This window comes from Camellia sinensis, chromosome 1, assembly GCF_055761805.1.
Source record: "Camellia sinensis isolate YWXY chromosome 1, ASM5576180v1, whole genome shotgun sequence".
In the NCBI taxonomy this organism is placed as follows: domain Eukaryota; kingdom Viridiplantae; phylum Streptophyta; class Magnoliopsida; order Ericales; family Theaceae; genus Camellia; species Camellia sinensis.
In genome coordinates, this window is record NC_138961.1 from 107,597,237 (window position 1) to 107,741,415 (window position 144,179).

The 144,179-nt window shown below is 36.0% G+C and overlaps 3 protein-coding genes and 2 long non-coding RNA genes across 5 annotated transcripts; 3 read left to right on the forward strand and 2 right to left on the reverse strand.

Moving 5' to 3' along the window:
* The first annotated feature begins 36,983 nt into the window (after positions 1-36,983).
* BAG1 (BCL-2-associated athanogene 1) lies at positions 36,984-40,128 on the forward strand. Its single transcript, XM_028244308.2, has 4 exons — positions 36,984-38,702; positions 38,805-39,061; positions 39,165-39,311; positions 39,411-40,128. Exons 1-4 carry the CDS (start codon positions 38,492-38,494, stop codon positions 39,792-39,794), a joined length of 999 nt encoding a protein of 332 aa, XP_028100109.2. The 5' UTR covers positions 36,984-38,491; the 3' UTR covers positions 39,795-40,128.
* Positions 40,129-41,297: 1,169 nt separating this feature from the next.
* Positions 41,298-44,929, reverse strand: LOC145796513 (uncharacterized). The gene is made up of 2 exons (XR_014336979.1): positions 44,753-44,929; positions 41,298-41,578 (listed from the first exon to the last, which is right to left on the reverse strand). It is a non-coding gene; the product is annotated as an uncharacterized LOC145796513 (long non-coding RNA).
* A 3,634-nt stretch (positions 44,930-48,563) lies between these two features.
* Positions 48,564-49,736, reverse strand: LOC145813763 (L10-interacting MYB domain-containing protein-like). The gene is made up of 3 exons (XM_082909737.1): positions 49,326-49,736; positions 48,826-49,193; positions 48,564-48,750 (listed from the first exon to the last, which is right to left on the reverse strand). The coding sequence occupies exons 1-3, from the start codon at positions 49,734-49,736 to the stop codon at positions 48,564-48,566; spliced, it is 966 nt and encodes a 321-aa protein (XP_082765863.1).
* A 21,693-nt stretch (positions 49,737-71,429) lies between these two features.
* On the forward strand, positions 71,430-74,172 carry LOC114323159 (thylakoid lumenal 29 kDa protein, chloroplastic-like). The gene is made up of 8 exons (XM_082909831.1): positions 71,430-71,508; positions 71,627-71,718; positions 71,940-72,024; positions 72,326-72,360; positions 72,476-72,541; positions 72,651-72,691; positions 73,179-73,309; positions 73,765-74,172. Exons 1-8 carry the CDS (start codon positions 71,430-71,432, stop codon positions 73,776-73,778), a joined length of 543 nt encoding a protein of 180 aa, XP_082765957.1. The 3' UTR covers positions 73,779-74,172.
* A 376-nt stretch (positions 74,173-74,548) lies between these two features.
* LOC114291229 (uncharacterized) lies at positions 74,549-75,467 on the forward strand. Its single transcript, XR_014336946.1, has 2 exons — positions 74,549-74,993; positions 75,076-75,467. It is a non-coding gene; the product is annotated as an uncharacterized LOC114291229 (long non-coding RNA).
* Positions 75,468-144,179: the final 68,712 nt, after the last annotated feature.

A 144,179-nucleotide genomic window follows, 5' to 3' on the forward strand; every position in this document is an offset into this window, starting at 1 on the left:
GAAGTTCAAACCTACAAAAGGCCACTTGAGCATAAGAAAGACTGCTCGAGCAAAGATACTCCACTTATAGAAGTTTTGCAGACTGTAAAAGACTGTTGGAGTACAAGAAAGACCGCTCGAGCGAACAAGCAAAAATCTAAACAACAACTTCTTTGAAAAACCAACTCCTTACCTGTTCCAAAGGCAACAATAACTCCTAAACAATCAAACTCAACTTGCAACAAGGTGAAAATGATATGAATAATAGTTAAGGACATAGATTCTCAGATTCAAAAGCAAGGATGGGTCCGGTCAAAATCGGAATCGTTATAGGATAGATATAGACAGGTAAGGGAGTGGGCATGGAAGAAGTGGGCACCAAGAAACTTGGTCTGCAAGTTAGGGTTTGTTGTACAGAAAATGTTACATTCTAGTGTAATTCAGTCGAGGAAAAATGCAGAGAAAAATATAATAAAAATCCATAATGCTTAGAAAATAATATCGAGTAATAATATAAAGTTAAAAATATTTTTTTGAATAAATTTATAGTATAAAAATATACAAGTTATTAAATTCAAAATATTGTGAATAATTATACAAAAATTCTAAAAAATCTATTGTTTTTATTATATAAAAATACGGGGTTTTACATATGCGAAAGAGTTTGGTATTTGCTAATCTAAGAGTGTGTATAGAATGAGCCATACCAATCAATGTTCACACAATGAGTAATGAGTTGGTAACTACAAATAGCACACACATATTATCAAGCAATGGATATGCTCATCAATTCTAATATGCACCAACGACTTCTCAAAAATTTCAAGCTTGTAAAATCATACTTGAAAAATCTTTTTGGATTTTTGATAACAAAGCAAGAAAGAACAACAAAGCACAAAAAATCGAAAAATCAGAAATAAAAAAAAATAAATAAATAAGGACACAAAACAAAAAGAAAAAAAACCAAAATGAACGAATAAACAACAAATCAACCCAAATCAAGCTTCCTTACCCAAACCGTTTTAGTGTGGACAACATTATGCGAATTGCGGTTCTTGGGTGGTGTTTTGACGTTGTGATTCCCTTCCACTTCAATGGAAACCCATCTTCACTCGGACACAACCCTCCTATTCAAAGGTCTAACCAAACTCAACATCGTTTCATGTTTGGTCTTAAGCAATTCAAAACAATAAGGTTTAATGTGACCCTTAGGCCCCACAATAATAACAAATAGGATCGAATTTACTCTTGGCCACACAATTATGAGATAAAGAAAGAGATGAATGGATTACCTTTAGCCAAGAAACCTTGAGTGCTCTCATCGTTGGAAGTTGAAGTTTTGGATGTTGAGACAAGTCCTTTGATGAAGCCAACTCCTCCTTGAGCATTGATCATTGGAAAAGTACCAAGATCCATATCCATACTCTATGAACTTGTAGCTTTGACACTTTTGAGCTCCAACACAAATAAGGTAATCTTCACCTCAAACTCTTTCTTGGACTTCGAACAAGTCTCCAACTCTCTTTTAAGATCACTATTCTTCTATTTTAATTCATCATAAGCATGAAACAATGGAGTTCTCTCCATCTCTCATATGGGCAATTTGGCGATCATGACTCCATCCCATTTGAGAGTACATTAACTTCCACTTGAACTTTTATAAGCTCTTGCTCTACTTCCTCTTTCCCTTCTCTATGCAACCTGAGCTTGGTTGACAACTTGATATTCATCTTTGTCAAGGTGTAACTCTGCTTATGCAGCATCTCATATGCTTTATGAAGAGTTACACCATCTATTTATTCTTCTGTGTTAGATGATTCTCTACCACCATTTGAGGACCTAGAAATGGAACTTTTATCCTCACTCTTATCAACAGATGAATCTCCATCCGAAGAGTCAACACTTGATGTATAAGGAATAGAGTTGTCTCGAGACTCAACATTAGAACTTGCATCCACATAGATAGACTTTAGCAAATCCTATGCTTCCTTGGCTATCTCACAATGAGAAATATGGTTTCTCACATCTTTTGAGATACCACCTCGGATTTCATCTAAAGATCTTGAGTTGTATTCAAAATGTTGCAACTCAAGCTCACTCTATTGCTCTTGAGGCTTCAAATTTCTCATGTTTGTTATCAAGTCAAGTTCATAAGGTATCTCGAATCCTTCTTCTATGATCCTCTAAAGGTTCATATTAAATACCAACATATACACCTTCACTGAAGCACTCCAATATAAGTATTCATTTCCGTCAAAGAAAGGAGTGGTGAAAGCATTATGGCCATGAACATAGCAATTTGTCCTTTGACATAATCAATTTGTCCCTCGACTATAGAAACCGCCATGAAAGCAACAAATTGCCCATTTTCTTTTTTTCCTTGAGCCTCATTGTCACTTTTATCCTTATCAGAATCTGACTCATCATCCCAAGTGACAGAAATGCCTTTCTTCTTCCTCAACTGGTTAGGGCATTCTTAAGCAAAGTGGCCAAAACCTTGGCATTCATAGCATTGGACTCTTTGAGAATTCCTTTATATTTTTCCTTTCTTCATCTTAGTTGTAGAGTTAATTTTGAGTATATCTTTAGCTTTGGATTTGTGAGTTGATTCCACAAGATTACGTTTTTTTTTTTTTTGAAAAGACTTTTTGAAACATTTTATAAAAGCATCTGTAACCTCGGAATCAAATTCATAATCCTCATCAAACTCCTTACCATCACCAGGCGCACATTGTGCACTACTAAAAGCAATATCTTTTTTTGTTAATTTCTTTTTGAAATTCAAATGTGCCTCATAGGTTTGGAGATTTCCAACCAAATGATCTAGCTTGAGGCTGTCAACATCTTGAGCCTCCTTAATAGCTGTAATTTTTGGTTGAAAGAGATTGGGTAAGGATCTCAAATTTTTTTCCAATAATCTTGGATTCTGGTATTTTTTTCACCTAAATTGAAGTTGGAATTCACAAGGTCACTCAACGTAGCGTAAATTCAATAAAGGTCTCATTATTTTTCATGGAATTGGTTTCAAAACTAGAGTTGAGCCTTTGAAGTTTTGAACGTTTGACTGAAGAAATACCCACATGAATAGTCTTTAAGATATCCCATGCCTCTTTTGTAACCTCACACATATAAATATGACTAAATTCTTCAGGTGTGACGACGCAAAATAAGGAATTGATAGCTCTACTATTTTGATAATCAGTGTTGTCCCATTTGTCAATAGGTTTGGGAAAAATTGTTTTATCAATAGTAATTGTAGGTTCAGACCATTCGGACATGATGAACTGCCAAACTTTTTCATTGATTGCTTTTAAAAATGCTCTCATTCGAGCTTTCCAAAAAAAGTAATTGGATCCACCAAGTAAGGGTGATTGAAATGTAGAATTACCCTCACGAATGGAATCCATTATCACAAATCAAACAAGATCTTGCTTATAAAGCTTTGAAAAACAAAGATTGAGCGACCCGTTTTGATACCAATTGAAAATCTCAAAAGGCCCGAGATAGTGATTTGACATTAGAATTCAATTTTAGCAATGAATAACAATCCCCAATCAAATATAAGTAGATCTAATTCAATTAAACGAGAATTGAATTACATCTACAAAACAAACATTGACAAATCAACACAATGATATAACTGGAAAAAGCCATAATTGGAATAAAAAATCTATGGGCCAAAACTACAAAACAATCCACTAAGAAGATAAATGAATTACACACGAGAACCCTCAATTACCTAGCGAATTCATGTCCAAATTGAATTGAACCCGATGTGCCTCTTCCACCACCGTCTTTACCTCAGAATTGCTTTGCCCAACATTGAATCCACAGTGCCAATGTCGAATCCATGACGATGAGCCACTCCGAAATCCACCAAAGCTTTAGGCTCAAGGTCTCCGAAATTCACTGATGAACATCTCTTGTGTGAGTGATACAACAAAAGAAACCCCTTGATGATGGTCAATATGAAGTCCGTTGATCCATTGATCACCCTCAATTCATCAAGAAAACCAATATATAAACACCCTTCAATATAGAACACTTTTGCTTCTCTCCTCTCTCAGAATTCTGGAAGGGTTGAACCTTAAAACGAGCAACTGAGGCTCTTTAACAGAAACAGGGACACGAAGACCACTTGAGTGGTGAGTCTAGTAAGGCAGTGCTAACAAATTTCCACCTATCCCTTCGCTTGAGCGCAAGACTTACCGCTCGAGTGGTAAAACACAATTCTCAGTATCTGTGAAATCAAATTGAGATACTAGATGCTCAAATTCAGTGCACGAGCACACACTTGACCACTCGAGCGGTCAAAGATGTTTGACAAGCTCAATAACTCCTCTACTCAATCGCACCTTTCCTTTAGCGCAAACTCTTCTACTCAGGCACAAATTGAGTTGGATTCGCATTTAAACTTTCACAAACTCATAGATACATAAGAGCGAATGCAGTTACATTTGAATGGAGTTTTGTCCAATAGGATTATCAATTAAAAAAAAAACTAACACAACTCTTCAAGATGAATGATTTAAATCATCTAAGATGAGTCACATAGCAAACCCGCCAAAGTACAATTAGCATGGTCCAATCGCATCTCCAATAGCATGGTCCTTGAGGAGTAGCCTAATTGGCCGTGAGTTTACTTCCCACGTACTGAACTCAAGTTCAACTTTTATTGGCCCCTCTTGTTTATCAGGATCATGTGATTAAGAGATGTCATTTGATTCTCGAGTTTCTGTCCTAGAGTGAGCCCAAAATGCTCTGCTTATGGTACAGTTCTCGGTTGTCTAAAAATAAAAAATAAAAATTGTGTTTCCAATTGGAGACATGCCATTAAACAAACAAGTATCACTTACAGTGTACAATGCAGTAGTAGTAGTAGTAGAAGGCATCCCTTGTCCAGACATAAATCTACGAAGGCCTTTTGGCATTGGAGCTCAAGTGGGTACAAATACAAGGCAGGCCACTTAAAATTATTAGTGATCTCTTAGAGAAAAACATACATATAATTAAGATTATATATTTTTATATTTATTATAAAACAAATGTGAACAAGAGAGAATTATATATCTCATTAATCCAATTAGGTAACCAATCCTATATTAATCTCATTAATCGTTAATCCCCTCACTATTAATCCTACTAATCAAACATACCCGAAGGATATTATAGTTCATAATGCATCGGCTTAGCAAACTAACACAGCGAATGATGATCTGAATTTGCATTTTATGTCACTGGCCGAATATGTTGGTTGTAGCTTATCCTAAGTTGAAAATTGATAATCAACCCAGCAGAATTCAAAAGCATTATCCTCCAGCTTCAATTTAATCTGTTGTTTCTTAGCTTGTTTATGTTATGTTTACAATATGTGTTTTAAGTATTAGAACAATGGGTAAATTACATTGACACCTCTTGAGATTTGTCTTTAATACAAATATCTCTCACTTTTTGAAAATTACATCTCTCTCCTTGAAATTTAAAGTTGTATTACAACTTAACCCTTTTGTTAGTCAATCATTACATCAACTAACAGAAATATGTAATATAAGCAATTAATTTTTTTAAACCTATTTTACCCTTATTTCACATCTCTCTCTCTCTCTCTCAATAAAATCAGACGTGCCGCAACTTCTGCAACTATCAGCCACCTCATCTACTTCTACATCCACGACCATACTATCACCCACCTCATCTTTAGGATAATAAAGTCATATCATATTTGTTATTACTTCCGTTCGAAGACAGACACAGACATGAGAGTCAGTATAAATTTTAAAATGTCAAGGAGGAATCTGTACGTTAATATAATTTGTCCTAAAACAAATGGTCTGATATATAAAATCACAAATTAATAAATAAAAATAATAATAATAAATCCCCATAAAATAGCTCATTTAAGCTAGAGCAAACACCACCACCAAGGCATTTGATGTGAATTAGGGTAGGTTAGAAGGATACATCCACCGCATCACAATCGACTTTGGTATAGGAATTGAAAAACTAGTTAGCCGTTAGATTTTCGTTGTCATTTTGGTGGCTCTGCTCTTTATCTTGATCTTCAGTTTTCAAATAAAATTAGATGGTGAAGCGACTTTCCACCAATGAGCATGAGAGAAAGAGACTTTTCATCCATGGCAAAAGCTCATTAATTTGGTGATAGTGAGTGAAATTGACTACTTAATTCATACAATGCAATATATATATATATATATGGAATAATCCAAAATATTGTGTGTGTGTGTGTTTTTTTTTTCTGTCTCTTTTTTGTCTCGAAGTTCGATCAATTACCAAAGAAATGTTGCTTGTAATTCCTACGGTTTTACATTTTAAAAAAAAAGAAAAAGAAAAGAGAGAGAGAGAGTGAGAAAATAAAAGAAAAGGTATTAACCTTTCCAAACAAATAATAATAGAATTAAAAACATATGTTACTCTCAAAATTTAATTGTAATTCTTCCACATAAATGTAAGCTTATCTTCTCTATGCAACAACCAAAAAAATGCATAATATTATTATTATTATTATTATTATTATTATTATTATTATTATTTTGATCAACAAAAAGAGAGATTTTATTAAAATTTTAGATCAAATTACAATAGAAAGTCTGTCCCAACCCCGGATAAATTATCCCTCCATCTCGTGATTATCTTACCTCTATCTATCAAATGACCAAAAATTATCATTCAACCCTTACCTCATTTTTATTACACTCTAATCAAACATAATAAAATACATTTTAGGAAAAACTACAAAATAAAAAAATAAATAATAAATAATAAATAAATAAATAAAATCCATAATTTGATCCATGTAACAAAATAAATTCTAAATTTTTTATTTTATCACTTTAGACTCTAAACTTTTGATTTATTTTCAATTTAAACCATCTAACTATTTTTGTTAAGTAAAAATTGATGGGAAAATATTTTTAATTATTAAACTCAATGAAAAATTGTATTTTAGACATTTTATTATTACCTTCATTGAGTTTAATAACTAAAATATTATTTTTCAGTTAGTTTTACTTAACGAAAATAGGTTAATGGTTTACATTGGAAACAAATCAAAATATTAGAATTTTAAATTGACAAAATTAAAAACTCAAAATTTATTTTGTTACGAAGGTTAAACTATGAATTTATTCTTTATTTTATTTTATTATTTTTGTAATTTCCCCTAAATTCTCTTGTAGATGTATAAACCGATCTGAATATTTCATGATATTAGAGAAAAAACTTTGAAAACTATATAAGAGCATCTCCAACACACTAGGCATATAATGTTTGTTAGTCAAAATGTCTAATATAACTTATTTTTTTCAACTCTAATGTACTAGGCATATGATTAGGTATTTTAACTCAACTTATCTTCACTAGCTACATGTAACTGTTATTTTATAATTTAAAATTGTATGCAATTTAATTTATTTTATTTGATATTTGTATCTTTTTAGGAATAAATTTATAACGTTATATTAGTTTTTTAGTCTTTTGGATTATCCTACAATATCTCCTAAATATATAAATTATGATTATTTAATTGTGTGTATTATAAGATTTCAAAATTGTTTTCTAAATAGACAAAAAAGAAGTCTTTCTTCTCATCTTCTTTTATTCTGTTATTTTCTTTGTGAGTTTACTGCATTGAGTTTACAAGTGAGTGTTGGGCAATTTAAGGTTTGTGAATTCACTTTGCTGCACACAAGTGATTTCGAAGGTCATTGTATCTTGGGGGAGGAACACCATTCAACTCGGTGCAAAAGAGGGTGTATCGTTCCAAAGGAGAGCGCAATTTGTGTGTCTCGACCAATATTTAGGCTTTTCTAAACTTTTTCTCTAATAATAATATTCATTTGTTGTTTTTGGTTTATTATTAGTTTGGTATTTTTATTTTAGTAGTAAATCATGTTTAATTTTTCTAACAATCTTAGGATTGAAAATTACGATGTTCTATTAAAAGTTGTTGCATTGATTATAATTTTATTTTGAAAAACATAATATGGGATTTGATGAAACCAATTCCTGCAAGCTTGAGAAGTTTAATGGTCAAAATTTTAGATGTTGGCAACAACAGATGAAATTTTTGTTAACCACTTTGGGTCTTTATTCAGTGATTCATAAAGCTACTGTTTCAAAAAGAAAAGAAAAGGTTTCTAAAAAAGAAAAGGATTTTGAAAAAGTGAAACTTCTAAGGCTGTAGAAATTGTTGAGACAGGTAAGGATTCAACTTTGTCCAAAAAATCTGATGATGATGATTTTGATGAAAAATATTATCTTTGTCATGGTAGAATTTTAAGTGCTTTATCTCCTTCTATCTATAATATTTTTTTTGCAGGACAAAAACTCCTATTGAATTATGGGAAGCACTTGATTTTAAGGCCTAGTTTGGCATCTCTAAAAAAAGTCAAAAAGTCACTATTCTATTTAAGTCACATCATCTTATTTAAGTCACATCACCTCTCTAACACTTCACTTTAAACCCAACCTATACCCAACCCATATTTCATAAAAAGTCAAAAAATGCACTTATTTAGATCATCCCAAACTACTCCTAAATATGGGTCTGAAGATGCTGGTCTTAAATGTTACTATGCTGAATTTTTTTTAGACTTTCATATTATTGATGGTAAATCAGTTGTGGAGTAAGTGCATGAATGTCAAAATATTTTGTATGATCTGAAAAGAAAAGTAATGGATTTATTTATTTTTTTTGGTTGCTTCACTAATTGAAAAATAACCTTCATCTTGGTCAGAATTTGGTAGAATATGGTAAAACAAAACATGATGATTACACCTTTGATGAATTGCTAGTATCCCTAAATATTGAGGAAAAGCACCGTGAAAAACAAGCTAAGTTTTTAAATTTTGATTTTCGAGCCAAGGCACATTTTGTATAAAATCTTAAACCCAAACCTTTTAATTTCAAGAAAAATGGTGCACACAAGAATGGGAATAACAATTTTAATAATAAATCAAAAGGCAAAAATATTATTTAGAGAAAAATAATGCCTTGTTGGGTATGCGGGAAAACTAATCACACTGCTAGAAATTGTTATCATCAAAAAGATCAATCCCATAAAACCCGTGGTCCTTCAATAACCCCTAAACCACAAGTTAATGTTGTGACTATGGGGGCCAGCTCCTCTAACCCTGGTAGCAGGTATTTTGTTAGTGATCCCGAGTTAAATATTGTCTTTAACTCAAATGATTTGTTTATAGAATTGGGTGCTAATGTTCATATGTGCACTGATAAAATATTTTTTCACCTTATTATCAAGAATCAGGCACAAGATGTGTAAGCATGGGAAATGAGAGCTTGGCTAGGGTACTAGGTAAAGGACAAGTTAGATTGAAATTGACATCAGGCAATATCACCTTAGATGGAATTTTGCATGTTCCTAATATTAGGAAAAATTTAATTAGTGCATCTTTGTTAGTTCAACATAGTTTTAAGTTATTTTTGAATCAAATAAAGTTGTAATAACTGAGAATGGTAATTTTATTAATAAATGTTATCTCAGTGATGGTTTGTTTAGCCTTAATGTTATGAATTCTGATTTAAATAAAATTGCATGTTATTCTTATTCTACTTCTTCTATTGCTAATTTGCAATGTTCTAATACTTGGCATGGTAGACTTGGGCATGTAAATTTGAACATTATTAAAAAAATGATGAGTTTAGAATTAATTCCAAAATCAGTAATTAATTTAAAGAAAAGATGTCAAGTATGTGTACAAGCTAAACAAACTAAAAATCCTTTTAAATCCGTTGAAAAAGATACGCTTTTGTTACAACTTATATATAGTGATACATGTGACCTTGACAATGTGTTAACTCGTGGTGGAAAAAGATTATTTATTACATTTATTGATGATTTTTCTAAATATTGCTATGTATATTTATAAGTCACAAAAGTGAATTATTTGATAAATTTAAAATATATAAAGCTCATGTAGAAAATCAGTTAGAAAAGAAAATTAAAATCTTATGGTCTGATAGAGGAGGTGAGTACGCACCAATAGAAATTGAAGAGTTTTGTGAACAATATAGAATTATTCACCAACGGTCTCCACCTTATTCACCACAATCTATTGGAGTAGCAAAACGTAAAAATCGAACATTGCTAGATATGACAAATGCTATGTTAGCTAGTTCTGGTTTACCTAATAATTTGTGGGGTGAAGCTTTATATTCTGCTTGTCCTATATAAAATAAAGTGTCTTACAAAAATTCAGAAAAAACACCTTATGAAATTTGGAAAAATCAAAAGCCTAGTTTAAAATATTTCAAAGTGTGGGGGTGCTTGGTTAAAGTTTTAATACCAATTACTAAGAAAAGAAAATTATGATCGAAAACAGTTGATTATATATTTATTGGGTATGCCTTAGATAGTGTTGGTTATAGATTCTTAGTAATTAATTCTAAAAATTTTGAAAATTCTAATAATACTATAATGGAGTCAAGAGAAGTTGTATTTTTTGAAAATATATTTTCCTATGAAAGATAAGTTATTTAAATCAATTGGTGAAAATTCTATGTCTAATAATAGTATAGAAAATCAAGTAGGAACTGAACTAAGAAGAAGTAAAAGAGGAAGAATAGAAAAGAATGTTGATAATGACTATTTTACTTATTTAGTTGAAAATGATCCTAGAACATATAATGAAACTATGATATCGATAGATGCTACTTTTTGGATAAATGCTATAAATAGTGAAATGGATTCTACTATGGCTAATAATACTTGGTACTTAATTGATCTTCCACTTGGTTGTAATACAATAGTCTGTAAATAGATATTAAATTAAGAACGGATGGAACTATAGAAAAATTTAAAGCTAGACTTGTAGCTAAGGGGTTTAAACAAAAAGAAGGAATAGATTTCTTTGATACATATTCTCCAGTAACTCATATAACAACTATAAAGATTCTTAATAGCTATTGCCTCAATTTATAAATTAGAAATACACCAAATGGATGTCAAAACAATGTTTTCAAATGGAGAATTAAATGAAGAGATTTATATAGATCAACTCGAAAGTTTTGTAGCTCCTGGACAAGAAAGAAATATATGTAAACTTGTAAAATCTCTTTATGGATTAAAATAAACTCCAAAACAATGACATGAAAAGTTTGATAAAGTAATTCTTTCTAATGGGTATCAACGATTCTAATAAATGTTATATATCACAAAAATTTGATGGTGCTTGTGTTATTATTTGTTTGTATGTTGATGATATTCTTATTTTGGTTAGTAATCTGGTTGTTATTAATGATACTAAAAATTTCTTATTTTGCAATTTTGATATGAAGGATTTAGACCCAGCTAATGTTATATTGGGTATTAAAATAATTAAAAGTGATTAAGGAATTGTTTTGTCACAAGAATATTATGTTGACCAATTGCTAAAGAAATTTAATTATTGTGATGCAACAGTTGTATCTACTCCATTTGATCCTAATATTCGCTTAGAGAAAAATATGGGTGAAACTATTTCTCAACATAAATATGCTCAAATAATAGGATATTTGATGTATCTTTCTAATTGCACAAGACCTGATATGTCTTTTGTTGTTTGTAAATTGAGTCGTTACACTATTAATCCTAGTTTAGAATATTGGAATGTAGTTGAAAGAATTTTTAAATACCTTAAAGGTACAATAAATTATGAAATTCATTTTTGTGGGTTTCTTGTTGTGCTAGAAGGATTTAGTGATGCTAATTGGATACTGAATCTGATGAAACTAAAGCAACTAGTGGTTATGTGTTTACTTTAGGTGGTGGTGCAATAGCTTGCAAATCTTCTAAACAAAGTGTTATATCTAGATCTACCATGGAAGCAGAATTCATTGCCTTAGATTTGACTTGTACCGAGGCCGAATGGCTAAGGAATTTATTATTTGATTTACCATTATCTGATAGTCTTATACTTGCTGTCTTTATTCATTGTGATAATCAAGCTACAATTGCTAAAGCAAAAAATACAAATTTAAATTAGAAAAAGAGACATATTAGAACAAGACATAATTCTATTAAACAGTTATTATCTCAAGGTGTTGTAGCACTTGATTTTGTAAGGTTTGAAAAGAATATAGCAGACCCTTTTACTAAAGGATTAGCGCAGGCAAGTCGTTGAATCATCGTGGCGAAGAGGACTGAAACCCATAAATTAATCATCACAATGGATACCTAACTTTTGTGATTGGAGATCCCATGAAAAAGGTGCAATAGGGAATAACGAAGTTGATGGGTGATTTGGAAGAGCACTAAAAATATTAGAGGGAAATTCTCTGGTCCTATTCCTATGGTGATAGTGCTCACTATTGTGACGGATTTTAGGAAGAGCTTAGCTCTAAATATATCCATGGTAGGATTTCTATAGGGTGTTGGTCACAAATCACCCTTGGAGGATACACCTATATAAGTGTGGCAGTGGGGTCGCTGTTGTGGGAAATTGGGTTGCTTAAAGACACTTGTAAAAACAAGATATGTGTGCATGACCGTTTAACCCACAAAACCGTTCCAGAACTATGATAATTGCTCGTACTGTGCGTGTGGTAAGCCTATGTTTGATCACAAGGACCTAGTTCAAAACTTTGTTTACTATTGCTTCTTCAAGTTGAAATCTATTAACACTAAGTGGAGGTTCAAGTCTGGAAGTAGGGCTGAGCAAGAAATCCGTGAAATCCGTAATCCGATTCAGTCCAGTCCAATCCGATAGATTTGGATTGGTTTTTTGAATCCGTGGTTCGGTTCCGGATTGAAAAATTAAAAATCCGTAGTACACGGATTGGTTCCGGATTGAACCTCATGGTTCCGGATTGGAACCGATCCGGACCGTATACAAATAGTATATATTTTTATTATACATCCTCCCCCATAGTATCTTCTCTTATTCTATATAAAATCTAAACTCAAACCTAAAACCGTATAATATCTTCTTTTATTACTTTTGTTTGTTAATTTTTAGTTTTAATTTGTAATGGTCTAAATACTTATGGTGAAACCAGTTTTCTTATGATTGTTTAAATTCTAGCACAATATGTCGCTATTATAGAAATAGATGTTGCTATTGTAGAACTAATATAGCGCTATGTTTATATTTTTATGAAATTAAAGTGTTATATATATATTTTTGTTATTTAATTATGTGAATCCGTAGTCCTAAACCGATCCAATCCGTATTTAAATGGATTGGTTCGGATTGGTTCCATGATTTAAACGGATTGGATTGGTTCCAATTTTTCAGGAACCGTAGATAACGGATTGGTCCTGGTTTTACCCCAATCCGGTCCAATCCGAACCATGCTCACCCCTATCTGGAAGACACCTACACCTACTATGCAGGAAAACACTCTTTTCAATTTTAAATTTTGTGGGGATTGTTATTTTATAATTTTAAATTTGTATTTAATTTAATTTAATTTATTTATTTTATTTGATATTTGCATCTTTTTAGGAATAAGTTTATAATGTTATATTAGTTTCCTAGTCTTTATCCTACAATATCTCCTAAATATCTAAATTATGGTTATTTAATTGTGTATATAATAAGACTTTAACGTTATTTTCTAAACGGACAAAAAATAAGTCTTTCTTCTCCTCTTCTTTTGCTCTGTTATTTTCTTTGCGAGCTTACTATATTGAGTTTACAAGTGAGTGTTGAGCAATTTAAGGTTTGTTGCACATAAGTGATTTTGAAGGTCATTGTATCTTGGGGGAGGAACATCATTCAATTCGGTGTAGAAGAGGGTGTATCGTTCTTGAGGAGAGCGCAATTTGCGTGACTCGACCACCATTCAGGCATCTCTAAACTTTCTCTCTAATAATAATAGTTATTTGTTGTTTTTGATTTATTATTAGTTTGGTATTTTTATTACAGTAACTAGCCTTTAAAAGTTAAGCAAACTATATTTAATTCTTAGGGTCACTTGTCTCCATCTTTATTTCTGATGTGACATTCTATAAAATTAACATTATTTGAATAAATAGTTAAAATAAAAAGTATAATTGAAATAGAAATATAAAAAATTGATAGATAAAGGAAAATATATATATACTTTACAATAACGTTTGGATAAGTAAAATACCTATTTGCATTGAAAATGCTCTAATCCTTACACAAAAACATGGCGCAAGAGGAATAAGTATATCATATACACATGATTCTCTGCTGGCTTTTAATCCAACATTCTAATGATGGAGGTGGCTTCTTGAATGGAGGCAAGGTAAGATAGGTTTAGGACCACTGGAATAGCTTGGTTGCCTAGTTCAATACGAAGTAGCTCAGATGATCATCCAAATCATTGTATCCCACACTCAAATTTATTATTTTACCCTCTAATACCATATGACTTTACAAACTGTATTGCAAAAGAATTGATGTCAAATCGCTACTCATGTTATCATTGTTTGGATTTTAGGTTTAGGTTGTGTTTAAATTATAAATTAAGATTATAATTTGTAATAAAAAAATATAAGTTAAATATAAATTAAAATTTTATTATATTTCTCTTCCCTTTGCATTTTACTTCTTAAATTTTTATCTAAATTCATGATTCGAATATAACTTCTAGAAGAGGGGGGAAAAAAAAAAACTAAAGAAAAAAAAAATCTACTTTCAAGAGCAGGAAACAAGCTCATAATCTGATTAATTTCTCCACTTAACTATGCTAAAGTCACCCTTGCAAACAATATAAAGAATCAATTGATTCCAATAAATAAATAAATCATGTCAATAAAATGGTATCATTTGATTATTAAAACACATAAAATATTTTTACAAAAAATAACAACAACTATTAAAAAACAAAACTGCTTTTCCAATTATCATAAAAAAAAAAACTATTTTAATCAACCAGCAATTACCGTTACAATTACACTAATCTATTTTAACACCTCGGTCTGAAGTCATGATGATTTTTTAACAGTTTTTCTTATTCTGTGAAGTATATCTTTATTAGCTTTGAGGTTGTATAATAACAACACTGTCAAAACTATTAAAAAAATGACAAGAGCAACGACTTCCTGGTCGGACAGTTTCAACTTAAAAGTAGCGTGAGTTGAGTCTATCATCCGCTTCCGTTCTATAGAGATTTTTTGGGATATTCTAAATAAGTATATTTTTTAATTTTTTATGAAATATGGGTTGAATTTGAAGTGATGTAGGAGAGAGATGATGTGACTTAAATAGGATGATGTGACTTAAATAGAATTATGTAACTTTTTGACTTTTTTTTGAAGATGTCAAACTAAGCTAGAAATTCCATTTTATTTTGCAATTGAGTGTTTTTTGGAATGTGAGTTGATTTTTTAACTTTTTTGTTATTTTAGTTTATAATTAAAAAATTTCGTCTGGAATGATTTTTTGACTTTTTAAATTTTTATAAGAAAAAAATGAAATGATTATAATTTATGTGTAATATTTTATCTTATTAATTTTTTAACCTGTTTTATTATTTTTTTTTTTTTGATTATTTTAGTCAAAAACCATTATGTCAAATGAGTGCTGATTATATATATATATATATACACACATTAGAGTCATGATATAAAAATAGAGAAAATATATATAAGATGATACGATTGTATGCAAAAATATCATTTTAAAATAAAATATTTGTTTAAATGACATTTAATTATAGAACTGATACCTTTACAAAATGATGACCAATCTATATAAAAATTAGGATAAATAACACTCTTTCTTGGGATTTGAAAAAAAAATATAATTAGCCTCATACTTTTGATATAATTATATTAATTTTTATTTTTATATGATTGAGGTGATTGAAACTAATCCAAATGGTAGGTACACATTAAAATAAATAAAGATAAATATATATTTTAGTTTAAAATAGATGATAATACTATTTTTACATTCATACAATATGATTAAATGAACGATGACGTAATTATTATGTTAAATGTATGTGATTAATTATATTTTTTTCTAAATTTCAGATAAGTTTAATTTACGCTAAAATTATATATAAATAGTATTATAATTTATTAAATTTTTTATTATACATGGGTGTGGGATCCACACACATGTGAATTTGTATGAAACCTACACCCATTTAAAAATTCTAATAAAAAATTTAATAAATTATTTAAAATTTATAACATTTTAAAACTTTAATTGAACTCTAAATTAAACTCTAATAATATGATAAAAGAAAAAAAAAAACAAACCAAAACATCACCATTTTTGTCAGACCCATACACTTAAAGCTCCTTTGTACTACCAAAGTGTCGGTACATTGTCCCCAGTCAAATACATTAGAAAGTTAGAACCAACTGCCCAAACCCTAGCATTAGAAATATCATTTTATTAAATAAAAACCCTTAATTAATTAATGGTTCAATCACCATTAAATAATGTCAAATGGACAAACCAACGAACGACCGCCCTCGTGTTTTTTTTTGTTTTTGTTTTTTAATAACTTTGTTTATACATAATAATTGAATTTATATAATTAATGATTAGAAAGTAGGTTATTAACATCTTTATCGGACTACGTGTGTGCACGGAATATATATCCCACAAAAAAAAATAAAAAATAAATAAAGATTACTGTATGAATTGACGGCCCAGAAACTGCCACGTTTCCGTTATCGACTTTTGTTTGTTAATCGTGCGTCTTAAAAGTGTCGGTGGCTTGGTTTAGCATTTGGTTCATACGTTGAGCAGAGAGAAAGTGCAAGAGAGCAAAAAGTTGACTCGGATTGTGACGTGACTTTTTTCACGAGAAATTGTTTCTTAGACAAAATTCATTTACCATGATTTATAATTTTGGATATAAATTTAAAAATAAAATAAAAAAATAAAATATATTTAAATTTTACATACATTTTTGAGAGAGAAATTATTAATCTGACTTTGGGCCGTGATAAAGGCCGGGCTGAAAGAGGTCCGAGCGTGTTTGGGCCGAGCTAACCTGGGCTAATCCAGGATTGGTTTGCTCGGTTGAGATCCAAGACCCATTCAGCCGAGATGATCGTCTGCCAACACGGACTTTGTTGTTCGCACATTTAGCTCGGCGAGTAAGGTCTTCCACGGACCGGCCTAACCTGTCTGGAGCTCAGTCGTACCAGAGTGCTACTAAGCTCGGTCGCGATAGAGCTCGGCGAGTGACACTGTTTGATACGTTAAGTAGCAAGGTCGTAGGAGGTCGGGGTGGTGCCGCCGGGCTGCCCGTTCCCGCTAATGCCATTTTGCGGTTTGATTAGGTGGTGTTTAGCTGAATTTGCGCTGACACGTGGGGAAATGGGATGTGAGAGCAGGTCTATGCATCAGATGGCGAATGGATGTAGAGGCAAGCGCAAAAGGTATATAAGCATGACTGCGCCCCCATGCTGGGGGATGGAACATCAATTGGTAAGAGAAACTTTAACACTAAGTCCGCTCCTCTCTCTTTATATATATATATATCTATCTGAGTATGTGCTAATTTGACCGTCGGAGGGGTTTTCCGGCAACGCACCGCCGGGTAGCTCACCGCCGTTGTATTCGCAGGTGAATCGGATCAAAGCGGAGCTTGGACACAAGGAGTACGGGCGGTACCGTATATTTGCTCCCCGTACAATTTTATATCCTTTTTTTTTTTTTTTATTCTCAATCATTCTTAAATTCATAAATTAAACACAACTTTGATATCTTAACTTGATTTTGTATAACCCAATAAGCGTGCTTGGTTTCAATTTTTTAAATTTAATTTTTTGAAAACTGAATTTTTTATTTTTCATATTTTTTTTTTATTTTTAGTGAATATTTTTAAAATTTTAAACATTTTTTTTTTACTTTTTTAGATGTACCTTATTTAGATATATCTAAAAAGTAAAATATCTGTGAAAAAATTAATAAATATACAAAAATACAATTAATATACTGAATTTTTATATATTTTTATATTTTTGGTATTTAGTGAATTTTGTAAAAAAAAATTCACAAAAAATATACTTTTTAAGTGTATTTATATTAGGTGTGTCTAAAAATTAAAAAAAATTGTTTAAAATATTAAAAAAATTTAGCAAAAACAAAATAAAAATAAGAAAAATAAGAAAGTAAAATTTTTAAAAAGTGTTTTTAGAAAATCTAAACCCAGCAAAGTGAATATTTTTTTTTGCTGTATTTTTTTAAGACAAATATTAAGTGATAAACAATTTACAACAATTGACACAACAAAAAGTGTCTAATTTGGTAAGACCAAATATTTTTTGTTGTATTTTTGATACATCAATGGTTGAGGACCACAATTTTTGTGGTTCAAATGGCTCAAAATTATCAAAACGACGTCGTTTTGAGTATAAAACAACTTTGAAATTGCCAAAACGACGTCGTTTTGACAATTTCGAGCAATTTGAGCCACAAAAATTGTGGCCTCAAACATTTTTCTTTTTGATAACTTAACAATTGTTGCCTTCGTTTGGGAAGTGGATTGACTTTTTGACTTTTTTAGCTATTTTAGCCTGGGTTAAAAAGTTTGGTTTGAGAAGGGTTTTTTAGTTTTTTGGCTTTTTTGACTTTTTTTGTGAGAGAAGAGTGTAATGATTATGAGTTAGATGTGATATTTTGTTTGTTATGGCTAAAATAGTCTATTTTGTCTTTTGTGACTATTTTAGCCACAAACCAACTTGCCAAACAACAAAATAAATAATGTGCAATAATGCTCCAAGGATAATAAATAATCACTCATTTTTAACTTGGCTGTGGCGGATATATATTTTTTACTTGCCTTTTTTTTTTTTTCTTTTTTTTTTTTTGGAAAAGCAGTCACTCTGTTTGTTTAAAATTTTTCAAAATAATTTTTTAATTTTGTATTCATATTTTTATAACTAATAATTTTTTATCATTTGAATCAATGTTTTTTTGTTAAAATCTGTTTAATCTAAATACATTTAAACAATATATAATTTGTGGTGTTTTCTAAATTCACTAAATATAAAAAAATATATATTGTTTTCATTTTTTTGTATTTATTGAATTTTTAAAAAAAGAAAATTTAGATTAGGTATATTTAAAAATAAAAAATACAAAAAATATTAAAAATAACAAAATACAAAAAATCAAAATTGATATTTTTCTAAAATATAATTTTTAAATTTATTTAGGGGTGAAAAGAAGACAAACTTGAGAGCTTTGCTAAAGATCTGGTAGGTAGAGAGCTGTTCCATTACATGAACACCATTTTAAAAAGCTGACAACTATTATACACTTGCAAGCAAAGGTAGGGAAGGACTGACAAGTTCAAATAGTTGATCACTCAATTTAAAAGCACAAGTTAAACGTTTTTTTTTTTTTTTTTTTGACTAAAATAATTATAAAAAGGTAAAATAAGTTTTTTAATTTAATAAGACAAATGTCACATTCAAATTATAATTATTTTTTTTCTCACAAAAATTAAAAAAGTCAAAAAACCTATCACAAACGAAATTTTTTAGTTCAAGTTAAAATAGTCAAAAAGTCAAAAAATAACCCACATCCCAAACGAACCCAGAAAAATATTGACTAATACTCTATTCTTCTCATAATAATAGTCCTTTTTAAGAAATTTAATTTTTTAAAAAATATAATTATTGTGTTTTAAAAATATTAAAATTTCAAAATTATTCTTTGATAATATATATTTTTAATAATATCAATTACCATAATTATATTTTTTATGTTATTAATTAATTTTAAAGAATGATAAAATAGTAAATTTATATTATTTTAGAGCATTGCTATTAACCCCTATCTCTCTTCTTAGTACCCCCATCTCATTCAATTATTTTTTTTTTAATTCCAATTCTGTCCCAATCAAAAATTTCACTTTTACCCTCATTACTAATCTTTTAAACTTTAAATTTCTAAACTCTAACCTAACCCTAATCACATCCGGCAATACCGCCATCTCCAACCACCTCTTACCGCTACAACCACCACCATTTCTAACCACCCCTCATCACTGCAACCTCTACCATCTCTGATCACTCCTTACCATCACAACCACTACTCCCTTCGTCGCAATCAGCCATCATCTCCACTGACAAGCACCCCCATCTCCTATTACAGATCTAAATCAGAGAAGAGAGATCAACCCATTTAGCACTGTGTTATCGAACTAAAAGGATTTGTTTAGCATTGCGTTTCTGAACATTTAGGATTTGTTCAACACTGTATTGCCGAACATTTAGGATTTGTTCAACAATGTGTTGCCGAACCTACTTCGCCATCATGACCTCCTTATCCATTGAGAGAGAGAGAGAGAAAGGAAAACCTAAAGTTTTCAAAAGAAGATGAAGAAGAAAAGATAGAAGAGGAGAAAGAATGCAAGAAATCACTTGCCATAACTATAATAAAGATTTTAATGGTGGCCATTGTTGATGGGTCTTTCTCTTACTCTGTTTCTCACTCACACTTGATTTGAATGCAAGAATACGAAGAAAACAAAGAGAGAATCCAAATTAGAGAGAGAAGTGGAATGGGTTAGGGTTAGGGTTTGGGTTTGGGTTTGGGTTTGGGTTTGGGTTTGGTTTTGGGATTATGAGTATAGTTTGTATTAAGGTGGGGGTTTAAAGAAAAAAAATATAAGGGTTTTATTTTGTTGAGTGAGGGTTTAAAGAAGTGGGTGGGCCAAAGTAATTAGGTAAGGTTAAATATCAGCCCTCTTATTTTATTCCTTGATTTTTGAAAAAAAAATAATATTTTAAAATAATAAAAATAAAAATAAGAGATTAATATTTTGAAACGGAGGGAATAAAACTAATCAACTAATTAGATGATATGATTGAGACAACATAAACTCATGCATTTCATGCTCCTCTACGCCGTGCCTGCTATGAAAATTTTTAAAATTAACTTTCTTAATTGATCTGATTTTTATTTTCTTTTTCCTTTTCTTCCTTTTTAAATTTATTTTTTTAATAAGAAACTAAAAACTAACTTGTGAATAAAATGAAAACAAATGCAAATACTCTTCATTTTCAACTTTATCATTTTTCGGAAAAAATAATTTATAAAAAATTTTAAAATATTTTTCATATTTATTTTTGTCTAACTAATTTCAACAAATTTTAAAAATGAAATCAAATATAGTGAATGTTTTTTAATTAGAAGGTATGATTGGGACAACAAAATGTTTTTGTTTTAAATGGTTTTAGAAATTGAAATAAAAACTATTTTAGGTGATTATTTTCGTTTTGAAAAAGTAAAATAACAAATTTCAAAACTCTTAAAAATATAAAAACTTTGTTCTTTTTGTTTTCAAAATAAGCTTACATTCCTTCCTTCCTCTCCACCACTACTGGCCATCACTACCATCCACTATTTCTGGCTGTTGCCCTACTGACCTCAAAACTATCATTTGAGCACCCCCCCTTCGTACCTATGACTATCTTTCTCCAACCTCTGACCATCACCACAATCAAAATAAGGTCAAGTTTGGCATATACAAAATAATTTATTTTTTTATTTTTTTATTTTTTTTTCCATCACATCACTTCTCTACTTTTTTCACATCTTTTCGCAAAAAGACAAAAAGTACACTTATTTAGGTCATCCCAAACAACCCCTTAAATTAATACAAATTTATGTTTTTTGTAAACATAAAATTGAGAACATCATCAAGTATCACCATAATTGTTCAAAATGAAAAATGAACCAATAGAAATAAGAAAACTAAAATAATCAATTAAACATCGACACAGTTTTAGTTTTTGGTCCACCAATTGAGTGTAGAATTTAGCATCAATGTGGAGTATGTATGAAGTAAAAAACATAAAAGTAATTAACGAAATTACAACATATGAATAAACACATTGTAGCTCAGCATTGAGGTTCCTCAAATCATGTGCGGAGCGGATAATAGAATGGTTTAATCTAAAGTTGTGCTCAACTCATTGGTGAAAGACACATCCATCCACTTTCACTAATTTTTTTTTTTTTTTAAACTTTATCAGGCTTTGTATCACTTTCATTACACACGAAGAGTGTATTTTTTTAAGTAATGTTATTCTAGTCTAAATTAGATTCAATTTTCAAATATAATGATGTGGTAATTTATTAGAATATTTAAAATAATTTTTTCTCTCATATCTTCTAATTATCAACTAATCATCTCTTTTGCACATCACTAGATCTGAAAAATAAACTCCTATATCAATTTTTTTTTTCTTCCTTTACTCTAAATAAATGATGGAATTTGATTCCCCAAAGTCCTCCTGATACAAGTTTCTCATGATGAATGCAAAAGCAAATTCAAAGTACAAGTTCACAACTTTACAGTCTTGATAAATCTCAAAAAAAACATAAATAAATAAATAAATAAAAATAAAGCATGTAGAGGACCTTGTCAAATCTCCATTCTCTATGGTGTTTGTAACGTCATGAAATAATTACAATAATTCAACTCAAATAATTAATACAAGGTGACATAATTGAAATGATAAGTTTTTAGTAATCAAAATTAATATACAAAAGGTGATAAGGAATGAAAACTGAACAAATGTTCATATGCCCTTAAAGCTTACATCTTTCCAAGCCAATGCTTGGATACATCAAAATGAGTCATAAGCTCAATACAAATAAAGTCATAGGTTTGTACAAAAGTTAAATACAAGATAAACAAAACGGAGCCTTCAGCTCAACAATCCTCCCAAGCTAAGCCTCCGTTTGGAAAGTTGAGGTTTGGGATTTTTTTGGGGCTAAAATAGTCACAAAAAAACAAAATATGTTTTTTAGCCTAATAAGATAAAATATCATATCTAACCTATAATCATTACATTCTTTCTCACACAAAAAGTTAAAAAAGTCAAAAAGCCCTTCCCAAAATAGGCTTTTTAGCCCCAAGCTAAAATAGTCAAAAAGTCAACCCACTTTCTAAACGGAGGCAAAGTCCTTGGTGGAGGCATATCATCAATACTTGAAAAATGATTTTCCCAAGTAGGGTGTAGGAATGGCAACGGGCCGGGACGGGGATTCATATCTCATGTCATGCCAAGCTTTATATCTCAATTCATAAGTCATTCACTATTTTATTCAAACAACTAAACTGAGGGTACAACTCAATGGATCTCTACCTAGCACAACCATTATACAGACACTTTCATTTGCCATTTTACGGACATTTTGTCCCGCAGAAATCGGCACCCATGTATACGCGTTATTTTCGGAACTTTCATCTTGGACACACAGACCAACTTAATTCAATGGAGTCCATCACATTACTTCTCTCAGACATGGAGTACATCCAATTTTTTCTCCCAAACATCATATATTTCCAATGTATCAAAGACATAGTCACAATGACAACAGATAAAAGATTAGTTTCAATTTACATAATCCTCATGAAATTTCTACAACAATCATAGCTATCCTCCACCGATAGCCAAAAACAAATATTGCTAAACAGATATACAACTTCCACGATAGATAAATTATCTAAATTTTCATAAGTGAGTGGTAATACATATCCAACTCTACTATTTATATAAATATCCATCCAATTTCATATTTCATATTTCCTATACCAATTTCATTTACTTATACAAAATAACTATTTGAGACATTTTAGGGTAAAACTCCATTTTCTTCCAAAATCTACCCTCGGGTATCAAAATTAACAAATTTATCACAACATAACCTCACATCTACTCCCATAACCATTTTTAATACATACATTTGAAAAACTCATCTTTTGATTTTAAACCAAAACCTTAGGTTTTTCAAAATCACCCCGAATTCCAATATTCTTTACATATCAACAAATAACTAAGTTAAAATTCATAGAAGAGTGCAATAAGTTTCCACCTCGGAGGTAAAGATCAAGGAAGCAATGGAGGAGCTTCAACGAGGCCGAAACCAAGCTCTATTCGGATCAAAACGTAGCCTTTGAGGTGCTCTGCCTTTCTAACAAAGGCACATGGATAGAGAAATCACCAAATCTATGTGAAAATATATATATATATATATAGAGAGAGAGAGAGAGAGAGCACATGGGTAGAGAAACCACCAAATCTATGTGAAAATGTAGAGAGAGAGAGGCTCTAGATTTAGCGTTTTAAGAGAAAAGATGTAAAAAAATGATGTAGAAAAGTGTTGCTGCGAATTGATATATGCACAGTTTGCTTGAGCGTAAAAAGTGACACTCAAGCGTCAAACACAATAAGTTGTTCCGCTCGAGCGCAAGAAGTCTCACTCGAGCACAGAATACACACTTTCAGTAGTTTTGCAGACAGCAAATCAATGCTCGAGCGTAAGAAGGGTCGCTGTAAACGCGTCCTGAGGGCCTCATGCTACAGTTCGGACTCAAATGTCACGGTTCTGAATCTAGTCTTGCAAAGTGCAATGCAAGACCGATAAATCACCAAAGAGTCCAAATCCGGCAAATCGTTTTGGAAAATTGATTTTTGTAAAGAAGTACGAACCATGGACTGCTTTGCCAGATACAGAGTCGCCACCTAAATATTTTATTTTGGGGGAATTTAGAAAACCCTAACTCGTTGCCTAAGGCCACGTGTCCGTCATCACCAAAGTTGCCTCGGCTCGGGAACTTGGGTACAATTGGGGAAGGTCATCTATGAGCACTCCCGCTCGCCCGATCAAAGATCGGCCTGTACTAAGTATGATATCTTGTTTTTGAAAACACATGCGTTCTTATTTCGGTTAATTAGCTAGAATTACTATGTGATGCGCACAACACACAAGTATAGACTAGATCGCCTAATTTGAAACAAAGCATCGCATATCCGTTTGTTTGGAAATGGTTTGAAGTTTGCTACTCGCAAGTAGGATAAATTGAGGATTTCAATGAATTGTTCCAATATAAGCAATCCAACCTTCATCCACAGGCATTCAGGCAGTTATATCACATAAACAGTTAGCCTCATGGCAAGCATGCTTTCATGGCAACATTCACACATATGCAGTATGCTAAAGCGTAGACACTTACAGTGTACTCCGAGCCAAAACAGAAACTAGTTAGTAATCAATGCATGATCCTAGTTCATGTTAAGATGGCTAATGCAACACATGCAAAATGCAACTAGAAATAGGCTCGGCTATTCTAAGATGGCATATGAGATGCGATAATTGATACATGTATTCAACTATTCACACAAATGCAGTATGCTAAAGCGTAAACACTAACAGTGTACTCCGAGCCAAAACAGAAACTAGTTAGTAATCAATGCATGATCTTAGTTCATGTTAAGATGGCTAATGCAACACATGCAAAATGCAACTAGAAATAGGCTCAGCTATTCTAAGATGGCATATGAGATGCAATAATTGATACATGTATTCAACTTAGAATTGAAATACAATGCAGTTAGTATGATGCGCCGAGCCCGGTGCATGCAAGATGGATGAATGTATGCAAACATGCAAAGCATAAGGATGCTAGACAGATGAATGGATGCAAACATGCAAAGTATAAGTATGCTAATTGAAACATGCCCTAAAACTAACCACTGAAAGCAGGTAAGTAAAACGGAGAAAGAAATGGGGGTTGGAAGACATAAACACACGCACGCACACTTATTACAAAATTCGCCCTCTCGACGGAGGTTCCGAATGAATAATACATGCCAACTAATTAACTAACTAACAAGTTAATTAATTATTACATAACCAAATGAATAACTAGCTACAACTAATTATTACAAAACTTAATTAATTAACAAATTAATTAATTATTACAAAACCAAATACTAATTAGCAAGTAAGGAAAACAGTAAACAATGCCGCCTCGGCAAATTGAAGAAGATGAACATGCATGCTCGGTTCCTGTCCCGGTAAGCTCTTCGGTTGCTCTTAAGAGGCTCTGTTTGCAGGGTGTCCTTGAGAACTTGCTGCTGGAACTTACCAAAAACATGCTGGGGAGTGCATCAGTGGCCTGCCGGCTAGGGAGAGATGCTGCCGACCACCTGCCGGCCAAAGATAGCACACTGCCGGCCAAGGATGAGGGGGTGCCGGCCACCTGTAGAGCATTGTCGGCCATTGATGTGCTGTGACACCAAGCTGCAACAGAGCACAAAATAGAGAAAATGGAGGGTCTCCCAAGGATATGTACGCACTATGCCACCCCACATCACCTTGAAACATCAAGGTAAAGGCATAGTCGGATCCACGACCATCAATCACGCATCCCGATGCATGATGGCCAAAGATCCAACTTGTGCAAATCAATATGAAAATGAATGCACAAATAAACACATAAATGCTTAGAACTCTATCATGGATAGTCAAGAGCGTCGGCGACCGAGAATTGAGACACGTTTCATCACTTGAAGTATGAAATGTTCCTCGTTTCTCGTGCTCAGATTAACACTTAATCCAAACAACAATGCAATACAAGAATGGCATACACAATGCTAACTTGAACATGCAATCATGCAATATGACTTAAGCATGCAAAATGCAGTGTAATAAACATGCAACAACATGTAATGGAACTAGCATGCAACAACATGCAAAGATGGAGCAAGCATAGAACAATACGCAAGACAAGCATGCAATAACATGCAATGGATGGGCTTAAACCAATGTGGGCAGACCTCAGCTATGCCCAAATCAGTGGCCATATGTGTTGAAATGATAACACAAAATGCTAGACAAGCATGCATGCCAATGGACCCAAGAATTATGGCATAAAGATGCAACTCTTAAGCACACTTGAGGAGTGAAAAGCATGCAAGTATGACAATACTACATGCTCTGAAATGATGTTAGGAATGATGCCAAATCACACACATAACACAAGCATAGCATGCATGAAGCTCAAAAGCTAAGAACTAGCAAAGGGACTTCAGCCATGGCCATACAAAGCAAGCCCCAAAGGGCTAAGGGAACCTAAAACAGTCTCAAGGCAGGTCCAAACAAGACCAAAAACAAGCTCGAAGCTAGCCAACACAAGCTAGAACACAAGGCCAAAAACATGGAGCATGCAAGGCTACAAAAGAGGCAATGCACTACACCTATTGAAACCAAACATGGCATGACTTGGACAGCATAAAACAGAGTTACATCATGGTATAACAAGACCAAAAATGCACTGACATGATGAGCCAAAGACTTAGGCTTAATGGCATGCACAATGATCCATTCATGAGGCATAAAGAGCCAAGGCTCCAAGGCATTAAAAGCATGTCAAATGCAAGTGTATGACTACATTTCATGGACTGAAATAACATTTAGAATGATGGCAAAGCACGCAAACATCACATGTATGGCATGGTAGGGGCCTCAAAACCCAAGGCTAGCCTAAGCATTTACACTATAGCTATATAAAACATAAGTGATATGGCCATGGCAGCCCAAAACAGTCCTAGAATAGCCCAAAATAAGAACAAAATCATGCTGGAGCAAAGCCAAAATATGTTAGGATGATGAGTCAAAACATCATGCACATAAAGCTAGTAAGCAAGATTTGTTCTACAAGAATATGGAGCATGCAAAGGATGACCAAACTAGCTATGGACAGAGTCATGACATGGCAAAACATCATCAAAAACATGCTGAAATGGACTCAACATAAGCTAGGATAACATGCTAAAGCCAGAAGCATATAAAGCTAGTTTATGAGATTTACACTACAAGTGTATTATACATGCATGGAGTGACAAAACCAACCCAAAACAGATCTAAAGCATGGTAAAACATTACCTAAAACCTATTGAAATGAACTCAACATAAGCTAGGCAAACATGCTACTTTGATGAGCTACAAATGGGATTACACTACACATATAAGATGCATGCAAAAAGTGACCAAACCAGCCATGGACAGAGCCAAGGCAGGTCCTAAAAGTCACAAAAAAGGGCCTGAACCAAGCCTCAAAAGCATAGAGATGCAAGCTCCTTTCGAAGGCCAAAAATGCAAGCAAACAAAAACAAGAAGAGAGGGGGTCACCCCCTATGATTTGAGGCCTCAAAACCACATACCTACCACTGAAAATCCCCTGGATTTCAGTAGTTAGAAGGCCAAACCAAGGCTATCCCGAAGGCCTTAAGGCATGGCTCAAAACAAGGCCAAACAAGAGGGTTGAAGACCCTCAACAGCCAAAAGACCTTAAACAACCACCAAAAACACTTAAATACAAGACTTTTTTCAGTTGAAAGCAAGGCCTAAAACAATATGCAAAGATGGCCAAAATGAGGTACAAAAAAGTGCTAAAAAGGGGAAAATACTCACTCTTGAAGATCAGCTTCGAAACCAGCAACCTCAGGGGCCAAAAACTCACTTTCAGAGCTCAAGTAACCTTCCCAAGAACCTCAGTCCAATGGTGGTGGTGTATCTCTATGTGTTGTAAAAGTGCAAGAAAAATGGGCTAAACCACAACAATATAGAGAGAGAATAAGAAATATATAGAGAGAGAGAGAGCTATATCTCTTCTAAAATGGCTGAACCTCTGCTAAGGAGAGAGGCGCTCTCCTTATATAGAGGGAAAACAATGCAAAGCTTCTTCAAGAAGCTTGGCAAGAGCTTCATCCCTCCATACACGTGTATGGAGGGGAGATGAAAGGATTCCAGTTGGCTCAAAAGATCTGGAGTGAAACCTGCTGAGATAGGGGTTCTGCCGGCCATCATTGATGGCCGGCAAGCTCAATCAATGGCCGTCAACAACAAAGTGAAGGCCGGCAGGTCCAAAAGGGGGCCGGCAGTGCACCAAGAAACACATTCTGAAAGGACCAAGTCATGGTCCAAGAATGGAGCAGAAAGGATACAGGGTTTGGAAAGCTCAAACCTGTGACGTTCCGCCGCGAAAGTCGAATACCCGACGAGCAATCGAACTCGGGGCTGGATGTACCTGCAAGCACAACCAAGTCTTGAGGACGGTCAAAAATAGGGTGTCTACAGTCACTTGAGCTGAGACCGCTCGAGCACAGAAAGCGCCGCTCAAGCGTAGAACACACTCTCCCAGTAGTTTTGTAGACCTGCAAAAGTACAGAGAGTCCACAAAGCCCGCTCGAGCACAAGAAGTACCGTTCGAGCGGAGGAATAAAATTCTAGACAACAAAAGTTTGAAAACCAAGCAACCAACCTGTTCTAAACGCAACCATTACAATCCAATATCCAAACTCAAGGAAGTATGAGGGAAAAAGACATGAACAATACTACGAAACCATGAAACTCGAGTCCAAGATATAAAAAGGGTCAGGTTAAAACCGAAATCACTATAATCCCCCCTTAAGGAATTTCGTCCCCAAAATTTCAAATCAAGTTTTAAAACTGTGTTTAAACCGATCACAATAAAGATAATTAATCAATTCCATCACTATGACCCCTCATCCAGTCACCCATTCCCATCAACTCGATACACAAGTTCCAACATTGAAAGCACAATTCACATTTTTCCAAAGCATATACAATGTTTACATTAAATCTGTGTTCCCAAAACATATACAACATATAATATGCTTCCATATTCTTAAAACATATACAATATTTTCATATTTCAATAACATGATCAAAATTTCAATACATGCTCAAACATCAACAAATAAGCTCGGATACTTCTCACGGACTTCAAACTCACATTCCCAAGTTGCTTCCTCAACCCCGTGATGCTTCCACAATACTTTAACCAAGGGAATTGTCTTGCCTCACAAGACTTGGTCCTGAATATCCAAGACAGTCCAATCCAACACGTGCGATGGATCCGGCTCATACTTTCGAAGCATGCTAATATGAAACACATCATGAACCCTGGAAAGCTGTGGCGGTAAAGCCAAACGATAAGCTATCTCTCTAATTCGCTCAAGGATCTCAAAGGTCCCAATGAGTCGTGGGGACAACTTCCTACTCTTTTTAAACCTCATCAAACCCTTCTTAGGTGATATCTTCAAGAAGACATGGTCTTCCACCTCAAAAGATAAGGGTCTCTTCCTACGGTCAGAATAACTTTTTTAGCAACTCTGGGCAGTAAGCAACCTCTTACGAATAAATGCAACTTTCTCCATCTTTTCCTTAACTAACTCTGGACCCAACACAGGTGCATCACCCACCTCAGCCCAACACACAGGGAATCTACATGATCAACCATACAAGGCCTCAAACGGTGTCATGCCAATACTTAATTGGAAGCTATTGTTATAGGCAAACTCTACTAAGGGCAAGTGTCTCTCTCATGACCCCTTAAAGTCAAGAACACAACCCTGAAACATATCCTCAAGGATCTGAATAGTACGCTCAGACTGTCCGTCAGTCTGAGGATGATACGTAGTACTAAAAGTCAATCTCGTGCCCAAGGCACTCTGTAGGCTCTACCATAATCGAGCCGTCAAACGCGGATGTTGCCCAAGTCAACCTTGTTTTGCCAAAAGTGCAATGTTAAATGCCTTAAAACTCCTAAACCCCATGTCGTCCAAGTCTTTCGGGGAATACAACAACTGCCACCTCTTCCAATGTATCCGTCGCTTATAATCATTCTGGCTCCACCAAAACCGACTCACCATTGATTCCATCTCCGAGCACAGCGTATTAGGTAATTGGAAACATGACATAACATAGGTCAGGATAGCTTGGATGACCGCCTTCATTAGAATCTCACGCCTCGCTGTCGACAAAGCTTTTCTTTCGACCCGTTAATCCGTTGCTAGACCCTGTTCTTTACATACCCAAAAACATCTCTCTTAGATTTGCTAATAAAATAAGGCATGCCTAACTATTTCCTAGAATCTGCCATATTACCCACACCTAACACATTCATCAGCTCGCCTTGAAGATCATTTCTCACATTCTTGCTAAAATACATAGCCAATTTGATGAGATTAATTTTTGGCCCAAACGTCGCTTCATACTTGCCCAAAACGTCTTTGATAGTCACTAACTCCTTAATCGTTGCCGAGTCAAACAAAGACTATCATCGACAAAAAACAAGTGTGTCAACCTAGGATTGTCCCGTCGCAAAGAGATACCCGTTAGACTTCGATTCCTCACGACCTCTTGGAGAAGTAAAGATAGGCCTTCTGCACAGAGAACAAATAAATAGAGAGACAATGGATCCCTTTGCCGGATTCCCCAAGACGGCCTAAAAGACTTGGTCGGCTTCCCATTAACCAACACGGAGTATGAAATAGTCAAGATACAATGCAATACCACATTAGTAAACGCTAATTAAACCCCATTCGCTCCATGATTCCTCAAATAAGTCCTCACTCAATCTTGTTATAGGCTTTAGACGTGTCAATCTTCAATGCAAAATGGCCTTTACAACCATGCCTCTTGTTTTTCATAAGATGAAAAACTTCAAAGGTAGTAAGGACATTATTGCTTTAGGAGTCGGCCACCTATAAATGCGCTTTGATTACTCAAGATCACCGAAGGAAGAATAATCTTCAATCGATTGGCCAAAACTTTACTAACCAGCTCATAAACAACGTTACATAAACTTATTGGCCAAAGCTCCCTGATCTTTCTAGGTTGGAGACCTTCGGAATTAGCATGATAAAATTATCATTAAACACCGAAACATCCTGTGACTGATTCAAAACATTCAAAACTGCTTGGGTAACCTGAGGGCCCACAATAGGCTAAAAATGCTAATAGAAGAGAGCAAGTTTTAGTTAGGTGCATCTGAAAAAGAGCAGTATGAACCTCCTTGATTGTAAATTCCTTAGCGAACATGGCGTTAAACTCCGGAGAGACTCTAGATTAAACACACCCCAGAACATCCTCCATGTCTTTAGACTGCCCCGCAGAAAACAACTCCTCAAAATAGCTCACTGCAATCCTCTCTATGTCCACTTGCTCAGCTCACCACACCCCATTATCATTCTCAAGCCCCATGATTTCCTTTTTGCAATGCCTCTGTGATGCCTTGGCATGGGAAAAAAGAAGCATTTCGGTCGCCGTCCTTCATCCAATTCACCCTAGTTTATTGATACCAAATGACCTCCTCCTATTCAAGCAACCCATCCACCTCATGCCTTAACCGAGCTCAACTATCCTAGTCCTCTTCCGAAGGATTTTCTAAGCCCTCAATATGTTGTAGACCCACCAGGTAAAAGCTTAGCCTATGTGTTTTGTAGCTGAGCTAATCTCATATTCTTTTAATTAACATATCACATTATAATGAAACTTAATGAATTATAATTACAACAAATATTATCAAAATTATTAAATATAATACATAATTAATACAGAAAGAATCAAATTTCTCTCCAATCCAATGATTTTGGATTGGATGTTCAAGTTTTTAACTAACAGATCCTAATGACATTTGCAATAAAAAATTTCAAAATACTAATTTTAACATTAGTAATCCAAACTGAAACCCAAACCCCAATAGTATGACCTAATCCCATTTTAATAATCCAAATTGATCGATTTAATAATCCAAACCCAAACCCAAACTCAAATTCAAATAATCTAATTAACTTAATTTTTTGCATAGGTGATTTGATTGGCAAGCCCTACAAATTATACAGTTTGAATCACTAACATAGGGCCAAAATTGTTATGTGATCTGAAATCGTAAGAAGTGCAGTGTAATTTCTCAAAGAATGCATTATACAAGGCTGTGCCGTAAGTGGATCATTTACGGACAACCAATTACACAATGACACCTCACTTTTTCCTTTTGTCAATATTGTCTCTTCTTTACCTCCTAAAGTGAACCGCCTCACCCGAACTAGTCATCGTAGTACCCAAACACCATCTTGGCCATGACAAACTTCTTCACGGAACATGGAAGTCATTCATTACCATATATAATGTACTGAGAAGCTTGCAATTAAAAAATCAAGAAATTAAATGAAATTGATGCAAGAACCAAACACCAAGAACTAACTAGCAGAACTCACATTTTGAATTGAAATCAATTAGCAAAGGAAAATCTTTTTGTTTGTCCATGCGAAGTAGGTGGTGAGGGCTGAGGAAGGAAGCAACGCTGGTAAGTGGTAGGTGGGGATTGACAAGAAAGGAGAGGGGAAGATAACAGTGTCGTCAGTGGTGTTGGTCGGTGGACAATGGTAACTGAGAGACGGCGTTCTCAGGTCTGTAGACCATCGTCTAACACCATTCATTGGCCCTGTTTGGTAGAGCTGTGGGAAAGTGCTTATAGCTTATGCCTAAACAGCTTATAGCTTATAATTATGAACATAAGCTGATTTCTGACTTATAAATTAAGCATCTCCTGCCCCACTCAAAGAATAAGCTGATTTCTGACTTCCAAAAAGCTATAAGCTATAAGTTATAAGCTAAACCAAACACATCAAAATAGCTTAAATTAAGCTGAAAGCTGAAATAAGCTGCTTTTAAGTTCTGCCAAACAGGCACATTGTCGCTTTGTCACCAAAAATTTCTCGTTGTCGATGGGGTGTTCATTATCTTGCCGTGTGTATAAAGAGAGGAAAGATGGGGTAGTGATTACTGATGGGCGCCGAAGGGAGGGAGTGGGGGTCAGTGGGTTGAAGGTGGTGGTTTTCAGTGGTGAGCAGTTACTGGGTAAAGAAGGAAAGCACAAATCTGTTGAAAGAGAGAGTGAAAGGGAGACACAGATTAGGAAAGAAGATGAAGATGGTGAGGTGCATGTGTGTTTTGATAAAAACATACTGGCCTTGTTTGGTTTTAAGAAAAAATTTTTGGAAATTTTGTTTGATTTTTAATTTTTTTTAAAAAAAATTTCAAAATTACTTTCTTTCTCTTACACATTAATCAATCACTTTTTCTCTCTCCTCTTTCATTTTCAATCGTTTTTTCTCTCATATACATCTATTTAATTATAACAAAATATTAAATTATTTTAAATTCTCAAATTTCAAAACTATTTTCAAAATATACAACCAAACAAACTATAAAAATTTCTAAAATCTATTTCAAAAATATTTTTTGAAAACTTATCTCCCAAAATCAAATCAAACAAGGCCACAATTTATCTATGGTGTCATTTGTTCATTGGGTGACCATAACAATGACATTTACGGTTCATCTATAAATAACTTAAGAAAAATGATCAAGACCTCTTTCCCTCCACCCTCTTTAACCCCATCTCTTTCTTATTTGGCCAATTTTTTTTTTCTTTCTCCTCCAATCACCACCCTTCACGTGTACGTGGGGTGGTGGGAATTGGTGATTGAGGGGTTTCCATCAGAACCCATAACTTAATCTCAATTTCTCAAATGTCGAGAGAATCTATAATAGAAGCAAAGCTCAAGGGCGTGTTGGTGTAACTTATTTAAATAATAAATAAAAAAAATGACAAGATCCATTTTATCCCTTGTAGTTTTATTTTGGAGTATTTTACCTCTTATAATTTAAATATAGGCAAATAACCGTATTATAATTCTGAACTAAAGTGCAAAACTATGTTAAAAGGGAAAAATTATGGTAGATTCTTTCTCTCTCATACATATAATTTTCTATCTTAATAACATATTTACCAAATAAAATTATAGTAAACTAAATACCATAATTTATTACCATAAAATTACATTAATCTAATTTTTAATTTTTAACCCAATTTCTTACTTAACAGTTTAAATTAAAAATAAAGTGACCATAAATTAAACCATAAGATTAATCTAAACACCTTAATTTATTACTATAAAATTAAATCATAAAATTATTTTAATCTAATTTTTAATTTTTAATAACATTTTTAATTAAACATATAAATATATATATATATATAACAAATTAAATCATAAATTATACTAAATACCCTAATTTATTACCATAAAATCACCTTATTTAATAACATTTAATAAATTAAATCATAAAATTACCTTAATCTAATTTTAAATTTTTAACCCTATTTACTTTTTAATAACATTTTAAATTAAACATTTACATATATACACATATATATGTTAAATTAAACCATAAATTAACCTAAATATTCTAATTTATTACCATGATATACTATTTATTTTTAATCCAATTTCTCATTTAATAACATTTTAAATTAAATTATTGATGAAAGATAACAATTAGGGTTAAGGTTTGACTAGGATTAAGATTTAATTTAGAGAGTGAAATGACTATGAGGATATTATTAACATTTAATTCAATGTTTTGCTTCAATTAATGATTTTTACATTATCCACTTTCAATTTGGAAGAATATGGCACACCTTCCGTTATCTTTAACTAAAAAACTAATCGTAACATTTTATTCTAAAACTATAAATAAGGACAAATTATATATATCTCCCTCGAAATTTAGCAAAATTACAGATACCCCTGAGGTTTGAGAAATTACAAATATTCTCCTACAAGTTATATTTGCATAACAAATTAGAGGACAAATTGTTATAAAAATATAAACTTCAAGTGCAATTTGTTATGAAAATATAAACCTCAAGGGGATATCTGTAATTCTCGAAACCTCAAGGGATATCTGTAATTTAGCTAAATCTCAAAAGAGATATATATAATTTGCCCAAAACTTAATCAGTATTTAAATCATAAGAGGGTAAAAATAAGTTGTTTTGAAAAGATAGTCAAAAATTGGCTTTTGATTTTTTTTTTAAATACGTAGAAAAAAATGAAAAATAATATAACCCAAAATAAATTGAAAAATAAAAGATAATTTTTAACTATCTCCTTAAAATAATCTAAAATATTTCGAAACGAAATCACAAGAGATAAAAATAAATTTTACACTAAAAAAAAAGAAGGCAGAACTGTAAAAAATAAACCAACAGATTTTTTTTTACGCAGAGTAGAAAATCAAAGTGAAACACGCATTGAGATGGAAAGTCATATTGTCACAGCCACGTGCTCTGACTCAGTGACATTACCATGTGACCCGCCCGATTACGATCACTCACCAGCTTCAATCTGCAGTTTCGCGGCGACTACTAGTCTCTACTCTACTCACAAACCCCTCCCTTGCCCCAAATGGAAATAGGTGACTCCAACTTGTCCCCCGAGACCCCCCCCCCCCCCCCCAAAAAAAAAAAAAAGAAAAAAAAAAAAAAGTGCCGATGCCTAAACCACGCACTAAACTCTTTCCCCAATTGACCTTCATAAATAATTAACTACACAATGATTGGATGGACCTAAATTACCAAAGACTCCTTACGACCCACCAACACAAAACAGTGACCACTTTTTTTTTTTCCTTTGAATATCTTAATTTATTCAAATTTTAATTAATTTTTTTATGAGTATTAAGATTTACTGTTTTTCTTTTTCAGTATACATTTAAAAAAATGTTTCAGAATTTTGTACGTAATCAATAATCAATGTATCGTTTGAATTCAATCATTATAAGATAAAATTTAGAATAAGGTTAGGTTTGACATAATCTATATAATTCATCTTTTTATCTTTTTTTTATCACATCACCTCTCTACTTTTCTGCATATCTTTTCGTAAAAAGAAAAAAAATACACTTTTTTAGGACATCCCAAACTAACCTTTAAATCTAAATTACACACAACTAATCTAAACCTGAATTTACATAATAGCAATTAGGGGTGGACATAGGTCGATTGCGGCCACAGAATCTTCAATCCACCATCTATCTGTCAAATTGACGAATTAAAGAAAATCAATCCGCACTCATTCACCAATCCGGCAGATGTGAATTGAGCGGATTGACGGATGGATGCGAATCAGCTGAGCTGTTTAAAATTTTATAAATTTTCAATATAATTTAACTTGTACACTTTCCTCAAAAAAAATAATAAATAAAATATTACAGGTCATGATTTAAAAAAATATTACAATCACTGTATGCCTCATTCAAAAAAAAAAGTTTGAAATTTTAAAATATTACAATCACTGCATGTCTCATTCACATTGCAATCAACGCATGCCACATTCACATAAAATTTTACAATATGTGGTTTTTAAAATATAAAAATAATTCAAACTACCAAAACCATAAACAGAGCAATAGTAAAGATTATATGAGATATAGTTACATCTCTATCTATTTTTGAAAACAAAAACCAACCAGCATATATCATCTTTTTTATTTATTATTTTTAGAGTTATATTTAAAAACCAAAAAAATATAAATAACTAATACATTTATTTTTTTCAATTCAAAAAAATATATTCAAGTTAAAAACTCTTTTTTCAATAGAATATATTCAACAAAATATTAAAAATTTTTTTTATTAAAAACACAAACAGAATATTTAAATAAATTGAAAACACAAAATCTTATAAATTAATAGGAGTGCTCGTGATTTGGCGATTTGGTTGCGGTCAAAAAAATCTCAAATCTGCTATCCGCTATCCATCCAAAATTAGGAGGATTAGAAAAAAATCAATCTGTAACCGTCCACTAATTATCACGCATCCGTCCAATATGCCGTGGATCAATTCAGTTAGGTCGGTTTGGACAGATCAATATATCCGCTGCTCACTCCTATCAACTTCATCACTATTGTCATTATTGTTATAAACACCATCATCATTTACTATCACTACTATCGCTACTACCACCCCCACCATGCCGCCGCCACCGCCGCCACCACCACTATGCCACTATTACCACCACCATCACAATATAAAAACTAAAATATTTAATTTAAAAATAATAAATTTTAAATTAATTTTATACATATCAAATAATTTATTTTTAATTTAACACTTAAATTTTTATTAAATAATTTTTCAATTTAAAAAATTTAGTATTCAGTATTATACTTAATTTTCAATTTTTAAATTTTAATTTTATCAAACAGCACCTATGATTGTCATAGAATTAAATTATATTATATATTTGTGATAATCAATAATACAAAGTATAAATTGAGAGTTATACCTTAGTATTACCCTCAACGCATATATGATATATTATAATATTAATGTGTTATATATATGTATAGTATATCGTTCTCTGCTTATTGTTCTGTTCGTTTCCATTCATTTTTTTCTCTCTCTCTCTCTCTCCTTCGAGAATTCTCCATAAACAAGAGAGAAAAAAAAAATAGACCAATACATCGAAATTCTTTCTCTGTTTAGACTTGTGATTTGTTTGGAAATTGATATTTCGAGTGTGTCTTATCGGTTGAATCGTAGCAATTGTTGGGTTCATTTTTTTTGGGCAAATATGGCGGTTTAGTTGACTCTATACATTTCGGCCGAAAGAGATCCAAAAGTCTCTTATTTTCCAGAGCATTTGAGCCGATCGCCGACTTCAGTCCGGTGGTTTACATGCCGAGTAAGAATTGAAGATTCACAGGGTTTGATTTTAATGTTTCTTTCCTTAAACGCCAATTGGTTCTGCTGCTAAGAGGGAAAGAAAAAAAAAAGTTAAAGGGGAACTGCGCGTTTTCTCTCTCTACATAATACACACATTCTCTCTCTCTCCCTCTCTCTCTAACTCGTGGGGGCTGTTGAGGCTGGACTCGTGTAATGTTGGGGTTCGGAGGAGTTCACAACTGAGCGATGGGTGGTCTAATGGGCTTTGTCTAAGAGATGGGGTACCTTCGATTCCTCTACAGATCGTGAGAAAGTCAAACGCTTGATCTAATTCTGTACAACCACAGCAATTTGGACACCACATCAATTTGGATTCAAACTCCCCCAAATCTCTCAACACGTTTCAACACCAATCAAAGATGATGAGAATGAAGACTAAAACGACAGGGCTGTCACCAACCAATGGCGGCTCAGGCGGAGGCGGAGAGTGGGAGGTGAGACCCGGAGGAATGCTGGTTCAGAAGCGAACAGATTCAGATCAAAGCCGAGTCCCACCACCCACCATCCGTGTTCGAGTCAAATACCGGTCCATTTACCACGAACTCAATATCAGCTCTCAAGCCACCTTCGGTAACTGGGAAAAAGAACAAAAACTCCATTATTAATTTGCCATTGAATGGGTTGTTGAAAAAGAGCAGTTTTGATGATTTTATGTGCATTTTGGGATTGCAGGGGAATTGAAGAAGATGCTGTCTGGGCCGACGGGACTGCACCACCAGGATCAGAAGCTGCTGTTCAAGGACAAGGAGAGGGACTCCAATGCCTTCCTTGACATGTCGGGAGTCAAGGACCGATCGAAGATCGTTTTGGTTGAGGACCCAATTAGCCAGGAGAAGCGGTTTCTTGAGATGCGAAAAAACGCAAAGATGGAGAAGGCTTCGAAATCAATGTCTGAGATCAGCTTGGAGGTCGATAGGCTTGCCGGGCAGGTATTTTATCTTATTTCTTTTTTCATACAAAATTCTAATATGAGTATGAATTTGTTGTTAATAGACTGTTCAGTTGATTTTGTTTGTTATTGGAATTGGGTAGGTGTCAGCTCTTGAATCAGTAATCTCTAGAGGTGGGAAAGTTGTAGAGAAGGATGTATTGAATCTGACCGAACTGTTGATGAATCAACTGCTTAAATTGGATGGGATTATAGGTGATGGGGATGTGAATTTGCAGAGGAAAATGCAGGTAATTTTTAATCTGCATTATGATATGTGGATTTTAGATTTTGATTTGATCATCACTTTAAGATACTAAATTTTCAATTTTGACATCACTCTCTTGAAGGTGAGAAGAGTGCAGAAATATGTTGAGACTCTTGATCTGTTGAAGATCAAAAACTCAATGCCTAAGAGCAATGGAAGTCAAATTCCACAGCCGCAAGCCCCATTTCAACAACAGAAGTACTCGAACGGGCAAATATCCTCACCAAATCAACAGCAGCAAGTGAGGCGGTCGGTTGGGCATTTGCCAATACAAACACAACCCCTGCCGCCACATCAACCGCCAAGGCATTCAACTTCTGGAGCAGTTGTCATAACCACACAATGGGAGACATTTGATTCTGGGCCAGCCATGGTGCCAGGGCACCCTTCAATGTCCACTACTGCATCAACCACCACCACCGTCAATTCAGTACAACATCCAAAATTCAATTGGGATTTGCTTTGAGTAAGTAGTGAACCAAGTATCTGTTCTAGTGTGTGTGGATGAGTGTTTTGGATTTGCCTCGAGTTGGTTTGGTATCTTATTCTCCATTCTTTTCTGTATTTAGATTTGTTAGCACCCCCCCTTTTTATCTGTCCTTCAGTTCAGAAAATAAATGGGGTACTTTATTATAGCCAATAATATTACTTTGTTCTTTTCTATTTCTTTGTTATCCTCCCAAGTCAATTGCCATTTGTATGTTTCTGGCTTTGACAGTTATAACAGTGTCTCTATGTAGATTTGTTACTTGAGATGTTAGGATTTTAAGTGAATCATAAGTGCATGTGGAACTCAAAAATCTCATTTGGTAAAATATTTAATCTCTCCCTCTCTCTCTCCTCACCTCATTTGTGAGCGGGTAAAGCAGGTCAATCCAACTTTTGGTGTACTTGTGAGTTACCATAACAGAAATGCTAAGTGCTCAGAAATAAATAAAAAAATTATAGTTGATGCATAATGATTAATCTTTTATATCTTGCATCCTTTGGAGGATACAAAATGACAGAGAAGGGAATGTTAGTGAAAACATATTTTTGTACTCGAATAACTAACCCATGCAAATTTATATAAAGACAAGTCTTATTACTGTTCTGCAGGAAATTATGAGAGTGGATTAATTTATACTTTTAAAAAAGATGTAAGTATAATAAACACTTTTCCGCATGTCGAAAACTGAAAATCTCCTCTTCTTTTTTTAAATTTTTTTTTAAATTTTTTGTATATATGTAATAAAAGCTACTACAATAAAGAGCATATAGAAGAAGGAATGCATAAAATAAATTATGCTTCCTTTACTTACTTGTGTGAGGCCAAGATGCTACGGTTGTTCGCTTATATGAGTGCATCAATATCGGCTTGTATCTGATTTTGAATTTGGGAAATTTGCTATGAGCCACTATTAGCAACAGAAGTGGGAGAGTCAAGCTGTTCTCTGTGACAGCAGCATCATCCGACTCCGACCCAATTCCATAAAATTTTAGTGTTTTTAGAAACAAAAATACTCATTAGAGGATGTTTGTTTCAATGAAAAATTAAGCATATACTAATAACATGTAAATTTTGATGGACGAGGGAATGAGGCATGGATTATGATATGAGTCAATAATGAAGGTTAATAAAGCATCAATTAGGTTTAATACAGGAAAGCGAAAGATTTCTTTTTCATTCTTTTGACATAATTAATCTTTGTGTTCCAATGAATGTGTTGTGAGTTTTCTGTATTAGTGTGGTAATTGTTTTTTCCTTCAAATCAAAGGAAGGCACTCTACATGAAACTCAGATCAGTTATTTCTGAGACAAAATCTGGATCCCATCCTTTATTAACCATTTTGCTACACTAAACTGGTGCTGGTCACCATATGAATGCACATCTGTATATGCAAGAGAAAGTAGGGAAGTGGGATAAGAGAAATAATAGTGAAGTGGAGACTGTAAAAAAAGTGCAGAATTGTCAAAAGAGAAAGAGAATTAACTGTAATGAGAACTTTAATCAATACGATGGAGTAATGGGCAAAATTTCCCTAAAAGAACCATCTGTGATGATCATTACAATTACAGCACAAAAACAGCAATAATTGTGCACAATCAACTATTAAACTATCCTATAAGCATTCAGGAAAAGATCACCAATACAATTTTTTAAAACAAAAATTTCACAGTGGATTAACAAATGCTTACCTTATATTCCGTAGCAATGCAATTTCCTTCAAATCATGCAAGAAGCAGATCTTGGGTGCAACTTTGAGAACCTATCAGAGTAGAAGAAAAATAAACGCACAGATAAAATAATAATGGATACTACCAAAAGATCTACATAGTATCATAGATTACTCAGCAACTGAAACAGATACATTGTCATTAACAGGCTAAAAACGCAAGTAAATTTGCAAAACATCCACAAAAAATCTTAATAGAAAAATAGAGAAAAAATGTATTGCCTGAATGGAATTCAACACTTGCATTCTAAGAAAAACACATAAATCCATGAGCTAAAAAATGCAATGCCACAACTTCACAAAATTATTACACACTTGGGACATGTTTGATTGGATGGATTAGAGCATGAGATTGGGATTATTAATCCGTAGGCCCAATTATCCTATGTTTGTTTTAACATTTTGGTTTAGGATTATTAATCCAATGGATAATTAATCCAACAAATTTGTAAGATTATTAGTAATGAGGTAGGGGTGAGATTATTAATCCAATAGATAATTAAACCAATTGAATAGTGAATACCACACTAATTTGATAGGATTATTAATACTTCACTATTAGTCTTGTTAATCAAACATGCCTTGCATTCTAAGAAAGGATGCCTTGGGGAGCAAAGCAACTTCACAAAATTATTACATCTTAAATAAAGTTTAGTTGTAAGCTTTAAAGCATTTATCAAAGTGCCTAAAAAGTATCAGTATAACAACATATGCTGATATGCCAGCTCTGGACTCTTGCTCAGAAAATCCAGAACTGATGAAAAATGGGCCATCACAAGTTCCTATATTAACCTGACTTTGACTACTGCCTTCAAAACTTACAAAGAATAAACAAATGAAACCATATTCAAGCAATTGTAGGGGAGCTCATTCTTTTGGTGGTTCAACCATGACAAATTAAGAAATTAAAGTGAAAGTAGAGGGAATGAAAGACTGAAATGGAAAGCAGTCTCCAAAATCAAAAAGCGACATGGTACTGTCTGATCAAAATACAATGATTACAGAAGCCAAAGCATATTCTATAAATGTTTTGCTACCACCTTTTTTTTTGAAAAACCTTCCGTTGTGAATGATGAAGACTGTTAAATTAGGCCATTTTGAGGTGGTCCCCTAATTGCTTAAGGTTACCCCAGTTGGTTTGTGGTCTAACTAAAATTACAAATCATGCAATCTTTCTCCCCATTATCTGTCTTATTCTCAAAGTCCTTTAACAAGGAAAGGCCACAGATGCTTTATGTTTGTACTTTATATCATTTTTGGCCCTTAATTACTTCATGTAGGATTTAAGTCTCTCATTTCCTTTCTTTTCTTATTTTTTATTGTTTCTAAGTTTAACAAGGTACCAAAGAATACATTTCCAAATTGATCTCATGTATAAGCCTACTATTATTTGTGAACATTTTGGTTAGCCACCAATTATTCTAATGCTGGTTACAGCTTCCTTTGCACTTATCTTTAATTATATTTGATGAATTTGCTTGTAACTCCCTTCAACTACATATTCTTTCTCCAACTTCTAAATATCACCTTTGCTCTCAAAATCTGCCCACTTATCAAACAAAGAAAAGGGAGGGCTTTTGTAAGTTTTACTAAGTAGACTTATTGTCCAATAGGTTCTCTGATAATTAATGGCATTTTTCATCTTACACTATTAAAAAGCGTCACTAATTGTTAATTTTCACCGACGGTTTAAAATTTGTGTCACAAAAAAAGTCACACTATAAGTTTTAGCAACAGTTTAAAAAAATTGTCAAAAAAAATGTCACTAATTTTCAACCTTCAGTGATAGTTTAAAAAATTCATCACAGAAAAACGTCACTAATTGTAAGTTTTAGCGACAATTTATTAAAACCGTGACAAAAAAAAAGTCACTAATTGTTAATTTGTAACAATATATCTAAAAAATCGTCACAAAAAATTATTTTTAGCAATGATTGTAATAGGACTTATTTTCAATAGGACTTAATAGGACTTAAGGCTTGGTTTGGGGTACACTAAATAATACAAAAAGTTAAAAAGCCACTATCCTAAGTCACATCATCTTATTTAAATCACATCACCTCTCTAACACATCACATCAAACCCAACCTAAACCCAACCCATATAAGCCAATAAGTCAAAAAGTACACTTTTTTAGAATATCCCAAACCAACCCTAAGTCTAACTATTAGGACCTATTGATAGTTTACCCACAAAGAAATTGTGTTACAAACATCTATGTAATTCTATAGGTGGCTTCAAAGTTTGAACCAGAAGAAAACTGATCAACATTTGAAGATTATTTTTTGTGCATTTTACACATGTAACACCCCTATAAATCTTATTAACATATTTTGTCCTTCTATTCAAGATTTAGTCAAACAAACTAGTCTACAAGAAAGATACTCAGCCATCTTAGCTTCGACTTGCTAACGTAATCATAGTCAAAAGCTTCATTTACTAATCTTGTGACTCAATTTTACTAACAAAAGTATTGAGAAGTATACTTTCCAATGCACAAAACTCAAAAATTTTGAAAAGGCCTGCTGCCAAGTACCTCCGAAAGACAAATGGGCACATGCCTTGAACATGTTTCCGCTTCAAAAGTCCCAGAACTTATCAGTCATTTCAAAGAGCCCTTGAAGCATTCCAGAGCCAAGCTGAAATTGCTAGTTCATGAAGTCTAAATGATTCCAGCTTAATCCCACCTAATTGGGTCCATTTGTAATGTGTTCCTCATAGGATAATTCCCAAATGAAATAAATCCTTTTGTTTAACTAATGACACATAAACAAAGGTAATCCCCAAGTACCGCCAACTTATACAAACAGGAATTCATTCTCATCCATTTGCTTAGTTAGCTGGCAATCCAACTACATGCTACTGGATTTAAGATTCTCCCCAACATAAGGCCTGAATGTGGTCAAATTAAGTTCCGTAACTAATAACAAAACACAAACAAATGTCCACCTCAAATTCTAAATTTGCACCTTAAGTTTTATAATGGGCAAAAGCTAGAAACAATCCCAAATACCCGTAACAACAAGGCCCTATAAATTATCAAATTTCAAATATTCATCGCAAATATTCAACAAACAGATAATTGGGGTAATCACACAAAAAAGCTAGTGCATTTCAATCAAATTACAATGAAATTTCAACTAGAATGTTTATATACACACTATCGCAATGAAATTAGAAATGGATGAAACGAACCAAAGCCCTAACCTCAAACTGAATTAATTCAGCTGTGATTGGTGAGATGTTGAAGGATTGGTGGAGATCAATGAATCTGGAAACCCTAGTTTCATAGATGAGAGAGAAAATGTAAGCATGTTTGGGCATCGCCAGATCAGATGGCCTCGTTCAATGTCGAACGGTGTGGGAAAAAATTTCGGATTTTCTGTTTTAAAATTTAAGGGAACAATGTATATATAGATGGGCGCCGCCTCTTCTTTTCGCGGGAAGGTTGGAACATTGCTTTTATTTTATTTTATTTGGAAAATGCCAGACCCCAGATTAATTATTTAATTTTTTATCATACACACATATAATTTGTGTGGGTCTCACATCTATGTAAGAGATTTGATAATTCATTTAGCCTCCGTTTGGGAAGTGGGTTGGCTTTTTGGCTTTTTGGCTTTTTTGGCTATTTTAGCCTGGGGCTAAAAAGCCTGGTTTGGGAAGGGTTTTTTGGCTTTTTGGGCTTTTTGGCTTTTTGGTGAGGTGTCATGTTGTTAAATGACGAAATTGCCCTTTTCCATTTTTTTGATTTTTTTATTTGGGTTTGGATTTAGCATATTTTCGGTTTTTTTTTTTTTTTTTTGGTTTTTTTTTTTTTTTTTTATACAAATTTGGCTTTTTGTTGGAAAAAAAACTTGGTTTTTTTGTTTTGGTATTTTTTTTTCCAATTTTTGATTTTTGTTTAAATTTATTTATTTATTTATTTTTGGATTTGGCATTTTTTTGTTATATTTTTTTTAAAAAAATTTTATGTTATCTTTCGATTTCACGTATTTTGCTATTTTTTTTTTAGGGTTTGGATTTGTCTTTTTTTTTTTGTGTTTATTTTCTTTTTCTTTTTTTTCATTTTGGGTGTCGATCTGCCGACTTTTGATTAATTTGTTAATTTTTTTTTTATTTTTTTTTTGGAATTGAATTTGCCATATTTTGGTTCTTCTTTTTTATTTTAATTTTGTTATGTTGGGGTTTCGATTTTGCCTTTTTTGTTGTTTTGTTTTTTTGGAGGGGGGTTTCGCTTTGGCATTTTTTGCTTTACGTTTTTTTTTTTGACAATTTTTGTATGTTGTGTTTCGATCTCCCGAATTTTGCAACTCCAAATTTTGTCTTTTTTATTTTATGTTTTTTTTTGTTGTAGTTTGGCGGATTTTGCGTTAACTTTTTTTTTTGTTTGAAATTTTTTGATTTTGCGCTTGGATTTTTCATATTATGCTTAATTTTTTTTTCCTGTTACTTTTTTTCATTTTCGGTTTGGATTTGGGGTATTGTGCTTAAATTTTTCGATTTTTATTTGGGAATTTATGTTTTTGTCTTTTTAAATTTTTTTTTTTTTACTATAACTATGTTTTTTTTTTAACTATGTTTTTTTTTGTCTTCGATTTTTATTTTTAACTAAGTCTTGTTTTTTTTAATTGGTATACAATAACTTTTTTTTAATATATTTATGTGTTTCATTTATTTGTAATTCACGTCGCACATTACAATTTGTGTATTAGTTTTCTTTTGTAATTTGTTTTTATTTGTTTCACCTTCTTTTTATTTTTCCAAAAGCAAAATTCGTATGGATTGTTGTTTTTTTAAGTTAGGCACGTCAGCAACTGGAAGGGGTTACATTCCCCTGGCAACTCATACATATTATACATAATAATATATTTGAATACAGTCTGTTCCACGTGTGTCATTACGTGACGACCATACGAACATTATTTCGAGTACTATATATTTCCTAACATTCCGTTATTACGCATGTAACATAATTTGTCACGTATGTGAAGGCGGACCAATGCCATATGGGGGTCCTCATCTCCAACCATTAAACCATCCTCGTCATGTTCAACTTCTGGTATGGCATTTACTATTGTCATAGCCTCTTCCTCGTCACAGATTGGCTGAACAGTTGTTGGGTTACCTGTGTTTCGCCGTATATAATTATGTAATGCCATTGACGCACCTACTAACTGAACTTGCACATTTGCAAAGTCATACCGAGGCATGTCTCGAATAAACCCCCATCGATTTTTCCAGGTACCGAAAGTGCGTTCCACGACACTGCGTAAGGACGAGTGGACTTTGTTAAATAATTCCCTTGGCGTGTTTGCCATCGCGTTTCTTGCAATACGCCGGAATTCTTGTTGGTGGTAACGGTAGCCTTTGAATGGTGCTAAGTAACCAATCCGGTTTGCATAGCCAGAATCGACAAGATAATATTTGCCTGCAGACATGACGACAATGTATGACACCAAAACCAACATTCTGCGTCATTTTCATATAACGCTTTGTCAGCAAATAAGTATTTGTTAACAAATCTAATAACATGGCCATGTGTTACCTTCGTCAGGATGTGGGAAGGGGACGTTGTCATTTGTTAGTATCTCGTTGAATATACGACTATCATGCATACTTCCTTCCCATCCGCAAGAAATGAATATGAAACACATGTCAAAATCGACAGCGGCCATTATATTTTGTGTGTGACAGTATTTCCTACCGAAATATGTTGCCGCATCTGGCCCCGTAACCCATGCACTGACATGTGTTCCGTCTATTGCGCCAATGCAGTCCTGTCAACATGGATCATATGTTTTGTTTCGTAACTTTGTAACAAGTGTTTCACATTTGTCACGTGCAGTTAATAACAAAAAACATATATATTTTCTTCATTTATATGTCAATCATGTTTTGCTGAAGTACCTTGACCGGTAGGTATTTCCGTCTAGACCTCACGTATGGATGTATACGATGTTGACTGTATGTGGGCCGGCAATGGACAACAGTGAACTCTTTCATGGAATTTAATACGTTGTGCACGTGCCTCGACACAGTCTCCCCAGAATGTTGGAACCGTTCCTGGATTTCCCGATTTTGCTTCCCTTTCAAGACATGGATAAACATCGCAACGCTTTCTTCAACAGCTAAGCCATGTGGACGTTGCGGGACTTGTAACCCAAAATCATTTACTAATGTCTCACACAATGCGGCAAAAACTTCCTTCGGCATGCAAACATTTTCCTCAAAGCGACCCATATGCCCCGCATATAGTTCGCATATCCATGTATTCCCGGTTAGTATAGAAGTGCGACATGGCGTTTTATGCATGTGTTTTTGGTACCATTCTGTCGCCAAGTGGCATGCTTGTAGAAATGTGCAGTTCTGTTCTTGTTGCAGCTGGACCGCCATTTGATTCAGCATTTCCATTATTTCATCATGGTTGCTTCCATCCCAGGGATTCATCGCGTTTTCGTTGATGCAAAACCTACAAAAGTGGCAGGCTTTCAATTAGTTTGCACGTGATTAATTGAGTTAAATTATATTGAATTTTGCAATTATACAATGTCGACATTGTTTGTAATGAACGCAATGCTGTCACCAATGTCCTTTGGAAGGCATGATCATATGAATTGCAAAAAAAAAAGAAGCTGTTCAACGTATGCTTTACAGGGGGGCCATGGTTGTAACAACCACAAAACTAACAAAAGAACAAACCGACATATAGGCATTCAGAAGCGTGCATCGAAAATGTAATTCCCTGTCTTAAACGTAGCGCCACAAAATATTAAACTGTAAACATCCCATTCATTTCCCAAAAACGAAGCACAACCATGCTTCCGGTCCGTCAACCCATGCACTTACCTAAAACTTGTCACTGCCCGTAGCTAGAAAGAAGAAAAAAAAAGAAGACATAATGCAAAACATGCACACACCACCATCCTGTTTTAGTACATAACAAACAGTACCATAAGTCTAAGTTTTAAAAAGAAAGAAAAAGACATGCATCTTCAACACTCGTAAGACCGTAGCATCACATCCGCCTACCCCCAAACAGGTTTGCAAATGGCCCCGACGCAGTACACTGGAGCTGCTTCTGTGTAAGCCAGCCAATGATGTGGTCGTCATCAGGCTGGCACATCATGACCTCCCGGTAATCAGCGTTATCCATAAGTGTGGAGGCGAAGTGGAATAACGGTGTACCAATCAGGGACGGAATACTGCTCAGTTTATGCATGCACTCGGAAATAGTGTACAGTGCTTCGTTGCCTGTCAGGTGCCTGACCGTGACCTACTGATTCTTCGAACGGACCACATCTGTCATTCTGTTCATGCTCTCCGCAATAGCAGACGCACCACTTGTTGCCTTCTTCGACTTTGAAACACTTGTTGGTGGCGTCTTTCTCCGTTTTGCCTTTTCAATCGACACATGCTCCAGTGAAGAATCAGAATCCACGTCCTGTACTCCTGTGGGTATCGGATCAGCGAATGGCTGGGCTCCCAAACTACGCACTGAATCAGATGAGTCCGTAGCAGCTTCAGGAATGTTCTCTCCCGGGGTCCAATGGTGCTTCCCAGTAGCTGCTGCCCCCATGAAAACCGTCTCCATCAAGTCACGGTGTTCCAACGTTTTCTTCCTGAACTTCGCACACACCTTGTTGATCTGCAGACATGTACATGTGTAAAAGAGGTTGACGTTATATTTCATATTCATAAATTTTATTGAAGTTGAATTAAGAAGTAAAAAATGTACTGGTAAATGAGAAATATAAAACTTGTTTGTACATGTACTTACTAATTCCATCTTGTCCCACCACTCGTCAGGTGCCTGAAACAAACCGGTGTCATAGTCAAAGCCTAGCCCGGACACTCCCTTGCTTGAATCCATCAACTTCGTCCACGCTTGCCACGCTTTCTTCAAGCTCATGTACTTATTCTTCAACTGTTTAAGTCCATGTTTTTTTCCTATTTTTCTCTGAAATTTCCTTGACAACGACTTGTACCCTGCCTGGCTGAGGACTAAGAATGGCCGATTTCCTTTACTAATCTCATTTGCAATCAACTGGAGGAATACTCGAACTGACTTACTGTCCCATGAGGCCTTGTGGCTTAGCTGAGTTTGTGTCTCTTCAAGACTGGTTGACTTGTCACTGACAACGCCTTTGCTTTTCGAGTGGTTACGAGGCGAAGTACGTGTGGAAGCCATTACTAATGTACGGTTACAAAAGATATAAATCACAAATTTGGTTGTTATATACACACGCACAACAGATGAGACATTAAAAACAACAAACGCAGATATATGATGCTGAAGATGAAATTTGCATATACCCATTGAAAACATTTTTTACGTACGTACACAGGTTCCATGGGAGTTAGTAGTGGACAAAAACATGATAGTAGGAACGACGGCTCCCATATGCGACAACATAATACCATCGTACTACAAACATACTAACTACATACTAACAACATATTCAAGACATACTAATGTCTTTGTACATACTAAGAACATGGTAACGGTGCTTACATACGGCACAACAAAATAACAACGACAATGCAGAGCACATACACAATGGTCTTAAGCACACACAAGGATTGTTGAATGTCTATGACATCAGCCCGCAATTGCATGGCAATTTCATCTCCGGGTGACGCATAGCCTTGGTTCTCATGGCTTCGTTCTTCACACCAACCAATCCAACTAACACAAGGCTGATGAGTGAAAAGTATGCAACTATTAGTTTCATGGGTTGTTAATGTTCATTAAGTTATGACCGGTAAAGATTGGGTCACTCACCACAGGGCGGGGACATACAAAGTAGGAACGCCCTGGATTCTTGGTGGACCTGGAAATCCTAACAATACACGGGCCATATCCACAGGCACACATTCGTCCTGGCCATGTACTGGAAGTTGCAGTAGAGGTGAACGACGCCATGCTACGATTTAATATAAAGTAAATTGACATGAATGAACATGAACACGATTGCGTACTCAAATTAATAAATCTATGTTGTAATATATTTTGATAATATTTTTTATGCTAGGCAGCAAAATGGATTGGTGAGAATATATTTGTACTATATTTACGTTTTTGAATATATTTATGATAAAATTTTTCATACTTACATGTAGTCATATCTGTTTAATAAAACTTTTACACTCTTTATTGTTTACCTCTAAATTTGTAATATATAATATTAATACATTAGTAATATCTGTCTAACATTTGTTTAAGATATATTGGAAATAAACTATTTATTTAATATATTTTTAATATAAATTTTATATATTTTGTAATTTGTTGGTAATATATGTACATAATGTATGTAGCTTCCTTACCAAATGTAGTTCGAAAATAGTTATGGTGCTAATTAATTTATTTTTAGGAAATGAGAATTGACCCTTTCGTGTTGAGTTAAAAATAAACGCAAATTAATACATCTAATCTGTAATATATTTTCAATATATATATTTTTTTTATTTAGAAAACATTTTGGAATATATTAACGATATAGTTTTTGATAATTAAATGTAGTCATATCTGTTTAATAAAACTTTTACACGCTTTATTGTTTACCTCTAAATTTGTAATATATAATATTAATACATTATTAATATCTGTCAAACATTTTCGTAATATATTTTTAGTCAACTGTTATTTTTCTATATTTCTAACATAAATTTCATATATTTTGTAATTTGTTGTTAATATATGTACATATATCTACCTTCCTTCCCAAATGTAGTAATAAAAATATTTACGGTGCTAATTAATTTATTTTTTAGAAATGAGAAATGAGCAGTTCGTCCTGAGTAAAACATATATGCAAATTAAGACATCTAATTTGTAATATATTTTCAACAATTTTTTTTTTCTTCATATTTTGAAAATATTTTTTGAATATATTTATGATATAGTTTTTCATAATTAAATTTTGTCATATCTGTGTAATAAAAGTTTTACACGCATTTATTTTTAACTCTAATGTATTTTTAATAAACTGTTTGTTTAATATATTTCTAATATAAATATAATATATTTTGTAATTTGGTGTTAATATCTGTAGATAATATATGAACCTTCCTTCCCAAATTTAGTTGGAAAATATTTTTTATGTAATTAATTTATTTTCTTGAATTGAGAATTGACCATTTCGTCTTCAGTAAAAAATATACGCAAATTAATACATCTAATTTGTAATATATGTTCAATATATTTTTTGTCTCTTTTGAAAACATTTATTCATATATTGATGATAAAGTTTTTCATAATTAAATTTTTACATATATGTGTAATAAAATTTTTACAGTCTTTACCTTGTAAATCAAAATTTGTAATAAACATTTCACATATATTTTTTTAATATCTTCGTAATATATTTTTAATATATTGCTTAATTGATCCCGATTTTAAATTTTTTTCTGTTTGGACCACAAGTTATATATATTTTCACAAGTTGTTGTTAATATATGTAACTTGTAACCCAGAGTTGGAATTATTTTTTTTATGTAATTACAAAAAATTTCACAAATGGGAATTGAGCATTATGCAACAATCAGGGCAATTGAGCATTTCACAAATGGGAATTTCTAATTTCTGTTAAGCACAAATGGGAATTGAGCCACTCAGAAATGGGAACAACATTTCTTATTTAAAAAAAAAAAAAAAAACAAAACAAAAAAAAAATGGAAGATCTGCATTTGAAACTATCCGAACAGATATTCCAATTCTACACCAGATTTGCATTTCTGAACTTGTTTAAACAACGGTGCCTTCATACATATGGCCCAAATTTGTGATTCTGAAGCTCTATAAATCAGACCAACTATTTGAATCAGATCATATATTTTATATATATATATATATATATGTATATATACAAATCTGCCCTAAATTTGTTGGATGCGAACAGATTTCGAACATCACAACAGATCTAAAAGAGGAGATTTAGGGATGAGACAGATCGGTGGCCGGTCTGTGTATAATATCAGTGTAATCAACCCAATAACGACCGTGAGCCAACAGATCAGCCATGAACCGATGCTGTTATGAACATACACTACGCAGATGGGAAGAAGAGAAAACAAATCAAATAGGCCATAGATCATCACCTGCAGATCGGTTTGAGTGTGCAAGAGATGGTTGTTGTTCGCCGCCGCGGTTTCAATCTCCGGTTGCGATTTCGTCTGCCAAGGTCGGTCCGACCGCCTCCAGTACCTCCGTTCTTCTTCTCCTCTGCTCCGAAATGGGTGTGTATGAGCTCTAATGTGAGCTTCTGTTTGCAGATGGACAGATTTTAGCCTCTCGGGGCAATTCGGTAAATTCGCACGAGACAGCCTCGCCCAACACCCGCTCAATTCCATTTTGTCGTGACTTGGCTAATTAGCCTTTTTTGTCGTGACTTGGCTAATTTAGCCTGGGATTGGCTTCCCAAACAGTGTCTTAGTAATTTATTTGGAGTCTCTAGTATAACCCATTTTATTTTATTTCATGGGTTTAGATTATGTAAGGTGGTGATCTCAATTTGAGAGATGGTTTTGATTTGGTAGATTTATTTTTGAATTAATTTTTGCGATCACAATCGTTTATTTTTTAAGATTCGTTTAATATAATATTTATATAAAAAATTAATATAATCAGATATCGGTAATAATATATTTAAATTAATTTTTTTTTAGAAAAAATATATTATTATTTTCAAAATTATATTTATTGTTTCTTTTTTTAAAACAAACTAGTAGTTGGACACGTGTGTTGCATGTAATATATGATTTTTTTATGGATTGTTAGTACTGTAATTATACGTGCCTCTTAAATTGATATATGATATGTATACAAAGTATGGAGATTTGTTAGGTGTAAACACCCCATTTTTGACCGCCTTTATGATTTGGACGTCATCGTTTACACACCCAATAATGAATGTATATGCTTGTCAATAGGGGTGAGCATGGTCCGGATTGGACCGAATTGGGGTAAAACCAGAACCAATCCGTTATTTACGATTCCTGAAAATTGGAACCAATCCAATCCGTTTAAATCATGGAACCAATCCGAATCAATCCATTTAAATACGAATTGGATCGGTTTAGGACCACAGATTCACATAATTAATTAACAAAATATATATAAATATATATATATATATAACACTTTAATTTCATAAAAACATAAACATAGCGCTATATTAGTTCTACAATAGTAACATGTCTTTCTATAATAGCGACATACTATCCTAGAATTTAAACAACCATAAGAAAATTGGTTTTACCATAAGTATTTAGACCATTACAAATTAAAATTAAAAACTAACAAACAAAAATAATAAAAGAAGATATTATGCATGTTTAGGTTTGAGTTTATGTTTTATATGAAATAAGAGAAGATACTATGGGGGATGATGTATAATAAAAATATAGACTATTTGTATACGGTCCGGATCGATTCCAATCCGGAACCGTGAGGTTTAATCCGGAACCAATCCGTGGACTACGGATTTTTAATTCTTCAATCCGAAACCGAACCACGGATTCAAAAAACCAATCCAAACCTATCGGATTGGACTGGACTGGACTGGATCGGATTACGGATTTCACGGATTCCTTGCTCAGCCCTATTAGTCAAGTGCTCGAAGTCCACAGCGGAATGCCATAACTTTGAGCCCTCCAAACCTTGCAACCCTGTTGCCTTGTTTTTGGACCAAAACCTTAGATCAAGCCTGCAACCTCTGGTAGCCTGCCGACCACTACTATAGGTTGCCGGCCACTACTTCTGGTTGCTGGCCATTGATGTAGCCTGCCAGCCACCAATGTGTTTTGTAGATATTTTGTGACAGCTGTGCTAGTTGTTTGCACAGATGCTTACATCTACTCCCATGTGTATGGTTGGATGTTTCTGGATGAGGTTTATGTTTTTCTATATATAGATGGCATCCCCTCTTGCTTTAGAGGTTAGAAAAAATTTGGAGTAAAATTTTTCCTCTTTCTCTACAATTCTCTCTCTCTCTCTTACAAATTTCTTCACCTTTGCCTATACACTCTTCAACTTTGCCTATACACTCTTAACCAAATCTCTCAATCTTTGAGGTGAGGTATCTTTGAGCCTTGTTTGAGCCCTTGAGGGTGTGTTTGCCTTATTTTATTGCTTGAAAGTGATCTACTCTTCAAGAGGTATAAAGCTTTGCCTCTTTACTTATTGTATTTACTCTTTTTCTTATTATTTTTCAACTATTTTTGGGCTGTAAAAACTCTATATTTTTGGACTAAAACTTGTGTTTTAAGGCTAATAAAGGTTGATGGGTGGCTCACCCTTCTTTATACCTTGCTCTGAAGGCCTTTACCCTTTTGTTTCTTACCTTTACAATATCTTTTTTTGAGCTTTTAAACACTAATTTTCAGAGTTATTTCAGTGGCTAAAATCATGGTTTAAAGTCCAAAATTAGAGGGGTTAGCCTCCCCTCCTTGTGTTTTACTTACTAGCCTAGCATGATCCATGTTTTAGCTTATTATTCTAGCTATTTTTGTCTTAATTCCAGCACGTTTTAGAACTTATTTAAGATTGTTTTAGGACTGTTTTTAAGTGTGTGTTGCATTTGAACCTTTTATTGCATGCTTATAGTGTAATTGTCCTCATGAGTTTGGTGTCTTAGGCCTTAGACACCACCTTATTTGAGTTGATTGCATTTATTTAGTGTTTTTCTTACTTGTTCTCACCTTTAATCACCTTTGTAACTTCCCTCATTTCTTGGTTTTTTCTTTGCTTTGAAAGTAATTTCAAATGATTTGTTTGTTTAAGCATGAGATTGAGATGTTATGCTTAATGGTTTAATCCCTTTGGGGGTTCATTACCAACGATATGATGCCTTTTTCATACCCAAACTAACACTTGGTTTGAGCTCTCTTTCCATTAGAGGACTTAAATTCACTTGTGACTTAATTAACTAAAGATTGAGAGGTAATTAAAATGGACTAATAAAATTGGTGAATAAAAAAGTTGCAAGATAATAATTTGGTTAGGGTTCAATTGGATGTTATCTAGCACATCTACATATTCTGGCAATTTAAGCACATTAATTCTTTCCAAAATTGAATCACGTAAACCTCCTTCAAACTTTATGTCTTCATTGTAGTCTGTATTAACCATGTGTGGCGCAAAACGAGCCAACTCTGTAAAATAGGCCTCATATTCGACAACGGACTTGTTCTCCTGTTTGAGTTGTTCAAATTCAGGCACCTTTTGATCTCTAACACATTGTGGGAAGTACTTTTCGTAAAAAATTTCTAGGAAATGGGCCCAAATGATGTCTCAATTCTCTTCTCGAACTAGCATCCACCATCTTTTAGTTTCATCTTCTAGTGTGAATGCAGCTAACAATACTTTTTGAGTCACGGTGCACAGAAACACTTCAAATAGTTTCTCTATGCCCAAAACCCAAGCTTCAGCCTTGAGTAGATCTATGCCTTCGTAAAATAAGGGTGGCTTCTTCTTCTTGAATTCCTTAGTCAATGCAATAGTACAATCACCAGTCTGACACCCCGGTACTAGAGGTGGCATAGGCATTGGAGGTGGGGGTGGTGGTTGTTGTTGTTGTTGCCACTGTTGCCGTTGTTGTCTTATAGCTTCAGCCATATCTTGCATCATACGTTCCATTTTATCCAATCTTGGGGAGGTTGCCTCCTCTAGCTCATCACCTCTTGTTCTCACTATTTTCTATATGAAACTTTGTATTATGATAAACACAATATATTTACACATACAATTTCATATAGTTAATCACAAAAATTATCTCACTCTAATATTCAAATGCACATGAATGCAATCCTGAAGTCTTTTCTAGACTTTCTATAGCTCAAAGGACAAGTGAGTGAGATATAATTCGTGCTCTGATACCATTCTGTCACGACCTAAACCCGCCCCTATAGGTTTAGTGTCATGACCAGTCAGTAATCTTAGACTACTTATGGCCTCTATTAACAAAATCAATTTGAGTATAACTTACGGCGCTTAGCAGAAGCAATATAAGACTTGAAAATAATCCATTGAGTTGTGCTTATATGAAAAGACCTCATGTGTGCAACCAGCTTTTAAGCACATACATCTCAAAAGTTCAAAACATCTAATTCATACATCAATTATTCACAATTCATAATTAAACAAAAAAAACCCCATATACAAGTACCAAAATGAAATCTCAAAAATAAAAGGGGTTTTGACTTTGCTTGGTTCCGCTCGAGTCCAAGCTTGCTCCTTCGTGGAAGCTCTTCAAAAAGGCTGATAATGGGATAGACTCCGAGGCTTTCTCTTCTAACCTTAATGTTCCGTGTGCTCACCTATATATACATATAAATAGTGAGCTAAGGCCCAGTGAGTAATAACAGAATAAAGAGGTCATATAAATGGAGTTCGATAACATTTCCAATATCAATTTCCAATTCTATTCAAATCACAATATCAATAACCATTTCAATCTATTTACATGACATATCCAATAGAATAACAATGCATCAATGACAATGGGACCCCAAGGGTCATTCAATCTTTCATATTCAATGTGACTACGTGGGTTTAACATCAAAGATCTCTGTGTTTCAATTATCTAATGGGTTGTGGTATTATTTTCCCCAGGCAAGGGCCTATTAAACAAATGGGCCATGGTATTGTTTTCCTCAGGCAAGGGTCTCACTAAAGAATGCCACGAATACATTTTCGAAAGGGAACTTCATTCATTCATAAGAAAATAACGTTTCAATAAACCATTCCACTAATCATTATAATGATTTTGAGAACAATAACAATTTCGAAAGTAAATATAACTTGAACATATCTTTATAAAGTTACTATTAACAGTGGGTTCTATCAACGTTAGGCCTCGAACGTCCACCTAAACAAAACACATAGCAAATACACAATTGAAGCACCATTCAATAACCATTTCACTTTAATTTCACTCTCTTTATGTGCTTCTAACTTATTCCATAATTATATGAGTCCAATTGGTGTCTAAGAATACTTGGAATGATATGAGGATGCAAGTATGCACTTAAATGAGTTAGTCAAAATTTGCTGAAAACAAGGTCTTCACTCGAGTGCAACTTTGGTCGCTTGAGTGGTCTGCAAAACTCTGCAAAAGTACTGGTTGCTTGATTTTTAGGCTGGAGCCAACTTTTTATCGCTCGAGCCATGAGTAGAGCAAAACAGGGTTTGCTCGAGCACAAGTTTTGCCGCTCGAGCCATCGTGCAATTGTCTGCAAAACTTCTGAAAGCTTGAATTTTACGCTTGAGCGAACTGGTCGAATTTTGAAATTTCCAGAATTGTGTTTGAAGCTCAAACTTGCAATTCAATGGTTCAAACTTGTAAGATTGGTACAAAAACATGGGAAAAACATTATAGAACATGAAAACATAGTTAATTTGAAACCTATTTTTCAAAATCATGCTCCAAATTTCTAAATTCAAACTTAAACCATGATAGTGAAACCATGCGTGACATGAATTACACTATTTTCTTTTTAAAACTCCCATGCATGAGATGAGTAGTGTTAGAACTATGAAATATCTTCAAAAATGTCAAATATAGCTTCATGCATGTGGAAAATTCCATGAAATTCAAACTCAAATTGCTGATTCATGTATGCATATATATGATCAACTCAATTCTACCAAATTCAAGGTAATTAATGCCTCATTTGTACAATTTCATGCAAATAAACTCAAGAACTAGATGCATTCAACTTCTACGTGTTTTATCTACAAAGATTAAGGGGGAATTTCATACCTAGAGCGTGAATTCAAGTGTATCTTAGCTTAATTCTCTAAGTCTCCTTCCAATCTCCTACAAATTCCCCTTGTTCTCTCTCTAAGTTGAGTTCTTGCTCTCCCTCTCAACAATCTCAACCCAAGTGTTGTAAAATATGAGTTCAAGACATCATTAAGGCCTTATATAAGGTGCAATTAACTTAGGCTAATTAAGCTAGCTTAGGACTAATTAATCCCACTTAATTTTAATGAATTCTAATTAATTATTCTAATTATTTTGATCCGAATCAAATTTCAATTAAAGTTATCATAAAATTCTAAATAGTTTAATTAGCCTATTGGGCTATTCAATTTTGATTTTTGAAGCCGTTTGGACTTTCAATTTCTGATTTTAAGTCGGTAAGCGAACAAATATTTCATATATCGACAGATAATCATAAAATTATGCATATAATCACACAATTAATCACACAATCATACAATTAAGCTTATTAAAATAATATGATATAATATTACGGATGTTGGGGTTGTCACATTGGCAGTTAGCAACAATTAGTTATGTGTGAGAATAAAAATAGAAAGTAAATATTGAAAAAGCACAAAGATAAGAATAGGAAAAAAAAATCTGTTAAAACAAAGATTTGTATTTTCACTAATATATTTTAATAAACATATTTTTATCACCAAAAAAAATAAAGAAAAAATTAATCAGTGAACATAATACACACCCATCAACATAGATTTATCATCAATTTTTTTCTTAGAACAATTCATCATTGGAATTCATTCTAATGGTTTTTGGGCCTTTAGGGGTTGGGTTTTCCAGATTAGGAGAATGGGCCTCATAAAACGGCTGCTACGAATGAAGTGTGCTTCTTTTTAAAAACACAAAAAATAAAATAAAATTTCATAAAAGAATAAAATGGGCTTGACCTGTTATAGATGGGCTATATAAGGCCAGCTCACCTAAGAGTATTTAATCTTTTTCAATAGTGTTATTGTGCTAATCTGCCTTATTGTTTAACGTTAAAACAAAATTAGTAGTGATAAAACAATCAAACACTTCGAATTTGACTCATGTTCAACTCGTTCAAAATTTATTCGAACTTGATTAATTAAGTAAACAAATAAATGTTGAACACATTTTGGAACACGTTAAAGTTTTTAAACTAAACTTGAACAATCAATTGTCCGTTCAACTTGATTTGATAAGCCTAAAACTAAAAATATCAAACTATTTAAATTCGGCTCAAAAGCACATTTGAGATCGGTTCAAAAGTTTAATGAACCAAGCTTGAATGAATTTTGAAACTTGTTAAAATTTTCAAACTAAACTTAAACAGTTAACTGTTCAATTTATTTAACTCGTTTATCCCCCCAAACAAAACTATGTTATTTTAGAGCATAATGGTGTTTAAATGTCATTTTATTTCAATTACCTTGAATCGCTAAATTATGTATTTTGTTGACGTGTCTTACTATGAAAAAAAACCAATATTCAAAACAAAACAAAACAAAACAAAACAAAACCGATAGAGAAAATTGTTTGAAATGCAAAATATGACAAACTGTTAAATCAATATTCAAATATCGCAAAGGTTTTTTGCAAATTCATAAATATTTTTTCAAACAATTTTGTGAATAGGAAAGCAAAATGCTTTTGTCACTAAGCATGAATGATACAATAACTTTTTATTTATTTATTTTAATGAGAATGTTCATGTTTCATCCCAAATAATTTTTAAATACATATAAGTTTTGGTTGTACAAATGCTACGTAACTAATTGTTATTACTTGAAGATGGAAAACGTTGAAAAGTTCGTTAATGCAGTTTGGTTGGTGGTTGCTCACCACCAGACATCGCTTTCATTGAGTCAAGAGTTTGCTTCCATCATCATCAATCCTTTTTCTATTCAACCAATCTTCTTCTTTTTTTTTTTTTTTTTTTTTTTTTTTTTTTTTTAATATTGAAATTCTGTTACCACACCATATTCATTTCAGAGAAAGCAAATGTTGGACAAAGATTTGTCAAATCACATTTTTGTTAGCTGCCAAGTCCCAATTCTCATTCAATTGTTTGTTGGTCAGAAAGATCTCCCTTATCTTTATGATGATATATATACTTACAAATATCCATCATCATCATTTGAAAGTGAGGAACGAAAGAGTGGAGGAAGCTTCGTACACATGAACAATGACATACGTGTTGAAGAGGCTGTCAAAGTGCCATTTGATGAAATGAGTTTCATAAACAAAAGTAAATATAAAAGAGAAGAAAATCGAATCAACACAAAACCTGCATGCGCACAAACCACAAACAATATATTACTACCTCAAAATTCAACCATGGCTCAAGTGCTGCCCATGGGCTTACAAACTAGCCCAAGGCTGATGGATTATTATTTAATCCGGGTAGTTTACATAATTCATCGATGACTTAACAATCAACAACTTCACCATTAAGGGAATCAGGGACCCTTACGCGATCCCTACTCCCCGTTTAGGAACATTACCCTTATATTTAACCTAACCAAACTCTATGGGTTTAGTTTTACGCCTTACATTTTCAATTAAAACTCACATTTTGAATAGGACTTTATGAAGAAAAAGAAAAAAAAAAAAAGTACAGTCCGTATGGCCAGTTCGTAATTGCCCCCATTCAGCCCAACTGCTAAAACCAAAACTTGTGTGCTCTATTGCATTTATTACTTTATGACCGATGGAAATGGAAACTCTTTTGTTATATGCCCTATACCCACCCAATTTCTTTGGTAGATCCTAACACGAATTATGTACACAATGAGGATCACAATCATTGATACAGTTTGGATACCAAGCTATCTTATCAATATATTTATAAAAAAACCTTCGATGTAGTGATGAAATTGTGATACATAATCAATCCTATTTGTTTTGTTCATTACTAAAATGAATCGAATCCTATCAAATATTTCTATTTTTCCTTTTATTGGATTTGAAATCTTCTAAAATTATTGTGGCCTAACATTCAATTGTCTAATTAAAAACAAAGCAGTGTTCCATTTGGAATATGGTTCTATAGTTTGGCTCCAAAATTCATCGAATTTAGACAAATGATTATTGAATGAATCCTAGGAAAATAATATTATACAATGAATTATACCATCTCAAACCCATCATGGAGGTTTTCTAACTTATTTTTTCTTTTCCTTTTCCTTGTGATTGAATTTTGGATTTGGGTAGATATTTGGAAAAAAAATAAATAAAAGGAAAGAATAAGTGAAATATAGTTATATTTCATTTACATTTCACATATTTTTTGTGTGTCCCTTTTTAAATTATTACTTAAATTTGTGATCCAAATACAACATAAAAGTATATGAGATTAATTGTGTTTGATTTGATAATTTAAAATGTGAGTTACCTTATTAGCACTTTTATGAATTAGATAATTTGATTTTATTTTTTTTCCCTGTAAACTGAAAGAACAAAAGAATTAATCCATTAAAATTTGTGACCAAGATTAAATTTTGGTCTTTTTTAATGCATAATTTAGCTAGTAAAACATTGAATGATTCGATATATTTTGATTGACACCATAACAATTAATTAACTTAGTTACAAATAATTAAATTTTAAATTAGTCATTTCATGTTAGATTGATAAATGGGGAGATCCTACGGTACACTCCCCTTTTAAATGTTTTTGTGCTGCGTTATATGTTTTTGTGATATGTGTTATCAATTTTTTGTGCTAATAATTAAAATAATTTGTGGTTAACAAATGAAATTATATATTTTGTGATAGTGTTACGCATTTCTATGACAATATTACACATTTTTTTTTATTCAAACATTTTTAGCTAGTAAAAAATTGAATGATTCAATATATTTTGATCAACACCAAAACAATTAATTAACTTGGTTACAAATAATTAAATTTTAAATTAGTTATTTCATGTTAGATTGATAAATGGGAAGATCTTATGGTACACACCCATTCAAAGGTGTGTATCATATGTATCTTGCTATATAATTTTGTGGTGTTATGTGTTTTTGTGATAGGTGTTATCAATTTTTGTGGTAATAGTTTAAACAATTTGTGATTAAGAAATGAAATTATACTTTTTGTGATAGTATTACGTATTTTTATAATAATATTACATTTTTTTTTTTATTCAAACACTTTTAAGCACAAAATGTGTAATAATACCACAAAATAAGTGTTATTATTACAAAATACATAATTTTATTTCTCAACATAAATTTGTGTAACTCGTACCAACAAAATGGAATTGGAGATGCTATTGTACTTAACGCACAACAGCTACTACTACACACATAAACTATGCCGTAATATGACTGTTTTTTGATAAACAATTCCATTGCCTAAAGTAAAGAGATGAATGGTCCTTTTCTTATCTTTTTTTAATTGTCATTTACCTAAGAGGTTTAGGTTGTGCAATTTCATCTAGTTAAATAAAAAATTATGATCCATATAATACTTTGATGTAATTATAAATAAATAAAAAATCGTAAGGTTTAATCCTTCTAACAAAATTTAATTTTAAATTTTAATTTTGTCAATTTAAACACTCATTTTTTGATTTGTTTTCAATCTAAATTATTTGTCTATTTTTGTTAAACAAAACTACAGAAAAATAATATTTTATTTATTAAACTCAATAAAAAAATGTATTTTAGACATTTTATGTACACCAAATGGCTAAAATACAATTTTTTTTTAGATTGAAAACAAATCAAAATATTAGAGTTAAAATTGAAAAAAAAATTAAAAACCAGGGTTAATTGTGTTACAAGAGTCAAACTCTAAAAAAAAAAATTGTGTAATTACGCCCAATATTTTTGCTTCATATTTCAGATAATCTAATCTTTTTGTTTTTTTTTATTTTTGGATCAATCTAATAATGAAAAAAATATAAAAATTAAGGTTTGGATTTTTAAATTTATAAATGGAATTGAGTTAAAATTAATAATTTTTATAAATAATTTCATCCATAGTTTCAAAAAGTAAATGTTAATCACTGCCCACTGAAATATTGGTATGTATGTAAAAATTTTATTGAAATATATAAAAATATATACAACTATACAAAAGTGAGAATATATGAAATTTGTATTGAAACTGTAACTCTTTTATCATTATGTAATACTTAATAAAAATTTGTTTAGCTGTCATTGGCATAACCTTTCCAGTGACACGCAGCTACCCCAAAAATTGAAATGTATTTAAAAACCTAAAATTCTATTTTACGTACTCCTTATTCAACTAAATAAATTTATATAAAAAATTAAAATGTTAAATTTATATAACGTAAAATATTATTTCGATAATAATTTCTTTTAATTTAACTAGATGAAATAGCATAAGAAGTACAATTTAAAAGAAAAAAGAAAAAGGACCATTTTATCTTAGGCAATGGAATTGTTTATCAAAAAAAAAATAATAGATACGGCAACGTTTAAATGTGCAGCAGTGCCTACTGTTCTTAAAGCATAGCAGCATCCCCCAACCCCAAGAAAATATGTAATATTTATCACAAAAATATATAACACTACAAAAATATATAATAAGATGCATATGTACCCTAGTGTTTCCCTTAATAAATGAATGGGCTTTCTCTGATTTGTAGAACAACCGGATCCATTCAGTCCAGCTCATTGGGCCAATCACAAAGCATTTCGATCCGCTTAAAATTTAAATCCCTATTATGTGCAAAATTTTATCATATTTATTTTAAAATAAATGAAATGTGTATTAATAAATGAACACTGTATTATTAAAATGGCTTAGGCTCTTCTCCAGTTTGAAATTAGGAGTGGTTTGAGATGATCTAAATAAGTACACTTTTTAACTTTTTATGAAATATGGGTTGGGTATGGGTTGAGTTTGAAGTGATGTGATAGAGAGGTAATGTGACTTAAATAAGATGATATAACTTAAATAGAACAATGACTTTTTAATTTTTTGACTTTTTTGGGTTATGATAAACGTATTGTTGGGCTCATGGGTCCATTACAAAACTCATATTACTAATCCCAATTGTTCAATGTATAGATCTCTTCAAGTAATTCATTTTTGCAAAAAAAAAATAATGTTGATCGTATATCGATAGCCACTTAATCAAATCAAATTTATACCAATGGTAACTACAATTTTAAAAATAAATTGTTGACATAAATATGATCTAATCAAATGGTTATTAATATCTGATCAATGTAACTTTCTACATAAAAAAGATATTCGACGAACTATACGTATTAAACGGTTCAAACATATAGAAAGCTCTCCAGGTCTCGAATTCAAAAAAAAGCTCTCTCTATCTCTAAGTCGGCCGCCGCTTTTGGCTATGGCGGTCGGCTGGTCCAGCTCCCTCTTTGGTTTTTCATTATAATAACTTGATTCCAACATTATTTTCCCACTTAGGCGTGTTTCGGTGCTGCTGGTCTAGCTCCCATTGGGGTTGTTTTGTTTTGTTTCACCAAGGGGTGCTTGGTTTAGGGGTCAAAACAAAGTAGATGGTGGTCAGTTTTGGTTTGGATTAGCGGTTGTACTAATCTGGCTAGGAGTTTCATTCGGGTGTTCCTGTGCGAGTGGGAGTTTGAGGGAATCTTTGGTTCGGATCTTTGGTGTTGTTTCGGTCCAGATCTTAGATCTAAGAGTTCAGATCTAGATCCAGATTTTCGATCCAGATCTAAGATTTCATTTGAGCGCTCCTTTTCGAGTGGGTATTTGAGGGGTGAACTTCTTTCAGATGTATGGCAATGCCTTGGCGGTTTGGTCATTGTTTTGGGTGTTATCTTTGGAGCTTCTGCAGCGGGTGTGTTCGGAGTTTGGATCGGAACAGAGGTGTCCGACCATGGAGCTGGAGTTGGTAGTGGGTTTTGTTCAGCAGTGGCAGCGGGTTTTGTTCATCATCAGGTGTGTTCGGTTGCTGTGAGTGTTCGGAGGTTTGAATCAGAAGTGGAGTGGAGTTGGGTATTCTATAAGGAGGTGTTCCGACCGTGGAAGTGGTGGTGGATGTCCTATCGGGGGTGTGTGAGTTTATTGTTCAGGGGCTTGCAGAGAAGTTGGCCTTCAAATAGGTTGCTAGCTTGGAGTCAAAAGATGGTTACAGAGGCAAGGAGGATGGTGTACCAGGATAGGTGAGCCAGCAAGCGGTAATCAGCAGAGTGGAAGAAGAGGCTGATGGTGGTCTTGGCAGCTCAGGTGGATTGGGAGTGCAGCAGCATTGGGAGCTAGTTTGTTAAGCTTGGGTGTTTTGGTGTTGGTTTTTGGGTTCGGGTTGTGTGGGTTGATTTTGTGGGGAGTCTTGTATTTTATTTTCTCGTTAAGTTCTTCTTAACTTTTTTGTTTAAAAAAAAAAAAAACCGTGAGGCCAAGGGGTTGGTTGTATGGATGCGAGTAACAGTAGTAGGGGTATTCTATACTTTCCGAATCTCTCTCGATGCATGTCATCTTTCCGTACCTTTAATTTCATGCTTTTAATGAAATTTTTCTATGCTGATAAAAAAAAAAAAAAAAAAAAGGGTTCAGATCATCAATATGAATTTTATGAGAAACCCAACTCAAAAGAAGGTGTTCCTTATTAAAATTATGTTCTAACTTATTGATTAATATGTTAAATATATCTTATTCATACCTTCTATGTTGAATTGGTTTGTTGGTTTTGGTGTGAAGTTAGCATATCTGATAAGATCAAAAGATGTAAGTGATCTCTCACCAATTACACATTAGATAAATTAGGATTTAATAGTTGGGCTTAATTGCTTTCAAATCTTAGTGAAAATAAGTTTTAATAAAATCGTTCATAAAAATAATTTTTTTATGATGATTTGTTGCATATGTCCCTAAAAATTGACAATTAGTAATTTTTCTTTTGTCATGGTTTTTTATAAATTGTCACTAAAACTTACAATTAGTGGCCTTTTTTGTGACAAATTTTTTAAACGTCGCTAAAAGTTAAAAATTAGTAACTTTTTTTGTAACAATTTTTTTAAACTGTCGTTAAAACTTATAATTAGTGATATTTTTTGTGATAAAATTTTCAATTTATCGTTGGAAATTAACAATTAGTGACATTTTTTAATAGTGTTTGATAAAAAATATTATTAATTATCATAAAATCTATTAAACAATAAATTTACATATTAGGATTAACAAGTAAGTTCCTCGTATATATTTTTTCCCCTTGCAGAGATATTGCATTTTATTAAAAATAAGAGAAGATGAGTTGACAAAAAATAAAAATGACCCTGAGAGAAAAGAAAAAGAAAATTCAAATGGATGAAGAAATAAAATAGAAGGGTTGAAAGGAAGGCAAGCTCCATATTTTCTTTTAAAGTCAATTATGAACCAATAAAAATAATATTTTTAAATTAAAGGATTAGTCTGGTAGTTGATCTTCCATTTTCCACGTCTTATGCAGCATACCTTGTCCATTTTCTATTAGGCTGAATGTACTAAAATAATAAAAACAAGGGTAAAGTAGACTGGAATTAATTTAGATGGTGTGAAAATAATAGTTTAAAATTATTATTATTATTATTATTATATATATATAGGGTATGTTTGATTAAACGAATTATAGTATATGATTATTAATTTATAAAACTCACATTTTAATGTTTAATCACAATTTTTTGATTCGAATTATATTCTCTTGGACATAAAGACTATAAATTGTAGAGGATATAGACACCTTTTGGAAAGGGGCAAATTACATATACCCCTCGAGTTTTAGTAAAATTATAGATACCCTCATGAGATTTGAGAAATTACAAATACTTCCCTGAAGATACTATTTGCATAATAAATTTGGGACAAATTGTTATGAAAATATAAACCTCAGGGGACAATTTGTCATGAAAATATAAACCTCAGGGGAATATCTAATTTCTGAAACCTCAAGGGAATATTTATAATTTAGCTAAATCTCGAGAAAGATATATATAGGCCTCGTTTGGGAAGTGGCTATTTTAGTAGACTATTTGACTTTTTGGCTATTTTAGTAGGCTATTTTAGTTTTTGTGTTTGGGAAGTTGAGATGAATTTTATTTGAGTTGTTGTATTGAAAAATGTGTTGAAATGATGTTTGAAATTAGAATGATAAATTTGTCCCTAAAAATATATATTTTTAAATTGTTGTCAAGGGATAAAATCATAATTTATCATTGATGGAACAAATTTTGTAGCTGACAGTGTAGGCACAGCTTACACTGCCGGCTGTGCTTTTTTTTTTTTTTTGATGAAAAACAAGCAACAGTGGACTTTTTGGCTACAAAGCTATTTTAGGCTATAATAGCCGCCCAAACCACTTCCCAACACTACAGGAAATGTAGGTTTTAACGGCATTTATTTAATGGCGTTTTTCTGAACGTCACTGTTTTATAATATTTAACGGCGTTTTGCAAACGTCGCCTTTTGTTAAATGAAAACGGCACCGTTTTAATGATAGGAGGCGTCCAAAAGCGCCTTCAAATCTCTAAACCCTATCTCCCTAAATGGGCCGGCCGCTGACTCACTCTTCTACACCCTCTTCCTAAGCTCTCACTCACTCAACCCTCTCCTGATCTGTGGACGGCTCGCTCTCTCTCTCTCTCTCAAATACTTCCAATAGCAGTGATTCAGCTCAGAATATCAATCGATCGATATCTCAACGGATCGCTCTCTCTCAAGCTCTCTCTCAACGGATCGATCGATCGAATCTCGGTGATTCATCTCAGAATGACATCTCGGCGATTTCGATTTTGATTTCAAAGCGCGCTCTCTCTCGATTTCGAAGGTCTCTCTCTCGATTGCGAAGGTCTATCTGTTATGCGGAGATCAAGGCATTGAGAGAAGGTAGAAAGGTTCGGATCTACCCCTTCTCTCTCTTTATATGACTATCGTAAATCTGATTCGGTGATTCTGTTTTGTTTGTGTTGGTTCAGTGATTCTATATATATATATATATATATGTATATATATATGTATTATAACTCTCTTCTGTTTTGTTGATTTGGTTGTTGCCAAGTTTTGATTCTGCAATGTGATAGTATTGCTCTGTTTCAGTGATTGATAATCTAACAGAGCTTGTTTTGCTAACAGAGCTTGATTAAGATAGCCAAGATTCCTCAACCCTAGGTCTCTCCAAGGAAGAGGTAAACAAATCTTATTTCAATTCTGCCAACAAAAACCTTTACTACCATACGAACCGCAAAAAACCTTCTGGATAATTGAAGATAACTTGTCTAAAACATACTTAGGAATCTTAAAAAAAGAGAAAAAGCAAATGGGAATAGACTGAGGAACATATCGAGCCAAAGTACACTGGCCTGCCATATTAAGAAGACCACATTTCCAGTGCTGAAACGTTTTATGAATTTTTTTAATCAAGGCCCTAAATACCTCATATTTTTTAGTGGTATTGAAATCCAAATTTGCCCCCAAGTAGAGGCTAGGCTTACTCACACGATGAATATTTATTGGGCTTAGCTAGATTTTTCCATATTCCAAGCCTTGCTTATATAGTTAAATTACCCTTCACCTAGATACGAGTGCATTGAGTTTTTCAGTGCATTCAAAAAGAAGCGACAAATTTACTCAATAAAGCTGAAAAAATAGCTTTTAAAGCGTGTTTAGCAAGAATTTGAAGGACCAAAAAGACAACAATATATTGGCTTCTCATTTGGTAGATGATTTATTAGTTTTGGGACTACATTCTGATGAATAAATTAGGTTGGGAAACAATACTCATTTGCATCCACTGACGTTTCTGCAATTTTTGTTAGTTTCCTGTCTAAGAAAGTTTCAAGCAGACTTGATATCTTTCTCAGCGTTGTAGCTAAGTTTAAGTTGATTCAAATTCGAAATTTTTGTGTCCTGAATTGTCATTATCTTAATGCTAATCTGCAATCTGCCATTAACGTACCTGCATTGGTGTCCTATAATCAATCTGAGGCCACGATACATGAGGGTTGTGTTGATTCAGATATTAATGTCAGGGTAAGAAGTTAAAAGCCATTGTTCCTGGTGGGTATTTATTTGAAATTTTAGAAGTATTTTGACTGTAAACAATCTAGCCTTGTCTATCTGTCTGTCCTACGTATGGAATTTTCAGGCTGCATTACTTATAATATATCTCCTATACATATCATCTCCTGTTCTTTTATATTGCTTTCTCTAAGAATTTCTTTCTAATCTACTTCCATTTCATACATGAACTATAGGTATTTTATTGTGAAAAGTTGCAATCGTGAAAATTTGGAATTATCGGTAGAACAAGGAGTATGGGCAACTCAACGGAGCAATGAGGCTAAACTGAATGAGGCTTTTGACTCTGTGGAAAACGTTATCTTGATCTTTTCAGTCAACCAGACTCGACATTTCCAGGTAGGATTTGGGTTTAGTATCCTGTAGTTGTGCAAATTGCAGTCTGGACTATTGTGGTTCTCTGTAAACAGGTTCTATACAGTACACAGCTTGCTAGGTTTTAAAGGAATTCTATTGCATAAGGCAAAGTATTACCTTTTTCTTTGTGAGAGATATTGAGTATGAATCTGTCAATGATTTGCTAGGGTTGTGCAAAAATGACATCTAAAATTGGTGGCTCTGTTGCTAGGGTTGTGCAAAAATGATTTGCTAGGGTTGTGCAAAAATGACATCTCACGGAATATTATTATGTGTTTTTTCTAGTAAATTCTCAAATTGGGTTTCTATGATAAGCATACATACAAACTGATTGCTCACAATCAGAAAACTAGGATTTTTTTCTAAGCAAATAATTTCTCTAAAGTTGCCAAAAAAGGGGCACAAGATACTAGGAGAAAAAAAAAGAAACTTTACAACATCAACAAACGATAACTCCACTATAAATGAAAACAGTGTAACAGTGCCATTATAAGAGTATATATCTTTTCTCTACATCATCAAATGTGCTGATTTCTTTCCCTCCAAATGCACCACATCAGACACAAAGGTGCTGCTTTCCATGCTTTTTTTTACCTTTGTTGAGCAACCTCCTCTTATCCATATTCCAAGCCTGACGCATCACAAAAATATTATAAAAACCGATGAAGACACCAAACCTCCTCTGGACAAAACTCCATAAAAATGAAAATATCATCAATGAAAAGAAGATGTAAGACTGGAGGTGAATTCCGACTGATTGAAATTCCTCAGCAAATATTATTTGAACCCAAGATGTAAGACTGGAGGCTCGGGAGCTTTAAGTTTTCCCATTTGAAAAAGGGAGTTAGTGATCTCAAAACCAATAAAAGGCTTATCTAGCAAAGATTTATGTGTAACAGAAAGATGGAATTTGACAGCATTCAACACATTAAAATTAACAGAATCACCAGAATGAAAACATTGGTCCAGAGTTGAGGTTGATGCAATATTAGCATTGAATAGAGTGGTAAAATGTTGGACAAACTGGTGTAGAATTTGTTCCTAATCCGTGATAATAGATCCATCCTCAAGCTGTAGACAAGCAATTCTATTTCGTTGTTTCCGCCATGTTACCATCCTATGAAAAAATTTATAATTTCGATCTCCATTAGCAAGCCATTGCTGCTTCGACCTCTGGGCCCAATATAATTCTTGTTTATTCAGCAAATCATCCAACTTACCCCTTAATTCCCAATCATATTTGACATCACCTTTCTTGAAGGAGAAAAGCAATCTCTTCACCAAGACTAAGGTAATTATGGACTCTTTCAGTTGATGTCAGTGTAATTTAGTGTAAATTTAGTAACTTCAGCCTTTCATTACATCTTAGCAGAGTGAAAATTGCTTAATAAATCCAATTAAATTTATGTGTGTGTTTTAAAAGCGAGGACCGTTGATCTCCATTGAGTATGAAATATCATCTAATTGGTTGGTAACTATGTCAAGTTGCAGAATAGAATTAGCTTCATTAATTTGTTTGTCTATTTTCTTCATGGTTGAGTTAATGAATATTTTTTTTCTCACTCATACTTCTGTGTTTTGTTTAATTTTCTTAATTGTTGTTGCTTATTATGAAAAGATTATTTTTAATAGGCCCGTAAGGACGCCACCCTAGTGGTTGCAAATCTGCAGAGACAGCAGGTTTATTCACATATTTTTAGTGTTTTATTTTATTTTATTTATTTTACCTTAACTTTGTAACACACATGCTGTTACAACTATTCGGAAAACATTGGCAGAAATTGATGAGCAAGCGGAGCTTCTACCTGATGGAACCCTTCTCGTGTACGTAGCTTTGTGGCTTAAAATATTTCTTTTTTTTTTTTTTTTTTTTTTTTTTTGGGTTTTAAATTTGTTGGATTACAATGTGATGTTTTTATTTGTAAGTTATTACTTTAACCAGTTGAAAGCCTTTGCTCCTGCAGTGGTGGTCAAGCAATTGCAGTCATCTATTTCAGAGCTGGGTATGCACCAACTGATTATCCCTCAGAATCAGTGAGTAGATTCACTTTTGCAGAATCAAGTTTTTTGTCATAAAACTAAAGCATCAGCATAACAAAAGTTTAATCTACAAACAGAATGAGTACTGCATTCTTCCGAAGCTACCAGCCAAATTACTTTCGAACTTTGCATTGATCGATATCTGGATAAATTAACAATTCCATGAATTGGAGTGATGTGATGATAAGTTTCTGCCAGTTGTTGTCTCTTCCTAGGAAATAATAGCAAGCTCAGGCTCATTTGTTGAAGAGGCTAATGCTGCTGATCTAATACAGCGCAGACAGCGTTCTGAGTTTCAGTGTAAGTACTCCAAACTGTTGGTGTCATTTTTGTTTTCTATTCTTTGTTTTCATTTTTCAAAAAACACAGAAAACTTGTTAGGTAAAGTGTTTCCAGAAAAAAAAAGTTCTGAAAGCAACCCAGTTTTAGGAAAGCACCAAATAGTTGTTTTCAAATTTTAGAAAAATTTTGGAAGTGATGGATGACTTTGAACTTTTCATTGCTTTTGTTTCTGAAAACATGAAAAATGAAAATGATACCAAATAGTTATGTACATTTAACATTGACGGTGTCTATTGAATTAACATATTTTCTTTGACAGCAAGTGTGAAGGGGACCCTTTTTACAGCTATAAAGGTAAATCCCGCCATCATGCTTAATGAAATTGATCTTAATGTAATGCATATTTAGACCTGATTTTACATATTTAAAACCTACAATGCTTCATTGATTCTTGATGTGCCGATTTCAGGCAAACCCAGATCTTGTTCCATCCTTATTGACTTTGGCGATGAATGATGCTATGACTTATGATAAGGTGAGAAAGAGTTTTACTTGTTGACAGTTTGAGATGAAAGTAGAAATTTATATTATTCCTAAACATTACATATCAAGAAAGCTCATATGATTCTAATTGAGTTTTGCAGGCCACAAAATCTGGTGGCCCAAATGGATCTGCACGTTTCAGGTACTTCTAACATATAGCATTACCACGCATAAGTATGTAGTATTAAAGAATAAAGTAAAAGAATGAAATTCTGCATTCTATCAAAAATTAGGATTGGTATTTCATGTACAGTGAAGATTTTCACCAAACCAAAGATGATTCATCTATTATGTTTTGTTCCGGCTTATTTTTTAGGGATTTTAATGCCAATTCACAAAATGACCCTATTATTTCAGTGTCGATGATAAGCAGATGTATTAAATGTGGTAAAAAAAGGTTATGGAATATGAAAATTATGTTAAATTGTCAAAATTGTATTGAGGTTTTGGATCCTGGATTTAGTTGGTTTAGGCATCAGAGTTTCCTTTTATTTGCGTCTTTTGGCTGAACTGTTTTCACTCCTTGCTTCTTATTTTTTCGGTTAGAAGTTTTTAAGTCAATGCTGAAATGTTACCTTGATGTTTTTTTTATTATTTTTTTCTTGTCAATTATATTTTCTTGCTTGAAGCTCAGAGATTAGCAGACCAGAGAATAAGGGGCTCTCCGCCGCAATGAATTTATTAGAGGAAGCAAAGAAGGAAATAGATTCATATTCCAAGGGTGGTCCTATTTCATTTGCTGATCTCATCCAATTTGCAGGTTGCATGTCATACTTATCACCAAGTTTGTCCTGTACACTACCTACATGGCCATTAACTTGCTCAGATACTCTGGAATCAGTAATCGTATTTATGTGGAGTGTACTCTATAAATCATTTGTTTTTACCAATATGTTCATCATCAAATTTATGGTAGATGAATAGACTATAGTGTGTGCACAATTGCACATGGAGTCTCTGTGTATTTATGTGGAGTCTCTGTGTATACACATTTCATATGTGGTATCCATTATGCTTTACCTCGCTTAACTCAAATTATCAAATTTGCTACGAACACAGAAACTGGTCAAAGAATTTACATGATTTGTTAATGAGATCCACTTTTGAAAAACTATATTCGGCCATATATATTTTGTGTCCAATTTTGTGATCAGTTATTTCAAAATTATTAGGGGACGTGGATGTAATGGATACAATTGCTTTTTGTAACTACAGTGGGGCTTGTTTGACAAGCAATTTGGGAGGTCAGATGCTCAAGAGCCAGGTCCAGAAGGGAGGGTTCCCCTGTGGGTGAAAGCAAAGTGTTCAGGAAATGAAAGATAAGTTCTCGGCCATAGGCTTTGGTCCCCGCCAGGTATTTCAATTATCATGACATCAACTGGCAGAAACTTATCATCACATCACTCCAGCTCATGGAATTGTTAATTTATCCAGTTATCGATCTATGAAGAAATACACTCATTTAAATTCTCATCCTCTTCTTTTACACTCTTTATTTATGTGTTTTTCCTTTCCATTTATTTGGTAAGTAAGCATTTCGTTGATGCTAAATCTGGATTTTCCTATAACACTTGAATATTATCATTGGAGTCACTTAGCTCTATTGTTACATGATATATCTAAGGCTTTCATATGTGTTGTCTTTATGTAGTCAATAAGCGTTGAACAGGAAAAATGGGTTTAGGCGGCAATATGGTTTACTAGGTATAAAAGTGGGGTTCTTGGATCAAAGCCGATCAACATGGTTGAAACCAGATGATATTCTGTATTTATTATGTTTTTCTGCTTTGTTACCGTTCATGTTTGATTCAAATTCATGATCACGTAATTCATTCTCATATTCAATGATAAGCTTGGGACAGGTGGATGTGCCTGTTTATGCAGCAGGAACTGGTGTTAAACCTACAGAAATAGCTAGGCAAGGTCTAGAAGAGGCCAAAAGGAAGAATATGGATGTGGTCACAGTGGACACAGCTGGAAGACTTCAGGTTATATCAGCTATCTATTTGGGGCTACTTTTAATAAGATCTGTTTTTTTAATAAAATAATAATAATTATTATATATGTACTTTTCAACCTTATTTTAACTGATCTATCTTCTTTTTTATATGTGCATGTGTTTGACCCTGAAATGCTGCACCAGTTTTACCACCCTAAGGGATATGAGTTAACCATTGGGGTAGAAAGTTCTGTCGTCTTCTTCTTCGAGGACTGTTTTCATGTCAACTTTTTCCCCTTACAAACACACATTAATGTGTACTAATTGGACGTTATTTTTTTTTACTGTTTTCATGTCAACTGAGAGAATTAAATAATCAATGATATCTTCTAGGATAATGTAAAGCTCCTCACTCATTTGTATTTATTTCTTTTGAAGGTTTGGTAGAGGGAACTAGAAGCTCATCTTAAATTCAGATCGTGACATATTTGAAGAGAGAACCGAGGTGAGAATTTTTTATGGTTGTGCCTTTTTTCTGCTTTAATATTATTTTTCTTTATGTTAACATAAGGGCTTCTTTTGTTTAGGTTGATTTGAAGGACAAGTGGAGAAATATGATACATTACTAACTCTTAAAAACAGAAGATGGTCTGCAGTTTGTATTATAGTTGAGGTATGCCCCCCCCCCCCGACCCGACAAGTTCATTGGAGAGAGGTTGTTAAAATACAAGGGGTTGGCTATAAACTCTTTACTTATCTAAAATATGGCTTTAGAAACTTTTGTATTGAATAGTTGCTATCATATTTTGTAGATGTAGTTAATGTTCTAACAAGCTAAGGTTTGTAAGGTAACCGAAAGGACGGTTCTTGCATGTTGATTGATTCTTCATAGTTTTCTACTCTACTTGATGGGTCTTCAAAAAGGAAAAAGAAAATATTGATTGCTTGAATACAATGTTGGTGCATCAGATTTCTTCTTCTTCTTCTTCTACTATTATTATTTATTTATAATTTTTTTTTTGAACTTTATACCAAATGTGTTATGTGATGGATAGATGAGAGTGTAATCATGTTATTAATCGGTATAATAACATGTCAAGAGCTTCATTATTTTATTTTTAATTTTGTTTTCAAACTTAGTTTATTTATTATTTTAATAAACATCAATTATTAGTTCTTAATAATTGTTTATGACAGGTATTTTTTCAACCATATAAAATTAGCACAACGTTAAAAATAAAAAAAATGAAAATAAAGGCTATGGCGGCGTTTTTTGAACGTCACTATATCCCACCCCAACGGTTAGATTTTTAAAATGTATAAATGTCTTTAACGGCGTTTTCAAAACGTCGCTAAATGTCATAGTGACGTCACAGTACAATTAGGTAGGACTTTTGGCGGCGTTTTTAAAAACGCCGCCTATAACAATATAACGACGTTTTTCAAACGCCATAAAGCTATAGCGACGGCCGCGTCGTCGGCGTTTGGTATTAAACGTCACAAAAAGAATTAGCGACGTTTTTAATACTTATAGCGGCGTTTTTAAAACGCCGCTAAAAGTCGATTTTCCAGCAGTGCAAACAGCCTCATAATTTGCCCTTTGGAAAGTGATGCCAATAGGGCAAATGTGCTGGTAACAAATACTAGCTTACCAAAAATAAAATAAAATAAAATAAAATTTGTGAATATTGTGGGTTGAAGTTGGGATGAGGATGAAGCCTTTCAAATTTGACACGGCAGAGAGGGAAAGGAAGGAATACAAAAAAAAAAAGAAAAAAAGTGCGACTCCTGATTCCGATTTGGGAGGCTGCCTTTGGTTTGCTGGGTGTTGGGGGGTATTTTGTCCCGTACGAGCGTTTTTAAATTTATTGGTCTCGTCAGAGTATGCCACTTATGTCTCTTCTTGTTTTTTTATTATTTTATTAATAATTGAATGTTCGAACTAATTTATTCATGCAAATCGATTTTTTCATATAAATCGGATAAATCTCAAACAAAATACAACAAATTTGGTGAAAGTAGAATAAATTTTAAAATTTTAATATAATTATATTAGATTCGTTTGAAGTCTCAAATCACATAACAACTAATACTCTTTTTGTTAATAATTGATTAATCATACAAACGCAAAAAATAATATTATTATCTGTTTTATATTAATTTATTTAATTTTAATAAAAATATATAATTATATTAAAATTATAAAATTTATTATTTTTTGGCCAATTATCAAAGGAGGTCAAGATAATTCACCTTTATCAATTTTTATTTGATTTGATGTAATCTTTTTTTGGCGAGTGCATGGCCATCTTTTTTTGACAAATGACAATCACAATGACCGTGAACTCTCTCTCTCTCTCTTTCTCTCTCCACACTTTTATGGTTAGTTGGTTACACATTCTGCGTACATATTAAAATCAAAGCCAATCCCTGCTTTGCTAAATGCTATCCCAAAGATAGAATAGAATCCAAAAAAGCACATTATCCCGTCCAATACCCCCTAAAGGCAATCCCATCCAATCCCCCTCTCTCATCATCTCATCTCATGTCATGCACTCTTGTTTCTGCTTGAAGAGGGAAAGGGGAGGGGAGCAGATCATGGAGAGAGATTTTGGGATGTTGATGACTTGACTGGTTTGAGAGATTGATACTTTCTTACTTACCACCAAATTAATTTTAAAAATAGATGCCTCAGAAGCATGTTAGGGATGCGTTCTTAAAGCAATACAAAGTAATTTATGGTATGATAAAGAGAAGAGTTAATTTGTAGATATAATTCTGGAACATTTAAACCAAATGAACAGAAATATATTATTTTCGAAAAAGAATTACTTGCAATAAAATTGGCAATGAAGAGTTTTCATATTTATTTAGCCGCAGAAAATTTTATTGTACGCACTGATAATAAAGCAGTAAGAGATTTCTTGATCAATAAAAACCTATTGAACAAGGAAGAAGATGAGCCTGATATAATAAAATTTCTGAATATACTTTTGAAGTAGAACATCTTAAAGGTACTAGCAATTTTTTTGCAGATTTTCTTAGCAGAAATTGTTTTAGAAAATTAAATTGCTAAACAAGTAAATTTAATTTTTGCAGAAGACCTCTAGACCAAGAGGAAACAATGGATAAGGATAAACAACCCGCTCAAAGAGATTGGGTGACAATTGCTAAAAAAGCAAACCCCAAAGAAGAAAAAGTTTATGTTGTGTTTGCAGGAAAATAACCTGGAATTTACACAGAATGGAATGATTGCAAAACAAAAGTTTGTGGATATTCAGGAGCGAGCTATAAAGCATATGATAGCATGACCAAAGCTAAAAAAGCTTTTTACAGTGCACCAGCTATGCCTGTTTATCAAAAGAATTTTTTTCAAATGAGAACTAACCCAGTTCCAACTAATATTCAAACATCTAGACCAGATGAATCTGAAATAAAAGATTTTTTCAATCCTGGTATATCTAGAGAAATTTATACAGAACTCAATGGAGTTTGGAAAACTCACATTGTAGACAACAAAGTGAAATTTCGAAAACACATGGGAGTTTTGGCCAACAAATTAGCTGAGCAAATAGCTAAATTAAAAGATTTGCAAAATCTTTGTTTCAATATTCTTAAACAAATGAATTGGAATGAAGATTTTAATTTTGAAAAAATAAACAATTTTTTTCAACTATCAGACCTCATATCAGATGAGTTTTCTGATCCAGTTTTTGAACAAATAAAAAGAATTTGTCTTTTTGAAAAAGCAAGAACTTTGCTTCCAAAAGAAATTTTTATGTTAATCAAAAATCGGGTTGAAGATCATCATGATAAGATTAGACAAATCTTAGAACGATCTCATGATAAATTAAATTTGAAAGATGGAATTCCCAAAATAACCATTATGGCAAACCATGACATGTGGTTTTTTGAGAATATAGATTTGGGAATAACTAATCAAGTTATTTTTCAAATTTTAGATCTAATTCAATGGATAGATTATCCAATGATCATCAAAACAATGCTCTCATGGATAGTAAAAGGCTTTCGATGGAGCAAATATTTTACTTTTTGGATCTCCAGTACTGTTGGTTGGCGAGAACGAGAACATTTTTTCCAACCATACCAGATTTGGTATCTTAAAGAAACTGAAGATTTTGAATTTGAAGATGATTATTTAGATGAAGATCACCGGAGAGAGCGATCGGAAAATATCCAAAAACTTTCTTTAACAGAATATTGGATAGACAGTCTAATATTTGTTTCACAAGCAGCGTCCAACATCCCTGGCTCAGCAAAATTGCCATTCATGGTTACAGATGGAAGAATATTATTTGTAACCCATTTTCCCATAACATATCAAAAGTCTTCAACGCAAATTAATGAAGCTCTTAACATGTTAATAAATCTCAAAAAGAGAAATAATTTGGATCTTCCGTTGGAACTAACCATGACCGCGGATGATGTAGAACATTTCCGGAATGAGCAATACAGCCAAGATCCGGATTCCCCTCCGTCAGAGACTGATGAAGAATATCACAATCTCATCAACAGGATGGAAGCATAGTGGACCCCACTATCAAATACAGCTGTCTCCTGATCGACTCCAACCTTATCCAGGACACGTGGAGCAACCTGCATTATTTGGCAGAAAGTGATCAGCCACATCCTTTCAGCCGACGCTACACGACAAATCAGCTCAGCCAAAGCTTATCTACAACAGTCTATCTCTTTGAAAATCGGGGCGGGTAGACAGTGTGTATCAGTGTATATAATTGTAAAAACTATAGCAAAGAGCAAATAATTGTAGTCCTTTTGTATTTATTTTTGTCTCTTTGTATTTACTTTTAGGTAGATTTTTCAAAAAGTCTATGACTAGGCTTGCCTAAAGAGTTAGAAAAATTGGCAACTTTTAAGACGAAAAGTCTTACAAAGTTAGATATGTTAGACATGAAGTTAGATATGCAATAAGTTATATTTTGTTTGTATTCCCCTCTTGTAAGTCTATATATTGGCCTTTATGCCAACATAATGGAGCATGTAAATTCCCTTAAACTTCTCTCCATCTTTTTGCTTTCTTTTTTGTCTCTAAGTTCTCTATCATAATTCCTTATTCTATAACTCCACCATAATTCCATAAGTAAAAAGCTCATTTCCTTTTTAGTTTTGTAATTGGTATCAGAGCTTGGTGAAGAGCTTTGAAAAGCAAGATCAAGCTATGTAAGTATTTCTATCTATGTATAAATTTTTGATATATATATATAAGTTTGTATGGTGTGTTTTATGTTATAAAAAAAAATAAATAAATTAAATTAAGTTAAAAATTCCGTCTAAGTTTTTTGTATATCTCTTGTATTTTATATCTTCATAATTATTTGTTTCATTTATAGTTGTTGTAAAACCTATATGCTTAGTGTATGTCAAAGTCCATATACTCATTAAGATCTTTTGACTATTAGCCATAATTACGTCTTTAAGATCATAAAAGAGAGGTTTTAGGCACCAGATAATACACTAGAAGGGTCTTAGGTACCAATAACAATCTAAAATGGCAATTAATTTTGATGATATAATATGCTTTGGAAATACAAAAAATAATGTTAATAATAAATATGACTATAGTCTGCATATTACTAAAGAATCTGCAAATATAAATAGTGTGTGTTCTAGTTTAAATAATATTACTGATATTATGTGTTCTTGGTTTTCTAAATTAGATAAAAATAAAAAAATAAATCTAAATTATCTAGAGATTAAAGTTGAGTCTATAGAATCTAAAATAGACAATTTGGGTTCTATAATAAATATTGATTTAAATAAAGAAGCAAAAAACCAAATAAACAATTTTGTGACAAAATTAGAAACTATATCCTTCATAAACAATGATGGAATGAATAGTCCAGGAGATAGTGACATCCCTAGGCTATTTTATGATACAGAAGATATTATGGTACTTCAAACCAATACCTATAATAAAATTGAATATGAAAATATTGTTGAAATATTGGATTATTGGAGAAAATTATATAAAGACCCAGACTTAGGTATTGATGAAAGAAATAGGCTACTAGATCAAATAAGAGAAACTTATCTAGAAAATGAAACCCTTTTACAACACTTTAATTATGATATTAATATGTCAACTAATGATGATGACAGCCAATCATCCTCATCTGAAGAATCAATAGATCAAGATATTTCATCAGAAATAAATAAAGGAAAAAGAAAGGCAGAAGAGCCAATTGATCCCGAATTATTTGGCACTTGGGGAGATGGAAAAATTTTTGACTTTATTCAAACAAATGAAGTTAAAAATGATATTAACATTGGAAGTACCTCCAATTCTACACCTGAGCCAGTAATATCTAGAAAAGATAATAATCATAAGTATCCAATAGCTCAAAATGGTACTTATTTAGACTTGTCTCATGTTCCTTTTAAGGATTAACCACAAGCAATAGATGATTGGGCACAATCCTTGTCCATTATTATTACCAATTACAAAAATAGTTGGTCAAAGGAAAAATTCCTTGATTATATTGCAGCAACTCTCCAGGGAGATGTGTTGCAATGGTTAAGACAGTGGGAAAAATTTGAAATTGGGAAAAGTCAAAAAACGGCTTTGATAACAAATTTTCTCACACTTGACACAATTTTAGCTGAATTTGCAAAAATCATAAAAGAAAATTTATGTGATTTTGCATGAGATACTAATTTACAAGCAGATGCAAATTATATTTTGACTAAATTAGAATTATGTAATATTTGTCTTTTTGAAAATTATGTTCAAACTTTTAAAAAATATTATTATCTTATTGATTCACCAGCAAATCAACCCTGGTTAGATCAATTTTTTCATAAACTCCCTAATCCATGGGATGAGTTATGTATTAAAACATATCCTGATTTTTTCAAAAAAATGGGGAAGGAAGAATATGATAATCTTGGTTTTCGCATTAATTATGTTCTAAGGCTGATAGCAGATTGGTGTCTAGAAGCAAAGGCGAAAAAACAAATAAAAAATCAAATTTCTAACTCACCATATGGTCAAAAATGTTGTGATAAAATTTTAAAAGAAAATTGAAAAATTGGTTGTAATACATTTCCTAAAAGAAAAGGATTTTCCAAAAAGCATAGAAAATATAAATGGAAACCTTGGAAAAAGAACAAAATTTTTTCAAAAAAGAAAAAGTATATTCGAAAAAAGAAACCAACAAGTGTTTCAAAAAAGAAAACTTATAAATGTTACATTTGTAACGAAGAAGGTCACTATGCACCCGAATGCCCAAAACGGGGAAAAAGTGCAAAGAAAATGATCAAAGTCCTTGAAGAACAAGATTTTGAAATAATATATGGAGAAGAAATTTCTGATGAAGAAGAAATCTTATATGAAATTTCTAGTGATGAAGAAAGTTCAGATGAAGAACTAATCATTATGATGACTAATAATAGTCAAGAAATATCTTAAGAAGCAAATAGTATATCTCAAGAAGAATTACAGGCAATTCGAGTTGGAGATGTAATCGGAGAAGAAAAAACTTTTACCGACGAAGAATTAGTAAAATTTGAAAAAATGCAAGAAGTTGCTGTTCCAGAAATTTACAAACTTTCAAAATTTAACTTCTTTTCAGCAAGAGTGTTTGAACAATACAGTGGTAACACTCAAGCAAAATGGTCAGAAGAAGGAAATATTGATGTTCCTTTTTTTGATAAGAAAAAGGTTGCAAGATGGAAAAAGAAATATCCTGAAATTCAATATATTCATATTGGATTAATTCAAGTAACCATAACAGCCTTATTTTGCCAAGGGATAGATACTCCTATTTTGGCAGTAATTTTTGACAAAAGATTTTCCGACCCAATGAAAGCAATCATTGGAGGAATTCAGTCTAATTTGGCTAATGGAGTAGTTTGGTTTAATGTTAGACCAAATTTTTTTATTTCTATAAATGATCCTAATCTTGAAGATACAGTCAGAATAAGAATTAAAACACAATAATTAGGAATGAAATCAAATTCTCATGATTTGGCTATTCGTTGGAAAACAATTCACGAATTAACCAAATTTTCTGAAATAAAAACAAGATCAAATGATAATAAAATCGTTGAAATCTTTGAACCAAGACCATTTGACACGGTAATACAACCTTGTCTAATGAATTGGAGCGATTTAGAAGTCCCTCGATAATGGTTAATCCAAGATCTAGTGGGACAAGGAGAATCTTCTAAAACAAAAAAACCTGCACAATTACAAATGCAAGCATTAGGAAAAAATTTATATATTGAAAATACAGTTCCAAAAATTAAAAGATCAACTTCTGTATTTGAAAAAGATTTTCCTAACAAATCATTTTCAAAGTTAAGCATTGGAGAATCAAGTAATGATTCTAATCAAGAATCTATTACTTCAAACAATGTTCAGATTTCTATTTTTTCAAGAACAAGAAAACTTGAACATATTAAGTCCGCATATATGTATCATTTTCAAACAAAAAATGATGATATTATTTTTTCTCCTAGCCAAGGAAAAAGAAGATATACATATGTATTGGGAACATTTAATTTTGCAGGTTATAAACCCTATAGCCTCAGTGTTCTCATAGATATAGGAGCTACAGTCAGCTCATGTAAATGGAATGCCATACCAAAGAAAAAATGGACATTAATGAAACATCCAATTTTAGTTATTGGAATAGATGGCAACCATACTTCCATACAATTCAAGGCTAAAAATATAGCTGTTTGGTTAAATGATAGCAAATTCATTATACCAAAAATTTTATGTTTTCCGTACATGCATGGAGATTTCCTTCTTGGCAATAATTTTATATATAAATACCTTCCAATGCAAATACAGGAAAAGGCTATTTCATTAAGCATAAACAATGTCTTAATTCATATTCCCTTGTTAGAACAACATAAATACATTTGTGATAAAGAGTTTGCGCCCGTGCCGCATGGTGATTTAACTCCCATCATCAAAACTATTGATGAATCACATTGGATTTATAAAATTTTAGAAGAAAATTTTAGTGAACATCCATTAAAACTATGGCAATGTAGTCCACATTATTGTAGTTTAAAATTGAAAGACCCTAATGTTATCATTAGAGTAAGACCGATGATTTATACTAGACAAGATATAGATGAATTTGATATTCAACTCCAGGAACTTTTAGACAAAAAGTTAATTGAAGAAACTAAAAGCCCTCACTCTAGTTCAGCTTTTATGGTAAGAAACCATGCTGAAATTAAAAGAGGAAAAGCCCGAATGGTAGTCAACTATAAACGGCTAAATGAAAATTTAGAATTTGATGGATATTTTATTCCACGAAAAAATGTTTTGATTAACTTAACCAAAGGATCAAAAATCTTTAGCAAATTTGACTGTAAAAGTGGATTTTGGCAAATTCAATTGACTGAAGAGTTAAAAAAATTGACAGCTTTCAGTACACCTAGAGGACATTACCACTGGAATGCTATGCTTTTTGGGTTAAATATTGCACCACAGGTATTTCAACGGTGGATGGATACAATTTTTAAGGATCTTAAAGATTGTTGTGTAGTTTATATTGATGATATACTTATCTTTTCTAAAACCAAGGAGGAGCATAAGAAACATTTAAAATTACTTTGTGAAAGATTCCAAAAACATGGAATTATTTTGTCTCCAAAAAAGATTGAATTAGAAAAAGAATCAATTGAATTTTTGAGAATAATTTTAGACCAAAAAGATTTAAAATTACAAGAACATATTTTGTCCAAAGTACGAGATTTTCCTAATACTCTTGAAAATATAACACAATTACAGAGTCTATTAGGCATTTTAAATTATGGACAAAATTTTATTAATTTTTTTTTTAAAAATAGAAATTCCTTGGTTAACCAAATTAAGGAAAAATGTTATTTTTGAATGGACAGCAGAAGATGTTGCTTTAATTAAACAAATTAAAGAAAATGTTAAAACTTTACCAGATGTTTATCTTCCTAAAACAGGTGATAAATTTATGACCAGATGTTTATCTTCTCTAATTGTGATTGCCCTTTTGTGCATGCTTCCCTCTAAATTTAGATATGTCCTTTCTATTATATAATTGATTTTTTTTTTTAATTTTTATACGTCCTCAATGGCAGAAATTTCATCGTATTTATACCTTACATTTAAGAATAATTTTATTTTCACACAATAAAAATTTTCTCAACAAAAATTTGTTTTAAAATAAAAATAATATAATACATAATCTTCTTCCTCCCAAATCCTAATTCTAAAACACCAGAATACTCTTATCTTCATCCACCCAAACCAATCATCCATCTCAGTGCCACCTATCTCCTCCGCCATTTTCTCCAGTCGCCTCCTTTCCCTCTGTTAATTTGGGAAATAATATTCTTGTGCATTCTTTCATTCATCAACGAGGTATATATACTATCCTAATAACATAATTACATGAAGCTAAATAGGGTGCATTTCACTCAAGCCTAATTCTCATCTATTTACATAATTATCGCAACACTCCCCTTTAAGTTGGTGCATAGATGTCAAACATGCCCAACTTGCCAACAAATTTTGAAAATAACTGATTTGATACTGCTTTGGTAAGATTATTAGCCAACCGATCCTCTGATTAAACCTCTGGCAATTCTATAGTCTTTGCTTCCAATTTCTCCTTGATAAAAAATCTGTCAACCTCCACGTGTTTCATTTTGTCATGTTGAACCGGAATTATGTTAGCCATAACACTTCACAAATCCCGAGTGCCATACCACAATGCTCAGCTTTTGCACTTGAGCGCGCAATAACATTCTGCTTCTTACTTCTCCATGTAACAACGGTACTACCCAAAAAGGCGAAATAACCATAAGTAAATCTCCGGTCATCAATGGATCCAGCCCTATCGGCATCAGTATAAGCTTTAATTTTCCTTTGATAAGCACTCTTGGAAAACATAATTCCTTTTCTAGGAACAGCCTTCAAATACCTCAAAATTCGCATCACTGCACTCATGTGTTGTTTGCCAGGATTATGCATAAATTGGCTAACAATGATCAGAGCATAGGCAAGGTTTGGCCTTGTCTGTGCCAAGTACATTAATCTTCTTACAATTCTCTATTATCTTCCTTTATCATCAAGCACTTGATTAGAATCAATACCCAACTTCAATCCTTCCTCTACTGGAGTATCGGCTGGTTGATACGCTGACATGCCAGTTTTCTTGCAACAAATCTAGGGCATACTTTCTTTGAGACAGAAAGATACCTTTTCCATATCGAAATACTTCAATTCCAAGAAAATATTTTGAAGGGTCAAGATCTTTCATTTCAAACTCCTTGGACAAGTAATTATATAGCGCTTTCCTTTCTTCAAGATCATTTCCTATAACTATCATATCCGTATATACAATGAGTGCAGTGATCTTATCTCCATTTTTTTCAAAAAATTTGAGTTGCTTTGTCTGTAGCCAAATGCTCTCATGGACTTTGTAAATCTTCCAAACCAGGCTCTAAGAGATTGCTTTAGTCAATATAATGACTTCTTTGCACACCTTTCTTTGAATTTTTTTTTTTCTGGGGTATGACATCCACGTGGAAGGTCCATATAAACTTCTTCTGTCAAGTCGCCATGCAGAAAAGCATTCTTCACATCAAACTGTTGTAATGGCTAACCTAGATTCTCATCCAGAGACAACAGAACTCAAATAGTATTGATTTTAGCCACAAGTGCAAAACTCTCCATATAATTGATGCCATGTGTTTGAATATACTCCTTCGCCACCAGTTGAGTTTTGAGTCGTTCAATAGTACCATCTGCTTTGTACTTCACGGTATAGACCCACCGACACCCAACTGGCTTCTTCCTTGATGGAAGATCAACAAGTTCCTATGTTTTGTTCTTTTGTAGAGATTTCATTCATTCATTCATTGCTGCTCTCCACCTTGAGTTAGCTAAGGCTTCTTGTACACTGTTAGCAATAGATACAGTGGATAATTAATTCACAAATGACCTATTTGATTTAGATAAACGATGGTTGGACACATAGTGACTCATGGGGTACTTGACCTTGCTAGTAAGATCAGGTTCATATGTGGCTTTAGGAATACCTTTAGTACTATGAGGAGGATTCTGCCTTCTAGGAGGATCAGGTGATGACACAGGAACATCCTCAACGAGCAATTGGTTAGGTGTTTCAGCTTGTGGTGAGAGGGATTCAGAAGGTGGTTCAGTGTCAACATTAGTTGATATTTCATCATCACTTTCTTCCAAGTTTACACCACATATATCCAAGTTGCCCATATCATCATCCGCATTGGGGTCCACAGGTTCATGTATCATATCATAATCTAGAGTTTGAACTTCTTACTGATGGTACTCCCCCTGAAGTTCATGCTTAGAAGAAAAATACATATTATCTTCATGGAAAACAACATCAAGTGTAATATGCATGGTTTTTGTGGGAGGATGATAACATTGATAGCCTTTTTGATAGGATGCATACCCTAAGAAAATACAGCACAATACTCGAAGGGCTAACTTACTTCGTTGATGCTTATGGAGGTGTACAAAGGCTACACACCTAAAGACTTGAGGTGGTAGATTAGGGATAGTGGGAGTAGTGACAAAATCATGCAATGTCTAAAATGGTGTTTGAAATTGAATAGTGTTGGATAGAACACGGTTAATTAGAGACACAAAACAGAGTCCAAATTTAAATCATTAGTGAGAGACACAAAACCTTCTCTAATAACAGGAGTGGGGTTACCATTAGTGGTGGAAACATATTTTTGGGAAGATGGTTTTAAGGCTGGGACTTGTCTAAAATCAAATGTCATATGGTTCGTAGCTCCTGAATCAATTATCCATGAATCATTCAAAACAGATACAAAAATATTTAAAATCTTACCACTGTTGTTTCCTATTGTTGCTACCAACATAGTGGCTCATTCAACAATTTTGTCATCTTCATCTATCTTGGCAGCAACAACTATAGTAGTAGAGTTCTTACCTACACCCTTCTTTCTTGAATCACGATTATGGTCCTACCATTTTAGATATCCTACTAGTTCATAGCAACGACTCTTGGTGTGACCTGCTTAGTCACAATGAGTGCATTTGTAGGATGTCTTGTCAGTACCACTAGTACGAAAATGGTCCTTTGAACAGGATTGATCTTGCTATCTTGAATTATTACGATTTCGAGACAGCATAGCGGAAGCCTGTCGGTGTGCTGGTTCCCCATTCAAGATGGTATGATGTACCGCCTCATGTTGAACGGAAGCATAGCATTCTTCCAAATATGGGATAGAATTTCTCCATGAACATTGTTCAAATTCACCATCCAATCTAGCAAGGAATATGTGCACCCTTTGTCATTCGGTGGTCTTCCTATATGCTTCAACTTCATCAGCATGTTTCATGACCACTTTATCATGATGGTCTAACTCACTGAAAATTTCTGTCAACTCTTTATAATATACAAAGAGCGAGCTTCCATTCTGTTTGGCCATAAAGGCCTTCTAATTTAAGGAAAACACATGTAGTTCATCGCTTCCATCATAGAAAGCCTTTGACAGGGTAGTCCAAATTTTGCGGGTAGTAGATAGAAGCGCTTCATTATTTCAAGAGCCATAGGCATCAACAACCACCTCTTTACTTTCTAATTTTCAGCATACAATTTTTCATACCCAACTTCAGATTCTGCGGGTTGCTTGGTTTTGCCACGAATATAGAAGAGTTTCTTTTTCTCAGCAATATGCATCTCCTTCAGTTGGGACCAAACGTCATAGTTTGACTTAGTTAGAAAGATTCCAATATTGAGAACACCTTTAGATTGAACAGTAACAAGGACTACTTTTGACCCTGATGATTCAATGCCCTTTTCACCCACGATGAGTACTAAGAACGATTACTGAAACAATTATTATAGTGGGCTTTCAAGGGCGAAGCAAACATCTATGGTGGGTTCAAGGTTTCCTGCAGTACTGATTCAAGAGTGCGTTTAGGGTTTCGAACTTGACTCTGATACCAAGTTAATTTGGGGAATAATATTCTTGTGTATTCTTTCATTCATCAACAATGTATATATACTATCCTAATAGCATAATTACAGGAAACCAAATAAGGTACATTTGACTCAAGCCTAATTCTCATCTATTTACATAATTATCGTAACACCTTCCACTTGTGACCACATAGAGATGGAGGGCTAAGAGTGGCAACAAAGGCAGCAAAAGAGAGGTGGGTGGGTGGATGGATTGAAAAAATATTAGGATTTTAAAATTGAAAATGACCGCATTATTAGAATAAAGAGATATGTACTCATAATTTGTATTTTTTTGATGTGTGTATTGAGAATGTGCTCATAAGCGTGTGCACCAAGATTAATTGATATGAGAAAATAAAATTACTCTAAATTTAGGGATAAGTTACAAATATATCCTTTAAGATTTGTTTAAAATAATTCTCCATTATAATTTAAAAAATTACTAATACCTCATTATCATAATTTTAATTTAACAAAATTAATAGAAAAAATAAAATTCCTAACTACTCTCCCATAAAACAATAAAATTACCTGAATTGTTAATTAAAATATATTTTTGATATCATTAAAAACTGTTAATTGGCTTAATGTGTAATGTCCCACCATTTTATTTCGTGGATACCATTACTAAATCCTTTATTATAATACAATTTCAGCGGTAACATATGGGACTTCAATACATTAATAAGGACAATTAAGTAAATGTTCTCTCATTCGAATACATAATGAATGCAACAAGAGTTATAATTAAATGAACTGCCCCCAGGCATACATCATTACATATAAGAGAAAAGGTTCAACCATTTTTACAACAACAACATTTAGCCAACAAATAAAAGGCCCCGTGGCCAACAGATAATGAAGATCCTCGATCTCAAATCACTTCTCAATATACACCTGAAAAGGATTAGTAATGTGGAATGAACATAAAGTCCAATAGGGATCCTAACATGATCCTACACAATAACAACATACAGATAGCTATGATCATGAATGTTTTAAGTCATACCATATACATAAGTGTTGGTTAATACATGAAGATATACTTACATAAATAATTTCCTAGAAAATGTTCAATTTGTTCAACAACACAACCATTCGTCAAACTCACCCAACGACAACCAGTTTTCGAAACAAATCCATCAAACTCAATTACGTTTTCTTCGATTACCGAACTTATACCAATTTCATTTTACAAAACAAACAGAGGTATCCCAAATGAACATGAAGACGATACATATAAAATACTCCTCACATACCCACACAAGACAAGTGACATCCTTTACAAAATAATCATCACTCTGCATGAAACACATAAATAGAAGTGAGAATAATAACGAGAAATCCAATTACGCTCTACCTGTCTCGAGCACTGTAAGCCAAGGATACACCTTTGCAATACTGACACCAATTTACTAGCCACCAGCTGGAAGGTAATGGTACCTCTGCTAAGTTCTCTAGGCGTTAGCTGGAAGGTATTGGTACTCCACATTCTCAGCGCAACCAATTCTCCAGGCACTAACTGGAAGGTAATGGTACCCCTTATTCTCAGCGCATGCACATTTCCAACCACCACATAACTGTAGCCACCCCATTTTTGACCGACCTTAAGACTTAGACGTCACCAGTTGAGTGCTTGGTGATATTGCATAATGTGCTCGTTCAGAAGTTTCAGAGTCTTGGCTGCGAGCCCTGCCTCCGGACTTCCGAACCCTCTTCTGTGCCTTGCCTCGGTTTGCGAACCAGACTCGATTTTCTCTGTTTCTTTTCCTGAGGGGAGGGAGAGGTCCTGTAGACCATCTCTCAGTGGCCGTGGGCTACATTTTGTGGCCGTAGGCCATTTTTCCCATTTCGGAGCCCGGTTTCCGATTTTTCGGGACCGTTGGCCGTGTGCCTCGGTTCGGGACCACTTAACCATCTCCGTTTGCTCTAAATTTTGGCATACATCTTATTTTCTCCCTTTCAAGGGACACTGGGGCCTGAGAAACCCACTTCGTGGCCGAACGCCATTTTCGGTGCTTAACAGGCAATTTTCGGGACCCCAAAATGCATGTTTCGGCCCCCGAGCATTCGTTTTGCATCGGTTTTCGTTCATTTTTGGCAGGTGCCTCTGTTTTATCACCAGGAAGGTCACTGGAGGGTGGGAGGCCAGCAATTATCTCGGCAACCAGTTATATTCCATTTTCGCCCTCCGACGCCCGTTTTTCGCGCTTTCGAGCCAATGTTGAACACCTTGGGGCCACTTTCTTCAACCCCAAACCACATATTTGTGATGTACACACATGGGAGGACCCTAAAAGTTTATGGCCGGCCATTAATTCCATTTGAACCTTTTGAACCCCTCCTCAAAATGGCTTGTTCTCTCTCCTATTTCAGAGTTTCCAAATTCAAACCACAGGGTTGTGAAGAGGAGACCTGGGAGGCCACCTTTTTGTGGTGGCCGGCCACTAATTGAGGTTGACCTTTTTGACCCCTAGCCGGCCGGCTAGGGGGGGTGGCCGGCCGGCCACCTGGAGCTCCAAAAACCAGCCGGCCATGATCCTTACCACATCCACTTTACAGCTGTATAGCTGTTTCCCCCAGAAAATATCCCAATCCGGGGGATATTTTGTGGGGGAAAACTTGCCTTATTTTCCCCCACCTTTGCCCCTCCTCTACTCCCCCTTTTTTGTCCATATAATCAGCAGGCAACATAGAGTTTAGGGGTTAGAAAATTTGCTCTTCAAGCTTGAATACAAGAATCCCTCTTCATCTCTCTCATTTCCTTGAAAAACTTCCAAGTCCTACACCACCATTCCTTCTACACCACCACCCCCCACCCTTCCATCCTCCATTCCAGAAGATTGAAGGTGTTCTCCAAGGCCTAAGGAACCACAAACTCAAGCCAAGAGGCAACCAAAGTCAAGTCTTCAAGGGTAAGTTCACTTTCCCTCTTTTCTAGCTCATTTTTGTAACATTTCTTAGCCTCTCTTTCTTGTATATTTGAGCTCCGACCAAAATTGAAAAGGTCATTTTTTTGATCCCTTTTTCACTTTTTCTTAAGGGCTCAACCCTGTTTGAGCCCCCCATCTTGCACTTGCTTCAATGTCTTCCTTAAATGCTATTTTCTTGCATGCTTTGGCAGCCCATTATGATTTCATTTTTGGGCGTTTTACAGAACTAAAAACAGGCTTATTTTGAGCCCCTCTTCAACATTGAAGAAGGGCTCAACACTGTTTGGGACCTCCATGCTACACTTGCCTTTATATTCCCTCTTTGGTCCCCATTTTTGCATGCTTTGGCAGCCTATTGTGCTTCGATTTTTGGCCTTTTTACAGTACTAAAAATAGTCTTATTTTGGCCCATTCTTCATGTTTCATTAAGGGTCTTTGGCCGTTTGTGGAATATTTTGTATACTTTGTGTTATAAGCCACTTTTGAGCCTCATTTTGCATTGCATTTTTAGCATGTTTGTATACTGTTTTGGGGTTTTTACAGTTCTGTAAATAGTCATATTTTTGGTCCCTCTTCAATGTTTTAGAAGGGAATTTTTCAGTTTGGGCTTTGCATATACCACTTGCTTCTTTGGCCACCTTTTGGCCCATTTTCTTGCATAAGAGCTTAGCCATATCTATGTTTGTTTTTAGGGTTTTTACAGTTCTGTAAAGTGGCTTATTTTTGGCCCCTCTTCAATGTTGTTGAAGGGCCCTAACCCATTTGGAGTTAGCAGCTGTGAGTTGCTTCATAATCTCATGTTTAGGGCCATTTTTGCATGCCATTGTTGCCCTATCTTTGCTTGCTGTTTGGCCATGATTTGTACTGTAAAAATTCTTATTTTGAGGCTTCCTTGCTTCTGTCTTTTCATCTCGTGTACCAATTATGCATGCTTTGTATAGCTGTAGTTCATTCTATGCGCCTAATTTGCATTTCGGGAGAGATTCCATGCATCGGGTGTGTTTTCGCCTCATTTTGGGGCTGTTTTCCCCACATTCCATTGCTGAAAATCCATTATCATGTTTGCATATCATTTTCCATGCCATTGCATTGCATATACCATTGCCTCGATTTGCGTGCCCGTGTGCACGCATTTCGAGGCACTTCATTTTCATTCATCGGCCTCTTATGTGAGTGTGGCTGAGGCTCTCTCATGTTAGTGTAAGTCCATGTTGCATTCTATATGCCATTTCCATGCATTTGCATTGCATATACCATTGCCTCGGTTTGCATGCCCGCATTTCGAGGCACTTCATTTTCATTCATCGGCCTCTTATGTGAGTGTGGCTGAGGCTCTCTCATGTTAGTGTAAGCCCATATCCTATTTCCATGTCATTTGCATTGCGTATGTCATTTTCTCGGTTTGCGTGCCCGTGTGCACGCATTTCGAGGCATCTCATTTTTACGGCATAGTGCATACTAGGTTGTATCTTAGATCGCATTCTGTCATTTTCTCGATTTGCGTGCCCGTGTGCATGCATTTTGAGGCATCTCATTTTCATAGCATTGTGTATGTTAGGATTGTATCTTAGTTGCATTTCATGCATGTCATGCATATTGCATCGTGTTCGGGATAGGAGTTAGCCCGGGCACGGGAAACGAGGTATGTTCCGTACTCCGAGTGACGGAACGTATCTCAATTCCCCAGTCACCGACACTCCGGATCATCCATGATGGAGTTAGGTCTTGTTGTGTTTTCATGTGCATTCATCCCATATTGAGTTGCACATTTCGACTCCTCTGCCATCATGCATCGATATGCGTGATTGGTGGCACGAGGATCGAGGCATGCATATATTTGTGAAAATACATTGCTATGCCCCTTTCCTGCCCTCTGTTGCAGCAAAATGAAGAATCAGCAACTTTTCGGGGCTTGGCACGCTTTTCAAGAACAGGTGCAAACAGAGGCTAATTAGGGCATCCCAGTGGATTTCCGCGCAAGGCAGCCCAAACATACATCATTCATCAGAAGCAAGGCAGTCCCTGGCTTGCACGCCAGTTTTACAGCTTTCTTAGTTAATTTAATTAGGAATTTGTACATTATTTGGACTGTATTATTTGGACTGTAATATTCTTTTATTCGGGACTGCATTATTTATTCGGACCCTCTGCGCGAGGGCACAACTGTAATAAGTGTGCGTGAGTGTGATGTATGTCTTCCAACCCCACGTCTTTTTTTCCCTTTTATTTATCCGCTTATGATGGTTAGATTAGGCATATTTCAATTAGCATACAGTATGACAGCATGTTTGCATCATTCATCTGTATTGCATGCACCGGGCTCAGTGCATCATACTAACTGCATTGTATTTCAATTTCAAAGTTGAATACGTGTTAGCTGTAGAATTCCATATGCCATGTTTAGAATAGCCGAGCCTGCTATAGTTGCATTTTTGCATGTGTTGCATTAGGCATTTCTGTATACTTAGGATTCATGCATGATTTCTAATGTAGTTTCTGTCTTGGCTTGGAGTACTCGGTAAGTTTTATGCTTTAGCATCCTTGCATGCGTGCGAGTGACTGCCATGAATAGCATGCTTACCATGAGGCTAAATGCTTATGTGATATATCTACCTGAGTGCCTGTGGGTGAAGGTTGGGTTACTTGAATTGGAATAAATCATCAACTATTTGTTTTAAGCCCACTAGATAGTGGCAAAACCATCTTTTCTAAGCCCACCCGAGGGTGGCAAAATCTGCATTTTTAGCCTACTTGCGAGTAGCAAACCACCTTTCAAACAAGCAAACATGAGATGTTTTGTTCCAATCCAGGCAACCTGGTCTATACTTGTATACTGTGCGCATCACATAGTAACCTAGGCTAATAACCGGAATAAGAACATACAATGTTTTCAAAAATAGATATCATGGTTAGTAGAGGCCGATCTCTGACCGGGTGAGCGGGGGTGCTCACGAAGTGACTTTCCCCAATCGTACCCAAGTTCCCGAGCTGAGGCAACTTTGGTGATGACGGACACGTGGCCTTTGGCACCGAGTCAGGGTTTCCTAAATTTCCCATTAAAAAAACATTTAGGTGGCGACTCTGTATCTGGCAAAGCAGTCCATGTTTGGCACTTCTTTCAAAAATCTGTTTTTCTCAAAACGATTTGCCGGATTTGGACTCTTTGGTTCAGACTTAGAACCGTGACAAATTTGAGAGTCCTGAGCTGTAGTGACCCAAAAATGAACAGAACGGGAGCTCACCCTCCCGGGGCGTTCGGGGGACGTCTACAATAACTAACAAATATAAATAACCTAAGTGTACTACATACACAAAATCTATTAAACATCATACTATCATTCTCCACCGATGACCAAGGACAAAACTTCTAAGCAATATATATAAACACACGTAATATGATAACCGGATACTTACTTGACCTCAACTCCAACAACGATGATGATAATAACAATGTTCAATGGTTTCAAAACCCAACCTCAAGTTCATGTCTGATTTTACAATACGTCATAGTTTCTTTTCAAAATCAAGCTTTTTTTTTTCTTTCCAAATTTACATTCCCAAGTCCTTTTTCTTTCCAAAAACCAATTTCTACATTACAATAAGACCTCATTCATGAATCCCAAGCCATAACCCCGCTTAACTCAATATATAATTATTCGAATAAGTTCCAATACTAAAATTAATTTCCCCCTTTATGTTAACAACACAATAACACAACTCGGACTGTCAAAACACAAACATTATTCAATTTTATCCCTTTTTAATTCATTAGGTCAAATATGGAATTAGGGCTTTTTCTCCTTTGCAACCTGAACAAGTTAATCTACTCTCCAATCAACCCAAACAACAATCAATTGCTCGATTTCCACTCCACACATTCAAACCCTAGATCCCTTATATGATTTTCAAAGAAGCTCATAATGGACATGGTTTTTATGTAATAAAACCTACCACATGTCTATCTATAGGCGAAGTATTGAAATGGAGTAAAAGAATCCCTACCTCAAGCAATGAAGTGAAGAAAATCAGAAAATCCAACTTCAACGAAAACACGATCCACTCAAATCAAATGGAAACCCTCGGCGAGCTCTACATTTTGGTATATCGAACTAGGGGTCAAAGATGTATAAAAGTAGATGAAAACTCGGTAGAAAGAGCTTGAAAGCTCAGCAATGGCGGAAGAAGGGAAAAGAGAGACACAGAGAGAGAGAGAGAGAAAAGTGATCCAGATGTGACCAAAAGTGACTTTTATAGTTGCTGAATTCAGACAGATCGCTCGAGCACAAAAAGTGTCGTTCGAGTATACAGACACAACAGGGTGTGACTGCTCGAGCAAATAATGCACCCTTCTAGTAGTTTTCAAACCTACAAAAGTACTGAGAGTTTTCAAACACCACTTGAGCACAACAAGTTTTGCTCGAACGTAGAGACAAAATTTAAAAAAAAAGAAAAAAAAGCAGGCAACCAACCTGCTCCAATAACCAAACTTAATGAGGAATAAGGAGAACAAAGACAATAACACCCATTCAAGACAAGAAAACCCTGATCCACAACATCAAATGGTTCAGGTCTAAATCAGAATCGTTATAACATCCCCCCCATAAGGAATTTCATCCTCGAAATTAAAGATAAGGCCAAAACAAAGGCAACTCAATCATAACCAGAAACACAACCACACGATAACCACCATAACACACACCCCACCCCTGAGTGTTCAACACTCGAATACGAGAGAAAATCATCACAACAAAATTCTCGGTTAACTCGCACATAAGAAATGAACTTATAACAAAATCAAGTCAAAGGATAATACCTTTATATAACAAGCCTCAATAATGCCAAACACTCCTCAAAAGCAACACCCAAACCCAAAATTAGCAATTCAAGCTAAGTAACTACACATCACCCACCTTTCCAGGTAAAACAAATGATAATAGAACTTAGTTAAAAGAAAATTTTCATCATTTTCTTGATTCTTTGAAAATCATTTTCTTGAATGTAAAACATTTTTCACAAGTGCCCAAAAGTCATTTTAATCAAAACCAAGATACATTTTCTAGCTTTCAAGGAAAATCGAAACATGTTGTAAACGCTTTCCAAAAACAAAGGTGTAATTCGAAACACATAATCATCCACAAGTTAGTTGCACATGACTATACAGTGAAATTCCTAATTACAATTTGGATTAGTTCCACAACATTTCCATTAAACAAGGCCATTTGAGGCTATAACTCCATGGAAAACAAATTCACTTTCCAAATCAAACTCACAACCATCATCTCATAACACCCATCACCCTTACCGTGATGTCACTACAAACATATATGCCAATTTTGTATAACAACCTTTAATAGAACAACAACCGCATTATCAATGCATCAAACATAAGAATGTTTACTATCTTGAAATCCTCTTTTATCATAAATGTTTACTATCTTGAAATCCTCTTTTATCATAAACATCATCATAAGTTATCACCCACATGAGGCGTAATGCATACGTAAAACAATGACCCTACACACTCTACTCTAACCCAAGGACTTTCACAATTCCAAGCAAGCTCCACGCAAGCTTCTACACCCACAAACACGAGACTCCACTCTCGACAAACCACTCTAAGGCACTTACAAGGTCACAACCCTCTTCACCAAGGTTCAAGCTAGACCCTGTGTGACTATTTGTCAACAATATTTCAACATCAACTAACCGTTTAACCAATCCAATAAAACTAGACACTCGGTACCAAACACTGACACATCACCCAACACCACCACTTCTATTGGAGTTCCGCACACAAATTCCTGATACCCCTTGAATCACCTCAGATTCCTCCAGGCTAGACTATACCTCATGGTTCCTGAAGAAGGTCAACACTCCTATATCTATATGGTATACACAACCTAACATCTCAAACATTAGATTGATATGGTGAAAAACAATCACTTAATTCCAAACACAAAAGAATCCTCACCAATGCCACACTCACTACCCAAGAAGAACACCATTCTTCCTCCCAAGAATTGCCTCTAATAATTAACCATTAAATTCTCCTCTTAATCTCAAAAATCCATCCAATATCTAATAATACCTCACCACACACACTACCTTATTACAATCAATAGAACCACCACAAACTTACTAACCAACAAAATCAAAATACCAAACATCACACATGGTACCATTCTTACTGTTCCCAACATACAAATCTCACACTCCCTTATACTCGACACATCCTAGCCTTATAAGCTGTTTTCACTCCACAACACCCTTAACCACAACCACCCACAGATTCCTCATTCTCAATAATTAACTCCCAACAAAACAAGGCTCATATGCCATCACATAATAATTTCATAGAACAATAACATATATATAACACCGCTATAGTTATCAATTCCATGAACAACTTCTCATTACACATACAAAAGAGTCCAAAACCCATCATAAGCCTCCAACACATGAGGAATAACAAACAACAACAATATATAAATACAACATAGCACCATGATGCCTCAGTACCCAACAACACATTAGTCAACAACAAAGGTTCAAATATTAAACCACCGGTCTCTAATACAAAAGCCCCTCTCGAGGGCAATACTACTGTGATGACTGGAAAGTCGACGCTCATGAAGCTCTCGAAGCTTGACCTACATGGGTCTGGTATCGGTACCGCCCCTGATTGGACTGAAGGGACTAAGTCCAACTAGGTTTTGAAACACCCAAAGAATTCACAAGCAAAGGGCAGAAACATCTAACGTGGCCTAGATAATCGCAATCAAAACAAACAGTAGACTCTCTACTCTAAGACTGGCTTAAAGCCTGAACCTCACTAGGCCTCCCAACTGAAGAGTCTAAAACCCCTGACACAAACAAAGACCGAGTCTGCGATTGAGCATGCGCTTGCCTCCACCTCTTACTAACCCTAGAGCGCTTATGAACTGTAGAAGTCGCCAAAGTGGCCTCATCTCTAACTCGACCAACACTCATAACCATGGCATCCACATGGGCCGCCGTCTCAACTAGAGCATAGTAATTCTTCCATAGGGATCCAGCTTTACACAACCGCCTTTCAAACTCATAACAATGACACTCTTCTGTTCCCACTAACTCTGGAGCAAACCTTGACAAACTAGTCAACCGCATCTCAAACTATGCCAAAGAAATAGCATCCTGGCGCAACTCAACAAACTATTCCCTTAACCTTTCTTGAGCAAAAGGACGGAAGTACTTGGCCAAAAAGGCCTCGGTAGAAGTAACCCACGTGTTACCTACGGTGCTCTTAGCAAACTTCTACCAATACCATGTGTCACCCCTCAGTTGAAAACTTGCCAAAAAAATTCTCAACTTCTCATCCTCGACTCTGAGCATGTTAAGAGTCTTGGTAATCTGCTCCAACCAATCCTCTGCCTCCAATGGTTTAGCCTTCCCCACAAGCTCCAGTGGGTTGGAATGAAGAAACTCCTTAGTAAGCTTGAGGTCACGCCCGTTGTCACCCTCATTGCGAGCTAGAGCATCTTGCACTGCTCTAACAATCTCGCGTGCAACTTCCTCGTCGACAGCCGATGCTGCAACGGCAGATGCTAAAGGAACCGTTGTGTCCCTACCGGCACTCCTATTCCCAGCTCGTCCTTTATTCCCTCGTGTAGACATCCCATAAAATCAAAACAAGACCAACTTAGTGCACAACATCACGGCCTTTTCCCGAGGGACATACACTCACCTCTTTTAGGCTATAAGACATACTAACTCCCAAACACATAGTTCTACTACATATAAACAATTAAACACTTAGTCAAATAATCGAATCAAGTTCACAAGGATAATTACTCGTCCCGGAACTCTCAAGGAATTCTCATGAGAAACCACATTAATCAGGCGTGTTTCTGATAATACCTCAAAGCAAGTGCATCGACTACAAGTACTATCCAAGAAACTTAATCACATGCTCACATAAATGTAACATATAAATCCTAACACCTATCCTAACTACGTGCAACGTCCTTACCAAGCATAGCAAACCCGATGTGGTAAAAACCACTCTCCATGAGCCCAAAGTATTCAAACTCGGCTCGCTCTGATACCAAATTGTAACGCCCCACCTTTTTATTTCACGAATACCATTACCAAATCCTTTATTATAATACAATTTTAGCGATAACGTATGGGACTTCAATACATTAATAAGGACAATTAAGTAAAGGTGCTCTCATTCGAATACATAATGAATGCAACAACAATTATAATTAAATGAATTGATAGCAGGCTTACATCATTATACATAAGAGAAAGGGTTTAACCCTTTTTACAACAACATTCAACCAACAAATAAAAGGCCTTGTGGCCAACAGATAATGAAGATCCTCGATCTCGAGCCACTTCTCAATATACACCTGAAAAAGTATTAGCAACGTGGGATGAACATAAACTCCAATAGGGAACCTAACATGATCAGCTATGATCATGAATGCTTTAAGTCATACCATATACATAAGTGTCAGTTGATACATGAAGATATAGTTACATAAATAATTTCTTCAAAAATGTTCAATTTGTTGAACAACACAACCACTCGTCTTTCCTTCTTCTTGTTACCATTTCAATTTTAAACTCACTTGATGACAACCAGTTTTTGAAACAAATTCATAGAACCCAATTATGTTTTCTTCGATTACCAAACTTACACCAGTTTCATTCTACAAATTCCAAATAGAGGTATCCCAAACGAACATGAAGACGATACATATAAAATACTCCTTACATAACCACACAAGACAAGTGACATCCTCCATAAAATAATCATCACTATGCATGAAACACATAAATAAAAGTGAGAATAATAACGAGAAACCCAATTACGTTCTACCTGCCTCAAGCATGGTAAGCCAAAGACACACCTTTTCAATACTCATGTCGATTTACTAGTCACCAACTGGAAGGTAATGGTACCTCTGCCAAGTTCTCCAGGCACTAGCTGGAAGGTACTGGTACCTTGCATTCTCAGCGCAACCAATTCTCTAGGCACTAGCTGGAAGGTAATGGTACCCCTTTTTTTTAGCATATGCACATTTCTAACAATCACATAACTCACAAATATAAATAACCTGAGTGCACTACATACACAAAATCTATTCAACAACACACTGTCATTCTCCAGGGATGACCAAGGACAAAACCTCTAAGCAATATATATAAACACACGTAATAGGATAACCCAATACCTACTTGACCTTAAGTCCAACAACAATGATAATAATAACAATGTTCAACGGTTTCAAAACCCAACCTCAAGTTCATGTCTGAATTTACAATATTGTAGACACCCCATTTTTGACCGTCCTCAAGACTTGGACGTCATCGTTTGAACACTCGATGATCATCTATGCCTGTGCTCGTTTTGAGTTCCCGGAGGCCTCGACCATGTGCCTTCCCTTAGGATCTTTCAACTTGTCTGTTTTGTGCTTGGTTGTGGACCAAACACTTGTGTTTTTGCTTCTGAGGGAAGAGGGTGACTTGTTTGCCATCCCCTCAACCCACCGGCCAAGGCTTGAAGCCATCGGCCTTGTTTTTTTGCTATCGGCCAAAAGTGTTGGCCAATCGGCACTTTTTTTGGTCGGCCGGCCCTTATGTTGGTCGATCGGACATTTTTGGTTGCTGAACCCTGTTCATCTATTTTATGCAGATATTTTATGCTAGCTGGCACAGCTGGCATCCACAATTCACCCCCTCCATACACGTGTATGGAGGGATTTGTCCCTTGCCTTAGCTTGCTTAGGAAGCTTAGAATTTGGAATTCTATAAGAGGGGAGGCCCTCCTCCCTTCTCAAGGGTTCTGAAATTGGGGTTAGAAAGTTGTATCTCTCTCTCTCTCTCTCTCTATCTCTATATCTCCCTATCTCTATCATTTGTGTGTGTATTTGTGACCTAAAGTGTTTTTGTTCACACTATTGCACACAAACACCTAGCATTACACCATCCTTGGTTGCTGAGGTTCTAAGGAGTTGTTGTTAGGGTTCTTGGAGTGGTTTTGATCAGAGAAAGGTGCTGGTGTTGTGTTCTTGAAGGTGTTCTTCAAGGGTGAGCATTCTTGCTTTAGATACCCCTTTCTTGCTTAGGCTTTTAGCCCTTCTTGCTTATTGTTTTAAACTTAGCTATTAACTGATAAAAGTTCTGTTTTTATTTGCTTTTGAACTTTGTTTAAAGTTATTTTGAGGTTTGGGATTGTTTACCCCCTCCAAGGCCTTGTTAGGCCTTGTTTTAGGCCATCCTTTTTGGCCCTTACTTTGAGCTTTGCATGACCTTTCCACCATTGAAATCTAGAGGATTTTTAGAGGTGGAAAGGTGGTTTTGGTCTCTTAAATAGGAGAGGGTCATCCCCTCTCCTTGTTGTCTTGAAAGCTTGCATAAATGGCTTATGTTGGTAGCTTGTATGCTTAGCTTGTTTTAGCTTCATTTCAGTATATATTAGGCTTTGTTTTGCCATGATATAGCACTGTTTTAAGTTGGTTTAGACATACCATGCATGCTTCATGTACTTGTCTTGTAATCCCATGATTTGCCTTAACATGCATCATGCTTTAAGCCATGTTTCTAGCATGATTTTGGGTCGACTCCATGAAGCTTTTAGTCTTGTTGTAACATGCTTAAGCTCTGATTTGAGTTGTTTTGACCATATATGCCATGCTTTGTATAGCCACCATGCATTTTAGCTTGTTAGCTTTGAGTGTCCAAGTCACTAGCATGCTTTACTTGGCTCATTTCAGTGATTTGGAATCACTTGTTATGCTATTTCAGTCCATATAGTATGCTCATATACTTGCATTTGTCACTCCTTTAATGTTTTGAAGGGTTTGTGTTTTATGCCTCATGAATATGCCATTGTGTATGCCTCCATGTTTAGGCCTCTAGGATGCCATTTCAATGTGTTTTTGGTCTTGTTCTAACATGCCATAACTCTAATTTTGGTTGCTTAAATCATATCATGTTCGGTTTTGATAGGTGTAGTGTAACACCCCTTTTGTAGCCTTGCATGCTCCATGTTTTGAGCCCACCTTTCTAGCATGTTTTGGCCTTGGCCATTGATGTTTTAGGCTCATTTTGACATGATTTAGGACTATTTTTGGTTATACTTGCCATATGCTCTTTGTTTTGTGTAGCTTTGGTTCAAGTCCCTTTGCTAGTCTTAGACTTTAAGCCTTATGCATGCTATGATTGTGATTATATGTGTGATTTGGCATCATTTCTAACATCATTTCAAAGCATGTAGTGTTGTCACACTTGCATACTTTTCACTCTTTTAAGTGTGCTTAAGAGTTGTGTCTTCATGCCTAGGTGATAGGCCAATTAGTATGCATGTTTGTATGTGTTTTTGTCCATCATTTCTTAGCACTTTGGCTGCTGATTTGGGCATGTTTGAGAGCTGTCCATGTTGGTTTAAGTCCATTTTGGCATGTTGTTGCATGCTTGCCTTGCACGTTGTTGCATACTTGGCCTATTGCATGTTGTTGCGTGCTTGGGTTATATTGCATTTGGCATGCCTTTTGTTAAGTTGCTTTGCATGTTTGCATGCTAGTCCCATTGCATGTTGTTGCATGCTTATCATTGGTATTGTTGTTGCATGCCTATTACATTGTAACGCTTGCATGATTATGTTACTTTGTTAAGTTCATCATGTATGTATTACATTGGTCTAAATATACTTGTCCCTTTACATGTTGTCACATGTTTGCCTCACATGCTGTTGCATGTTTGTCATTGGCATTGTTGTTACATGCCTTGCATGTTTACTTGTTTAGGTTGCATGCCTATTGCACATTGCTTGCTTGCATGCTCATGTTGCATTAGCGTGCTTGCATGCCTAGGTTGCATAGCATTATGCATGCATCCCTTGCCTCTTGATCAAGCATGATAGAGGTTGGGGCCCCTTATGTGTTGTGTGCATTTCATTTGATATAAATTGCACACTTGGCACCTTTGGCCATCATGCATTGAAATGCGTGATTGGTGGCCCGAGGGTCGAGAACCATACTCCCTTGAGCTCATGACATGATAGGGAGGGTGGTTGTGCATACATTGTCTTGAAAATGCATTGCCATGCTCTGTTTGTCCTCTGCTGCAGCAAAACAGCATTCTGCAGGAAGATATGGCCGGTCGGCCATCTTCAATGCCAGTCGACTACAAACATCTGGCTGAGAGCCATACTTTTGGTCGATGACCTTTTTATCTTGGCCGATGATCCTATATTTTGGCTGGTGACCTCCCACAACACTCAGGGAGTGGTTCAGAAGCATCCTTGAGATTTGTGCAGTTTTCAGAGGTGCAAAGCAGTGCAAACAGAGGCAACATGTGGCATGGCGATGGATTTCCGAGCGAAGCCGTCCGAGCACACATGCATCCCTCTTCCCGAGGCTATTTTTTTTGTTTTCATCTCTTAATTGATTTTCTTAATTAGTTAAGTGTTGTGTAATAATTAATTAGCTTGTTAGTTAGTTAATTATGTAATTTGTATTATTCTTTCGGTCCCTCCGTCGAGAGGGCGCAGTTGTGTAATAAGCGTGCATGGGTGTGATGCATGTCTTCTAACCTCCACTCCTTTTGTAACAACCCCAATCCGTAATTAGCTACTAGTCCGTATTTAACAATGCTAATGAGAGAATTAAAATAACTTATGTGTTTATTTTGTGTTTTCCATAATTCTGGCTTTCTATCTGTTACTTATAGAAATATCTGTTGGGAATTCCACTTTAATATGTAAATTGAAAGCCTTATCGGCGACCGAATCTGAAATCGATTAATGTTTTATGTTAATTAGAATATATGTGATTTTATGGTAGATTTAATTAAAATTCGATTTGGAATGATTAAATTGGATTAAATAAGCTAAGTTACAATAGTTGGCCTTAATCACCATTTTACCACTTAGTGGCCCACTTCATAAAACACATTTGAGCTTTATTTCTAGCACTTTGTTCAGCCATTTCTTGAGCCTAAGCCGACTAGAGAGAGAGATGGGAGGAAAGCTTGATTTCATTTTGTTTTGGCTTGGAGATTAAGAGAGTTGAAGGAAATTTGCATAATTGAGCTTCCACTTCTTGAATTCAAGGCATAAGGTAGAGGAACCATCTTCTTGAACTTGTATTTAAGTTAGTTCTTGCATGGTTCATGATATATTGACGAGTAGAGTCAAGAATTAGCTTAATATGTTGAATTGAGTAGGAATTCATGCATATATGTACATGTTGTAGAGTTTTGTAGTTGTTTTCATGAAAACTCCCACATGCATGTTCATATTATGGTTCTAGTTCATGAATTCCTCATGTTTTTGAAAGGATTGGCTCATTTGATCTTGTGTTTGAAGCTTTAAATTCATTTAAGCTCATGTATGTTACATTCGAGTCTTGTTCATAAAAGCTCCTTGAAATTTGTGTTCAATTGAACTACCTTTGGGCTTTGATTTCTCAAATTGATCTTTGAAATATGTCATACTATGAGTTTACAAGTGTTTTCCAGAAAATTAGTCCAAAAGGATCGAATTTGGTACATTTAAAGTTGATTTTGAGCTTGAAGGTTCAATCTGGAATTTCCAAATTTTGGACTCATGCTCGAGTGGGGGAAGTGACGCTCGAGCGTGAAATGCGTGTTTCCAGTACTTTCATACGTTTTACAATCCGCTCGAGCAGGGGAATTGTAGACACCCCATTTTTGACTGTCCTTAAGACCTGGACGTCACCGTTTGAACACTCGCTGATCATCTATGTTCGTGTTTGTGTTCGTTTTGAGTTCCCGGAGGCCTCGGCCGCGCGCCGTGTCTCAGGATCTTTTAACTTGCCTATTTTGTGCTTGGTTTTGTACCAAGGACTTGTGTTTTGTGCTTCTGAGGGTGGGAAGAGGCTTGTTAGCCATCCCTGAAACCCACCGGCCGTGGTATGCTGCCACCGGCCTTGTTTTTCTCCTACTGACCAAATGTTTGGTCGGTCAGCATTCTCTTAGGTGTATCGTCCTTTTCTTATGGTTGGCCGACCATTTATTTGGCCGATGGACTCCTTTTCTGGCCAGTACCACCTTTTTGCCTTTTTCAGGCATTATGCATGCCACTGTGCCAGCTGGAGTGCACGGACCTTTCCTCCATACACGTGTATGGAGGAATTTGCACCCTTTGCACCCTTTTGGTCTAGCTTCTTGGGGAAGCTTGGACCTTTGTCTTAGCTTCCTCAAGAAGCTTGGACACCTGTCTCAGCTTCCTAAAGAAGCCTTGGTCCCTTTGCCTTAGTTTCTTTAAGAAGCCTTGACCCCTTTTGTTAGCTTCTCTTGGAAGCTTAAGCCTTTGCCTTGTCTATATAAGGAGGCCTCCTTCCTCCTTTGAGGGGGTTCAACAAAAAACCAGAGATAATACATATATATCTGATATACATTACTCTCTCTCTATATCTCCCTCTCTCTCTTTATTTGTGTGTGTTAGAGGGCTTAAAAGGGTGCTTTGTTCTTAGTTTTGCACTAAGGCACCTAGTATTACACCATACTTGGGTTATTGAGGTCTTGAGAGTTTGTTCTTGGAGTTTTGAGCTGGTTTTGATCAGAGGAAGGGGGCTGGACTTGCTGTTCTTGAAGTGTTCTCCAAGGGTAACATTATTGCTTTATATTCCCCATTCTTGCATTAGATTTTAACACCCTTTGCATGCTGTTTTGAGCTTTGTGTATAACATATAAAATTTTTATTTTTTTTTTGTGTTTAAGATACTTCATTAAGGCCATTTTGGTGTTGGGAGTTGACCTCCCCTTCTTAGGCCTTGTTTGGCCCTTTTTGTGCTTTCTTTGTTGAGCTTTGGGAACCTTTGTGCATTGGCCTTCTCACCACTGAAATCCAGAGGATTTTCAGTGGTGAAGAAGAGGTTTTGAGGTCTTGTATAGGGGAGGGACACCCCTCTCCCTTTGTGTTTCATTTGTTCATGTTTTTGGCTTATAAGGGTAGCATGCATGCTTAGTTATTTTTGGCTCCATTTCAGAGGTTTTTGGGTGATATTTGGTCATAATATACCTCTGTTTTTGGTCGGATTAGTGCCCCCTTGCATGCATAATATACTTGCCTTGTATTCCTCTATTTTGCCTAGAAATGCATCTTGCCATTAGACCATCATGCTTGAATGTTTTTGCCTAGCTTCGTGAAGCTTTTGGCCATATTTCATCATGCTTGAGGTTTGTTGGGTACTGATTTGATCATATTTGCCATATTTGGTATAGCCTCTTTGCATTTTGGCTTGTGAGCCTTGAGTGTGTGAGTCATTAGCATGCTTTAGTTGGGTTCTTTCAGTGATTTGGAATCACTTCTCATGCTATTTCAGTCCATAATCCATGCTTGTATGTTTGCATTCATCATCCTTTTCATGCCTTGAAGAGTTGTTCTTTTATGCCTTGAAATGGGTCATAGTGCATGCCTTTTGTTTAAGTCATTTGGGCTGCCATATTAGTGGGTTTTGGGGTGTATTTTGATGCATTGAAACTCTGTTTTTGTTTGCATAATCCATGCCATGTTGGGTTGGGGTAGGTGTAGAGTAATGCTCTCTTTTGTGGCCTTGAATCCCCTCTTTGTTTTGCACCCATTTCTTAGCATGTTTTGACCTTGATCTATGTATACTTTAGTCTTGTTTTGGAGTGCCTTAGGACTAATTTAGGTCATTTTGGTCCTTTGGGGTTTGGTTGACATAGCTATGGTTTGGACCCCTTTGTTGGTTTCAAGTTTTGGTCATTGTTGCATGCCTTGCTTGCATAACATGGTTGATTTGGCATCATCCTCTATGCATTTTCAGAGTTTAGCATGTTGGTCTAATGTCCATGTTTTCCATCTTTTGAGTGTTCTCGAAAGTTACCTTTTGTGCCTTAGCTTTAGGCCCATTGGTGTGTATGTTTGCATGAGCATTTGTCCATCATTTGCATCATCTTTGGCCACTGTTTTGGGGTGCGGCTGAGACCTCCCATTTCAGTTTAAGTCCACCATTGCATGTTTTGACATGTTGCATTACTTTGGTTTCATGCTTACATTGTACCATCTTTGCACGTTTGCATGTTGTTTAGCTAGTTGCATTTCATATCCTAGCTTGCATGATAGGTTGCATTGCATTGTATCTCGCATGTTTGGCACATTGCATTTTGGCATGCCTTGTTAACTTAGCTTCATGTTGCATATTTGACCCATGTTGCATACTTGAGCCACATTGCATACATGCATTACATTTTGCTTGGTTTGGGGTGTCAAACCAAGCATGAGGGATGAGGGGCGTTCGTACTTAAAGTGACGTAACGCACCTCAATCCTCGGTCGTCGATGTCCTTGATCTCAACATGATTGGGCATAAGGCATTCATTTGTTTTGTTGCATGCATTTACATTGATTTGCAAACTCGGTGCCTTCGGCCATCATGCATCGAAATGCTTGATTGGTGGCCCGAGTACCGAGGGCCACACTCCTTTGAGTCCGTAGCATGATTGGGAGAGTGGCCATGCACACATTGCTTTGAAAATTACATGCCATGCACTGTCTGTCCTTTGCTGCTGTCAAAACAGGGCTCTGCAGGAAGGAATGGCCGGCCGACCACTTACAGTGCTGACCGACCATCAGTGCCCAGCCGATGGTTCAATGTTTGGCCGATAATCCTATTCCAATGGTCGGTGGATTTAAATTGTGGCTGGTGGCACTCCACAATACTCAGGAGGAAGCTCAAAGCAGTTTTGGAAACCTGCATAATTTTCAGAGAAGCAAGGCAGTGTAAACAGAGGCAACTTTTGACATGGCAGTGAGTTTCCGAGCAAGACGAGTCAAGCATGCATCATCCGCGCATTCCGAGGCAGAGCTGCGGCGGTCTCCCCAGTTTCATATTTAGACTTTTTTTGTAATTAATTTTTTTAATTAATTAGAAGCTTTGTAATATTTAATTAGCTAGAGTAGTTAATTATTTGTTTAACTTATATTATTCTTTTGGTCCCTCCGAGCAAGGGCGAATGTGTAATAAGTGTAGGTGTGTGTGTGCATGTCTTCCAACCCCCACTTCTTTCTCCCTTTTACTTACCTGCTTTTGATGGTTAGTACTAGGGCATGTTTAATTTAGCATACCTTATGCTGTGCATGCGTGCATCCATTCATTTGTATTGCATGCACCGGGCTTGGCGCATCATACTAACTACATGGTATTTCAATTCCAAGTTGAATACATGTTATCTGTTGCATTTCATATGCCATCTTTAGGTTAGCCGAGCCTGTCCTAATTGCATTCTGTATGCGTTGCATTAGCCATTGCTAACATGAACTAGGATCATGCATTTGATTACTAACTAGTTTCTATTTTGGCTTGGAGTACTAGGTAAGCTTTTATGCTTTAGCATCCTTGCATGCGTGTGAGTGTCTGCCATGATAGCATGTTTACCACGAGGCTACGTGCTTATGTGTTATAACTGCCTGAATGCCTGTGGGTGAAGGTTGGGTTATCTAAATTGGAACAATGCATTGACTGTGAGTTTTAAGCCCACTAGATAGTGGCAAAACCATCTTTTCTAAGCCCACTCGAGGGTGACAAAGTCTGCATTTTTAGCCTACTTGCGAGAAGCAAACCGCTTTCAAAAACAAACATGAAATGTTTTGTTCCAATTCAGGCGATCCAGTCTATACTTGTATACTGTGCGCATCACATAGTAAATCTAGGCTAATAACCAGAATAAGAACGCATAATGTTTTCAAAACTAGATATCATGGTTAGTAGAGGCCGATCTTTGATCGGGCGAGCGGGGGTGCTCACGAAGTGACCTTCCCCAATCGTACCCAAGTTCCCTAGCCGAGGTAACTTTGGTGATGATGGACACGTGGCCTCAGGCACGAGTCAGGGTTTCTTAAATTCTCCAAAAATAAAATATTTAGGTGGCAACTCTGTATCTGGCAAAGCAGTCCATGTTTGGCACTTCTTAAAAAAAAAATCTGTTTTCAAAAACGATTTGCCGGATTTGGACTCTTTGGTGATTTATCAATCTCACATTGCACATTGTGAGATCAGATTAAGAACCGTGACAATTTGAGTTCGAGCTGTAGTAAGCCCAAACGAACAAAACGGGATTCCCTCCCGGGACGTTCGGGGACGTCTACAGGAATGCATGCTCGAGCGAGGGTCTGTGTCACACGCTCGAGCGGGGGTCGAGCGCTCGTCGAGCGTGAATTTCATGCAAATAGCACTTTTTCATAAGTTTGCAGTCCGCTCGAGCGGGGAAGTCCACGCTCGAGCGGAGCTTCTTTGTCTGCATGTCCGCTCGAGCGGGGGAAGCCACGCTCGAGCGTGGACCTAATTTTACAAAAATTTGCCTAAGTGTTCCAACTCATGTTTTGGCATCCTCATTGCATCCTAGGCATTCCTAAGCCTTAATTAAGCCATAGTAATGAGGTTATGGATTAGAAACACACTAAGAAAAAAATGTACTAAGTTCCGAGACTGCAAGTGTGTGTTTTAGGCATTATGATAAGAAAGAATAAGAACCAATGTAATGAAAGCTAAGCCTTAATGGCCACTTGAATGTGTAATGTTAAGATATGCTTGTGTTATGTATTTTGTGGTTATAGGTTAAGACTCGAGGATTGATTGATCGCTTACTGGAACCACTGTGAGTAACGTTATCGTAAAGATACGTTTATATGAATTATGTTCCAAATGAAATGTGATAAGCTATGTTTTCTGAAATGATAGCTATTTTTGTGAACGAATATTCCGTATTTGAAATCTATTATGGCATCCACAGATAGTCCTAAGTCAGGGGGGACGACATGAAAATGCGGGTCCATGACATTCATGTGTTTACGAGATCTCGTTAGCCACTTCATTGTGGTGATATGTGTTTAATCGGTATCCGAAACCGATTATTCTAGTTGGAAGACGTTCTGTGATGTGTTCTATGGGATGTACCATTATTATGTTCTGATATGAGAATGATTATGCTCTGATATGTTTTCTGCTTATGATATATTTGGATTTCGTTCACTAAACCCTTTACCTTTGTGATACCCTTGTCCCGTAGTATGCTAATTGGTCCTTAATTTGAGTATGATTATGTGTTTAGCATGATTTTATGTGCCATTATATGAATATATGTGATTTTGAAGTTTTATCTGTTCACCGTAGGAATATCTTTTTGAATAATCTACTTTGAAAATTAAATTGAGGGCCTTATCGGCCACAGAATCTGAAATTGATTACGCCATTGTGATTAGCGTAATTTTTAGAGCCTACGATGAAATTTAATTGAAAATTTATTCAGGTTAGATTAAACTGATTAAATTGATGAATTGAGTGCCCAATTATTTTATATTAAAATAATATGTTAATGGGGGTTGTTGTATGTTAGCACTACACTCTCCTTTAACTCTATTGAACTCAAAATCTGAGTTATACAATTGAGATTGAGGGAGAGCCGGCTGTTAGAGAGAGAGAGGAGAGAATATTGCATTTGTGGTTCAAGACTTGGACCTTTTGGAGATTAAGCTCAAGTATTGCCAAATTGAGAAGATTAGAGCTCCTTGGTGAGTGATTCATGCATTTATAGTCATCATCTTGTGAATTCAAGTTTATTAGATGATCAAGAGCATGAATTAGTTTGAATGTAAGGGAATTGAGTTGCTTGTGTTCAATTGAAGGTCAATAAAGGCATGCATGTATATGATTGTTGTGGAAATGCATAATCTAGCATGTATTGAGTTGAACATGGAAATAAAGGTGTTAAATCTTACATGTAAGCATGCTTTTGTTGTATTCCATGAGAATGAACACCACTTGCATTGTTTGGGATGGAAATGAAATCAAGGTTAGCATGCATGTTTGAATAATTAAGATATGAGCTTTGAATGTATGATTTTGTTTGTATTGGAATGAGTTGATGGGAGATTGGGGCATGCATGTGAATTAATTGTGAATTGGGCTCCATGGTAATGTGTTTTGGTGTTTATGGCATGTTAACATAACTATATTTGAGATTTGAGCCATAACATGCATGTTTTGTTGGTTGAAATTCGAATTGGAGCTCAAGAACTCAATCTGGAAAACCCAGATTTTTGATGTCCGCTCGAGTGGGGGAAGAGCCGCTCGAGTGAGAAAATCGTGCTCCCAGCACTTTTTGTAGAGTTGAATGTACGCTCGAGCGGGATATCTCACGCTCGAGCGGGGAGCTTTTGTAGACAGGCCTTCCGCTTGAGCGCTCTATCCCACACTCGAGCGTATTTTTCATGCAACCAGTACTTTTGCAGGCCTTAAGGGTCCGCTCGAGCGGGGAAGTTGACGCTCGAGCGGGGACCCTGTTCTCTGAAATTTTGTATGCTCGTTCTGTGTTTCGTTTTCCATTCTCTTTCACTTGTAAGCACCCTTAGGCATATGTTAAGCATTGTAAATGAGTTAATGAGATAAGAATAAAGCCTAAAGAGGAATATGTGAATCAAAGAACGGATTGAACTGTTAGTGACCCTTTTGTGTTCATGAAATGTGTAGGGTCAAGCTCCAGGGCAAATCCACAAGCCGATCACTATGAGTAATACCGATATCTGAAAGCTTGTCAATGTCCAATTGTTATTTCCCTTATAAGCTTTATGAGTTGCTAATTGGGATTGTGGACAAAAGGTTGACATGATAGAAATGAATGGACCAAAGGTCATTTTGATAGAAATGAATGGACCGAAGGTCATTTTGACATGAATGAGTGGGCCGAAGGCCGTTTTGACATAAATGAATGGACCTAAGGTCGTTTTGACAAAAAATGAATGGGCCGAAGGTCGTTCTGACATAAATGAATGGGCCGAAGGCCGTTTTGACATGATTGGAAATCTGATTGGGCCAAAGGCCAGTATGTTTGGGACCACAGTCATTTGATCTGAATTTTGTATAAGTGTATATATGTTAAGCAGAAATATGCATTGGGCCCAAGGCTGTTCGGAGCATGTTGTTCTTCATATTGCTTATGTAACTTATGTATTCGGTATTATTCACTTGGCTATCGCTCCCGCTCATTCATGTGTTTGTAGGTGAGCCGAGGGAAGTCCAAACCCAGCCCCAGTGAAGTCTGCCAGGAACAACATGAGTTTTGGAGAGTCAGCCTTGTGTCTCACGTACGAGACCCATCCTTGCCATTTTGTTATGTATTTATATTTTGTCTTGTTGGCAAGGACATTTGTGTACATCTGTATATAGTTTTGATATGGGTTGACTCAGTTTGGATGATCCTGTCTGTAAAGGATTTTGTGATACCGTCCTTGTTGTGGGTTATTAACGTATATGTGCATAGTTTGTTTTGAGTGCATATAAGCACGGCTCTATGGACAAAGTTTTAAAATTTTGCTTCCGTTTGGCCCCTTTACTCTGATGAGTTATGTCTGTTAAGGTTTGAGGCCGTAGGTAATCTCAGGATTACTGGCCGGTTATGTCCTTAACCCATAGGGGCGGGTTTGGGTCATGACAACCTTAATGTTATTCATTGGGCTTTAGCTCATTGCTTGTATATATATGTATATAGGTGAGCATTCTGGAGTTCAAGCCCGAAAGCTTTTGTCTGGAACTGCGTTTCTGTTGTCAGCCAACCATTGTGCCTCACGTGGAGGTTCCCGAAGCGTCCAGTGTTTAAGTTCTGTTGTTTCTATATATATAAGATTGATTTGATGTCGTTGGCTGTACTTAAAATATTGTAATGTGTGTGGGTATAATGTATGAATGATTTTTGATTATGTATATAAAGTTTTAAATATTCTGTTTCATATAAGTCAGCATAGCTCATTGGACAATTATATTTATGTTTTTGCTTCCGCTGGCCCCTTTATTTTTGTTAATCTGTTCAGAGGCCTTCGGTAGTCCAAGGATTACTGGCCGGTTACGATTCTAAATCTATAGGGGCGGATTTGGGTCGTGATACCTTTCTCCCTTTTACTTAACCGCTTACGATGGTTAGTTGTAGGGCATGTTTCAATTAGCATCCTTATGCTATGCATGTTTGCATCATTCATCTGTATTGCATGCACCGGGCTCGGCGCATCATACTGACTGCATTGTATTTCAATTCTAAGTTGAATACATAAATCGAATTGTCGCATCTCATATGCCATCTTAGAATAGCCGAGCCTATTTCTAGTTGCATTTTGCATGTGTTGCATTAGCCATCTTAACATGAACTAGGTTCATGCATTGATTTCTAACTAGTTCTTTATTTTGGCTCGGAGTACACTGTGAGTGTTTACGCTTTAGCATCTTGCATGTATGTGAGTGTTAACATGACAGCATGCTTGCCATGAGGCTAATTGCTTATGTGATATAACTGCCTGAATGCCTGTGGGTGAAGGTTGGATTACTTGAATTGGAACGATTCATTGAAATCCGTGTTTTAGCCTACTCGCGAGTAGCAAACTTCAAACCATTTCCAAACAAACGGATATGCAATGCTTTGTTCTAAATTAGGCGATCTAGTCTATACTTGTGTGTTGTACGCATCACATAGTAAATTCTAGCTAATAACCGGAATAAGAACGCATATGTTTTCAAAATCAAGATATCATGCTTAGTACAGGCCGATCTTTGATCGGGCGAGCGGGCGTGCTCATAGATGACCTTCCCCAATCGTACCCAAGTTCTCGAGCCGAGGCAACTTTGGTGATGACGGACACGTGGCCTTAGGCACGAGTCAGGGTTTCCTAAATTCCCCCAAAATAAAATATTTAGATGGCGACTCTGTATCTGGAAAAGCAGTCCATGTTTGGCACTTCTTTCTTAAAAATCAGTTTTTCAAAACGATTTGCCGGATTTGGACTTATTGGTGATTTATCAATCTCACATCGCACATTGTGAGATCAGATTAAGAACCATGACAATTGAGTCTGAACTGTAGTAGCAGCAAGGCCCTTCGGGGCGCGTCTACAAATATGTCATAGTTTCTTTTCAAAATCAACTTTTTTTTTTCCCTTCAAATTTACATTCCCAAGTCATTTTTCTTTCCAAAAACCAATTTTCACATTTCAATAAGACCTTATTCATGAATCCCAAGCCATAACCCAACTTAACTCCATATGATTATTTGAATAAGTTCCAATACTAAAATTAATTTCCCCCTTTATGTTAACAACACAATAACACAACTCAGACTGTCAAAACACAAAAAATATTCAATTTTACCCCTTTTTAATTCATTAAGTCAAGTATGAAATTAGGCCTTTTTCTCCTTTGCAACCTAAACAAGTTAATCTACTCTCCAATTAAATCGAACAACAATCAATTACCCAATTTCCACTCCAAACATTCAAACCCTAGATCCCCTTATATGATTTTCAAAGAAGTCAATATTGGACATGATTTTTATGTAATAAAATCCACCACCTATCTATCTATAGGCGAAGTATTGAAAAGGTGCAAAAGAATCCCTACCTCAAGCAATGAAAAGAAGAAAGCCTGAAAATCCAACTTTAATGAAAACACGATCCGCTCAGATCAAATGGAAGTCCTCGGTGAGCTTTACGGTTTGGTATATCGAACTAGGGGTCAAAGATGCATTAAAGTAAATGAAAACTAGGTAGAAAGAGCTTGAAAACTCAACAATGGTGGAAGGAGAGAGAGAGAGAGAGAGAGAGAGAAAAGTGATCTAGATGTGACCAAAAGTGACTTTTATAGTTGTTGAATTCTGACAGACTGCTCGAGTGTAAGAAGTGTCGCTCGAGCGTATAAACACAACAAGGTGTGACTGCTCGAGCGCAGGAATTACCGCTTGAGCGAAGAATGTACCTTCCCAGTAGTTTTGCAGACCTGCAAAAGTACTGGGAGTTTTCAAACACTGCTCGAGCACAAGAAGCTTTGCTTGAGCGTAGAGACAAAATTCAGGGCAACAACAACTTAAAAAAAAAAAGAAAAAAAGCAACCATCTTGCTCCAATATCCAAACTTAATGAGGAATAAGGAGAACAAAGACAACAACACTCATTCAAGACAAGAAAACCCAAATTCACAACATCAAATGGTTCGGGTCTAAACTAAAATATTATATAATGATTTATTAATAAAATGGGTTATTTGTTATGCAATTAAAAATTTAAAGGAGTTGGATGTAATTTCTAAAATCACATAAAACAATTCATGTTTTTTGTAAATCTCAGGAGTGTATTTATAATTTATCCTAAATTTAAAAATAATTAAAAAAATTAAAAATTCAAAAACATAACAACTATAGACCATTAATTTTTTTTTTGGTTTCAATAACATATATTATAATTTATAACTTTAGTTTGAGATTAACCAGAGACGGGTTAAGTCTCTTTGCAACCCTAAATGAAAAATTTAGGGGTACTTACAGACCGGTTATTTATTTATAAGTTCTGGCTGATAAATTTATCATTGTAAATCATTAATATCCACCATACTTACTCAAATTCACTCGTTCACTTACAATAATCTACCATCCTCTTCCAAATACACAAAGAATAAGAGAGATTTATAAATTTATTACCAAAAAATAAGTCTGGATCTGAAACAAAAGAGGCGTTGGTGATATGATGATTGGGTAGATCGATGATGGTGGAGTGTAAATCTACGATGGTAAAGTATAGATCGGCGATGGTAGAGTATAAATCTACAACGATGGTGGAGATAGTTGATGAACGGTGGCGGCATCCAAATAATGAAAGTGATGGTAGTGGGTGCACAATGACAATAGTGATCGTGGTGGGTAGACGGTAATAGCGGTGGTAGTGGTGGTGAGTGGACAGCGACGGTGACAGTAGCAACAATGGTGGTAGACAATGGTGGTGTGAATCTTTTGAAAAAATTGCGAAGAGAGAGAGAGAGAGAGAGAGAGAGAGAGAGAGAATTTGATAGGTATAAGTATTATTGGTGTATTCAAAAAGTCAATAGGACTTAATGGTATCTACTTAATGGGACAAATTGATAATTATCCCGAGAATTCAATTAGGGACATTTTATAACTTTTTGCCTTGTAATTTTTTATTATAATTGTTATTTAAAAATCATAACTTTCACAATGAAAATAATTTTATTTTTATGGTTTTAATTGTTTGTTCAATAATCACCTAATATCCCTAATTTTTGCAATCAAATTTTTTTGATAATTAATAAATCAAATCACGTAAGATTTCTTACTTTTAAAAATAAAAATAAAAATAAAAATAAAAATAAAAATAAAAATAAAAATAAAAATAAAAAAATAAATAAAACACAATGTACTAGGAAATAAATAAATGTGCCTACTATAAATTTGATAATAAGATCAAAATTTTCACTAGGGAGATGAATTCAAAATAATGAATTATTTTATTTTAATGCCCATCATAAAAGAGAGTGGAACTTGTTTGATATATATAATGACCAGGGGTGTAAAATTGGCCCAGCCTGAGCTCGGGTTTGCTCGCCTTTAGGCCTTATGGGCTCCTGCTACTTTTCGGTCAGACCGAACCACGTGGGAAAAATCTCAGCCCAACGCCAAGCCCAAACCCACTCAAATTTGGGCCTCGGGCCTAGCGGGCCTTCTTTTTTAAGGCTATAAAATAAAATATATCTAACATCTTGACAAGGAAAAAAATGATAACATTTAAAGAATAATTTTTATTTCAAAATGAAATGAAATATTATAAATTCATATAATTAAATAAAATAGATATACATTACTGATGGTGGTAGAAAAATTGTATCACTATAGATCAAGTACATCTTGATTAGGTTGACACGTACTAGCCTACCAATCATTTTATACCAATCATTTTTATTGTACTCCATCTCAATAATCTAATAAAAATATTATGAAATTAAATAGTGAAAAAAGAAAATTGTTGATCAGTCATCGAAGGAGCTAGACAATTCATGTGGGGTACCCAATGATATATCATCAAAATCGCATTAAATTCTCTCATTTTCACTATAATTTTGTCTTCTTGTAAGTGCATGCACATGATCTCTTGAAATCACAAGTGCCTCAACCATTTCAGGTGAAAGTCAGTTGTGGTAATCAATCAACACTTGCCTACCTACACTAAAGGTTGTTTAAAAAGCCACTGTAGAAATAAGAACGATTAATATATCACGGACCATTTGTGAAAGTACAGGCCACGTAGTTTCATTTTATTTCCACCAATCCAAAATATCAACATCATCTTCATCTTGATAATTCAGAATTCCTTACGCTTGCATTTTGAAATATTCTTATAGTTTTCATTATTGAAAAAATATTTAATCTTCTACCTCAAGATGAGACCGATGTAATGTGTGCAGGTCTATTTATCAAATTGTTCTTTCATTGCAATAAGAATGATGATATAATATTCATTATCCATATATTTTGTGAAAACTTCCATTATCTTTGCTAATATATGTAAAATAAAATGGTAAAATATATATACATATATATGTATGTATATAAAAGAAAATAATTTTGTTGTTGTATCAAAAACTTTTAGAAAATCTTTATATAAATGTAGGTTGAGCCAATCAGCATCTTTGGGTTTCACTACTCTTCTTATTGTTGTTATTACAAAAAATAAATCTATTACTTTTCTTTGTTTAAAAGTTACCTTTAATATATTATATGTTGAATTTCATCTCTATGTCTAAAATTAATTTTTTGAATTCCATACCTTCTTGCTGACAAAATTTTCTATATTTTGAAATTCGATTAGTAGAAGACATAATAGTAAGAAGTATTTGTTTTATTATCAGTACAAAATCCTCATATACATGCATAACTTTTTCAACAGTCAAGTTTAAAATACGAGCACAACAACAAATTGAAATAAATCACTATTAACAAGTAATTGTAAATTTGATTTCAAATGCGCTACAATTAAATTGTAACATGTTGCATTATCTAAACTGAATAAATATTTTATTTTGCAAAGCTCACTCACATAGTACATTCCTTATTTGTAGCCTAAGTAAATGACCATTGTATGAAGTTCAACTAATCTAAATAAAATTATACTTTTATTTAATTTCCAATCATTTTCAATATAATGTGCAGTGATGCATTGATATTCTAAACTACTATCTGACCACATATTAAATGTTAAACAAACTCTTCCATTCAAATATTCTGATTTTTTTTTAATCCTGTTTCTAATAGTATTTCTTGAAAAACCTTGATATTGAGGTACAAAACCTCCATGAACCATTTCTAAAAATTAGGACATTCACTAATAGCTAAATGTCGTTCTTTTTTAATAATATAATTAACTATATACTCTTGTGCACGTACAAGATCATATGAAAGTATTTGCAAATTACCAGTTGATGAACTCCCTAATTGTATTTGAGTTATAATATCAGGTTGTTGATTTTATAAATGCCTTTGAGCATGCCTTTTTAGACGACTAGTACCCCCTGCAGATGTAGCACTAAGTAAATTTACACAACATTTATATTTTGCTTTAATAACAACTGTACTGTCAGAATTATTTACAAATAATATTTCAAAATGCTCCTAAACAGTACTAGATGTGGTCTTAGATGATATTGCTACTGTTGGAAGAAGGTTATTAGGCATAGTAAAAAGAGAATCAATAGATTTATATTGTGTATATTCATCAATATCGACAAAAATATTATGATCCATATTAATACAAGTAAAATAATATATATTAACTAACAATTAATTAAAATAATGTGCAACTAATAAATATGAATAACACCAAGTAATATATGTTAACTAACAATTAATGTAAAAAAATAAGTAATTAATAAATATTAAGTCAAACAATTAATGTTACTGAATGTCGAATGCGATACAAAAAAATAATTTATTCTTGAACAATTGCACTTGTCACCTAGAAATGAGACTTAAAAATTAATTGAGAGAGTTGAGAGAGAATGAGAGTTTGAGAGATAGAGTTTTGTGAGAAATGAAATGGGGAAATGGGTGGTCTTTATAGTAATTGAGGAGGAAAGGGGCTAAATTAAAAAAAAAATAAAAAATAAAATAAAAATACATTTGTGTCATTGGGGAAAACGATCATATGACCATTTGAATTATTTTAAAAATTTTTTTGGCCGTTGATAGTGGGTTGTCGACCATTGAGGAGGGTCGGGTTGGGTCAAAGGAGGAACAAAATTTTTGGGCCAAACAAGTTAGGCTCACAGGCTGGTTTCAGGCCCGAGCCTGGCCTAGCCGAGCAGAGCTGTAAGAAAGTTTTTAGTGGGCTGATTTTACACTCCAAATAATAACGGGAAGTAATATATGTTCTTTTTGCTTTATTTGATAATAGAAGGAAAAAAAAAAGTTACATAATAGTTTTAGGTTATTCTTTGACTGTGTATTATATGCATCTTATTATATATTTTTGTAACGCCCAAAATAATAATGATATCCCATTTCACCATATACAATAAATGACGATACATTTCCAAATGATTACCTTCCATTCGTATAAATTGACTGTACAAAAGGTGACATATACAGTTATACATTCATAAGCCCAAATCATGAATCTATAGCATATGCTGCATATGAACAAAATGGAATAAAAGTAGAACAGATAACTAAATGCCATAACGGCTACAACTTTCCAAGCGGCGCTTGGTTGCATCAAAAGTGAGTTTCAACTCAATACAAATGAAGCCCTAGGCTTGTTACAAAATAATTACAACAAATCACAAAAGGAAGCCTTCAGTTCCAAGTCTTCCTAAGCTAAGTTCTTGGCGAAGGCATATCATCAACACCATAAAGTTGTTTTCTACATAGGGTGAGCCAAAGCCCAATAGAGATACTACAACACAATGGATGAATCTTAATGAAGTTATAAGGTGAATGCATATGCCATTTCCTTGTAAAACAATTCCATATTTCCGTCTTAAAGCAATGCAATGCCAAATTATATATCAATTCATGAAATAATCTTTCAACATTAGTAACAAGACGGTGAATACAACACACTGTGAATCTCTAAACGAGTACAACCTTTCATGGAGATTTCATCCGTAGGAAACTGTAAACCGGCACCCATGTACATGTAGGCTATACAAGCACTACTATTGCCATTTCACGAAAATTTCATCTGCGGGAATCGACAACCATGCATACGCGCGGTTTTTAGGACTTTCACCATGGACACATAGGCAAACTTAATTTGAAAGAACCACGTGACTTACTCAGATTCACCAATGTATACACCACTTTCCCTCAAAGCAATTATTTTTCAATGATTAAGTATGTAACAATGCTCAATACGATATGGATGAGGAATTAGTTTCGGTTCACCTAATTCTCATGCAATTTCTACAACAATCAAAGCTATCCTCCACCGATAGTCCAAAACAGATATTTCTAATCAATATAAAGTTTTAATAACAATAAATATATTTTCATCATTTCCAAGATATGAGCGATATTACATATCCAACTCTACCATCATTATCAATATCCACATTCCTCCCATTCTTACAAAAACCAACATCATTTTTCATTGTTTTCCAACACAAGCCAAAGCCCATTGTTTTAGAACAAAACCTCATTTTCTTTCAAAATCACGTTTGAGTAAAGGAAAACCACTATTTCGACACATCTCAACCACCAATACAAAATCATAACTTTGTTCAAGAACTCATTTGAAAAATCTCTCTTTTACATTTCAAATCCAAACACTAAGTTTAACCCAAAACACCCAAATCCATAGGTCTTTTGAAATAACAAATAACTAGGGTAAATATAATACCAAAGGTCTAGAAATCCCTACCTCAAATGTAAAGGTGGAAGAGGAGAACTCAAAAAAAGTCAACGTTGACAAAATCACGAACATTGTAGATAAAAAGGAAGCTCTTGACACAATCTACAACCTTCCTCAAAGGACCTAGGTGTAAAGATGTCTCCAACTAAGTAGATCTAGAGATCTATGAGAGAAAAGTTGAGTTTCAAAGAGAGGGAGAGATTTCATGGTTTAAACGAAGAGAGAGAGAGAGAGAGAGAGAGAGAGAGAGAGAAAAGAATGAAAAGAAAAGAGTGTTTAGGTCTATTTATAGTAGTACAATAATATCCCAAAAGTCAATGAAAAGAATAAGTCAAAACCCCCTAAAAGGTAGGGCCTAAAATGAGTCCAAAAATCTAAGAAAAAGTCGTAGGGGTCGACTCCCCAAAGGCAGTGGTGTTGACCCTCAAGAAGAAATGCTGAGACACTTATGTTTGCAGTAGACAAGGGTCGATCCTAGGAACCCATTGTGTCGACCCTATATCTTAGTAGACAACCCAGAACAAAATAGAAAGGGAAGAGTCGACCCTAGGAACTCAGGGTGTCGACTCCAAAAACCAGTAGCAATACCAAATGCAAAGCAATAGACAAGGGTCGACTCTAGAAAGACTGGAGTCAACCCTAGAAGCAAACAAAACAAGAAAATGAAGGCAGTGTCAACACCATCAAGACTGGTGTCGACCCTTGAAGCCAAAACCAAACATATTAGGAAGAAGAACAACGGCTACAGAAATGGTTTCTCGGATTCAAAGGAAATAAATTGGTTGAGTAAAATCATGATCGCTATAACCTGGCCCTTAGGGAATTTCGTCCCCAAAATTTTAAGCCACGGTGACTCAACACCAATCGTTAACAGAATGATAAAATAACATCATGTAGTACATAACAGTATAGTTCACATTCTCTAAAACATATACAATGTCGTCATATTATATAATATGAATAAAATCTTTAATATAAGTTTCAAACATTAACAATTTGGTTCGGATATTTCTCACGGACTTTCGTTTCACATTCTTAAGTTGTTTCTTCAACCCCATGGTGTCTCCACAACACCTTAACCAATAACAAATAATAATAAAAACATCGTGGCTTCACAAGACTAGACCCCAAGTATCTAAAACCCAAACCGGTCTCTTTCATATAAGGCACTCTCATCTACTCGAAATTTAGGAAAACACCAGAACAAAATGGTGAGTAACTATAAAAGAACAATAACCAACAACAGTCCAAACTCCAAGATGTCAACCATTCTTCGACTACCTACAATACCCAAACCACCATCGGGTGCTTAACACTGAAACACAAAAAATAAGGAAACCATTTGCACACAAGGCTTTTGGCCAATTCTCATAAAATGAGAACACAAAATAAAACACGGTTGAACAAACAACACGATGGCACATCAACCTTCGATAAAGTCTAAGCTCCCTGAAAAATAACTACCTAACATGCAACTAGCAACTCAAGCTAGATCACGAGACACTCCACCATACAAGTAAAATACAACCCATTCAGGTTTAAGAAACTTTCTTTTATTCATTTTCCTGAAATACCATATTTCTTAAGAGGTGCCTAATCTCACACTACCCACAATCAAAATATCTTTTTCAACTTCCTCCAACAAAACTCAAAGATTTCAAAACCGTGCCATTTTTTGAAAACCAAAAGTGTTATTTAAATTTCAAAACTCCTTTTATTCTCATGATTTGTTAGATTGAGCTTTTTATTAAATCGAGAACTTACATTTCAAACCAAAATTGATTTAGTTCAAAACGACCACACAAGGCCACAACGCCAAAAGAAAATATTTGTTTTCCTCAAAATCATTCCTCAGTGTTCCTCCAGTGAACCACAACATGGTCACCCAACAAAACCCATCACACCGTGGTGACGCCACGACATCAATACAAACTTCCATGGTAATAATCCCTAGAAATTTCCAAAGTGCCAACAACACAATATAACACGAGTAAAGAAATTCCACAACTACCAATCACGCAATGGCGCAGAAGAGCTCAAAGGCCAAAGTTCCCAATCGTAACCCCAAACCAGTTACCATTAACTTAAACTAACTTACCACTTGTCCAAACAAGTCTTATATGCCACACCAAGATACTGTTCAATTACACAACCCTTAGGCCACATTTGTTTGGCGGATTAGGTTGGATGGGATTGTTAGTGAAAGGATTGTTAGTGAAGAGATGGTTAATGTGGGAATTGTTAGTAAGGAGATTAAGTAAAAGTGTGTTTGCTTTGATGATAGTGTGGGAGATGGTTAGTGATAGGATTGTTAAATTATTTTTATATAAAATTAGTAAATAAATTATTTCTATATTAAAGAAAAAAAACTAAAACAAATATTAAAACAAATGGGTGCACTTGGTAAAAAAAAAATAAAAATAAAAAAATAACATTTTTATATAAAATAGACTCAATCCCTTCACTATTTTTCTAATCCCATCCAAAATTCACCCAATTAGCAAGCCGCTTGGAGTAACAATCCCCCTCCATAAGGAAGCCACCAAACTAGTTATAGTGGGACCTACCTCCTTACTACACCAATCCCACCCCCCAATCTCCCAAACAAACATGACCTTAAGTTCAACTCCCATCTATTTTTGAGTCAACTATATAACAAAAACACAAAACCCATACCCTTGGATTAGCTCACACATACTCCCATGACGCCTAAACACTTTACACTACACATACCAGGACCAATAAGGTCAAAAACAACCTTGACATAACACACCCACCACTTTACGCAGTCCAACTACATCATATCTCACTACTCAAGAAAGTTGCAAGAAGCAATTAAGCTCGCCCCAATCACGTGAATCATACAATGGTGATAACACTTTAACAGTTCGATCCCCTAGAAAATAAAAACAATCAATAGTGGTACGATATGAAGACAACCAATTTATGCCCAAAATAACATCAAAACTCAACATATCTAACAATGCAAATGCAAAAGGAAGTCGGTGACTGACAATCTCTGTCTCACAACCTTAACACCCCTGGTCCAAAATAACTTCACCCCCAATAGGTGACTCTACCCTAAGCGAACCGAACCACTTCTAACCCTAATGATGATGCGAATGCAGACGAAATGAAAGAATGCGATGCACCAGTATCAATCAACACATTGGGATATAACTGCATAATGTAGACACCCCATTTTTGACTGTTCTCAAGACTTAGACATCGCCATTTGAACACTCGGTGATCATCTATGTTCGTGTTCGTCTTGAGTTCTCGGAGGTCTCGGCCACGCGTCTTGCCTCAAGACCTCTCGACTTGCCTGTTTTGTGTTTGGTTTTGCACCAAACACTTGTGTTTTGCTTTTGAGGAGCAGGGAATGGCTTGTTGGCCATCTCCACATCTCATCGGCCATGGCTTGAGGCCACCAGCCATTGTTTTGTTGCCATCGGCCAAATGTTTGGTTGTTCGACCATTTATTTGGTCAATTTGGCATTTTTGGCTGGCCGACCACTGTGCATCTGCTTTTGGTAGATATTTTGTGCCAGCTATGCTAGCTGGTATAGCTGGCACCCACTTTTTCCCCCTCCATACACGTGTATGGAGGGATTCACTCTTGCTTAGCTTGTTTTGTAAGCTTTGTAAGAGTGATCCTCTATAAAGGGAGGCCTTTTCCTCCCTTCTCAAGGGTTAGAAGGTTAAGTTCCAGAGCTCTAGATTAGGGTTAGCATAGTTGTATCTATTCTATCTCTATATCTCCCTTTCTTCCATATTGTGTGTGTATTAAGGTGTTTTGTTCATAGTTTTGCACACAAACACCTAAAATTACACTTTCCTTTAGCTAATGAGGTACTAAGGAGTGATTTTTAGAGTTTTTGAGTTGATTTAAGCTTGGAGAAAGGGCTGGAGTGGTCCTTGTGAAGAAGGTCTTCAAGGGTAAGAACTTTACCCCTTTATTCCCCATTTTTGCATAGGCTTTTAGCCATCTTTGCATCTATTTTTAAGCTTTGTGTATAACTAATAAAAGTTTTGATTTTAAGTGCTTAAAATAGTTGTTTGAGGTTGTTTTGGTATTTGGGGTTGTTTGACCCCTCTTAGGCCTTGTTTGGCCCCCATTTTGTGCTATTTTGGTGAGCTCCGGGACCACTTTGTTTGGGCCTCCTCACCATTGAAATCCAAATGGATTTTAGTGGTGGGGATGGTGCTTTAAGTTCCTAAGAAGGAGAGGGCCATCCCCTCTCCTTGTTGCCTTCAAAAGTTATCATTTTAGCCTCATGTGTGAGCACCATTGTTGAGTTCATGTTGGCCATGTCTTAGCTAGTATTTGTGCTTATTTTACCATGATATAGCACTGTTTTAAGTTGGTTTAGACACACCATGCTTGCTTTGCATACTTGTCTTGTAATGCCATGAATTGCCTTAACATGCTTTGTGCTTTGAGCCTTGTTTCTATCATGTTTTTGGCCTAGCTTTGTGAAGCTTTTATGCATGTCTTAGTATGCTTAAGGTCTGTTTGGAGTTGTTTTGGCCATCCATGACATGATTTGTATAGCCACCTTGCATTTTGGCTTGTTAGCCTTGGGTGTGTGAGTGTTGAGCATGCATTACTTGGCTTGTTTCAGTGGTTTGGCACCACTTATAACATCATTTCAGTCCTTGTGGTATGCTTGTATGCTTGCATTTGATGCTCCTTTAATGCTTTAAAAGGTTGGTGTTTCATGCTCCATGTTTGGACCCTTTTGCATACCTTTAGACTTAGGCCATTTAGATGCCATCTAGGTGTGCCTTTGACCTTGTTTTGGTCTACCTTGGGGTGGTTTTGAGTCCCCATGGCCCTTTGGGACTTGCTTCATATAGCCATGGTTTAAGCCCCTTGGCTTGCCTTGAGTTTTGGACATAGTTGCATGCCTTGTTTGTCTTGTTTAGTTGGTTTGGCACCATTCTTAAACATGATTTTTAGAGCTTAGTATGCTTGCCATATGCCCATGTTTGTCCCTTTTAAGTGTGCTTAAAAGTTGCTTCTTTATGCTTAAGTCTTGAACCATGTATCTATGCATGCTTGTATGTACATTCACCTTCATGTGCTTAGCATATTAGCCGCTGTTTTGGGCTTAAAAGTTACTCCCTCATGCTGAAGTTTTGGACCATTGTGTGCATGAATGTTTGTGTGTACATTTTCCTTGCATATTGTCGCATACTTGGCCCATAGGCATGTTGTCACATACTTGGCCCATGGCATGTTGTCGCATACTTAAAGTTGTGTTGCATTTGGCATGCATTCCCCTTGTAGTTACTTAACATGTTGTCACATGTTCGCTTGATATGTTGTCACATATCATTTGCATGCTTGTTAGCTTGCATACTTGTTACATGCTTGCACCTTCATATTACTTACCCTCATGCTCATATTACATACTTAGCTCACATGCTTAGGTTGCATTTGGCATGCATGCCTTGCCTCTTGAATCACCATGATTGAGGTTGGTTTCCTTATGTGTTTGTGTGCATTACATTTGACATTAAAATGCATAATTTGGCCTCTTTGGCCATCACGCACTGAAATGTGCGATTGGTGGTCCGAGGGTCGAGGACCATCCTCCTTTGAGTCATGAACATGATAAGGAGGGTGTCTGTGCAAACATTTGCTTGAAATGCATTGCCATGCCATGTTTGCCCTCTGCTGCTGTCAAAACAGGATTCTACAGGCATACATGGTCGGCTGACCATCTCTATTGCCGACCGACCAAACATTTGAGGCCGAGAGCTAAATATTTGGTCGATGACCCTTCTACCATGGTCGGTGATGTTTCCCCTTGGTCAGTGATGCTCCACAGTGTTCAGAGAGTGTTCCTTGGGACTTGTGTGCAATTTTCAGAAGAGCAGAGCAGGGTAAACAGAGTCAGCTTATGCATAGTGACGGATTTCCGAGCAAACCCGAGCACGCATGCATTGGACCCTCTTCCCGAGGCTGTTTTATTACTTTCTTAGCTTAGTTAATTTGCTTAACTAGTTAAGTGGTCTGTAATAATTAATTAGCTTGTAGGTTAATTAATTTGTATTATTCTTTTGGTCCCTTCGAGCGAGGGCGAATGTGTAATAAGTGTGGGTGTGTGTGTGCATGTCTTCCAACCCCCATTTTTTTCTCCCTTTTACTTACCTGCTTTTGATGGTTAGTATACCTTATGCTAAGCATGTGTGCATCCATTCATCAGTATTGCATGCACTGGGCTAGGCGCATCATGCTAACTGCATAGTATTTCAAATCTAACTTGAATACATGTTACTTGCTGCATTTCACATGCCATCCTAAGATTAGCCGAGCCTATTCTAGATTGCATTTTGCCTGTGATGCATTAGCTATTTAACATGGACTTGGATCATACGTTTGATTGCTAACATGTTCTTTGTTTTGGCTCGGAGTACGCTGTAAGTATTTATGCTTTAGTATCTCGCATGAGTGTGAATGCTAACATGACAGCATGCTTACCATGTGGCTATGTGCTTATGTGATATTACTGCCTGAATGCCTGTGGGTGAAGGTTGGATTGCTTGAGTTGGAACAACTCGTTGAAATCCGTATTTTAGCCTACTTGCGAGTAGCAAATTTCAAACCATTTTCCGAACAAACGGATATGCAATGCTTTGTTCCAAATTAGGCGATCTAGTCTATACTTTTGTGTTGTGCGTATCACATAGTAAGATTAGCTAATTAATCGGAATAAGAACACATAACGTTTTCAAAACTAGATATCATGGTTAGTAGAGGCCGATCTTCGGATCGGGCGAGTGGGGGTGCTCATAGCTGACCTTCCCCAATCATACCCAAGTTCCCGAGCCGAGGCAACTTTGGTGATGACAGACACGTGGCCTTAGGCAAATGAGTCAGGGTTTCCTAAATTCCCCCATAAAAAAATATTTAGGTGGCGACTCTGTATCTGGCAAAGCAGTCCATGTTTGACATTTCTTTCTAAAAATCTGTTTTCTCAAAACGATTTGCCAGATTTGGACTCTTTGGTGATTTATCAATCTCACATTGCACATTGTGAGATCAGATTAAGAACCGTGACAATTTGAGCCTGAACTGTAGTAAACCCACAAACGAACGGAATGGGGGAATTCATCCTTCCGGGGCGTTCGCGGGAACGTGTACATATAACAAGAAATCATCTCTCACAACTGAAGATGTTGGTAATAAATCTGGCGTGGTAACAACATACACATGCCCTTGCTCACCTCTCGGAGCATAAGTCTAATGTACTGATTGAGCCGAAGAGACTCCTTGATTGGCCCTCAAGGCCTGTACCGACTGGGTAGGTTGATGGCTCTAAGTTTGTCTTGAACCAAACACACCAGGTGTGCCCCATAACTAACAGCGAAACCTCCTGAAGTGCCGCATTTGCCCACACTGATAACAAGTAAGCAGATGACCTTCCCCCTAACTCTGGCTTTGACTCTGAGGACGAGCCGAAGATGATACAGACTATTGCCCTCTTCCTCTCTACGGGCAAGCTGGAGGCTTGTGGTCCAATTGGCCACACTTGAAACAAGTGAAATCTCCCTGATTACCTCTCCTAGAACCCGAATTTGGTACATGAAAGGTAGATCTAGACTGTGCTTCTTAGGACTATTGTGGGGTTGAACCCCTCTGTCTCTCGTTGTTCCTAGTATCCCCTTGAACATCTAGGGACCTCTTCTTGGAACCCTCCATCCGCTTCTCCTCCGACTGCATCACAGTCTCGAGATAAGCCAGCGCCTCCACAAGGCGTCCGTAATCCCTAATCATACATGCGACCACCTTGAAAAAGAGCCTGGTCCTCAATCTCCTCTCAAACTCTATACAACAGCATTCCTTCATCGTCACAAGCTCGGGTGTAAATCTAGAGAAGCTAGTGAAAGCTGCCTCAAATTCAGCTACATGTGTGCTTAATTGTTTGAGCTTCAGAAACTGATATCTCAACTTCTCCCTAGCAGTGGGAGGCAAAAACTTGTCCTGGAAGGCGTTGACAAAGGCCTCCTAAGTCATTCCAATGCACCCGCGCACATACTTCCACTATTGACCAGCATGTCCCCTTAGCTGGAAAGATGGGAAGGTCACCCTCAGCCCATCGTCCTCGATGCCAAGCATTTCGAAAGTCTTCACTATTTGCTTGAGCCATTTATCTGCCTTTAGAGGCATTTTCGAATCACCCAAAAAATCATCTGGATTAGACTGAAAGAACTCCCTCTTCAAGAAAGATGGCCATGTCTCAACAACATGGGCCTAGACTTGATTTTCAGACGTGAGAATGTCCATAAATTCCCACAAAGCCCTGGCCATTTCACCGGCCAAAGCGCCAATGGCATGCTGATCCACTGGTTCAGCCACTTTGGCCTAACCAACTCCTTCCCCCTATACCAAAATTTTATCTGGTAACGGCATTTCTTGCCGTCTAGGCCTGCCATGCCTACCACCACAACGTACTGACATCCTAATAAACGTAACACGATCGATTAGCACATTCACAAATGTGTTGTAGCTAACTCACTCATGTCCTAATACAGTGGACAACAATTAATTCAATCCATATAAGCACATAATCACATAAACACAAATGAACTTTCTTTATAGATAATGATCGTTCCGCGATGTTGCCAGAGTGCCAATTAGAAATAGCAGTGATCAAGTGCTCTTCAAACAGGACTTCTAGAAACCCGTAGACCTAATCAATATCTTAGAAATTAAATTCCATGCCTACTTAGTCACATAAGCATGTTATCACATAGCATACCATACATACAATTATCTCTATTAAGCAAGATAAACCCATTGTGGTAAAAACCACTTCCCACATACCCAAAGTATTCAAACCCAGTACGCTCTGATACCAAGTTGTAACGCTCTGAAATAATAGTGATATCCAATTTCACCATATACAATAAATGATGATACATTTCCAAATGATTACCTGTCATTCGTATAAATTGATTGTACAAAAGGTGACATATGCAGTCATGCATTCATAAGCCCTAATCATGAATCTATAGCATATGCCGCAGACGAACAAAATAGAACAAAAGCAGAACAGATAATTAAATGCCATAACGACTACAACTCTCTAAACGGCGCTTGGTTACATTAAAAGTATGTTTTAACTCAATATAAATAAAGCCCTAGGCTTGTTACAAAATAATTATAACAAATCACAAAAGGAAGCCTTCAGCTCTAAGTCCTCCCAGGCTAAGTTCTTGGCAGAGGCATATCATCAACACCTGAAAGTTGTTTTCCACATAGGGAGGGCCAAAGCCCAGTACAGATACTATAACACAATGTATAAATCTTAACAAAGTCATAAGGTGAATGCATATGCCATGCCCTTGTAAAACAATTCCAGATTTTTGTCACAACACAATGCAATGCCAGATTATATATTAATTCTTGAAATAATCTTTTAACATTAGTAACAGGGCGGTGAATACAACACATTGTGAATCTCTAAACAAGTACAACCTTTTACGAAAATTTTGTCCGTACAAAACCGTAAACTGGCACCCACGTAAACGTAGGATATAAAAGCACTACTATTGCCATTTCACAGATATTTCATTCGCTAGAATCAGAACCCTTGTATATGTGCAGTTTTTAAGACTTTCACCATAGATACAAAGGCCAACTTAATTTGAAGGAATCACATCACTTACTCAGATTCACTAATGTATTCACCCATTTCTGTCAAAACAATTCATTTTTAATGATTAAGTATGCAATAATGCTCAATGCCATATGGATGAGGATTTTGTTTCGGTTCACTTAGTTCTCGTGCAATTTCTACAATAATCAAAGCTATCCTCCACTGATAACCCAAAATAGATATTTCTAATCAATAGAAAGTTTCAATAATAATAAATATATTTTCATCATTTCCAAGATGTGAGCGATATTACATATCCAACTCCACCATCATCATCAATATCCACATTCCTTCCAATCTTACAAAAACCAACATCATTTGTCATTATTTTCTAACACAAGCCAAACCCCATGGTTTTAAACCAAAACCTTATTTTCTTTGAAAATCATATTTGAGTAAAGGAAAACCACTATTTCAACATATCTCAACCACCAATACAAAATCATAACCTTGTTCAAGAACTCATTTGAAAAAACTCTCGTTTACATTTCAAATCCAAACCCTAAGTTTAACCCAAAATACCAAAATCCATAGATCTTTTGAAATAACAAATAACTAGGGAAAAAAAATCATACAAAAGGTCTTTGTGGGAGCCGAGTTTCGATGACTGCAGAGGGGGCCGAGTATATACTTGGAAGCTTATTATATGAACATCCCTATTCGGCCCCATCTCGCATTATTCGAAAGTCGAATCTCCTAATCGGCCGTAGAACCAGTTGAACGGGGAGCCAAATGGGAAGTGATTTATGACAAAAGAAGCTGAGTGAACAATCACATGACGGATTAATAGTGGGCCCTATCCTGAGGACCAGGGGCGTATATAAATAGAAGAGGAACAACCAAAGAGAGGTATGTGAGAACTACTATGCTTAACTTAAAACACAAGCAACCAAGAGAGTATATACTGACTTGTCCGTCGGAGTGCTAATTCCGGCACCCCCGACCGGAGTGTTCATTCCTTTTCAGGTGGCTAGCTGAGGATCACGAGCGTCCCACAGGATCTAAAGAGTATTTCTAAACCACATCTCCACAATTGGCGCCGTCTGTGGGAATACTCAACTACATCCATAGCGGACGTAATGAAAGATCCTTTGATAGTCATTAACGAAACCACATCGAGAGATGACCTCACTCCAACAAACATGCTGGGACCAGAGAATATCACCGCAAGACGTGCCTTGAACTTCGACTCAGTTGCTTATACCTCACCCTCGACTTCTGCACATGAGACCATGCAAGCGATCATGGAACAGGCAAAGAAAAACGAACAGAGGTTGGTGAACATGATCGCTGAGAACGAGCGTCTTCGTCAAGATTTGGCCTTGGAAGTGGCAAAGTCCAAACAAGCTGTACCCCAAGATCCAGGACAACCTTTGAGGGAAGATGGCTAACGACTTCGAGCCCGAAGACAAGAAAGTGACAGTTATTCTGACTCATTATCCCTAAACCCCCAAAAGAAGGGACGAGTCGAAACCACTAGCTCCTCCGAAGAGAGTCCACGTGCACGCCGCAAATAAAGATGAAATGGTTCAGATGAAGAGGACCAACATGACCCCTTTGTGCGATGGATCGCAAAGGCAGTATTATCCAAAAAGTTCAAGGCTCTATCATTCACCCTATACGATGGAAAATCGGATCCCACTGACCACATCTGTCATTATAAGCAAGCCATGACGCTGCATGCAGACGACGAGGCTTTTATGTGCTGAATATTTCCGAGCAGCTTGGGACCATTGGCCGTCAGAGGGTATTACAAGTTGGAACCGAAGTCAATTAAGAGCTTCCATCAATTACAGAAATCCTTTAGGGCAAGATTCATCACCAGTGAGGTCCAGCTGAAGCAAGCCGACTCTCTCTGGGCAATGCAAATCCAACCAGGGAAAACCTTACGAGCGTATTTGGCACGCTATTGGGAATGCTTCACTGTTGTGGATGACGCCTGCAAACACTCCATGGCCATCACCGCATTTAAAATGGGGTTGCATCCTGATAGTGCCCTCCGTAGTTCCTTGACTAGAAGGCCCCCCAAAATAGTCTGGTCGTTGATGAAGAAAGTCGAGGAATATTGCAAAGTGAAAGATGACGCTCTGCGGGTTAAAGCCGGGAACAAGGCCAACAAGACGGCCCCTTTTGAGATTTTTCAGCCGATAAACTCTGTACCATCACGAAGCCCTAAATTATGGAGCCGGGCTAAATGAGACAAGAGACGTGATTCACGCTGAACAAACGACCAATGTTCCCACCGAGCTAGTGAACAATTTCAAGTAGATAGCAGGCGCACAAGGCTCGCGGACAAGAAATATACGGAGTTGTCAGAACCAATCAGCACGGTTATGTCCAAAGTCTAACACTTTGGCCATCCAAAATGGTGGGAGCTCCGGACACGATGAGACGGGATAGGCGGTGCGAGTATCATAAAGACCACGACCATGATACAGAGAGTTGTTATGCATTGAAGGATCACTTGGAGGAATTGGTACAAGATGGTCGGCTTAAACAGTACGTCCGAAAAGACAACTTGACAAAAGCAGTAGATTTACAGCAGGATTCACCTCCACTCGACGTGATCCATATGGTATACAGCTTGCCGGCGTCATCTGCAGTACATACAATTCAATAGCATCCTAACCACCAAAAGCAAATTACACCAGCAAAACGGCCCCATGAAGCTCTAAACATTACCTTCGATGATTCTGATTTGATTGGCATAACACTCCCCCACATTGATCCATTGGTCATCGAACTATGCGTAAATCGATTCACCGTTGAACGCGTTCTCATAGACCAAGGGAATACTTCGGAGGTTATGTATTACAAGACCTTTATCAAGCTCGAGTTCGCCGAGTCGGACTTGTCTCTGGCTCCTTATCCATTATTCGGCTTCAACGCTAATCCGGAGTACCCGTTGGGTAAAATCACACTACCAGTTCGTGCGGGCTCCCGATCAGTGGATGTGGAATTCTTGATTGTCAAGCTTCCTTTGCCGTATGATCTCATTATGGGGCGAACTTGGTTGCATACCATGCGGGCCATGCCAAGCACCTATCATTAACTGCTTTACTTCCCGACAGAGCACGGCATTGAGCAAATCCATGGTTCCTAGAAATCGGCACAAGCATGCTATCTCCTTGCCGCAAAAACACCAAAAGAGTTGGAAGTAAATTCAATTGAGGTGCTGGATTGAGAGAGCCTCGACGATGTTGGGTGACTCCCAAGTGAAAAGGCCATGGAAGCCCTGGATTGAGTTGACAATGACGGGAATCCAGACAGGTTCTTCATGATCAGCGCCTCCCTGAATGAAGGCGACAGACATCAGCTAATTTCTTTTCTACTTAGCAACCTTGATGTATTTGCGTGGACACCATATGAGATGTCGGGTGTGGATCCGTCTGTTTCGCAGCACCGTTTAAACGTTGACCCTAAATGTAAGCTGATTATTTAGAAAAGACGGCGGTCTGCCACAGAACACACCGCTACCATTGTTGAGGAAGTTGACCGGTTACTTGATGCCGGGGCAATCTGGAAAGTTACCTATCTTACATGGCTATCGAACACTGTGGTTGTCAAGAAGAAAAATGAGACTTGGCGTGTTTGTGTGGATTTCATGGACTTAAATAAAGCTTGTCCCAAGGATTATTTTCCTCTCCCCAGAATAGACCAACTCGTGGACTCCACGGCGCATCATCAACGTATGAGCTTCCTCGATGCCTACAGAGGCCACCATCAAATTGCCATGCATCTGGACGACCAAGAAAAAACTGCATTCCTCACCCTAAGAGGGACCTATTGCTATAAGGTAATGCCTTTTGGGCTGAAGAATGCGGGGGCAACGTACCAAAGACTAGTCACTGCCATGTTCAAGGAGCAACTCGGCCGAACTATGGAAGTGTACATTGACGATATGGTGGTCAAGTCTAAAGAAGAGCAAACTCATCTGGCCGATCTGGAATAGACATTCGGCATTTTACGCAAGTACAAAATGAAGCTAAATGCTTCCAAGTGTGCATTTGGGATCGGATCTGGCAAATTCCTTGGCTACATTGTTAACCACTGAGGAATCGAAGCCAACCTGAGGCAAATCACAGCAGTTTTGGAACTCGGTTCCCTTTGTTCGGTGAAAGAGGTTCAAAAGTTTATGGGGATGGCCGCTGCACTCAACAGGTTCATTAGTCGTTCCACAAATTGCTGCTGACAGTTCTTTTATACTCTACGACAGGGTAAGGCTTTTGAATGGACCTCCGAGTGCGAAGTCACTTTCAACGGCCTGAAGACCTACCTCTGATCAGTTCTACTCTTGACAACACCTTTGGCAAGTGACCCACTCATTTTATATCCGGCAGTTTCCGATCGGGCCGTCAGCGTCGTACTGTTAAAGGAAGAGCTTGGAGTGCAGCGGCCAGTGTACTATTCGAGCAAAGCAATGGTTAACGCCGAATCACGTTGCCTTCCTTTGGAAAAACTCATCCTAGCCCTCGTCATGGCGACAAGAAAGCTGATGCATTACTTTCAGGGACATACCATCGGGGTACTAACGGACCGCCCCCTTCGGTCGGTACTCCGTAATGCAAAAGCATCAGGGCGCGTTTCAAAGTGGGCTCTTGAACTCGGCCAGTACGACATTCAGTTTTGGCCTAGAACCTCAATCAAGGGGCAAGTGCTTGCTGACTTTGTGGCCTAATTCACTAGGGGTCTTGCCGACTTCAAGTCTGATGAAATTCAACCTAAGCCGAACTGGAGAATTTATGTTGGGGACATTTGGTAGTTGTACTGTGATGGATCGTCCAATCAACGCGGTAGCGGGGCCGGAGTAGTGGTAATGGCTCCTGACGGGGCAATAATTGAGTAGGCTGTTAAACTCAGCTTCGAAGCATCGAATAATGAGGCCGAATACGAGACCCTGCTAACCGACTTGCGGAACGCACATCTCCTAGGTGCTCGGCGTCTGCTTATATTTTGTGATTCAAAACTAGTGATCAATCAGCTAAAGGGGGAGTACGCCGCAAAAACGACTGTATGGCCGCTTACATGAAAACGACAAATTCCATACTGGCAAAATTTGACTACCATGAATTGAACCAAATAACCCGTGATCAAAACACACATGCGGACGCCCAGGCTTGCCTAGCCTTCGCTATTAACTCAGAGATTAAACGGACAATTGAAGTGGGTTTCATCCCTAAGTCGAGCATTGGCCTTTCAGAGGAAGTCTAGATTAATGTCATAGAGTCAGAGCCGAGTTGGATGGACTCCATTGTTGCATTCCTATCTTCCGAACAGCTCCCATCGGATAAGAAAGAAGCACACAAGCTGCGAAACAAAGCCCTACGATACTATGTGGATCCGCATGGAAAACTTTACAAAAAATCCCTTTCTGGCCCGTACCTAGAATGCGTTCATCTGGGTAAAGTCGAGGGTCTACTGACTGAAATACATGAAGGTAGCTGTGGTGTCCATTCTGGCGGGCGCTCTTTGGCCCATCGTGCTGTGACACAGGGGTATTATAGGCCGACAATGAGAGCTGATGCCGAATGTTACGTGAAGAAATGCGAGCAGTGTCAGAAGTTTTCTCCTTTAACCCATCTGCCTGCTGAAGAGTTAAGCTCTATAACCAGTCCTTGGCTGTTCGCCCAATAGGGACTTGACATCGTCGGACAATTGCCTCGTGCCCCGGGCAACAAGCGATTTTTGATTGTCGTAATAGATTATTTCACAAAATGGGTGGAAGCGGAGGCACTAACGCACATTCGAGATAATGATGTGAAGCGTTTTGTATGGAGAAATATCATAACGCGATTCGGCATTCCAAGAGCACTTATTTCAGATAACGACACCCAGTTTGATTGCGGTGTCTACCAGGAACTGTGCAGCAAGTATGGTATTTGGCCTTATTATTTCACCCCAGCTTATCCACAGAGTAATGGCCAAGCTGAAGCCTCCAACAAATCTATTTTAGACGACATCAAGGAGAGGCTGGAGAAAGCTAAAGGCAGATGAGTTGAAGAATTGCCAAGTGTGTTATGGGCTCATCGCACTACTCCGAGGCGGTCCACTGGGGAGACGCCGTTCGCCTTGTGCTTCGAAACACAGGCAATCATCCCCTTGGACATCGGCCTCCCAACCTTGAAATCAAAAGTTTTTGATTTGGGTTGAAACGATATGATGTTGGCTTTGGATTTGATTCTGATTGAAGAACGAAGTGACTGTGCCCTTACATCCATGGCACGGAACCAACAGCAGCTTTCTAAGTCATATAATCAATGTGTTCAACTGCGCCGCTACGCACCAGGAGAGTTGGTCCTAAAGAAAGTGCTTCCAGCTGCCAAGAATCCAGCTGATGGAAAATTGGGTCCTAACTGGGACGACCCCTATCTGATCGACTCAATCGCGGGAGTAGGGGCATATCGGCTCAAAGACATGTCTGGGATAAGTCCGCCACGGCCTTGGAATTCCACGCATTTGCATAAATTCTACCATTAACCCGACTTGTGGGGCATGATACTTGTTTTGAATGTTCGCCGTGTACAAGTTTCATTTTTTGCAATACAAAGTTTGTTGTTTCCTCACTGAAATTTAGCTTACTAAAACAAGTCTTCCGACTAAGCCTCCGGATTCGGAGCGCCCTACGTGGATATCACGATTGGCCAAGCTAAGTCTCCGAATTCGGAGCCCCATAGTGCATGACACTTTTGGGCCGACTAAGCCTCCGGATTCAGAGCGCCCTTCGTGGATATCACGATTGGCTAAGATAAGTCTCCGAATTCGGAGCCCCATCAGTGCATGACACTTTTGGGCCGACTAAGCATCTGGATTAGGAGCGCTCTTCGTGGATATCACGATTGGCCAAGATAAGTCTTCGAATTCGGAGCCCCATCAGTGTAAGACACTTTTGGGCCGACTAAGCCTTCGGATTCAGAGCGCCCTTCGTGGATATCACGATTGGCCAAGATAAGTCTCCGAATTCGGAGCCCCATCAGTGCATAACACTTTTGGGCCGACTAAGCCTCTGGATTCGGAGCGCCCTCTATGGATATCATGATTGGACAAGATAAGTCTCCGAATTCGGAGCCCCATTAGAGCATGACACTTTTGGGCCGATTAAGCCTCCAGATTCGGAGCGCCCTTCATGGATATCATGATTGGCCAAGCTAAGTCTCCGAATTCGAAGCCCCATCAGTGCATTACACTTTTGGGCCGACTAAGCCTCCGGATTCGGAGCGCCCTTCGTGGATATCACGATTGGCCAAGATAAGTCTCTAAATTCGGAGCCCCATCAATGCATGACACTTTTGGGCCGACTAAGCCTCCGGATTCAGAGTGCCGTTCGTGGATATCCCGATTGGCCAAGATAGGTCTCTGAATTCTGAGCCCCATCAGTGCATGACACATTTGGGCCGACTAAGCCTCCAGATTCGGAGCACCCTTCATGGATATCATGATTGGCCAAGTTAAGTCTCCGAATTCGGAGCCCCATCAGTGCATGATAGTTTTGGGCCGACTAAGCCTCTGGATTCAGAGCGCCCTTCGTGGATTTCACAATTGGCGAAGATAAGTCACCGAATTCAGAGCCCCATTAATGCATGACACTTTTGGGCCGACTAAGCCTCTAGATTCGGAGCACCCTTCATGGATATCACGATTGGCCAACATAAGTCTCCGAATTCGGAGCCCCTTGTGAATTCGAAGCCCCATCAGTGCATGACACTTTTGGGCCGACTAAGCCTCTGGATTCGGAGCGCCCTTCGTGGATTTCATAATTGGCCAAGATAAGTCTCCGAATTCGGAGCTCCATCAGTGCATGACACTTTTGGGCCGACTAAGCCTCTGGATTCGGAGCGCCCTTCGTGGATATCACGATTAGCCAAGATAAGTCTCTGAATTTGGAGCCCCATCAATGCATGACACTTTTAGGCCGACTAAGCCTCTAGATTCGGAGCGCCCTTCGTGGATATCACGATTGGCCAACATAAGCCTCCAAATTCAGAGCCCCTTCTGAATTCGGAACCCCATCAGTGCATGACACTTTTGGGCCGACTAAGCCTCTGGATTCGAAGCGCCCTTTGTGGATATCACGATTAGCCAAGATAAGTCTCCGAATTCGGAGCCCCATCAGTGCATGACACTTTTGGGCTGACTAAGCCTCTGGATTCGGAGCGCCTTTCGTGGATATCACGATTGGCCAACGTAAGCATCCGAATTCAGAGCCCCTTCCGAATTTGGAGCCCCATCAGTGTATGACACTTTTAGGCCGACTAAGCCTCTGGATTCGGAGCGCCCTTCGTGGATATGATGATTGGCCAAGATAAGTCTCCGAATTCGGAGCCCCATCAATGCATGACACTTTTGGGCCGACTAAGCCTCCGGATTCGGAGCGCCCTTCGTGGATATCATGATTGGCCAAGCTAAGTCTCCGAATTCGGAACCCCATCAGTGTATGACACTTTTTTGCTGACTAAGCCTCCGGATTCGGAACGCCTTCGTGGATATGACGATTGGCCAAGATAAGTCTCCGAATTCAGAGCCACATCAGTGCATGACACTTTTGGGCCGACTAAGCCTCCGGATTCGGAGCGCCCTTTATGGATATCACGATTGGCCAAGATAAGTCTCCAAATTCGGAGCCCCCTCTGAATTCGGAGCCCCATTAGTGCAAGACATTTTTGGGTCGACTAAGCCTCCGAATTCGGAGCGCCCTTCATGGATATCACGTTTGGCCAAGATAAGTCTCCGAATTCGAAGCCCCATCAATGCATGACACTTTTGGGCTGACTAAGCCTCCGGATTCGGAGTGCCCCTTTATGGATATCATGATTGGCCAAGCTAAGTCTCCAAATTCAGAGCCCCATCAGTGCATGACACTTTGGGCCGACTGAGCTTCCGAATTCGAAGTGCCCTTCGTGGATATCACAATTGGCCAAGATAAGTCTCTGAATTCAGAGCCCCATCTTTGCATGGCACTTTTGGGCCGACTAAGCCTCCGAATTCGGAGCGCCTTTTGTGGATATCACGATTGGCTAAGATAAGTCTTCGAATTCGGAGCCCCCTTAGTGCATGACACTTTTGGGCCGACTAAGGCTCCGAATTCGAAGCGCCCTTCGTGGATATCACGATTGGCCAAGCTAAGTCTCCGAATTTGGAACCCCATCAGTGCATGACACTTTTGGGCAGACTAAGCCTCTGGATTCGGGGCGCCCTTTGTGGATATCATGATTGGCCAAGCTAAGTCTCCGAATTCAGAGCTTTTTCAGTGCATGACGCTTTTGGGCTGACTAAGCCTCCGGATTCGGAGCGCCCTACGTGGATATCACGATTGGCCAAGATGAGTCTCCGAATTTGGAGCCCCCCCTCCGGATTCAGAGCACCCTTTATAGATATCACGATTGGCCAAGCTAAGTCTCCGAATTCAGAGCCCCATCAGTGCATGACACCTTTGGGTCGATTGAACCTCCGAATTCGGAGCCCCATCAGTGCATGACACTTTTGGGCCGAATAAAGACTCTGAATTCGGAGCGCCCTTCGTGGATATCACGATTGGCCAACATAAAGAAGCCTCCGAATTCAGAGCCCCATCCGTGCCGGTCACGTTTGGGCCGAATAAAGACTCTGGATTTGGAGCGCCTTTCGTGGATGTCATGACTGGCCTAGGTAAAAGCCGTGGATTCGGCGCCCTTGTCATGAATGTTACGATTAAAAAGCACACTTAGTTGGCGGGCAAAAGTCGACACATGCAAACATAAATTTAAATATATTGAAATAACAACATGTTCAATTTGTACAAGCATAACAATATATACAAAAATAAATTGAAATAACAAGCAAACATGATTCGATTCTAATGAAAAGTCTCATTAATTTTGGTCGGTGATACATAACTCGCTTCTAATTTACTTCAACGCAATACAATATATTCAATTTTATTCGGCATCACCTCGTCGTCGCTCTTTTTGGCATCAAAAGTCGCGTAGGGAAAATGATCACGTTGATATAACGGCAACGCCGAATCAACGCCTGTTTCCCGGAGAGCCTCTGCGGCGTGGAGAGCGCTAATCCACCCGTGCTTAAATCCCTGATTCTCACATCAACATACCTCCTCAACGAGCTTTTCCTTGGTCTTCTCTATACTGACTTTTCGGCCGTTGTGGAAGCCTTGTTCATAAGCCCTGGTCTTTGCGAACTCTAGTGCAAACATGCTTGTTGTCTCTTGATCAGTAATCGCATGACTTATTAGCCGTTGATTCGCCCTTTCGCCCATGATCGGATTGGTTTGGCCGGCCGAATGTGTCTCGGCAGTTTTCGCCTTTTACAGTTCATGCTCGGCCTTTTCCGCGCGGGCTTCCAAATTTTGAATGCGCTCATTCTGGTGCTCTATTTTCCGTCGTGCGGCACGTAGACGCATGCCGACTTCATAGGCGGTATAAAGCCTTTTCACTGCTTCGTGGATGCCGTCCCGAAACACTTCGAAATCCTGTCGATTGACCATTGACTGCTGGACTTCTGGTGGAAAATTTTGTTGAGCGAAGTCGACTGCTACGTTTGGGTCGTGCGCAATTGAATCCGCTTTAATCATCGGTTTATTCCTCACGAACACCGCAAAACTCAACGGGCGCGGTGTCACACCGGATTCACCTTTCGATCGTGGTCGAAGGAAGTTGCCCCGTTGCTATTTTTCCCTTTAGGGAGACCTATTGCGACGAGGTGGGGGCTGACATTTTTCCCGCTCCTTCGACGACCTACTTCCCGTACGCATGGGCTCGCCACTTCGATTCATCTCCGCACCCAGCTCAGCTAATTTCCTCCATTCTCCTCTGCTGTTGAAGAATAGTCTATTTGATACTCGCACTTGTCTAACCTTTCACAATAGATTGGTTTGAGTTATTGAGTCTAAGCACACTGATGGAACCTGCGCACATGAGACTCTCACCCTATTTATTCCTTACAGGTGCAGCACCCCCGAGGCAACCTCATTACTACTGGACTTCAAAAGCCTTAGGGATCTAATCCGCCCAATATCTAAACCTGTCGCTGATCTACTTATGTGCCACAGCTACTCCATGAACTAGTAGTATTCGGCTTTCCAGTTCACGCGTTGGCTGGGGCAATGACAGATTCATTAATCTAATCAACCCACTATCTAAACCTGTCGCCGATCTACTTATGTGGCACAACCACTCCATGAACTAGTAGTATTCGGCTTTCCAGTTCATGCATTGGCTGGGGCAAGGGCAGATTCATTAATCTAATCGGCCCACTATCTAAACCTGTCGCCGATCTACTTTTGTGCCACAGCCACTCCATGAACTAGTAGTATTCGGCTTTCCAGTTCACACATTAACTGAGGCAAAGAACAGATTCGTTAATCTTAACGGCTAAAGGCTGGCCAATTGAATCGGCTAAATTCCATGGCCTTGCGCCGAAAGGATCACGTGCCTCCATTCATATGCAAGGGTATGCTCATGGGTTTATTCGACCAATTTGAAAGTCTAACCGCGAGGATACGTCGTTATCTTTTTATCAATATTTAATTTATTCATCTTTTTAATGGCATGTTTATCTATTGCGCAACAGACAGCAATAGTCCTACCCAAAATAGTGAAAAGCAAAAAATCTTCATTGATAACAACAATTGAGTACAGGCAATAATGCAAAGCAAGGGAAATTTTCATTCATAAAGTGAATACAAATCGTCATCATTTTATACATGAAGATTACCTTAAGTAAATAGAAGTCTACTAAAAAACAAAACATGCTTGCAAGAACCTACATTGAAAATTCCTAAGAAAACTAAAGTGTCGCTCAAGTCAATCTTCGGGGTCAGACCCAAGCGGCTCAACATCCACTTGCTCGTATGGAATCGGCATGACCAATGTCATCAGCGATAGCAAGGGCTTTGAGCTAGCCGTGTTTGAATCCTTGATTCTCGAATTTGGGGACTTCTTCTACATAATTTTCAAGGGTAGCGCTCTTTCCAACCTCGAACGCTTTGGAAGTCTCGGAGTCGGCTATTTTCTTCATCTTCCTCGACTCTTCCAATTCGGCCTCCAGCTTGGCAATTACCTCATTGGCTAACTTGAGCGAATCTTCGCTCGCGTTTGCGCTCTCCTTGGTGGCCAATCTGAGCTGGTCAGAACTCCGCGCCCTTTCTGCCTCGGCTTCGGCCCTTTCACTTTCCATTGTCGCTCTCGCTGCCTCGAACTCAGCCCTGCTCCTCTCACCCTCAACTTCCAATTTCAAACGGCCAATTCTTTCAATGGCGTCATGCTGGCAGCAACTTATTTCGACTATCCTTCTGACTGTCTGCAAAATAGGGAGTTAAAACCAAAACAAAACCAAAACAATATACGTAGAAAGCGGAAGTTAGGATCAAGTCACATACCAGAAAGGCCGACTGAGCGGCTAATGCTATTGCCACCAAGTCCAGTTCCGCCCGAAAGGTTGCCTTGTCTACCGGCAATGAGACCGAGGAAGCCAAACTCAACACCACGGCTGGATCTTTCAAAGCCGACGCTTCAGAAGAGATCGACATGTTTTTTTATCATTGGTTGAACAACAAAAGGCGCAACCACATTCGACTCCTCTAAGCGCGGCCGTTTATCAATAGGGTTTTCTTCAGAGCCGGCCTCACACTCGGCGAGACGTTTCTCCCCCCTCTGATCTTCTGGGCTCAGCCGTTCGACTTCCTGCACCGTCTCGGCCACCCCAATTCGAGCCGTTTCTTCTATAATAATAGGCTCAAAAGATTCAGTAGGGGCAGGTTTAGAACGGATGGTCTCGGCCCTCTGCCGGGCAGCCATATGTTCAGCGTTTTTCTTTTGTGCCATTTGCATGAGTGTTTCCCCAGTCATGTCCTCAGGATAGGAGCCGGGCAGATCTCCCAAATCAGTAAAGATATCTTCAAAGAAGATTTCCCCCCGACCTGAAGTGGAAGGAGGGTCGGGTTGATTAAGGCCGGCTGCTTTGAACGCCGAGTGAAGACACTCATCGACTTCAACTTCCAAGGTAGATTGGCTCGGTTGTTCGGCAATCTCCTCGGCTACTGGCTCTGCGGCCTGCTCCGAATCAGAAGTTTCAAAATCGATTTGCCTAAGGCTTTTAAAGCGGGGGAAGATGAGAGCCGTGAGATGTTGTTCGCCGCATGGAATCGGAATGTTTTCCGCGGCCGAAAATGTTGTGTAAGTTGGCTCGTACCTCAAAAGTATATGGGCGACCCTCCCTTGCTTCTGAATATTTGGACGACCGAAAAACTGAAGTGCGGTTTTAATGTCCGCAAGAACTGCGTCGTCGACCAAGACTAGAACTTTTTTAAAATTATTGCCTGCACAAATAAACAATTAGTAGTTCGCGAGAAGGCCGAGTAGATATAAAATAGA

What these genes read in the sequence shown, in the direction of transcription:
- BAG1 (XM_028244308.2), top strand. Translation starts at nt 38,492, where the DNA reads ATGATGAGAATGAAGACTAAAACGACAGGGCTGTCACCAACCAATGGC. An exon ending in TCGATAGGCTTGCCGGGCAG is followed by an intron (nt 39,062 to 39,164) that starts GTATTTTATCTT and finishes GGAATTGGGTAG; the next exon opens with GTGTCAGCTCTTGAATCAGT. An exon ending in ATTTGCAGAGGAAAATGCAG is followed by an intron (nt 39,312 to 39,410) that starts GTAATTTTTAAT and finishes ACTCTCTTGAAG; the next exon opens with GTGAGAAGAGTGCAGAAATA.
- LOC145813763 (XM_082909737.1), bottom strand. Translation starts at nt 49,736, where the DNA reads ATGGCTTCCACACGTACTTCGCCTCGTAACCACTCGAAAAGCAAAGGC. An exon ending in GGTGGGACAAGATGGAATTA is followed by an intron (nt 49,194 to 49,325) that starts GTAAGTACATGT and finishes ACATGTCTGCAG; the next exon opens with ATCAACAAGGTGTGTGCGAA. An exon ending in GTGGTCCGTTCGAAGAATCA is followed by an intron (nt 48,751 to 48,825) that starts GTAGGTCACGGT and finishes TAAACTGAGCAG; the next exon opens with TATTCCGTCCCTGATTGGTA.
- LOC114323159 (XM_082909831.1), top strand. Translation starts at nt 71,430, where the DNA reads ATGCTGTTACAACTATTCGGAAAACATTGGCAGAAATTGATGAGCAAG. An exon ending in ACAGCGTTCTGAGTTTCAGT is followed by an intron (nt 72,025 to 72,325) that starts GTAAGTACTCCA and finishes TTTCTTTGACAG; the next exon opens with CAAGTGTGAAGGGGACCCTT. An exon ending in CCCTTTTTACAGCTATAAAG is followed by an intron (nt 72,361 to 72,475) that starts GTAAATCCCGCC and finishes TGCCGATTTCAG; the next exon opens with GCAAACCCAGATCTTGTTCC.